Source organism: Microtus pennsylvanicus, chromosome 1, assembly GCF_037038515.1.
Source record: "Microtus pennsylvanicus isolate mMicPen1 chromosome 1, mMicPen1.hap1, whole genome shotgun sequence".
NCBI classification, from domain to species: Eukaryota; Metazoa; Chordata; class Mammalia; order Rodentia; family Cricetidae; genus Microtus; species Microtus pennsylvanicus.
The window spans coordinates 120,050,584-120,182,311 of record NC_134579.1 but is presented as its reverse complement, the minus strand read 5'-3'; the positions used below and the strand labels follow the sequence as shown (position 1 = coordinate 120,182,311).

The window sequence follows — 131,728 nt, the reverse complement described above, 5'->3', positions numbered from 1 at the left end:
CTAATGCATGTGTGTATGTGTGTGAGGGCCAGAGGAGAACCTCGGGTCTCATCTTCAGCAACACCTTTTATTCACACTTTATTTTGTGTGCTCACGTGTGGGTGGTACGTGTATATGAAGGGCAGAGGACAGCTTGCAGGAGGAGTTGACCCACCATTGGGTCCTGGGGATGGAACTCAGGTCATCTGGCTTAGCATCAAGCACCTTTACCTGCTGAGCAATCTCCATCTCTCCTTTGTGAAAATCAAGTGAAAAAAAAAAAACTGAGTTCAGTTCACTGTTAGATCCTGTCTACGGGACCATAGATATCATAAAATCAGAGTCCTTGAATATCAAGAATGTGTCCTCTGACTAGGGTTTACAAAGGCCACAATAAAGAACTCCCCTTAACTCAGATCTTCTGGGTTAGAACCTTTTGATCCCTCCAAACCAGTTATGGTTCTCCACTGTCCTTAGAAATAAATCTGAAATCCCTGACATTGTTACAGAGGAACAAATATCTCCTGTCCGTGGCTGGGGCCGTCCTCCCTCCTCCAGTGCAAGCAGAGCCCAGATAGCTGTTATCTCCTTCCCCCCACTGGGATCCTCCTCCTGGATGCATCTGCTTGCTCGGGAAGCACTTTCAGTCTTGACTCCCTTTCCCGGCTGCCCTGTGGCCCGGCTTCTCTGATCTCCACCTTCCTCTCCTCGCCAATGTTTTCACTCCCACAATCCCTTCCGTTGTTCAGCATGTGTCTCCTTTCTGATCTGATGCCCCTTCAGGACCAGAAGACTCTCTTCTGGATTCCAACTTCTTTGGCAAAGATCTCACATGTGGCAGATCCTTCATAATTGTCTTCTATGAACTGGGTGATAGTTTTTACTGTCAAATTTGTCACAGACTAGAATCGCCTGTGAGGAGAGTTTTTGTGAAGGACTGTCCATATTAGGTTAGCCTGTGGTGTGACTTGAATAGAGGAGGGTTTGCCTTTTAAGTTAACTGGTGTGAGAAGACCCAGCCCACTGTGGGTGATACCATTCCTAGGCAAGGGGTGTGTGTGTGTCCTGAACTGTGCAAGAGTGGAGAAATCCCGCTGAGCACAGCGAGCATGTATGCATTCATTTCTCTCTGCTCTTGACTGTGGAGCTGTCTCAGATTCCTGCTGCTATGACTTCCTTGTTACCTGGAATTGTGGCTTAAACCCTTTATCCCCTGAGGTGCTTCTTTTTTTTTTAATATTTATTTATTATGTATACAATATTCTGTCTGTGTGTACGCCTGCAGGCCAGAAGAGGGCACCAGACCCCATTACAGATGGTTGTGAGCCACCACGTGGTTTCTGGGAATTGAACTCAGGACCTTTGGAAGAACAGGCAATGCTCTTAACCTCTGAGCCATCTCTCCAGCCCCCTGAGGTGCTTCTTAATCACAGTATTTTATCAAAGCCACAGAAATGAAACTAGTGCAGAAGGCACAGATCTAACCAGTTTTTGAGCTAGCAAAAGTTACCTAGCCTTCGTGAGGCTCGGTTTTTCCCATCTGTAAAATGGGAAGAAGGCCCACCTGCCTACTGCGGCAGATGGGGTGTTAAATGAGTAGACTCACATAGGTTGTGCAGTACTGCATCCAAGCCAGAGTGGTTGTGGTTGCAGGTGCTCTCATGCGAGGTAGGACAGAGGACCTCCCTGTAGGTCCCACACTGGTGGAACAGAAGCCAGCTGTACAGTCATAACATACTTAGAGCTGAGGATACTTGGCTCCAGTCTGGACTCTCAAAGAAAAATGGCTCCCAAAGACCGCATCTCTCTCTGGCCTCTGCTTCTGCCTGGTTCCCTCTGTGGCGCTGAACACTTTGATCCTAAGCTGTTGCAAGGCATCGTTGGTGCTGCTTAGACCTGGGTAAACCCTTCTCAGCCATCCTTCCTTGTAGCTGGGAGCTGCTGATCCCTGAGCTGGTCAGGAGGGTCCCTTCCGTGGGCAGCCCGCCTGCCACCAATCATGGATGAGCAGAGATGATCAAAGTTGATCATTGCAGAGATAGGAAAAGAAACATCTGCCAGTCAGAATGTCCTTTACAGACGAGGAAACCAGTTTTGTTATCGAACAAGCATTAAAGAGTGAGCCACCATCACAGATGAGAGGTGATCATAGGTGACAGAGTGAGCCACCGTCACAGACGAGGTGATCATGAGACGACAGAGTGGCAAGTGTGCAGACGGCAGGAGCAACCCCACCCTGCATACAGACAACGCTACCCACAGAACCCAGCTTTTGTTTGCCAATTCCCACGGCTCACAATATCTTGCCTTTGGGTAGAAGGCGTGACCTCCTTTGAGACATGTTCACACCTCCATGCTAAACTAGCTTAGTCATCCGGGACCCACCAAGCTGGCCTACTGTGCTGTGCATCAAGAAATAATAAAACGTTTCAAATCTTTATCACACAGGTGGTTGCAGTTAGGAACAAAGAATCCAGCTAAACTCCCCCTGGTGACAGGGAGGCAGGGACAGGGGTCTTCCTTGATATTTACATTTTCAAAGAGATGTAAATATATTTGATGTTTCCCAGGCCTGTTAGAAAAAAAAATCTAGGTAATGATTCTGGCCAATAATTTCTTTTAGGCCTTGTAAAAAAAGATTGACAGAATGCTTTGAAGCCACAAGTAAAATGTGAATTCTTCTTCTTCTTCTCCTCCTCCTCCTCCTCCTCCTCCTCCTCCTCCTCCTCCTCCTCCTCCTCCTTTTCCTTTTTCCTCTGCTGCTGCTGCAAGGTGACCCCGAGAGTGGCATGCCTGGAAAAACCAGACACAAGAGGGCAAATTCCACAGGATCCCCTCATAGGAAACTTATAGAAAAGATTAATTCATCAAACAGAATTAGGATTGAGATGATCAAGGTCAAGGGGAAGGAGAAAAATTGGGGTTAGGTTTTTTTAAATTAAAATTTTATTATTTTATAGATATGGGTGTTTTTTCTGTCTGCATGTGTGTTTGTGTACCACATGTGTACCTGTACTCAGGCAGGACAGAGAGGTGGCAGATCTTCTGGAACTGGAGCTACAGATGATTGTGAGCTCCATGGTGGGTGAGGGGAATTGAACCTAGGACCTCTGGAAGAACAGCCAGTGCTGTTAACTGCACAGCCATCTCTTCTGACCATTGGTTTACTTAATGAATGCTGACTTTCTAACCAAGGTGATAAGAAAATCTGGGCATGGACGTTTTTAATGTCATTGAACTGCAGTGGCTAAGAGAGCCACAGTCTGCTTACTTCACCACGGTAAAACAAAACAAAACAACAGCAACAAAAAGCACTCATCCAAGTTTTCCTGGTCAAAGGGATAGAGGCTATATGTACAGACACATTTCACAAGGAATTGCTTTAAGATGTGAAGTTGGCCAGGCGGTGATGGCTCACATCTTTAATTTCAGCACTTTGGAGGCAGAGGCTGAGGCCAGCCTGGTCTACAAGAGCTAGTTCCAGGACAGGCTCCAAAGCTACAGAGAAACCCTGTCTTGAAAAAAAAACAAAAGAAAAGAAGAAGAAGAAGAAGAAGAAGAAGAAGAAGAAGAAGAAGAAGAAGAAGAAGAAAAAGAAGAAAAAGAAGAAGAAGAAACTGTTAGCCTGGCAGTGGTGAATGGTGGCTCACACCTTTAATCCCAGCACTCGGGCGGCTGAGGCAGGCAGATCTCTGTGAGTTCGAGGCCAGCCTGGTCTACAGAGTGAGTTCCAGGACAACCAGAACTGTTATACAGAGAAACACCAAAACACCAAAAATATGAGGCCCAACACTGAAAAAAAATGAGAAATGGTTCTCTCTCTCTCTCTCTCTCTCTCTCTCTCTCTCTCTCTCACACACACACACACACACACACACATACACACACGTCTGCCAGCACAGTCAGGACTACATAGAAAAACTCTGTCTCAATCAACCAACCAACCAATCAACCAATCATCAATCAATGCCACATACTAGTACTCTGGCTAAGCTGTGCAGATCCACATCATCCTGGTGGGGGAGGGGATATTGTAAAAATGAAAAAAGGTCACTTGTGGTTCTCCCTTCTACTTATAGGCCTTTAAAACAATTGGCCTCAATTAATTTAAATGACCCCCTCATCCAGGAGCTCTGGAGCCAACCGTGGAAGGAACCAAATCCACAGACAGGGATTTCACATAGTTCTGCCAGCTTTACAGAGCCCTTGTGGAGACAGGCTGGACCACATCTTGACCCAGACTGCTTCGATATAAATACCTCTTGTTTATATGTTGGACGGGTCACAGTGCCTGTAGCTTTAGCGCCTGTTGCCCTCTGAATGCATGCACACATACCCACACACAGACATACACTTAGAAAATAAGTAAAATAAATAAATACATAAACAAACTAATCTCTCCTAAACACCGTGCCAATTCCCCAAGGTTACACTGAGGGTCACTGGCCTGTTTCCTTTTCCTCTTCCCAGTGCGGTCACACTGATAAGCCTCTTGTCTATGTTCTTTTTCATGTGTTTTGTGCACGAATGCTCTGCTTGCATATACATATACCTACATGACAGAAGAGGGCACTGGATCCCATTACAGGTGTGTTGTACCCAGAGTCAGGACCCCCAAAGACCACCAAGAGACCAGATCCGATGCGGAAGCGAAGAGTTTATTACTATTCCATCATGCTGGGGCTGACCAGCCTACACAAAGACAAGATGGCTGCGACCCCAAGAAGGAGGTAGGGGCTTCTTTTAAGCCTTTACAGAGGGGAGTGTCTAAGGAAGTTAGGTCATTTTAGATATCATTGGTTTAAGCAAGTGGAAATCACATTAGCATGTTGTAATTGCTAGGGCTAGTCAGGAGTTAGCCAGGGCTGCAGTTTTTTGGGCAGGTCTGGACAAGTCCCAGGCCCTGTCCGAGAGCTGCCATGGACATTGGCTCAGGCCCAGCCTGGCCTAGCACTGCGTGTACCAGGCCTCCTCCTCACTGTTGGGGTGTCGGAGATTGATTGTCCTTTATTCGTGGCTTTTCTTCAGAAAGTGCTTGTTCAGTCTCAGCAAAGTGAAAATGAGGCCTGATCTCTGAGAAGACTAGGCAGCCTGTTTATGGTGTCTGCTTGGTCCTCTCAGATGGTTGCGAGCCACCATGTGGTTGCTGGGAATTGAACTCAGGACCTCTGGAAGAGCAGCCAGTGCTCTTAACCACTGAACCATCTCTCCAGCCCGATTTCCTATGTTTTTCAATAGCCTGTCTTTTCAATTGGTGTTTTTGGGTCAATTGGATGAGTCTTGCTTGTTGGGATTGCTAAGACCCAGGCTTTGACCTGTAAAGCTCTGGTAATAATAGTTCCCACTCCACGTCTTGGATAAAGGTACCCACACGAGCTAGAACTCTCAGGCCCCATCCTGCCTGCCCATCCCACTGGCCCCAGTGCGCCCTTGTTAAGGAAAGGGAGCGTATTTCCCTGGACTGTATGTGGGAAGGATCCCGGTTATCTTCAGTCGTGGGCTTGGATGCCCATCTTGCACACAAATTCCATAATCTGGGTAGAGAGAGGCTTGGAACACACCACAAAATCTTTCTCAGTGTGCCTTGTTCTCAGGATAAACGCAGTTGACCCTTGGTGGGCCCTACACGGTGAATTCAACCAGTCAGCAGAGCAACTGGGGATCACAAATATTTTTAAAAAGTAATCCCCAGGAACTCATGGGGGCTGAGGTAGGAGCACTGAGAGTCTGAGATCAGCCTGGCTACAAGAAATTGTTTAAAAACAATGATACCGACGTCAGATGGTCTTGGGATGTGGTGCAGAGGGTAGAGCATTTGCCTAGCATGCCCAAGGCCCCAGGTTCTACCTCCAGCAATGAACAAATGGTTGTAACGGTATTTATCTTTAATCATAGCACTTAGAAGGTAGAAGCAGGAGGATCAGGAGTTCAAGGTCGTTTTTGGCTGCTGGCAAGCTTGTGGCCAGCCTAAGCTACTAGAGACCCTGTGTGGCGAACAAAACAGGTCATTTGAAAACAGCATCTGTATTGTGTACGTATAGACTCTCATGGTTGTACCCAGAGCATACCGTAAAACCTATCCAGCATTAGGTCTGTACTGTGTCTGATGGGTTGCCTATTGATAATCAGGCCCATGGAGGCAGTGTATGGGTTATATGCAAATGCAATGCCACTTCATAGAAGGGGCCTGAGTCTGAGTGGACCAGGGCTGTTCAGCCACCACACTCTGACAGCCACTGAAGAATTTTACGAGGAGCGGTATATTTGCAGAGTGGATGAGCATCCAGATATGGGGGGGGGGGGGGGTGCTCCTGCCTCTCCAAGTACCGGATGCCGCTATTTATTTATTTAATTTGTATTTAATTTGGTTTTTCGAGACAGGGTTTCTCTGTGTAGCCTTGGCTGCCCTGGAACTAGCTCTGTAGACCAGGCTAGCCTCGAACTCACAGAGATCCACTTGCCTCTGCCTCCCTCGTGTTGGAATTAAAGGCGTCTGCGACCACCACCAGGCGATATTTCTATTTATGACATAAAGAAGTAGGACTGAGGACTGGAGAGATGGCCCAGTGGTTAACAGAGCCTGCAGCTCCAATACCCAGGTTCAGTTCCCAGCATTTATGTCAGGGTGCTCACAATGGCTGTCACCCAGCTCTGTGAATCTGATGCCTTCTCTCTCCTGGTCCTCAGGGGTCCTGTACATACATGGCATACACACACAGACATGGATTGACAGAAGAGGCTGACACACTAGGGAATGTGACCACACAGAAGACTCTTATGGGTCTGGGCAGTGGTAATTAATATTCATGGTTCTCCATGGGCTTTGTGCTGAACAGGTTGTAGGATTAGTGTGATCCAAGGTATTATTTTGGCCTCTTGATATCAAAAGACTTGCTTTTATCCCTCACTCACGTGGGCCCAGGTGAAAAGGTGATGAGGTATTTAGTTAAAAATTCTTGTGTGGGAATCCCAGCACTCGGGGGTAGGTAGGCGGATCTCTGTGAGTTCGAGGCCAGCTTGGTCTACAGAGTGAATTTCAGATAGGCTCCAAAGCTATAGAGGAATCCTGTCTCTAAAAACAAAGACAAAATATTCTTGTATGGGGTAGGGCTTAAGGGTTTGAAAGATAGTTCAGTGGCTAAGAACACGTACTTACTGACCTTGTGGAAGACTAGCCCAACACCCCTGTTAGGAGGTTTACAACTTCCTATATTTCTTGCTCAGAGGAGTTTAGCGCCCTCTTCTGGCTCCTCAAGCACCTGCACTCACAGGCTCATACCCACACTCCAACACCTCTCTTAAAACACACATCCTTAAAAACAAAATAAATCTTAAAGTTTTTGGACAGTACAGGAGGCACTGTGATCACATTCACCCCCAACTACCTACTCTCAACCTCTCACTCTTTCTGACCCCTTCTTACCAAGTAGTCCTGTCCCTTCCCTCCCTTCCCCATCCTACCATTTCTTACCCTCCCCTTCCCTCCCCTCATGTCCTTTGCTCCTTTTCTCCAAGCCCCACGCAGGCAGCCCAGCTGCTAAGTATTCATGACAGAAGACAGTATCCCACGGCACTCCTCTCCCCATCCTCTGTTTCCAGCTGGATTTGAGGCCTGCTTCATGGGAGGGATTACATTCCCGACACCATAGAACTGCCAAAAGCTGCCTATGTCTGGGAGGCCTAGGTTGGGGAAATCTATCACCAATGTTTTGTCAAATGGACATGTGGTTGAACCTCCTTCTAAATATTTATGTTTATATCATAAACCAGCGAAGCTTTTGACCTCTTTTGGCAGTGCACGGCAGAGAGTCAAAGTGGGGCCTTGTGACTGGTCAGAAACGCTGAGTGTAAGTGAATTCTGAGTGCTTGGCCCTACATAGGAGTCAGCGACTTTGCAAACAGTGGCTGTCCCTGTCTTTGAAAAGTCACCTAAACAACCATTACTGAGCTGTTGCTATGAGCAGGGCCAGTCTGGAGACATGGACACAAAGTTCAGCTGCATGACCTCCAAACCCAGTGACTTTTAAAGTTAACTTAAGCAAGGGACTTCATAGTTCACAGAGCTTGGGGGCATATCTGGGTGTGTCCTGTTTCATGAGAAACCATGGACTTGGGGTGTCTCAGGGAACCTCCCCTGCCACTTTGCTTTCCCATATTGAGAAACAACTGTGTGTACGCGCGCACACACACACACACACATCCCTACTTTTTTTTTTCTGGGTCTGGCTCTTCTGCCTAGGACCTTTGATGACAATTATTTTCCAGAAGAGCCTGCTCAGAGTGCAGGAGCACACGCCCCATGACATGACCTCAGACTGGACGAGCCCTTCTGCCTCATAGGCCCCAGCTTTTCACTTGCGCTGCACATCAACTGTGTGTGAGGTACATCATGTCGGTAAGCTGTCGTGTGCTGCTTGAGCCCACTGAGAAAGCTGGCTCTGGAAGCAGGGTCCCCTCCTCTACTTCAAACAGGTCTTTGTCCAGTGTCCTCTGAGGCCCCTTTTCTAGGAATGGGCTCATTCTCTCTAGCTCAGTGACAGGGAGGAGAAAGAACAGCAAAAAGAGGCCAAGAGGAAGAACACAGTGCCCTTGAGGCAATGCTAGAAGCAAGGACGCATATTTCACACTATCATTTATCTCATGACGTAAAAATTCTTGCAGCAGAGAGAGGCTGGAAGCTCAGCTATGGACAGGAAGTTCCAATGGCTACTCCAGCTCACAGCCTCAACTTCCCCAGGGAATTTCGGCTTGATGTTTTGAGTGCCCGATCAGACGATATTTTGTTCCCTCTCTCTCATTATTCTTTGATTTTGGCCGTCTACCTAATCAGCATATTCACTCAAAACCCAAACCATTGCCCAGGTACATAAAATAATCAATCAATGTCAATCAATCAATCAATCAATCAATCAATCAATCAATCCATCCGTGTTTGCTGGGTAGACAGTGCAGCAGTTAACAGCACTGGCTGCTCATCCAGAGGATCTGGCTTCCACTTACAGCAGTCATGTGGGTGACTCACAACTTCCTATAGCCATATGCCTATGGGCTCTGATGGCCTCTTCTGGTATGCAGATATACAGGCAGAAAAAATGCCTACATAAAATAAATAAAAACCCAAAATCGGGGCTGCCACAGATCATTCTCTGGGACCAACAGAATGGGCTGTGACTGCTGAACTCTCCCACTGGCGGAGTTTGAAGGCCTGGGGCTTGTACTGTTTGATGGGCAGTCTCATCTAAGAAAGGGAATGCTTACAGAGGAGTTGGTTGGTAAGTGTTCCCCCAGCAGGAGAAAAGGGGACCGTGCGAGGGATGTCCCCAGTGTTGTCTTACTCCTCACTAGCTCCCTGCTGCTCACATCCCCTCCTGTAAGACAGTCATGCAGAGGAAACCAGGGTTACCATTCGTCTAGGCTCGGATATTTACTGAAGCCAGGTGTGGTATCACAACCCTGTAATCCCAGGAGTTTGGAGGCTGAGACAAGAGGCTTGCAGGTTGGAGGCCAGCCTGGGATATCTAATGACATTTTATCTTAAAAAAAAAAAAGCAAGGGTTGAGGGGACTGGGGAGATAGCTTGGTAGGTAAAATGCTTGCAAGTCTAAGGGCCTGAGTTTGCTTCCCAGAACCCATGTTAGAAATGCAAGAAGGAGAAGCCGGAGAGGTGACCCTGCAGTTAAGAGCACTGATGGTTCCCAGCACCCACACCAGGCGGCTATGAGGCTGTCTGATTTCAGCTCCAGGCGATCAGACACTTTCTTCAGGCATCTCAAAGCATGTGGCATAGCCATACTTAGGAATAAAAATTAAAACAAAGCATTTTTACAATAATAATTAGAAAGAAAGAATGAAAGAAAAGTCAAGGGTAGTGTTGAGTGCTTGTAAGGCCAGAACTGGGCAGGGGAGGGTTCGGGGGGGGGGAGACAGGCGGGTCCCTGGGGTGTTTATGCCAGCCAGCCTGAAGGAATCAGGGTGTTCCAGGTTAGCAAGAAAGTATATCTCAAAAAAAACAAAGTGGATGGTCCCTGGGGAATGCGAACTAAAGTTGAGCTCTCTCTCTCTCTCTCTCTCTCTCTCTCTCTCTCTCTCTCTCTCTCCCCCATACACACACACACACCACCACCACCACCATCACCACTAAATGCGAGGCCAGGGATGTAATTCAGCAGTAGAGTCTTTACCCAGCATGCATAAGACTGTGTGTCCTATCAAAAAGTTGACTGAGGGGCTGGAGTGATAGTGAGCATGGACTGCTCTGGCAAAGACCCGGGTTAGGTTTCCAGCTCCCATGTCCTGCCAGAAAGCTCACCATTACCTGTAACTCCAGTCCTGGGGGATCTCATGGCCTCTTCTGACCTCTCTGGGCATTGCACGTGTGTGTGCACACACTGTGGCTAAAGTTTCTTCCCTGGGGGAGACATAAACATTATGGACCCCTCCTCCTAAGGTCCCAATGACAAATGGAGGCATGATTCCCCCAAATGGGAAACTGATGGATTCATGGGACTTACCTAGGGAGTAAAGCAAGGCATTATGGGAAGGAGCATGAGCGGGCTTAGAGCAGCCACAAGGGAGGGTATGCACCCAGCATGGCTGATGACCTCCCTATGGCCACGTAGATGGAGCCCCTTCCGAAGGTTCCCTGGCCTGTTTACTCTACTCCCTGCTTAGACTGTCTGCATTGAGGGTAGAATTGAATACACTTCTCAGGGAGGAGTGTCTACAAATGGGAGTCCCAGACCACCCGCTTCCCCTGTGACCTATGGGAGTGAAAGACCCTCGACGAGGACCTCTTTTCGGGAGGAGACCTCCCCAACGCCAAGGAACAGGCTGAGACCGCACGGATGCAAATCGCAAGAGGTTTATTGAGTAGACACAGGTACCTGTGGGCAGCAAGATCTCTTGGAAGATTTGCGCACCTGCCAACTGGAGGACGGGCTTTTTGTAGGGAAGAGCAAAAAGCAAGTTTACAGAAGCAAAAGCGTGGTTATCGGAATGAGGCGGGGGCATGAATGGTTTTCTCTCTCAGCATGGATGCCTGGCAACAATCATCCTGTTCCTATCTTATAGCTAACCTGCTTTGTTGACATCCTATCTTATTGACGTCTTGCCTTGCAGTCTTCCTATCTCTATCTCATAGATCTCCTCCCCTCTCAGGCAGATGGGATGTTCTTACGGGAGCAGGCTGGCTGCTGATCCGGAGAATTTTTTTTTAAAAAGCAAACAGGACGTTCCCCCAGGAGCATGCTAGCTACGGGTTTTGAGGAGGGGGTCTGTAGGGTCTTTCAGGAGAAGGTCAACAGGTCCACCTGGGATGACTTTTGTTAAGAGGGCACTGCTGAACTCATGGCAATGGTGGCTGTTAGGTTCCCAGGCTAGTCCTCTACAACACACACACACACACACACAATCAAAATGAAAGCCTTTGAAAACGTTGGTCGAAGGTTCTGCTGGGGAATGTGAGGATCTCCCAGGATTTCGAGATACAGAGTTGGTCCAGCCAGCTGCAGTGTCCCTTCATGGCTTGTCTGACGCTCTCCCCACCTTCCTTGAGTGTTCCTGACGTCACTGGATTGCTGCCCTCTTTCCCCACCATCCTATTTAACTACCTGTCAGTCTACTCCATTATTTCGGCCCCCCTCCTTCCCCTGGAAGGTGTGGAAGCTGTCTTGCTGGATTCTTTTTTTTTTTTTTTTTGGTTTTTCGAGACAGGGTTTCTCTGTAGTTTTGGTGCCTGTCCTGGAACTAGCTCTTGTAGACCAGGCTGGCCTCGAACTCACAGAGATCCGCCTGCCTCTGCCTCCCGAGTGCTGGGATTAAAGGCGTGCACCACCACCGCCCGGCTTTGTCTTGCTGGATTCTGACGGAAGAGGTGAACTCTACAAGCAACCAGCTGGCTGTGTTTCGCACATGAGGAGGAACTAAAGAGTCTCTGGGGGTCAGGGTCGGGTTGCGGCAGTCAGGCTAATAGTCCCCAAACATGGCCCTAGGCTGATCCCCAGAAGCTGATGACTAGTAAAGGTTTTGTAATGGTGGAAAAAAAACTTCTCAGGTGTGCCTAAGTTAGGATGCTTTAGACAGACTTATGCTGAGGGATGAGCTGGTGTCGTTACACAGGCCTTCAGGAGAAGGGGGCAGGAGGGCAAAGGTCAGAGACTAGCTGGTGTTGAGAAACACCGGCTTTAGTAAAGCTGGGACATAGGCCAAGGAATTTAGGAAGCTTCTAGAAGCTAGAGAAGGCAAGAAGACACTTAAACAGCAACAGACTAACCCAGTCTGTCTGTCTGTCCCCATTCACTTTAAGGTCTTAACTATGGAACCTAGGGCACACCAGCACCAAGCTGCATCTCTAGCCTTTTGTTTTAGATTTCTGAGGCTGCTTTAGAGAATTAGCCCTGACACTGAGGTTTAAAGCAACTGTAAAGTAGCTGGGCGTGGTGGTGCACGCCTTTACTCCCAACACTGGGGTGGCAAGCAGATCTTTGTGAGTTCCTGGATAGCCAGGGTCCCGTCAAGAGACCTTATCTCCAAAAACAAAGAAACAAACAAAAATTTCTACAAATTGATTACCCAGCTTTGGAAGCCGGAAGTCCCTAGTGAGACTTATGGGACTGAAAAATGGGTACTGATAAACCATGCTCGGTCCAGAGTGTTGGACTGAGAGCTGCGCAGCTTGTAGAGGACACCCACTCGCAGCCTTGGGAGTCAGGAGAATTATCTCCCTAGGGGCAGGGAATGAAGTAACAGCTGCACCCTCCCCTAAGGGCTCAATGACAAACCAAAGCTCTGCTACTCTGACTTACAGCTCAGTGGGTGAGGGGTTGCGGGCAGGCACGCAGGTGAGCTCAAGCCAGCCACACGATCTGTTCCTGGCACCAGGCATGAACAGAGAAGCCCTCACAGCGGCATAGCTAGAACCCTCTCCCTTCTCCTCCATCTGCACGCTCTATCCCCTCCCCAGACTCAAACTGCTTCCTCTTAGGGCAGAATTGCCTACAACTCTTTGGGAGGGGTAGCTGGCTGCTCAGGTGAGGGTCCCATGACTCTTCCCATCCCCCTCCTTGTTTGAGGAACCGTCAGTTGTTACAACAAGCCCAGCTGTGCTGGTCTTCTGTGAGTAGGCCCATCTGAACTCCTGAAGATTGTAGCAGTTTGGCTTGGTAAAGGTTAGTCCTGCTCGACACTGGGCTCAGAGCCTCACCCCTCCAACCTTTGCTGCAATGGTTTGACAGTTTACGAGGAGATTTAAGTGTATTTCTTACTCAGCATTTCGGAGACACTAATACACCAAGGCGGAGAAGCCAAATGGATACTTACACAAAGAGAGTGAGTGCTGCCAAGTGCCTGGAACAGACAGGAAGGATAGATGGATGGGTACGGACTCTAGAAAAGAGGGGGTGATGGGTTAATCTCAATCCTTGATTTGATGAGATTTCAAGTCACCATGGAAACACACCTCTAGGCATATATGGGAGAGCTTATCTAGATGAGGTTAATTGAGATGTAGAGACCCACCCTAAGTGTGGCAGCACCAGTTGGTGGGCTGGGATCCCTTTTATGAAAAAAAGAAGGCAGTAAACTGAGTGCCACTCTCTCGGTCCCAATGCCACTAGCTGCCTCCTGCCACCACGACGGACAATATTCAAGTACAAGCCCAAACCACCCTTTCTTTTCCTGGGTTGTGTCTGTGCCATGGCGAAGTTTAAATAACTATCCCTCAGCAGCAGAAAGAGGTTGACAAAGATGGCAGAGGTGAGGGGGCGCTCCTGCAGGGGAGAAGTGGCGGCCTTAAAGCTCTCCAGGAGAATCAGCTGGCCCAGAAGATGAGGCTGTGGTGGAGCTGGGGAGGAAGAAGAGGGATCAAGTGCTGGAAACAAAAGCATGCGCTCTGCACATTGTGCTGAGGGGTCGGCTCCCTCTCTCTGATTCCCAGCCGCACTGAGTTCCTTTGACAGAGAGTGTGACTTACGTATGGAAGAGGTCTTTCCAGAAGGGGGGACCTGGGGGCAGCGTGTGCTTTTTGAGGCTTAGAGGAACAAGGGCAGGCTTCTCTTTCTCCATAGAGCTCACACTGGATTTCATGATCCACAGCAGATCCACTTACACGCCGCAGCGTTTAACACACACTTCCGCTGCTGCTGATTCCGTCTTTGTGACCTTCTCCCAACCAAGAGCTGTCTTAGCTGGAATAGCGGTTCTCAACCTTCTTAACGCTACAACCCTTTAGTATACAGTTCCTCATGGTGTGGTGACCCCAGCCATAACATTATTTTCATTGCAACTTCATAGCTGTGACTTTGCTACTGTTATGAAATGTAATGCAAATATCTGGTATGCAACATCTGTGAAACTGTTGTTCCCCTCCCCCCACCAAAGAGGTCGAGACCCATAGGTTGAGAACCACTGTGGACGATCTTCAAATCTTGCTCTCAAGTCAGGGGCTAAATATCATAGTCCAAGCCAATTATAAATATGCTCCTTGGTGTGTGTGTGTGTGTGTGTGTGTGTGTGTGTGTGGTGTATGCACACTTGTGCACATGGTTGCATGTGCTTTTGCATTCCCAAGCCTGAGAATTACTACTTTGAGGCAGTGCCTCTCCTGAGCCCGAACTCGTGTTTTTCAGCTAGGTTGGTGCAGCAAGCCCCCATCCTCCAGTCTCTGTCTCACAGTATTGGCTTTACGTGGAAACACACCTGGCTTGGCTCATGGGTGCTGGGATGTGAGTTCGGATCCTCAAGGTTGCACGGCAAGTACTCTTAACTACGAAGCCAGCTTCCCAGCCCTGTTCTTGGGCTTTGCCCTTTCCGTGACTTTGCAAAGGGAAAAGTGAAGAAGAAAAAAAGGTTCTGTGCAGTCAGCTCGCTCCTTCCTGGTGGGTTCCAGGGATCGAAATCAGGTCAACCAGGCTCGGCGGCAAGCAGGTTCCCCACGGAGTCATCTCACTGCCCAGGGAAGCCCATACGCTAGGCTGATCTCCAAATACTTAACAGTATTCTTATTCTCCCCCCACCCACACACACCATATGCTGTTGCCACCTTTTTCTTCTTTGATTTGTGCTTGCGAAGATTCTGTTTGGGTGTAAACTTAAAATGTTCACCTGGTTGCTAGGCAACAGGAGCTATAGAGTTGGGGAGGTGTACACTGTTAAGTTGTCCCTGGCTAACTCTCAGGTTGGACCTGTCAAAGCTCCAGCCTGAGTAGTGTCAGGAGGGAAGCTGGTTAAACACGCAGATGTGAAGGCCAGCTCCGAGGCAATGCTACTGGGCATGGTGAGAGTGTTCAGGAACCGACTCTTTATAGGGCCTGAGAGGCCAGAGGAGATCAGGGTTAGGTATCATGTTATTTTCGGGAGAAGACTGCTCATACCCAGAAGAGAAATAAGCAGAGGAAGTCGGGAGAGCCAGAATTCAAGCCTATTTAGTTTTCTATTAAATTCATCCCACCCCGCCCTAGCATACCATGAGGTATCCTATCCCATCCCATCCACCCTACCCCCACCCCACCCCATCCCATGTTGTACATTTGAACTCATTTAATACTACCACAATCTAACAAATTACAACCACCAGCCCATTTTATGGCAAAGAAATGAAGGCACAGAGAAGCTGAGCAACTTATCTTAAATTCACAGTCAGGAAGTGGAGGAGCTGGGATTCGAACCAAGATTGAGTATCTCAGCAAATACCCATCATGGTGGATCAGAATGTGGGTTCTTAGGATGGACCGGCTGCTCCTGGCTCCACCCTTGTCATTTCCGAGCTGTGGACATTGTAAAGCTGCCTGGCCTTCCCACCGCCCGCCCCCCCTCCGTGCCTCAGTTGGGGGGGGGCAAGGAATCATATGCTGCACAGTGACATGCCTGTGCATCCTGACTTCCTGACTGTAGGTGACACGCCAAAGCAGCCTGTGGGGACTGGCTTTGCATCATCATTAGCCATAGTGTTAATTGATTAATGAATTTGTAGTCTCAAAAGGGGGGCAAGGCATGAGTGGCCTTGCCTGGTTCCTGCTCCATCTCTGAGTCTCTGACCTTCCTCTTACACCGCACCTTGGACTGAGGCTCAGGGTGGGGATGAGTGAGGACTAGAGAGACAGGGAGGGGGATACGAGGAGGGTATGCATGCACATGCTGTGTGACAAGAACAACCTTTCAGGGGTCAGTCCTCCCCTTCCTCCACCTGGGGCCCAGGGATTGATTGGCAGGACAGAGGATTGGTGTGACTGCCCTCCCTCATGGCTGTGTCCAGAGGGTATGTGAAGGCATATCCCCCTGTCCTGTCTCACTCCCGTATCCCTTGTCAGTAACCAACTCATCCCGGCATCTAAGACAAGCACCTCCTCATCAGCCCTGGCAGGGGATTTCCACTTTAAAAAATTAATTTATGCATATGAATGTTTTGCCTGCAGGCATGTGTGTGTACCACATGCATACCTGTCGCCTGTGCAGAAGAGGGCATTAAATCCCCTGAATCTGGAGTTACAGGTGGCTCTGAGTCACCATGTGGGTGCTGGGAACCGAACCTGAGTCCTCTGCAAGACCGGCTAGTGTATTAACCACTGAGCCATCTCTCCAGCCTCCTTGTGGGGCTTTGGAGATCTCTTTTTAGGTGGAGGTGGGGCCTGAGACCAGATAGGTTTGAGCTCTGGGGTCTTCAGGGCTGATACATGGGAGAACTGAGCGATGGGGCTGCCTCTCTGGGGTCCCTCTGAAGGATGAGGCTGTGGTGGGGAAGAGGGGTGCTGTGGAGGGGGGTGGCTGTATGGGAATGGAGACCTAGTTACTTCCCCAACCCTCCATCCAGCAGCTAGGAGTGTCCTTAGTGGTCAACTGGCTCAAGAATACAATGGCCCAAGAGGGACTGATGGATAAAACCTTGTCTTCTGGCCCCAAATCAGGACACCAAAGAGACTTCTTTTTCCCAACAGTTTTACCCTGTGAGCATCCTCCAGTCCCAATACATGCTACCTGGATACCCAACCCACGACTGTGGTAGAGAGATGTATGATATGCCAACCCAGTGCGACAAAAGACACCAGCCAGCCGAGTCAGTGCACTTTTTTTTTTAATAGTTTAACCATAATGCAAACAAGCATAAGTAGACTTTGTGTTGAATCCCATCAAATGAGAAGGTGAGGATTATATAGAAGAGAAGCATGCGAGAACACAGCCTGGACAGCCTCGCAGAGGGCGTGGGGGCAGGTGGCAGTGCTGGAGCACACAGGACACTTGGCAGAGATTAGCAGCGTGGAGAAGTCAGAGGTGGGTGGGGGCGTCCGAGTTTCTGACAGCTTGTGTGTGGTGAGATGGAACCCGGGCTCTGCCCATCCTTCTGCCCCCACTCCCTGTAACCCCTGAAGTGAACCCTCTGGGTGTAACTTGATCCCATGTGGGACGTGGGACTTCTGGCAAGCAATTGCCGAGCCTGGAGTGGGTCGTACAGTCACAAGGACAACACAGCGACAAAAGTGGGAAGACAGAGCTTGGGTCACGGAGGTGGGATAGGGACAGGGGATAGCCTCAGACCCTACATGAGAGGTGGCTCCTCAGTGCCTCTGTCTTAAGAACGCTGAGCTACCCTCTGACTTGGGAGTTTTGAGACTTTGCTATGTCACCGTTGGTTTGAAGGAGGTTAGAGAAGCAACCATCGAACTGGGGCAGGTTTCTGGCTTTCTCCAGCTCTATAACCAGATGGCCTACAGCCGCAGGTAGACAGCTCCATGGCCCAAAAGCAGTGGTTGCTTGGTCCAATGGCTGAAGGTCCTGCCCTCTCAGGGGCACTCAGTACTTTCTAGTGACCTTTGTGGCTGTCCCAGATGGCGGGAGGCCCCCAGAGGCATTTAGTAGGAAAGTCCACAAATGGTATTCACCATCCTACAGTACCAAGACAGCCATGCTCCAAACAAGAAGGCCAAGGTTAGTGGGTTCCTGGCTAGAATCTCCTAGAGGTCACAACTAAACCTGTTCACTTCCATGTCCTGACTCGGCTAGGAGATTATCAGTTCGTGAAGTCACCCTTGCTTCTGTCTTCCAGGGACACTTCATTAGGAACTGACTGCCTTGGGTCAGGGATGCCCAGTTATCCAGAGCCACTCAGATATGTTGGAACGAAACAAACTTATAAACACAGCTGAGGTACGCTTACCCCAATATCTCCCTTGATTCTGATAGGTTGGTTGATTTTACTTTGATGAAATACTTGTGACAAGAAATGTTTTCGATTTTAGAAAAAAAAACATAATATTTGCATATTCCTAATGGGATATTTGGTAGATGGGACCCACCTCTAATCATGAAATCCATTTATGGTTCATATATACTATGAGTATATATCTATATATATATCTCTTACATACATAGCCCGGACAATTTACTGACGATGCTGGAAAGGACCCAAGGACTCCGCAGGCTAGGCAAACTCTATCCCTGAGTTTATGCCCAGTCTGCCCATTCTTTCAGATCATTTCATGAATGAACTAAAGCATTCACTTGCGCTATCTTGTTGGTACTTCCAACAAGATATTTTAGATTATGGAGCATTTTCGCTTTGGGGATGCCCCCGGAAGTCCGGGAGTCCCTGGGTCCTCTTGTTTAAGACACTTCATGGCCAGTGAGTCCTCTTGGGTGCCTTTCCCTCTAGGTGGTCTGGCAGTGAGTGAGAAAAGAGAAAGAGTAGGGACAGCCTGAACCTCTCAAGGTTGGGTCCTCAGGAGGCAGAGCTGGAGATGGAAGGAAAATAAAAGCAAACCTTGGCTGAACTCAACCTAGAAGGACTTTTCTAGGGCGCAGAGAAAGGCTCCGTGTGTGTGCAGTGTGTGCGGTGTGTGTGTGTGTGGGGGGCGCTGCAGGGATAGGGACTCAGTCATCAGGGTCAGAACCATTGCATTTTGCCCTGGCCTTAGGAGAAACCTGAACTCTTGCTTTCTAAAGCAGGCCTTTGCTAGGGAAATCCACACCCTCGGTCCTGTGTTTTCTGGCTGATTCAGCTTTCTTCCTTTGTCCTGATGACTTTCTTGTCCATGGCGGGGGTGGGGAGGAGGGTGGGGTGGGGGAAGTGCAAGGGTACGGGGGGGGGGTGCAGGGGGGGAGGATCTCTCTCTGTCTTCACTCTTCATGACAGACTGTAGCAAGTATTGTTGACTTAGCATAAAATCTGCCTGCCCCTTCCCCCCCTTTTAAACTAGTGACGGTGATAATCTTGATGTCAGAACAGTGTTGTCCCCAGCCATAGGGGAAATGGAAGCTCATTAGAGCTGGAGTTGGCACTGCCATAGACCATTATCTCATCAAAGCCACCCTGCTCAGTGGAATCTGGTTCTCAGGAACGCCAAGGAGCCAGGCCTTCTGCATAAACAAGGCAGAATTAACACGTGGGTCAGGTGTGCATGTGAAACTTCACAGGGGGCACGTCAGCTGTCCCAAAGTCACCTGCTTGCTTCCCCAAGGACGTGCAGAGAAGCTCTCTTCCCCTCCCACAGGCTGAACTTCGGCGTTCCAGGGATGGCAGGGAGCCTACGTCTCCAGCCCTCCTGTTTTGAGAGGTCATCTTCCTCTTCCTGGTCAAACCTGCTTTTGTGAAGTGGGGTTGAAGCTACTGTCAGCATAGAAGACGACAGACTGGCTACAAACTGAGTCTTGAACTCTACTCTCTTATTCTAAGCTGTAGATTCCTTTGTTGCTGGCTGTGGGCTGAACTAAAAACCACCAGCAGAGGGCAGTATTGGCCCACTCTAGATGGTCACTTTAGTCAGCCATTGGACAAGCAATTTAGAAGGCTTTCTGGAAAAAGATTAGGGCATTCAGCCGGTCTCTGGCCTTCTAGCCAGGGGCTAAGGAGGATGCCTAGGTTAAGAGTTCAAAGGTCTTTTTTAAAAACGTTCTCTCTTGGGGGCTGGGGACATAGCTCAGTCTGGCACACGTGAGGCCCCGGGTCTCATCTTTAGCAGTGGAAAACCAAAGTCCCTCCTGAACCCGGTTATGTAATCCTGTCTTTGGACTCTCTGGCAAGTGACACGAAGCTTCCATCTGTCCACCTGCTACTGGGAGCACCCGGATATACAGGGGTGGGGGTGGGGAGGAGCCTGTCACATGGTAAGCACTCCTTATTCAGAGGTGGAAAAATCGCCGATGCAGGCGAGCATGTAGCTGGCGTGCAGAGAGAAGGCTCTCAGATGCAGGTTGGGCATAGCCGTTCAGATCTGGGGAATCAACTACATCTTAGGAAGTGTCCGCAGAGGCTTGAAGGATTGAGAAGGAAGTCCCTGGGAAGAAAGTGGTGGGAACTGTGTTGGAGGGACCGTCAGAGGACACTGCCTTGCCTCCAGGCTACTGGGGGAAACATTGCTACTAACTGGGGCCAGGGGGTGATAACTGGGACAAATCCACATGCTAGTGATGGGATGTGGTGGGGGTGTCCGGAGCAGCATGAGACCTGTCTCTGAGTTTCGAGTTGAAGACTGAAGACTGGGGATGTTGATCAATTGGTAGAGTCCTTGCCTGGTATGCAGAAAATCGTGGGTTTGACACCCCCTTCCCCCTCCCAGCACAGTGTAAACTGGACATAGTTCATGCCTGTAATCTTAGCTAGGGAAGTAGAGGCAAGAGGATTAGCAATTCAAGGTCATGAGTTCAAAGCCAGCCTGGGCAACAGTAGACCCTGTCTGGGAAAATGGAAGGAAGGAAGGAAGGAAGGAAGGAAGGAAGGAAGGAAGGAAGGAAGGAAGGAAGGAAGGAAGGATTGACGTTCTTAGGTTTGGGTCCACAACCGTAAAGTCCTTGGCACTTTCTATATGGCAGCCCCAATACTTAGCATCAAGAGAGCCAGGCCCTGGCTCAGAATGTAGAGGAAATTTTTTGTTTCGTTTTTTCTGCATCACAGAACCAAACAAAAGCACAGAACATTGGACTCAGAGCCGACCTCTTGGGCCTACTGACTCAGAACACAGTTGCCTCCAAGGGCCAACTTGCCCCGGCTATGGCTGCTCGTTTTAGGGGTGGGGTGTGGGAGAGGAAATTATTCGCAAGTGGGAGGCAAGCCGATTTGGAGGAATAAAAACCAGCTATCTTCTTCTTCCTTGGTGTTTGCTTCCAGGCTCCAAAGCACTCCGGGAGGCACTTCCATTCCTTCAATAAGGGCAGACTTAGAGTTAGGCACACCCTTCCTTGGTGGCGAAGTCTCTACTCCCAGCATGCTTCCTTGCTCAGCATGGCTGCTGGGCTCATAGCTGGGGCTGCCTAGGTATAAGGAGGGAGCTCAAGGGCTGGTGGCCCCAGCTGGGGTGGGTGGGGGTGGGGAGGTGCTTGCCCAATTCACCATCTGGGTAAATCTCCCAGACAGACCTCTGCTGACAGGGGTCAGACTCTGAACACCTTGAATTCAAAAACTGACTCCTTCACAGGGACATCTTCCTCTCCATCACCTGCCTATCTCCCGCTGTGATTGGTTCACTAGATTAGTAAAGGGACTTGATGTGTTTCAGAGAGGCTGACACAGATCTGTCATGATGGACATGGAGAGGGATTAACAAAAGTTAGGAACACGTTTCATGACACTGAACGTCCTTCACGAAGGCAGTGGACACTGGACATCCTTCACAGAGGCAGAGGACTCAGGTAAGAGGGCAGAGAGTGACCTAGGCCTGTCACACACACGCACGCACGCACGGGAGGTGCTGAAGTGGTCAAGGGACTGGCTCAGGGTGACTCTGAAGCCCAGTGCCAGTTGCCTTCAGACCCCAACAGGAGTGACAGCCATGACCCGGTGGTTTCATGCGCCACAACCTGCCCTTGGCAACGAGCGGGTAGGGAGGGTGTAGTTTTGTAAGAGCCACTGCAGGGTACAGGGACAATGCATCGCAGGAGAAGAGGCAAGGAGAAAACCCAGGGTTGGGAGTGTGGGGTGGGAGGAAGGACCAGGACACAGCAACAGGACAAAAGGCAGGGTGGGTCACATGGGGTCCAATGGGGAAGGTTCAGCCATGTGTGTCCGCGGTTAGTCAACTGTGGCCGCCCTAGCTTGGGCACTTGGGGTGGCCACCCCACCATCCCATGGGGCAGGAGGATCCAGTTAGGAGCTGAAAACCCTGTTGAATGAGAGAGGGAGGGGGTTAGTGGCATAGAAGCCAGGCTCCTTAGCTTCCTTCAGGTGACCTGGGGGTGACAGAGGCAGCGCAGGAGGGCGAGTTCAGGCTAGCCTGGGCTACACAGACTCTCTCAGAAAAGCAAACCCCAAACAGACAATAAACAGACCAGAAGGAGTGGGAGAGATGTTCTAGTGGCTTAAAATTCTCACTGCTCTGACAGAGAACCCAGTTCGGTTTCCAGCACCCATGTGTGGCAGGCAGTTCACAATTGCCTCTAGCTCCAGGTCCAGCCAACACTCCCTTCTGGCCTCTGCAGGCACCTGATTCACAGGTGTGAATGTGTACACATGCAATAGAAGTGTAAGCTGCGTGGACAGGGAATGTTTGGAGATAGCCAAGCTGTCTGGAGGAGAAACAGTGATAAGTCTCCGGAAACAGCCATTCTGACTGGGAAAGAGACAACTGGGAGAAAGTTCTGCCTGTTTGAAGGGGAAGATCTGAGGGAAGGGAATGAGGAAGGCATCAGCACCCTGGTCCTCTTGCTGCACGCTGGGAGGTAAGGTTCAAATAGTGAGATTCCATCCCACCCTCATGACGCTTCAGGCTGTTTCCAGCAACTTCTAGAGGCTATTTTAATTTGCAACCATGACAATGTCTCCAGTAACTTCTGGGACAGGGGCAGGGAGCATCAAGAGTTATAGTAGTTGGCGGGGAGACCATGGTTCCACTAGGGGGCACCATAGCCAGGTGGAATTCTGACACTTTGGATTCTTGGTAGCCCTAGACCTTGCAAACCACTGTGACCTAACTTTTGAATGCCAGACTCAGCAGGATTGGGGTCACCTGGGGATGTGCACTCCTTTGTTTTATTGAGACGAGGTCCCACGTGTACCTCAAGCTGACCTCCAATGGGCAACCCTTTGCCCTGGTAACAGCAGGATCACAGCCATGCATTTTGGCCTGCCGACCCCCACCGTGAGAAACCTGGTCAAGCCCCAGCTGCAGCCCACTGCGGCCCCTCTCCCAGGGGCCGGAGAGGACTTACTCATCTGTGTCTTTTTTGCTCTCTTCAATGAAGGCAATGGACTCAGATCGAAGGCGGTTGGTCACTTCATATGTTCGCAGGGTGACTCCAAAGATGTCCTCATGGTACCGGTTGTCATCCTATGGACAGAAACAGCCAGGGGATGGATCAAAGGGCAGGTAAGGGATTGGAGAGGATCAGCCAGAGTGATACATGGAAGAACGTATACCCAGACAAGACAGAGACTGAGCTGAAAGTCCTGGGGTATCTTTGGTGACTAAGGCTGTGTGTGAGCAGGGCTCTGCCATTTTGTGCCCCTTGAGGCTGGGTGGCAAAGAATCTATGGGGTGAGCCTTTGCAAAAAGGGGGGCCGCCTTGAGGATTGCGAGCATAGAAGAAGCAACGAGGCCTGAAGGAAGCCTCCAATTCTCTCTCTCCTCCTTCCAACTCTCCCTGTAAGTTCAGATTCCAGCGAGGCTGAACTAAGTATGAAATGCCCCAGATTAATGGCACCAGCCGATGGGAGAGGGAAAAAAAAGTTGTTGTGGGGGAGCTAAATGGTACAGGCTTCCCCAGCACGTACAGACCCTGTGTTTCATCTCCAGCATAGGAGAAAGTGGGGTTAGGGGAGGGGGCAGATTCAGAAGGATGGGAGCTCCCTTGGCAGAAGTGAGGGGCCGACTGGGAAGTTAAGAAGAATATTCTTTTTTAAAAACTTATTTATTTTTATTTTATGCATCTTGGAGTGCAGGTGTCAGGTCCCCTGGAACTGGAGTTACAGACAGTTTGAGCTGCCAGCTGGGTGCTGGGAATTGAACCCAGGTCCTCTGGAAGAGCAGACAGTGCTCTTAACCATTGAGCCATCTCTCCTGCCCTAAGAAGAATACTCTCTAAGAGTGGCATCTTTGTGGTTAGGAGGAGATATTGATCTCAATGCTTATGAGAGCAGTGGCCAGGAGCTTGGCTTGGCTAGCAGGGCCCACGATAAACCCAGGTCTAGCACCCCGATTCTGCACCATGGCCCATGATGTACTCAATTCCAGCACCCTGGGTCTGCAGCAGGGCCCACATCTAGAGAGAGTGGGGGAGGTTTCTTTGCCCTAGTCTGCAAAGTTCCTGGGAAGCTATGAAGTTTTCCCAGGGGACTATGTCAAACACCAAGAGAGCGGCAGACTCCACAGCATCCCTTATGCCTGGCATGCCTTTTTCCTTCCCCATGTATCCATGTGGGTACATGTGTGTGTACGCACACGGGTGGAGGCCAGAGGGGGCACTGGGTATCTTTCTCGATCACTCTCCACTGATGGACTGGGCCAGGGGCTCTCACCGGAACCTAGAGCTCACTGGTCCAGCTGGTCTCACAGCCAACTTGCTCTGGAAGTCCCCAGCTCTGCTGTCTGTGTGTGCTGGGGCCACAGGCTCACCACCATGCCCACCTGGCAGCGGTATAAGTGCAGGGATTTGAACCCAGGTCTTCCAGCTTGCACAGCATGCACTTTCCCTGCTGAGCCATTTCTAATGGTTCCTGGCCAATTTCTAGCAGAAATCTCTTTCCCCTCACTGGGGTTTAGAATAAAGTTTAGAGAAAAGCTTCTAAAAACATGTTTGGTTACTGCTTGGGGCCTGGGAGGGAGTTCAGCAGGTAAAGGCACTTGCCACAAAGTCAGCTGACGTGGCTTGAATCCCCGAGATTCACGCGGTAGGAGTAAAGAACACTCGGAAAGGTGTCCTCTGACTTTCTCACGTGGACCGTGACATGCTCCACCCCTCCTCTACCCACGAGAAAACTTGATTGCTTCTCATTTAAGAAGGCAGTAGTGGGATGGGACCACCTCTGGGATTCAATCTCTGCTTGGTGGGGGGCGGTGGTCACAAGGTGGGACTCTGCTGGGGAAGCTGTCCTAGGCTGTAACCTAGCCTTCCAGTGTCCTTCCTCTAGGGTGGGCGTACTCCATGCCAGGCACATGGTTTCGTGATCAAGCACGAGGTCCGGCCTCCAGCTTCCACCTGCCCCCTTTGGATGAGCCTTTTGTTTAGTGCCAACCATACGCAAGTGCATGGGGCTGAGGGCAGCCTGACTTGGGGGTCGGGAAGCGCTGAGTCGGGACGGCATCTGTGTAACTACCCACAGGCTCGCCCTCTGGTCATTTTCACATAGAGAGCCTAAGACCAGATAGACTGTGTGTATGTGTGTGCCTGCGTGCCTGGCTGTGCATCCCCTCTGGGCTGTGGCTGGGCACTGATTGGGAGAGGGGGAAACTCCCAGCCCCTGGGTGCCAGCTGTCACTCACCCGCAGTCTGCTGAGGAACACACCAGCATCCTCCTCTGAGAGCTTCCCCTGCTGCGTCATTATGCGCTGGATGGCTTTGAGGACATCGGCGGCCATGGTGACATCCCCACAGACATAGATGTGGCCTCCTTGCTCCTTCAGGGCGCGGTACACAGGCTCCGCCAGCTGCTCCTGCAGCACGTCCTGCACGTATTTCTGCAGAAGAGGACGCCCAGAGAAGAGGGGCTGCTGTAAGAGGCTCTTGTTCCCCAGCCCCAGAGGAAGCAGAGTGTGATGTGGGGGCTTATGGGTAGGGGATATTTTGTGAGGTAACCTCAGGGAAATGGGATGAGGGACCAGGAAGAGTGCAACGGGACCAAACCTCAGTGTGTAGTGAGCTGATCCCAACCTCGGGGGCAGCTTGAGCTGTCTGCTGAGGACACTCCCGGGGAGGGCTCCCTCGGTCACCTCCGGGAGGACCGCCCCAGCATGCACGGTTCATTTTGACTGTCAGCTTGATAAAAGCTTTAGGTGTCTATGAGGGGGTTAATGTGGGTGGGCACGCCCACTCTGAACATGCGGCACTGTTCCATAGGCCAGGTTCTGGACTGACTTAAGGAGAAGGCAAGCGAGTACCAGCATTTGCTATCTCTCTCTGCTCTCAGTTACACAGGTGGCCATGTGGTTCAGGCTCCTGCTGCAATGGCTCCTCACCATGGTGGACTGCAGACTGTACTCCCTGTGAGCTCACACAAAACCTCCCTTACTGAAGTGGCTTTTGTCAAGTATTTTGTTACAGCCGTGAGACAAGTAACTGAAACACAAAAGCCTTAGCTATCTTTTCCTTTCCCCAAGGAAAGATGGTGGCTGCCATTGGGTCAGAGACACTCAGGCAGGAAGTCAGGGATGGAGCAAGGTAACAGGGCTGCTGGCCTCCCACCCCACCACCACAGTAAGCTGGCTGTTACAGCAATGGTGGGCAGGAGGGCAGAAGTTTTATTTTTAGCTCAAGTCCATCATTGTGGGGACATCACAGTGGTGGGAACATGAAGTGGCCAGTCACATCCACAGTGGAGGGCAGGGAGGAATGGACGCATGATGCTCAGTTTGCTCCTGCCTTTTCCTTCCTTCCTTCCTTCCTTCCTTCCTTCCTTCCTTCCTTCCTTCCTTCCTTCTTTCCTTCCTTCCTTCCTTCCTTCCCTCCTTCCTTCCTTCTTTCCTTCCTTTCTTCCTTCCTTCCTTCCTTCTTTACTTTCTCTCTCTCCCTCCCTCCTTCCCTCCCTCTTTCTTTCTTCCTCTTTTTTTCCTTTCCTTTCTTTCCTTTCTTTTTTTTTTCGGCTTTTTGAGACAGGGTTTCTCTGCAGCTTTGGAGCCTGTCCTGGAACTCATTCTGTAGACCAGGCTGGACTCAAACTCAGAGATCCGCCTGCCTCTGCTTCCCGATTGCTGGGATTAAAGGCGTGCGCCACCACTGCCTGGCACTCCTGCCTTTTCATTCGGTCCAAAGGTCCCACCCATGAACGGTGCTGTTTACATTCAGAGCAAGTCTACCCACTTTGATGAGCCCAATTAAGAAATCTCCCTCCAACACATCCACAGGCCAACCTAATCCAGACAATCCTCTTTGAGCCCTTTTCCTGGGCGATTCTAGAGAGTTTCAAGTGGGAAATAAAATCATGTGTGTACACTGGGTGTGGCCAGGGGTGGCTGGCTTACCTATGACCTGTCACATGTGTGTGTTGCTGTGCACAGGCACAGTCATGCATGCACACTGGGTGTGGCTGGCTTACCTTTGGCCTGTTGTGTGTGTGTTGACACTCATAAGTGCACTCATGCACGCATACTGGGCGTGGCCGGCTTACCTTTGGCCTGTCAGGTTCCCGGGAATAGGCAGTATACAGCTCTCGGAAGACACCCTTGTTCTTGGCCTGCAGGGTCTCCTCTCTGTAGATATGATCTATCTTGGATTGTCGACACCCAAAGACCAGGACCATGGGGCAGGGATTCATTCCTGGGGACCCAGAAGACCCTGTATCACACATGGCTTTGATGCCCAAGTAGGCAGTGGTTAAACTACAGGAACTGGGGTGCCAGGAACTCAGGGTGTGACATACATGGGGCAAGTGGTTAAACACACAGCCACACCCCCATGTTTTCACCCACGCACACAGACAAGCACAGCCTGTGGAAACAGGGGACAATCCTTTCCTGGTCTCACTCCTTCGCAGCCTGCTACTGGAAAATGCTCAGACCTGATGGCCCAGGTCTGAGTCCTGGCTCTGCATGACCCTGAGCCAAGTCACTTCTTTCTCAGAGCCTCAGTTTCCCCACGTGAAAATGGAACCAGAAGCGACCGCCCAGGATGCAAGGGAAAGGGCGATTACAGGATGAAATCTGCAGGTGCCCCAGTCCTTCAGATAAAATAGCACAGCATTGTCTAGAACCCCTATACGTCTTCCTTTGTGCCTCCACTTACCTCTCTAAGCAATAGATGCAGTGTAAACTCTCTATTGTTATACTGCACTGTTTAAGGGGAAAATATGTAGATGTTCAATACAGACTCCATGTTTTTTTCAATTATTTGATGTGCAGTTGGGGAATCAGAATCAGAACTGGGTATATGGGGTGATGGTAATACCACTAACCACCTCCTGGGGTCGCTGTTCTGTTGGAAACAGTTGTGTGGGGCATTTATGTTTCCTTCCTTCCTTCCTTCCTTCCTTCCTTCCTTCCTTCCTTCCTTCCTTCTTTCCTTCCTTCCATTTTTCTCTCTCTATCTCTTTCTTTTTCCTCCCTCCTTCCCACCCTCCCTCCCTTCCTTCCTTTTCTTCTCTCCCTACCTCTTTCTTTCTTCCTTCCTTCCTTCCTTCCTTCCTTCCTTCCTTCCTTCCTTTCTTTCTTTCTTTCTTTTTTTTTTTTTTGATTTTTCGAGACAGGGTTTCTCTGTAGCTTTTGGTTCCTGTCCTGGAACTAGCTCTTGTAGACCAGGCTGGCCTCGAACTCACAGAGATCCGCCTGCCTCTGCCTCCCGAGTGCTGGGATTAAAGGCGTGCGCCACCACCGCCCGGCATTTCTTTCTTTCTTTCTTTTTCCTTCATTTATCTATTTACTTAAATTAATCCTCCCTGGTCAGGAACTATGTACACCAGGCTGACCTGGAACTCACAGAGATCCCTCTGCCTCGGAGCCCTGGGATTAAGGGCAGTGCCAGCACAGCCTGTCCAGGTTTTACATTTGTACTGTCCTCATGTCTTATACAGCTGGACTCCTTCCTTGATGCCTCTGCAACTGGGATCTTTTCTCTCCTTTTTCCAAACCTGAACTTATCTCACTCGGCAAGGCCTGCTCTTGTGGTAGTTCATGAGGTAGTCACATGCTCAAATCCATTCAACAAGATTGTGTGCCTTTCCTTGGTGGCATATTAGGCTTTTAGGATCAACTCTTAAGCCAAGGAAATGCCTGCTGCAGATGAGATTTCAGGCTCCTGGGACAGGCTGTGGAGCAGGTCTGTTTGGTGGGCTGTTCAAACTGCTCCTGTGGCCACATCGGTATGGCAACCCTTCCAACCCCTCCTTTCCCCTCCTCAGACAGTGAGGTGAAGCAGGGGCCCTCCCGTCTCTCAAGTCAGAAGTCAGTGGCCCCTGGTCCATATATACCTTTGTGTTGAATGTCAAATTGTCGCTGTTGCCAGAAGCTTCTGAAGGGTGCGATGCCGGTGCCTGGGCCAACCAGGATGCAAGGGACCTGGGGATTTCGAGGCAGGTGGAAGCTAGGGGCACTGGGTAAAAAAGACAGAAGCTTCACTGTGTGCAGCCATCTTAGAGAGTTGTCTGTTCCTTAGTGGGACCATGGGCCCCTTTAGCGTGAGAACTAGCAGAGTAATTTAAAAGTGAGTTTGCTGGAGCTTGCCTCTTCCTCCATTCCCATCACTTAGCGTCAGGATAAGCCCCAAGGACAAGAAGCCTGAGCTAACTTGGACTTCCTCTGTGTTCTGGCTTTGAGAGTGGGCACCCCTTTGTTGGGGAGCTATTGTATGCATTATGGGAGTTCAAGCACCACCCTGGGCTCCTACCAAGTTGATGTCAGGAATAACTCTGGAGTGATGACTGTCAAAAACATCCTTGGACATCAACAAATGTCCCCAGGGTGGTAGACAGAGGGAGAAAATCACCCTGGATTGAATTTTAAGTTAAAATTTCAACTGTGTGTGAGTTTATGTGCATGTGTATGTGTGTGCATGTATGTATGTGTGTATGCATGTATGTGTGCATGTTTGTCTGTACATGTGCATGCATGAATGTTTGTGTGTCAGTATATGTGCGCATGTGTGCATGTGTATGTGTGTATGCATGTATGTGTGCATGTTTGTCTGTACATGTGCATGTATGAATGTTTGTGTGTGGGTATTGGGTATATGTGCGTGTGTGCGCGTGTGTATGTTTGTCTGTACATGTGCATGTATGAATGTTTGTGTGTGGGTATATGTGCATGTGCGTGTGTGTATGTGTGTATGTGTGTCTGCACATGTGCATGTATGAATGTTTGTGTGTGGGTATATGTGCGTGTGTGTATGTGTGTCTGCACATGTGCATGTGTGAATGTTTGTGTGTGGGTATATGTGCGTGTGTGTATGTGTGTATGTTTGTCTGCACATGTGCATGTATGAATGTTTGTGTGTGGGTATATGTGCATGTGTGTGCGTGTGTATGTGTGTCTGCACATGTGCATGTATGAATGTTTGTGTGTGGGTATGTGTGCATGTGTATGTGTGTCTGCACATGTGCATGTATGAATGTTTGTGTGTGGGTATATGTGCGTGTGTATGTGTGTGTATGCGTGTATGTTTGTCTGCACATGTGCATGTGGATGTCGGATGTCAACATCGAATGTCTTTCTATCATTTTCCACTTTACTTTTTGAGCCAGGTTTTTCCATGGAACCTGGAGTTCCCCGATTCAGAGGCTGCCACTAAGCTCTGTGAACCTGCCTGTCACCTGCCTGTCTCTGCCTCCTCAGGCTTGAGTCACCCTGCCTGGCTTTTAAGATGGTGCTGGGATTTGGGTTCAGATCCTTACACCTGTAAAACAGCACTGAGCCATTGCCCCAGGCCCTGATTTCAGCTTTCTCTTCCACTCTTGAGAAGCAGTCCTCAGTCATCCACGAGGTCTTTAATCAGGGGGTCGCAGACACCAGTGCTGGAATGAGCTACCTGGGGATGCTAACATGGATGTGCCCAGGCTATGTGGTCAGGCTGCACTTTAAGACTCTTGCTTACAAGCGACTCTCCGAGACTCTGATGTGGACGGTAGGCGGTGCATACTGCCAACATTCTACCCTCCACAGGAGAAAAGAGTGGTGGCCAAACCAGTGTTGGATCAGTTTCCATTGATGAAAGAACTGTATATGAGGTAAGGGTCCCAGCTCAGGACCATTCTTAAAATGGGGAAATCTTCTCTGGATGGGGGTGTTTAGTACATCCCAATCTCTGAGAAACCGGAGTGAGAACCAGAAAGAAAAGCCATCGAGACGGTTCAGCAGGTCAAACACATCCTGTGCAAGCCTGCCGTAGCTTTCCCTGTTTACGAGACTCAGAAAGGACATCCACTAAAGAAGTGTAAAGCATATAAGGTTGAGCAATCTCAAAAGATAGTTTTGGATGGTCACGCAAGCTGTGATGTAAAGTAAATTAGGTACAACACTTTGGACTCAACACGATAGGATATAGGATATTTCCTCTGAATCTGTCAGATGCAAATGAGCTAGACATTGTTGATGTACTTATTGCCTGGATATACTGTATATAGTAATTGTACTTAGTGTATATGGTTTTTCTTATATTAATTATGACAAAAAGGGGAAATATAGAGATACTTTATTTGTGTTTTAATAAACAAAGCTTGCCTAGGTCTGAGTTCAATCCCCAGGACCTATGTAAAAGTGGAAGGGGAGAAGTGACCCACGGAGGTTGTCTTGTGGTCTTCATGTGTGTGCCACACTCACAAATCACACACACATACTGGTACATAAAAAGAAAAAAAATTATCCAGGTGTGTCTTTTGCCCTCTACCTATCACCTCAGAGACACCTGAAGATGTCTGAAGACATTTCGGGTTGCCACGGGACACCTGACAATGTCTTTCGGGTTGCCACATCATCAAGGATAGATTGCCCACTAAAGGTCAAGACCCCCTTCTCATGGTCTTGTATAAGTATTTATTACCCAGATACCCGGCTGGATGTGTGTCCCTCGATCCTGTCTCCCTAGCGACTGGAAATGATGCAGACATTGGTGCTACCCCTGCCCCACCCGCCATCTATCTAGAGCCCTTCAGGCTGAGCCTTCTAGTACCCTAATGCACGGGACCAACGCGCTGATAGGAGATGGCCTTGCGCCTCTCCTCATCTGTCACTCACCCTCTCACGAAGCAGGGGACTACGTCATCAGCCTGTATCCGGTTGAGCCAGGAGGAGCACACGCCGTGGTGAATGGGTCCTTCCCCATCTAACAGAACGAGCAGGTGGTTCAGACCATCACGCCACGCACTGTCTCACTCCTCCAGTCCCAACCCCAGCCTCACCCGCAGTGAAGTATCTCCCAGCTCAATGCCAAGGGTTGTGCCTCGGAGTTCCAGACCTGGATCCCTGCTCTGAAGGGGAGGAGGAGCTGGTACACTCAGAGTGAGTTGAGTGTGCAAGTGCATAGGGTTTGGATCGGTCTGGGTGTGAATACTCAGAGGACCTGGGTCAGGGTGTTCTGAATGGCTTCTTCATCCTGTCTCAGAGTCTCTAGGCACTGTGCACTTCAGGGGCTTGATCTCAAGGGAAAGACATCACAGTGGTGTCTGTGCTATTTAGCCTGTGTGATGCTCCTGAGAATGCTGCCTGGCAGGGTGGACAGGGTGAGAGAAGGCCTAGGTGACCCCCCAGACACACACCTTGCCTATTCCTAACCATATTCAGGGTTAGCTCAGCTATGGGACACACTCCATTCCATGGGCTTGGCGGGCAGTGTCCTGTAAGAATTGGGGATCGGATCCACAGGTCATTCAAGGAGAGACCTCCAGATACCATGAGGGGGAATGCAGATTCAGGAATCCCCCAGATAGAGCTTCCCCACGTACGCACCTCTAGTGTGGTAGGAGACAATGGCCACAGTGAGGTGCACTTCGTCGGGGTACATGTCTGGGGAGGAGCTGATGGAATAGTAGCGAGGCTGCAACAGGGACAACTGGGTGAGGAGAAGTGTGGCCGGCATCTGGATGGACGGGAACTCCTCCAGCACCTCCACAATAGTGGGGTTCTTGCCCCATTTCCACTCCTCATATTCCTGCAGCCCCTGTGAGAAGAGGACAAAGAGGGGCTTGAGTCAGTGGGGCCTGGAGGAAGACCAGGGGAGCAGTGAGCTGACCTGAGGGTATTCCGTACCTACAGTGGGGCTAGGCAGCTCTGGCTTTGAAATAGAGCCTCTCTTAAGATAGTGGTTCAAGTGTGAAGTGTCTCCCACAGGCTGTGTTTGGACACTTGGGTCTCAGTTGGCAGTGCTGCTTTGGAAAGTTGTAGAATCTTTAGAGGTAGAGCCTAGCTGGAGGAAGTGAGTCACTGAGGGTGGGCCTTCAGCTTTTATAGCCTAATCCACTTCCTGTTGACTCTGCTTCCTGACTGCTGTTGCAATGTGACCAGCTGCCTCATCTGACTGTGGCTATACCTTCCCTCTCATGATGGCTGCTCTCTGTGGCCTCTCTTGCCTTAGTTGCCTATTATTGGGCATTTGGTCACAGAGATGGCCATAGCTATTCTGAAATACCAATACCCCAGGATAGTTAATTGGTTCAGTAGAAATCTATCACTCACGTCCAGGAGGTTCGTGGTTGGGGACCAGCAGATTTGGTGTCTGGGGAGAATCTACTTTGGTGTAGATCCTATAGATCATGTAGATCCCAGTGGTGCCTACGTGTCTACATGTGGCAGAAGGGAGAAGCAGATTTCCTGGCTTCTTTTTATAAAAATGTCTATCTGGCCTATGGGGGTAGGTCCTTGATTCAATTGCCTTGCAAAAGCCTCTCCCCTCTCTCTTCCCTTCTTCCTTCCTTCCTTTTTCTTTCTTTCTTCCCTCCCCTTCCTTCCTCCCTCCCTCCCTCCTTCTCTCCCTCCCTCCCTTCTTTTCTCCCTCCCTCCCTCCTTCTCTCCCTCCATTCTTCCCTCTCTTCCTCTTCTTTCCCTCCCTCTCCCTTCTCTCTCTGCCCCCCCTTGTAGCACCAGTCCTTGTGACTGAATTCAGAGCCTTGAGCACGTGACTGTAGCCTCCAGCTATCAAGCTGCACCCCCAACCCCATCCCTACCTCTTGATGTCACCCCCTGATAAGTGACACACCCAATCTAACCGAGGGAGTTAATTTCAATGTGAGAAGCCTAGGGGCCATAAACACTCACTCTGCAGCAATGGCTTATTATCATCCCATCTCACAGATGAGGTTACAGAGACACAGAGTCCTGGTAAGCTAGGACTAGGCCTTGTGTCTGAGCCGGGAATGGCCACCTCTAGCTGGCACACAGATCCACAGCGGCCATGTTTGTGTGGCCTGTGAGGTAAGAATTGTTTCTACGTTTAAAAAGATTTACTTTAAGCCGGGCGGTGGTGGCGCACGCCTTTAATCCCAGCACTCGGGAGGCAGAGGCAGGTGGATCTCTGTGAGTTCAAGACCAGCCTGGTCTACAAGAGCTAGTTCCAGGACAGGCTCCAAAACCACAGAGAAACCCTGTCTTGAAAAACCAAAAAAAAAAAAAACCAAAAAAAAAAAAAAGATTTACTTTAAATTTTTATTTGTGTGTATGTGTCTCTATGTCTTTGTGTACACATGTGTGCGTGTATGTGTGTGCACGTGTCTGTGTGTCTGTGTGTGAGTGCTTACAGAGGCCAGAAGAGGGCGTCAGATTCCCTGGAGCTGGGATTACAGACAGTGGTGAGCTATCTGCTGTGGATGCTAAGCATTAAACCAGTCTTTGCAGGAACAGCAAGTTCCTTAAACGCTGAGCCACCTCTCCAGGTGTTTTTAAAGGTATCCATTTCCAACGCTGAGCCCCATTGGCCTCCAGCTGCTGCAGGCAGCCTCACTCACTTGTCTTACTGCTGGGTCTAAATCCCCAGCGAGAAGCAGCCTAAAGAAGGTGGGTTTGTTTTGGATTACGATTCAAGGAGACACAGCCAATCATGGTGGATGAGGGACTGCAGGAATAGGAGGTGGCCATCCCATTGCACACATGCAGCAGGAGTGAGGCAGAGGATACGTGGGGACATGGAACTGGGATCTAAGACCAAGACCTAACAACCCACTTCTTCTAGGGAGGCCCTGCCCGTTAAAAGTTTCATAGTGTTTTCAAACAGTGCCCCCAGCGGTGGACCAAGGAGGAGCGTGTGTGTGTGTGTGTGTGTGTGTGTGTGTGTCTATATGGGAGTATGTGCACTTGAGGTCAGGTGCCAGCAGAGGCCAGAGGCCCTAATCTCCTGGACCTGGAGTTAACAGACAATTGTAAGCCACCTGATGTCGGTACTGGGAACCACACTTGGGTCCTCTAGAAGATCGGCAAGTTCTATGAACAGCTGAACAAACTCTCCAGCCCCACGTTTCAGATTCAAAACATCAGAGGTCTCGTGACAGAGAGCCTCTAGGGGAAGACTCTGGACAGGCATGCATCTAACACTGACTTCCTTGGGCAGTGACCTCTACCTGAACTGCATTCGGCAGCTGTGCTACTGCTGGGCATGGATTCCTGCAGGATGTTCAAGCTCAGGACAGATGCCAAGGTGACTCTTTCAGGGAGCCATGACTTTGGCTCTAGGAACACCCAAGGACCATGGGCATTTTTTCAGAAACCACATTGCAAGTGGTACACTTCCATCTGACCTTGCTCCTTTCCTTCTTCTCTGGGGTCTGCTTTGTTTTGCAGTCTGACCATTCCCTCCCAGCTCCCTCTACCTCCCAGCCTATTTTCTCTCTCACAGGTATTTCTTTCTGACAACAACAACAATAATAAAATTCCACTCACTTGTCTTGGAGACTCTGTGCTTTCCGGAAGAAATGAACTTTATATGAAACTCTCTCTCAAAGAATACTATGCAAAATGTTCCCCCGTCATACTCACCCCCGCCACCATTAATCACAAGTTTCTAGTCCAAATTATACATCTTCTAAAAGTTATAAAATGCAGCTAAGCTTAGGATGCAAAATGACGGCCACCCGTTCTACCACGGCCATCTGTCTCCTGCTCCCCATTCGGAGTCCTCGCTGCCTTCTGGTGTTTATTTTCACTTTTCTCGATAATGTGCACTTGCTAATGAGCCTCCCTCTTGCTACTCACCACCCAGTCCACTTTCTTGGATAGCAAAAGAAATGGCCTCTGCCGGGGGGGGGGCTGCTTCCTTGGAAGGAGACCCCCCTTCCTGGAAACATTGGGGTTGGGTGGTCTACCTGAGTAGGTAGGTGTCTTTATTTTAAATTATATTAGTTTAAAAATTTTCGACTTAAGCTAGGAGGTGGTCCCAGAACTCGGGAGGCAGAGGCAGGTGGATCTCTGTGAGTTCAAGGCCAGCCTGGTCTACAAGAGCTAGTTCCAGGACAGGCACCAAAGCTACAGAGAAACCCTGTCTCAAAAAACAAAACAACAACAGCAAAAAATTTTAGATTTATTTTATGTGTCTGAATGTTTTTCCTGAGTGTGTGTGTGTGCGTGCGTGTGTGTGTGTGTGTGTTTACCATGAGTGTGCCTGGTGATTCCAAAGGTCAGAAGAGGTTATCTGATTCCCTGGAACTGGGCTTATGAGTTGCCATGTGGGTTCTGGGAATAAAACCCTGGTCCTCGGGTCCTCTGCAAGAACAGCCAGTGCTCCAAAGGGTTGAGACATCTCTTCATCTCTTATGTTTTGTGCACAGGAGAGTGTCTGAGTGTGAGAGTATGAGTGTATGTGCACACACAAGGAGAATTCAGAGGGCAGTTTTCAGGAGTAACTTCTCCTTCCGCCGTGTGGGCCCAGGGGATTGAACTGAGCCTAGGTTGTCAGCAGGTGCCTTTATCCACTGAGCCATCTTGCAAGCCCTGTTTTTGTTTTTTGACAAGTCTCATGCATTCCAGGCTGACACTGAATTCTCTGTGTAGGTGAAGATGACCTTGAACTCCTGATCCTCCTGCCTCCTTGGTCTAGTTCACATCTAGTTCATGTGGTACTGGGGATTAAAGCCAGGACTTTCTGTGTACTTGGCAGGAGCTCTACCCACTGGGCCACATCCCCAGCCTTAGGTGCCCTACTGAACAAGGACAGAGAGCATCTTGGGTAGGGACCTTTGTGGTATCTAGGCAAGGGTGGTAAAGCTGCTGGGTTTATCTGATCACCAGGATCACCAGAGGTCTCTTGTCTCTTTTCTAGCAACCTTTTTTTTTTTTTTTTTTTTTTTTAGCTATTCTGGACCAGAAAATACCACTGTTACTACCACCAGAATCAAACTCCTATCTGTAAACCCGCTGTGAGGATCTCTGCTACCTTTGCTTCCATGCATGGGTTAAGCTGGCGCCGACAAAAGCTGAAAACCACAAAGGAAGGCAGTAAGAGTTATTATAGCAATGCCTGCTGAGTTTCAGGAAGGGTCCCTTTCAGTTTACCAGGCTTGAGAGCTGGGAGTCAGAAGGGACAAACCAATATGGCGACCATATGCAAACGAGGCCACGCCCCTTACTCACGACTGCCATCTGCTGTGAAAAGTTGGAAGAGCATATTCATTGCTTTTCCAAGACCCGGGACCAACCTTGCTGAGGACCAGCAGCCGCTGCTTCTCTTTCTCGCTGGTGGCCAGGGAGGCGAACTGCTGCAGCTGCAGGGGCGTGGGTGGCGTGGTGATGTCTAGGTAGTACTTGAAGGCCTGGAAGATGGTGCAGGGTGGGAGGCGAGGCTCATCCTTCCAATTGCTGATGACGCCTGGGGAGGCACAGGGGGGACAATGCTCAGGTCACCTAATCCTCACCACACTCGTCACCCCAGGTGTGGAAGAGGAAGCACAGAGAAGTGAAGGAATTTGTCTAAGGGCCATACAGCTTTCCCGGTGCAAAGGCAGGCCTTCTAGCCTCACCCCTGGCTCTAACTACGCTGTACCCCTGGCTCTCCATGTCCATGGCAGAGGAATGAAAGCAATGGAGAGAGAGAGAGAGAGAGAGAGAGAGAGAGAGAGAGAGAGAGAGAGAGAGAGAGAGAGAGACTTCATCTGTACTGAAATGTACACTTTTTTCCTTGTCATTATCCGTAAACACTATGGTGTAGTGACCATTTATAGGGCATTTATATCACACTGGGTAAGCCATCTAGAGAGGGTTTAAAGTATGCAGGAGGACGCACATAGTAGCATGTAGATACCACAGTGTGCGTAGGTGTTATGTAAACATAACACCTTTTCCATAAGGACTTGGGTATGCATGGATTCTGGCATCTTCTAGGGGTCCTGGAACCCTTCCTCCATGGGGGGAGGACTATTCTGTGTACCTTCCAAACATGATCCCCTGCCTCATTGTGAGCTCGAGACATGATGGAAATTCTGGTCTAACACAAAGAACTACATGCGATTAGATTCCCTAAGGGGGGGCATGTCTCTTCATAGTGGCTCCTGCCAAGAGGATTTGCAGAAAGGCTTTGGTAGACAGCATGCCATTTTCACATTCTAGTTAGCTCCCCTGCAAAGGTGACAGCCATGGTGTCTCAGGCTGCCAGGTATGGCCACCACAGCTCCTTGTACTGGCGTCTGGAGCCCATTCCCTATCTATGAAGTGAAGGCGGAGCTTGGAAACCCTCAGCTTTGAAGGTTCTTCAAACCAGGTGTGACAGGCTGCGTCTGTGGTTTTAGTACTTAGGAGGCTGAGGCAGGAGGATTGAAAGTTTAAAGTCAGCCTTGTCTACATAGAAAAAGGAAAGAAGGGAGGAAGTAGGAAGGGGAAGAGGAAAAGGATGAAGGAAGGAAGGGAAGGAGGGAGGGAGAAAAAGGGAAGGAGAGAAAACTAGAAACAAGAAGGGGAGGGAGGAAGAGAAGGAAAGGGAAAGAAAGAAGAAAGTGAAGGAGGGAAGGAGGCTACGGGTGATCCATCCATCAACTAAAGTGAGATAGGGAGCCCTCACCGAGAGGCCAACCATGCTCTGAGAGCTACTCTGCCCACTTGGAGCTGCGGCTCTCGCAGCCCTTCCATTGGGTGCAGCTGGACCCTCACCCAGAGCTGTGTTCCTCTCCTCCAGCATCTCCACCTTCACCATGTGGTTGGCAGGCGGTGCATCCTCCAGCCGCTCAATGAGCGCATTCACGAGGTCCTCGTGGTTGCCAGGGAAGACACCTAGGTGGTCGCCTGGCTGGTACTGCAGCTCCTGATTCCCATTGGTGTGGAGACGCACGAAGATGGTTGATCGGCTGCAGGGAATGAGAGGGATTGTGAGACAAAGAATTGAATTCCAGTTGTCAGGCTTGGCAGTAAGCACCTTTATCCACTGAGCCCTCTTGCTGGCCCTCTATTCTCTTTTGCAAACAAGGTCCCTATTGCAGTATAAGAAGGCCTGGCTAGAGGCTCGGGGGCCTCTCCTGAGTAGACATGTCAGCGTATGAGAATGCTTAGCTTGAGGATGAGTGTGTACCTGCTCACACCTGCCTGGGTTTGTGTGTTTCCTGTTCAGGGGGCTCACACTAACCAGCTGCATCAAGAATGAAGTCTTGGGGCTGGAGAATGGTTCTGTGGTCAAGAGCTCTTGCTGTTTGTGCAGAAGACCTAGGTTTAATCCCCAGCACTCACGTGGCAGCTCACAGCCATCTGCAGCTCCAGCTCAAAGGGACAAGGATTCCCTCTTGTGGGTACTGCACACTTATGGTACATGGATACACATGCAGACAAAACATCCACACACATAGAATAAAATAAAACTTAAAAAAACCCAAAAGAATAAATTCTTAGGGCTGGGGAGCTGACTCAGTGGTTAAGAGCACTGGCTGTTCTTGCAAAGGACCTAGGTTAGGTTCCCAGTACCCACATGGAGGCTCACAACCATCTTCAATGCCAGACATTGCTCTTTCCCTTCGCCAACTGGTCTCAGTGGAGGGAGAAACTCGCATCTTCCACATGTAAATCACGCTTGAGTAGACCAAGAACCCTTGCTATTTAGGGATTTTTTGGCACAACCAAGAGTCCCTTTGTACTAGGAATAGCCACAGTTATTAAAAATAGCTAAACTGGCACATATCTTTGTGTGTAAGTGGGGTGGATAGCGTGTGAAGTCATCTCTTGAAGTCTGGTACTCTGTCTGTGGTATGGTGGGGGAACTTGAGAAGACTAACTGTGTGTTCCTAGGGTTTGGGATGTCCTTCCCTCTCCCAGGAGGGTCTTACCCTCTCTGGGATGCTGAACTTGTCAGTTTCAGCAGCTCACAGGACTTGTTTTTATCTCTAACTCACATCAGCATTTAGTTCCTAGGAGCAAAGACACCACCACCACCATAGCTTTCACTGGTGACGGGAAGAGCGTGACAGCAGCCACTAGCCAGCAGGGGGCGCTGCAAGGCTTCTAATTCAGGAGCCTGTTGCTCAAGCAGAGTAAGTCTTCGAAAGGCTTTCATTTCAAATCAACACCCAATTTCTTCCCTGCGTCAGGACTTATTCCCAAGGGGAAGGCCAAGGGCCTGATCCTGCTGAGCTGGCTGACGCTCACCTGCTTCCCCCAGGCCTCCTGATCCTGCAGGCGGTTGGACAGTAAAGGAGGGACAGGATAGGGACGGGATGTGGCCAGCAGGTGCGTGGAAGGTGGGTCCAGGTTCTGTCCCATCTGGGATTTTGCACAAGATGACGTGACTGGGTGCCCAAGGAACCTGGGTGGACAATCCTCAACATTTTGCTGTGAAGTTGAGTTTCACTGGCTAACATCAATTACTGTCACACCCTCAATTCTTTGCATTTTTTCTACGTTCATGAAGCTCTGGGATAGGGATTTTTTTCTTTTCCTTTCTTTCTTTGTTCCTCCTCCTCCTGTCTTCGTCACAGATTCTCTCTCACTCTAGTTCAGGCTGGCTTTGAATGCTCACCTCAGCCTCCAAGTGCTAAGATTACAGGTGTGAGGCACGCCTCACGTGGTCTGCTGAGCAGCTGTGGGAGAGACGGGCCATGTGGGAAACAGTCGCCATTCAGGCCTTGTGTTCCTCTCTCCTCACAGCCCGTCCCGTGTCCGCTCATTTCTTTCACGTACAGAAGTGTCACTTACATGTACTCAGACACACAGGCAGATAGATGCACATGCAGACACATGTGTGCACACGCAAAGACACACACAGACACATACATAGACATGTAAAGACAGGCAGACATACTCATGGCAGTGGTTCAGGTAGGGTCACAGGCAGGACAACAATTGTCTGACACCCCGCATTAGATAGAAAAATCCGAATAGCTAATAGCTCCATCCAGCCAGAAGGGTAAGGAGAGCCTGAGCTGGCTGCCCCGACAAGGTGCAGTTGTCTATGGGTTCCTGTGGCTTTAGGCACCTGGGAGAGAGTGATGGGCGGGGAGAGTGGGCGGGACATCTTATCTTCACTGGAAATCACTGAAAGGTCTCACAGGGTTAGGGTGGTGGATGTGTGGCAGCAGAGGGGAGGGTGGCATAAGGGAGACAGTGGTCGCTTGGGGTCTGCTTTTTGACATAATGCGGATTGAGCACACGGAGACCCCTGGGCAGGGTGATTGAGGAGAGAGAGTCAGCAGAAGTCCAGGGCGGAAAAGGGGAACAGCGCATTAGGAAAGCGGAAACGGTGCTTTCTTCATTTTATGTTGACGGTGTTGGGCTAGGTTGTCCAGGCTACCTTCTAACGCACTGTGTAGCCCAGGCTAGCTCTGAACTATACATGCTAGGCACATCAGGAACTCACAGTCCTCTAAAAGGCATGTGCCACCATGCCTGGCCATGACTGCAGAGTTTGAGAGAGGTGATAGGTGGGTGCCAGGGGCCTCTTCATGACCTGTGTGACCCCAGGGGCCTCTTCATGACTGACCAGGCAAAGATTTCAGAGAATCCCCTTTGATCTTCAGGAAACACTGTGGGCTGTAAATTGGGGGAGAGAGTGCCTCTACTTCAATTAGCATTTTAAAAAAGATCTCTTGGGTTACCTTATCTCAAAAACATACAGAATCTCGGGCTAGAGAAATGCTCTGTAGTAAGCGTGCTTGCCCCCCCAAGCAGAGGGCCTGTGTTCGGATTCCCAGTCACAAGTAAAAATCATGGAGGCGGCGTGCGCCTATAATCCTGCAGCTGGAGAGGAGGGGCCTGGGGCTCACAGGTCAGCAGTCCAGTTGTATCGGTCAGTGACCTCCAGGTTCAGTGAGAGCCTATCTAAAAAAGTAACTGAGGAGATTCCACCTGTCACCTCAGGCCTCTATACACGTGTCCACACGTGCACAAACGTGTGCATCCCACACGGACATAGAGATTGCTCTATCCATGTCCATCGAAGATTCCCTTCGTGCCCTCGAGTTCACACTTCCCTTTCTAGGCATCTTCTCTCTTTTCTTTTTTTTAAATTAATTAATTAATTAATTAATTAAAGATTTCTGCCTCCTCTCCTCCACCGCCTCCCATTTCCCTCCCCCTCCCCCGATCAAGTCCCCCTCCCTCATCAGCTCGAAGAGCAATCAGGGTTCCCTGACCTGTGGGAAGTCCAAGGACCACCCACCTCCATCCAGGTCTAGTAAGGTGAGCATTCAAACTGCCTAGGCTCCCCCAAAGCCAGTACGTGCAGTAGGATAAAAAACCCATTGCCATTGTTCTTGAGTTCTCAGTAGTTGCTTTTCTTCTGGGAATCCCACCCTCCTTACCAACCAATCCCAGTCCTTCAGTCTCGCCCCTTGACTTCTAGAATTTTGCGTTTCTATCCTGCCCACACTCACCCCATTACACCCTCTCACACATTGCTTTTCCTAATTACTGTGCCTGTATCACAAAATTTGTTTCCAAGCAGGATGCCGAGGAGGGTCACTCTGCATGGGTGGCACACGCCAAAGGACACTTCCTTCCTCTTTGGCACTGTACCTGTAATTAAGGATTACTAGTGGGAATAGTTTGTGATGTTTTCCTAGGCCAGAGAGGCTCCCTCTTTGGCCTTGGCCTGGGAAAGTGGGTGAGTTATGCTTTTCCACTCAATTATACTTAAAAAATTCTATAAAGCGTTATCTTTTAAAAATATATTTAGTTATTTTTATTTTATGTGTATGTGTATGGGTGTTTATTTTACATGCATATGTATGGGTGTTTTTCCTGCATATACATTTGTGCTTGTCTGGGCCCACAAAGGCCCAAAAGAGGGCGTCAGATCCCCTAGAACTGGAATTATAGGTGGTTGTGAGCCACCATGCGGGTGCTGGGCATTGAACCCAAGTCCTCTAGAAGAGCATCCAGGGCTCTTAACCACTGGCCCATTGCTCCAGTCCCCTAACCCCTTAGGCACAGTTTGGTCTGCTAGTTCATAACTCTTTTAACTCTATTCCAGTTCCTAACCTTGCTTGGCAAATTCCTTTGTTAATCTTGGAAACTCTGCCAGAGTTGGGTCCCTCCGGGTGGTAGACAGCAGCGGATTCCAAGGACACGTGCCTGAGAACCATGCTCTTGGGAGGACACACTCCACACTGGCTTTTCATGGACTCTTCAATGCACATGGCTCCTTGGTGCACTTAGAACCCCTCTTGTAACACCATGTCAGTGGTGACTTTCCATGGGATAGAGTGGGGACATCAGGTACGGCTTTTCCACAGCCCCTCTCCGTCAGATGTCCCTATGCATCTAATGCTGCATGGAACTAACTGTTCAAAGATACTAAGTGCCTAATCTATTCTATTAATGTCTGAGAATATTTGAGGGGAGTTCAAGAGGCTCGGGGTTCTGCCCTGCTGACCTCTCTAATCAAAGGCTCGGAAGGGCACGCAGGAAGCATGCATGCTAACTACACAGGTAGCATGAGGAGACGGGGAGGAACAATGGATCCTGTACTGTGCCAGCCACTTTAGGAGGATCATTTTCAATGGTCACAGCAGCCTGGCAAATGAGACAGAGACCATCTGTGGAGTCATTTGGTGTGGTGGCCAGATAATCAGGTCAGTGTGACCTTGAAAAAAGACACTTGCACTTTCTCTTGGTTACTTCTCATATTTAACATGTGAACAATTGTGACCTTTATTTCCTGGACTGGTGTGAGTTAGAAATAGCATTCAGGGAGCTCTGCTCGGTGCACGGAAGACAGAGAGTATCAGATACAAGTGAGCAAGCTTGCTGTCAGCGGTTCTGTGCTATAGTAAAGGAGAAAGGACCTCAGAGCATCCCAGTGGCTTTTTAAGAAATGCATTTATTTTCATTTTGTCTATGAATGTTTTGAATGTATGTGTGTTCACTGCTGCCCATGGCAACCAAAAGAGGGAGCCACATACCCTGGAACTGGAGTTACAGATGGTTGTGAGCAACCATGTGGGTGCTGGGAACCGAATCAGGGTCCTCTGCAAGAGCAGCCAGTGCTTTTAGTCACTGGGTCACCTCTCCAGTTCTCAGTTCCACACCCTGTGACTTTCCCAAGGCTGCTCGGGAAATGTGTTAGAGAACTGGGGTCAGTGCCTAGGACTGCAAAGGATAAAGAATTTAGGAGACACACCTCAGCTGTAACTGAAAGGTGAAAAAAATAAATCCCAAGAGGGATCAGCGCAAAGACTTAATTATTATAGATGAAGAGCGGCAGCCAGCCTGCGTGTGATCATTCTGAAAAGAGAGGTGCCTGGGCTCAGTGAGGACACAGGCTTGGTGGGCGGGTGGGCGGGCCATAAGGACAGTGTTGCAGGACAGGTGATATCGGCATGTCCTGTTCAGGCTGGTGATGGCGGTAGCTGGCCCGACACAGTTGTTGGTGGTGATCATGTGACCTCTGCTGCTGAGGTCTGGGAGTGATATTTCCAGTGGAGGAGTAAGGTGGTTAAAGCCTGAGGCTCCAGAAGCTGGGTCTTAGGAAAACAGCTTGGACCCAAAGGATATGGGGCAGTTTCCTTGGTCATGTAAGTCTCTTGGGAGGGAAAAATGACTTGTTTTGGGCGTTGCTGAAAAAGCTAACTGTGTTTTTGTTTTTTGGTTTTTCGAGACAGGGCTTCTCTATAGCTTTGGAGCCTGTCCTGGAATTAGCTCTTGTAGACCAAGTTGGCTTTGAACTCACAGAGATCTGCCTGCCTCTGCCTCCCAAGTACTGGGATTAAAGGCGTGCACCACCACTGCCCAGCTAAGCTGTGTGGTATTTATTTATTTATTTCAGTTTTTCGAGACAGGGTTTCCCTGTGTAACAGTCCTAGCTGTCCTGAAACTAGCTCTTGTAGGCCAGGCTAGCCTAGAACTCACAGGGATTTACCTGCCTCTGCCTCCCAAGTGCTGGGATTAAAGGCGCGTGGCACCACCACCCAGCTAAGATAACTGTGTTTTAAGTCAAGTGCTAACATTCAAAATGCAGTTCACTAGTCCAGCACTCACCTAGTGTGTGTAAGATCCCAGGTTCAAGCCCCAGCATTGCATAAAACAAAAGCCTCACTGACCCCCCTGCCCCTGCTCCAAGTGCTAAGACAAACATACTTTCTATCAGATAGCAAGGTGTTTGGCTATAGCAGAAAGTAAATTGTTTGGTTATGTTGGATAGTAAGATAATTTCTAGGGCTGGGGAGATAGCTCATGGGGTAAAATCGTTTATGGCATAAGACTAAAGACCCGAGTCCAGCTCTCTACAGCCTATGTAAAAGGGTTCATAGCGCTGGAGAAACGGAAAAGTGGTTAAGGGCACTGGCAGCCATGGCAGAGGAGCCGGGTATAGTTCCCAGCATCCACATAGTGGCTCACAATCACCTGTAACTCCAGTTTGAGGGCATCGGACACTCTCCTGGTCTTGGTAAGCCATACCTCCCCACCCCCAACACACACACGAGCAACAACAAAAATCCAAATGCAGAGCGAGCATGCCTGAAAAGCCCAGCACCCATAGGAAGGGACAGGAGGGTTCACAGAAGTTCCACAGGCCACGTTGGGCTCGTGTAGCAGTGAAGAGTCCCTGTCACAAATGAGGTGGGACGTAAGGATGGGCACTCAAAGGTTGTCCTCTGATCTCCCTTGGCACATGGTGGCACACAGATAATATATTACAGATAGGGTTTCGAATCAAAGAGTAAGCAATTTGGGGGTGTGCCTGCCATCACTCCACAGTACAAGTAGTTATTTTTGCAGCTCTCTAGAGCAGTGGTTCTCAACCTTCCTAGTGTGACCCTTAACCATAAAATTATTTTTGTTGCTACCATAATTTTGCTACTGTTATGAATTGTAATGTAAACAGCTGTGTTTTCCAGTGGTCTTAGGTAACCCCCCCCCCCATGGAGGGTCATTGGATTCCCCAAAGGGGTCGTGACCCACAGGTTGAGAAATATTGCTCTAGCAAACCATCACTCACAGTATTGGATTGAGCACTTTCAGATGGAGATACTGCCTATGGAGACTACTCCGCTACTTCACAAGGGGGCAGCCTGCCAAGCTCACCCTGAGGCCCATTTCTTTCTCAGTATTATATTGACACTTCTTCGTCCCTGTCTCTAGTTAGGGACATGGGGACATAAAGGCAGGAGTCTGAGGACCTGGTGTGAGGGGCTCCAGGAGCTTTTAACGGTCTCTGGAATCTGAGTTCTCCTTCCTGGAAGAGGAAGGGATTGCTGCTGAGCGGGTGTTCCTACCTGGACTTGGGGCTCTGCAGGTTTTGGCGGCTAAGGAATCGAGCAGCTGAGACTCGCTTTTTGTGCACATTGGAAAGACCTGTGAGGAGAGAAATAATGGCCACCATGAGAGGGGTTTAAACAAAGCTCCACAAAACCTCTCCACCCTTGGGTACATGTGTGTGCATGTGCCAGTGTGTGTGCAGGTACATGTGTTTGGGTATGTGTGTATGTAGAGGCCAGAGGATCCTGAGCTGTCATTGTTTAGACAAAGTTTCTCTCTGGCCTGGAGCTGGCCAGTCTGGCTAGGCTGACTGGCTAGTGAACCCCAAGGTTCTTTGGTTTCCTCTTTCCCAGTGCTGGGACTGTAAGCATACACCACCATGCCTGGCTCCTTCATGGGTTCTGGGGAATCAATGCAGGTCCTGGTGTCTATAAAGCCTGTCCTTTACCAAGTGAGCCACCTCCTCTGACCCCTTTCCAGCTCTTCCTCTGGAGTGGAAAGGGTGAGGGTGAGGGTAGATATCAGTGGGGCTGGGTGAGGTGGATGCAGACACAGAACCAAATGCCAAGGTAGATGGAACGGAGGTGGGGATGGTTTGTAGGCAGGCTGTGTGACCGGAGAGAGACTCTCCATTATACAGTACCCTGCACGTGGGGACAAAAGTATGGCCTGTGTGCTTCAAGAGATTCTCTGAAAGGAGACCAGAGTGAAAGCCACCGCTCCCACACACCCTTGAGAGGAGCTCTCCAGCCCAACCCTCCCAGGGTCAGGTACCTTGTGTCAGCTCTGGAGCTTCAGCCACGTAGGTGAGGCGGAACTTGTTCCTCTTCCAGCTGCGGTCGTTGCTGATGAGAGAATTGTTCGCCTTCTCGATGTTGACGTCATCCCCCACACAGAACACATCACAGGCTGCCTGTGACCCACACAGAGTTTCTGGTGACCTCAGTTATCCTAGATGGTGCCTCCCCAGGAGCTCCAACGCATGGCATGGATGTCTCTCTCCACCCCTCTTTTTCTCTTCCTTCTCACCCTTTTCTTTCCTCCCTCTCTCCACTCATTAATCCATATACCCATTCTTCCTTCCACCATCTATCCACCAACTCACTTACCCACCCATTAATCTACCCACCCCTTTATCTACCTACCTGTCTGTCCATTTATCTTATCAACATTTTCTTCCATCCATTCAACTAACCATCCATTCATCTATCATCCATCCATCCATCCATCCATCCATCCATCCATCCATCCATTTATTATCCATTTATCCATCCATCCATCCATCATCTAAGCATCCATCCATTCATCTATCATCCATCCATCCATCATCTAAGCATCCATCCATCCATCCATCCATCCATCCATCTATCCATCATCTAAGCATCCATCCACCCATTTATCCATCCATCTATTCATTTATCATCCATCCATCCACCCATCCACTGACACACACACCCATCTATCTGTCCATCTCCACATAATATTTCATCCACCTGCTCACTCTTTCATATCCATCCATCTGCCCCACCCATCCATGTACACATTATCACCTTCTATTTTAAGCAATGACTTGAGGTCCTCACCTCTACTAAAGACACGGCTGTAATGACATTTATTACTAAATCCCACATACCCAGAGGTTTAATATTAAAAATGAAAGTAAATGCCATAGAAGGTTTTTTTTTGTCTTCTTCAAAAGATTTAAAACAATTACACAAAGGCAGAAGAAGCTGTCTGGATACACATTTTTTTCTTGTTTGTTTCCTTTTTGGTCAAAACTCCTTTATCAGCAAACAGTAATGATCCCAAGATTACTGCTTAGAATGATTAGCAAACTTTTTCTGAGATAGGCCCAGGGAGCTCTTGAACCTTCAGGTCCCAGTAATGCCCCTGCCTCAACCTCTTAGATAACTGAGACTGAGGCATCAACAACCATGGAATTACTTAATCCAGTGAAATTTAAAGTTTTCAAACATAGGCTTTATTATTATCTGGTTGTTTGCTTATTTCAAAACAGTTGACATGTTCATCAACAGAAAAATAGAAAAGCCAAGTATCGTGGGGTGTAATATTATTTGGCCACAAAAAGGGATAAAGTGCTGGCACATGCCACAACATGGATGGACCTTAAAAACTTTGTAATATGGGAAAGAAGCCAGTCATAAAAGGTTCTGGTATTGAACTTCATTCATATGAACAAGAAAAAATATCTGCAGACACAGAAATGAGTCTGGTGTGGGACAATGGTCTGTATTCTGTCACTTATATTTTAAATAAATGCTGAGTGGCCAGTAGCCAGGCAGGAAGTATAGGCAGGACAACTAGATAGGAAGTAGAGGCAGTTCAATGAGAACAGGAGAATTCTGGGAAGAAGGAAGTCCTAGTCTGTAGTCGTGACCCAGCCACAGAAGTAGTAAGATGTGACTGCCTTGCTGAATAAGGTACTGAGCCACGTGGCTAACATAGATGAGAATAATGGGCTAATATAAGTTATAAGAGTTAATAAGAAGCCTGAGCTAATGGGCCTATCAGTTTATAACAAATGTGGACCTCTGTGCGATTTCTTTGGGGCTAAATGGCTGTGGGTCCTGGTGGGTCAATGTGAGTCACTGTTCAAGCTGAGGGCGGGATGGGAAACCAGGATATCAACAGCTGCAGGGTTTAGAGCAACGGTTTTCAACCTGTGTGTCCTGACCCCACTGATAAACTTCTATCTCCAAAAAGTTTACGTTACAATTCATAACAGTAGCAAAATTACAGTTATGAAATAGCAATGAAAACAGTTTTATGGTTGGGGGTCACCACAACACAAAGAAGTGAATTAGAGTGATAGAAAGGTTGAGAACCACTGGTTTAGGGGCTTCTCGGGGGCTTGGCCTTTGGGATGCTCAAAGTAGACTGATGAGAAGAGAAAACACAGTTATCTCAAATGTGGATGAACTTGAATTCATCTCGGCTCTCAATGTCTGGATGGGAATCCAGGAAGAGGCTTATAGACATAGATCCCTTTAATAACTCATAGACCCTTGGGCCTCAGTTTCCCTTTTGGCCTTTGGCACAAGTTCAATGACAGAAGCTGCCTAGGACCCTTCCTTCTAGGGTTGCTGATGAGGACGGATTCCAGGGCCATGGACAGAGAGAATAAAAGCCACAGGGCAGGCTTCAGTGTCCCTGAGAACTCTGAGTGGGAAAGGTGTATGTTAAAGTTGCTCAAATTCACTGGAGCTGTATCCTGGCTGTGGACATTGGGGGAGGACCCTCCTTGGCCTTTCCTTCTCTTTCTCCTTCATTTTCTTCCTTTTTGCCTCCCTTCCTCCCTCCCTCCCTCCCTCCCTCCCTCCCTCCCTCCCTCCCTCCCTCCCTCCCTCTCTCCTTCCCTCTTTACTTTTCTTGCTTTACATTTCTACCCCCATCTCCTTTCCTTCCCATTCTAGGGTTACAAGCCTGTGCCTCCTGCTTGCTAGGCAAACACACTACCACTGAACCACACTCATGGATAGCTTGGTACTGTCTCGGGTACAGAGAGTCTCCTACCTTGAAGACCTTCTTGGCCCAGGTCCTGAATGCCTCTTCCTGCCCACAGAGCTCATCCCCCTCCCTCATCTTCAGAATCCTCTCCCCTCCTAGCTCCTCCAGGAGGGTGTCCACTGCATGCCCAAAGGCGCAGAAGTGAGGGTATGCCCGAGAGCCCAGGCCGAATACTGAGAACCTGTTCAGGAGAAAACAGAAGGTCTGTGATGAGGGACTGCAGGGTGTGGGGTGTCTGGTTCCACGGACTGATTAGTGTGACCTTGAAATTCATGTACCGGAATCCTGAACTCCATGGGATGGTATGCTGGAATAGGAGCTTTCAGAAAGTGATCAATGTTAGTAAGCTCCCTATAAAGTCATTCTCTCCTCCTCCTCTTCCTTCGCCCCTCCTCTCCTCCTCTTCTTCCTCTTTCTCCTCTCCTCCTCTTCCTCCGTCCCTCCTCTCCTCCTCTTTCTCTAACAAACCGCTGAGAAAAGCCAGTTGGAATCTAACCCTTGCTGAACTCCTAGCTTTTGGAACTATGTAAAAACACATTTTAGTGGGAGGATGACTTTAATCCCAAGAGTTCTTAAGACCCTTCTTCCTCTTAGTCTCTGACAGTGATGATTGTCCTCAAGAGAAGGTTCCAGAAGTTTCTGAGGAAGGAGAGGGCAATGAGCGGGAAACATCGGCTGTTGGGTATAGTCTCTCCTCTGTTAGCTAGACCATGGACAGAATAGAATCTCAGCAGGGATGCTTCCATTTGCCACAAGTCAATGTCTCAAGGATGGCCATGAGGACTCTAATGTGGTGGCCATCGGGGATCTGAACTCACAAAGAGACCCGAATGACTTTTGAACTTATCACATGTTGGTGTAGAAGTGGGATTTCCTACGTGGGGATGATAGAGTCATGCACACTGTACATGCATGCTGTACCCTTTCTAATGTCTGTGAAACTAGTGTTTCACAAGCTCTCTCCACCAAGAGAACTTGATTCAGTGGGGGTGAAGCGAATGTGAGTTCTCTCCATGCTGAGGTGGGGACTGTAGGTCTGGGGAGGGCGGTGGACCTTATTTATTTATAGGATTTTTCTTTGTTTGTTTGACTCAGGGTTTCATACAGCCTAGGATGGCCTTGAACTCTGCTTCTCCTGCTCCCATCTCCTGAGTACTGAGACATTAGTTTTTATAGTGCCAACAGTTAGTTTGCCCTCTTTTTTTTTTAAAAAAAAAGATTTATTTATTATGTATACAACATTCTGCCTCCATGTATGCTGACACACCAGAAGAGGGCGCCAGATCTCATTACAGATGATTGTGACCCACCATGTGGTTGCTGGGAATTGAACTCACGACCTGTGGAAGAACAGCCAGTCCTCTTAATGACTGAGCCATCTCTCCAGCCCCCTAGTTTGCCCTCTTACAGATATTATACGGCTCATTTCTGGAGAGTGGTCCTGACTGAGCCATCTGGACTACAATGATGGATTCACCAATGCGACAGAAGCCCCTGTCTGCTGTCTCCAAGGAGGATGCTCTGATAAAGACAGTCACCCCAGACAAGCCAGGAGTGGAGCCTTGTCACCCACTGTCCCTAAATGGTTCGAGGCTGCTGGGGATGAAATGGCAGCAGAAATGGAAGAGGAAGGAGGAGGGAGGGATGTTGGGAGGAGGCTTTTCATCATTACAACATGAACTGGGATGGACCCAGTGGTCTCACTGGTGGAGCAAATGTCATTACAGGTCTCTCTGTCATCCTTTGACCCTGTTAGATTCTGCTGTTCCTTTCTTTCACAGCCTTCTTCTCCAGGGGCTCCAGGTCCTCCCAAGCACAGTGTGTGCATGAGACCAGGTTTTTCCCGTTACCCCCCACAGTCTTGCTGGGTCTGAGTACCACTCCTAACAGGGAAGCAGCCCACGCACAGACGAGGCAACCAGTGTGGACAAATCAGGGGGGTGACAGAAAAGGGTTCTTCTGTTTCATGCCTTATCCCAATACAGATACACCTAAGCCCAACATCCCTGTTATGTGGGTGTGTACTGTTGGCCACGTTTGACCTTACTGAATACTGTTAATGACTCTTTGTGTTTTAATTTGCTTTTTAAAATTACTTAGCTGTGTGTGTGAGTGTCTGCACACACGTGTGCAGATGTGCATGCCTGTGCACAGGCAGAGGCTAGAAGAGGGTATTGCATATTCTCCTCTACCTCCCCACTTATCCCTTTGAGGCAGGGTCTCTCCTTGAATGTAGAGCTTACGTTGTATAAACCAGCAAGTCCCTGCCATTCTGTCTCCACTCTCCTGAGACATGGGGTTGCAGGCATGGGTGGGATACCTGGCTTGTGTAACTTCCTTTTGTTTTTCATGCACTGGCTGGGCAGACTACATACTATGGCTTGAGTAATTGAGTCCCTGACTCCCACGAGGAAGCCTGTTCTGATGGAATGAAGGGAAAGGGCTTCTGGGAGGTGATTAGGTCATCAGGGCGGGGCTCTTAGAATGAAGTGAGTGCCCATTTAAGGGGTTGAAGGAACCAGACTTCATCCCTCCCACCACATGAGTGCACAGCTAAAGTAGGGGTGAGCGCTCACGGACCCTGACCTTGGACTCCCCAGGCCCCCAGAAATGAGAGCAACAAATGTCCATCAGCCTTCCACTACAGCATCTCCAACAGACTCAGACGCGTGACCCTCCTGTTCACCAGCAGAGGATCAGGTGGCTGACTCATGTCAGCACTTCCGGATGGGCTGAGGGGCCCACACCACAGTCACTGGGAGACTCACGTTACCATGACAATTGCTACCGAGGAGTCCAAAGCTCCTATTTTAAACCTCAAAATCAACAGTTGACTAAGTTCTCATCTGCCGGGCCAGATAGCAGACATTTAAGATTTCAAAGTTGAAAGGTTTTTTGTGGGTTTTTAAACAAGAAAAAAAAAAGTGCGTGCATACTTTTCTATGATAAAATGAAAATATCATCATAATTAAGTACAATTAGTTTTGGTGTGTGCACAGGTATGTGTGTACACGCATGTGGGGGGCAGATGCCAACTGTGGATGTTGAGTCTCAGAATAATTTTTTTTCGCTGGGACCTGAGGACCCTGTTTTCCTCCCCAGGGCCGGGATCACAGCTCACACCTTGATGCCCGACGCCATGCCTGGACTTCACGCAGGTCTTAGGGATCAAACTCAGGCCCTCATGCTCATGTGGCAGTAACTTTCCAGACTGAGCCAACTCTACGCTCTTGAGTTCAGTTCTTTAAATACGAGTCTACCAATGGGAAGAAGGGAGTTGTTTTCGGGGGTATGGGTTAGGGCAGGGATACCTTTTTTCCTAACTGGAGTATAAAGGTAATGCTAACATAAAGTTCTGATATCAAAGTCTAAAGCTGCCCCACATTATGAGTGAAACACACCCATGCACACACACGCCACATACAGATTACAAATAGACTGTAAGAATGTAGCAATAATAGATACAATTTTTCACTGTTTAGGAGTCCCGTGTCCTGCGCCATCTATGAGTCTGGCTCTGAGCAGTCATTGAGAAGGCTTGTCTGGTCAAGGTGGGAGACAGTTATGGCTAGGTCTGGATGGTGGCCCAACAGGCCTACCATGGCCTTTACTCAGGACAGCGAATCTTGACGTCCCCATTTTTCTTTCTAAATACTTACTCAACTGAACACACATTGAGTCCTCAAATGCTTGTCTTTGTGCCCCTCCTCTGCCAAATTATCTCATGGAATGTGACTCTGCTTTAGGAAAATGTAGGTTTGGGGAGGAGTTTTCAAATCTGACCCTATGGCAGAGTCCACTGGAAGGCTTAGAAGAAAAGCGGCAACAGCAGGTCCAGTTCTAGACCAACTGCAGAAGCTCTTCCGTTGGACTTGGGCATCACACTGGCCAATTGTGTACATCCCCAGGTTATTTTTGTTTTGTTTGAGGCCCTCCTAATGTTGCCCAGGCTGGCCTTGAACTTGCCATCCTTTCCCCTCAGCTTCTTGAGGGCTGGGACAACATCACCAGCCACACATGGGTCGCCTCCAAGTGACTCTCCTATGTGCCTAGGGTTGAGATCCACAGGATCACCATGGCAGAGTGTCTCCAGAGATGTTTGCTCTGTGTAAAATCTGCAGCTGAGACAGTGGCATCCAGAGACTAGTGCCCTACAGTACAGATGATGGATTAGCCTTGGTGATAGGATCTGTGTGGCGGCGGGGTTAGCGGGAGAGACTCAGAGGTTGTCAGGGGCAAATGTTCCCACACACGGGAGACCAGGTAGTGTGACTTAGAGAGGAAGCAGCCCCTGAAGAAAGGAGAATTCTCCTCCCGAAGGAAGAACCACTCGCCGCCGAGCCCTGCTCCCTAAGAGCCTTCACCGCCCTCGGTCCCCTGCACCCACACTCACCTCACATTGGCCAGGGGTCCAGTGCTTTCAAAGTTGTCCCTGAGGTCGGGCCCATCGCCTGATGACTTGCGGGAGTCAGAATAGGAGGAAACGCTGTTGAATCGAACCTTGTAGCTCCTGTGACAAATGGACAAGGGCGTGAACTCTGCCTTGGAGCCCTTCTGAGGCTAGCTCCCACCCTGGACATCTTCAACTTCTTGATCCTGGTTCTAGAACTTTCTCTCAGCTATTGAGATAAATTATACCACTCCTCTGGGCTCTCTGGGAATGCATCGATTTACCCACAATGGCCACAATGATAGCTGACCTCTCAAATGTAAATGTTTCCGGGCCTTGTTTAAACTGGGAAGATTGAGACCCATAGAGTTCAGATGGTCTTGTCAGTATGGGGTCAGTGGGGTGGCGGGGGATGCTGTGACTGGGACCAGGCCTCCTGGCCTCTCAAGTTGTAGCATGCAGAATAAGGGGGAACTCTAGTAAAGTGAGGGTTCTGGTTCAGTAGAGATCAGGGGGCTCGAGAGTCAACATTTGCTGCCTGCCACTATGCAAACCCAAAGCTAATTACAATGAACTACAATTACAAACTAGGTGTCCAAGACGAGAGGGCTTGGTTAAATGTGGGATGCACAGAGAGTAGGAACCCAGAGGAGACTTTCCAGCCACAAAGAAGAATGAAGTCAGTCTCAGCTGAGCTTGGTGGCTCACGCCTTTAATTCCAGCAGACTAAAGGTCGATGCTGGTGGATCTCTGTGAGTCTGAGGCCAGCCTGGTTTGCAGAGTGAGTTCCAGGACAGCCAGGGCTACCCAGAGAAACCCTGCCTCAAAAAATCAAAAAGAAGGAGGAGGAAGAGGAAGAGAAGGAGAAAGAGGTCACATTAGTTGCAGAAATGGGGGTTGGGGTGGGGATGGTTACGTAAGCCAATCCCAGAAAAATATTTTACATTTTCTCCCATTTGTAGTTCCTGAATTTTAAAGCAACACATAACATCATGTATGTGTAAATGGCAAGGAAGTACAAGTGAAGCTGTGGAGGGACACGGGAAGGGCAAGGAAGGGGGTTAGGGACATACGGGAAAATATGCCCAACCTCTAGTGTGCCCTGACATGAAAATTTAAAGCATCGGCGCCTTGCCTGCACTCGTCGCGTTTCGTTCCAGGTGCTCAGTAGCCATATGCTGCTGGTGGCTGCTTTACAGCCTGCATAGACAGACGAGATCACTGTAGAAAGTCCCACAAGGCTGGCCTGTCCCTGCCAGGACTCTCCTGCTGCGGAGTGACATTCTCAGACATTTTAGGGTCACAAGCCGCGTTTCTAGTAAAAGTGGAAACTGTTCTTGGCACTGATCTGAGGCATGCATGCACACTGTGTGTGGGTGAGGGTGTGTGTATTTATGTAAATATGTACATATGTTTGTGGGTCCATGTATGTAAACGTGTGTGTGTGTGTGTGTGTGTGTGTGTGTATGTCTGTGCACATGTGGGGGGCTGTATGTGTACTTGTGTATGGAGACTAGAGAGAGGTCTTTGGGAGTCTTCCTCAGGTGCTGGCTGCCTATCTTGTGTTTTGAGACAGAGTCTGTCATTGGCCTAGACAAATAGGCTAGGTTAGCTGGCCAGGCCTATGCAGGGATTGCTATACCCGCCTTCCTGACTTTCTCTTTCTTTTTCCTTTTTCCTCCCTCCCCTCTTTTGCATTTCGGGAGACAGGATCTTAATATGAAGCCATGACTGGCCTTGAACATACAGACACCCCCTGGCTCTGTCTTCTGAACACGGGGATTAAAGGTGCCACCACGCCCGGCCCCACCACATCTGGACAGTGTGTGTTCTGAGGATGGAGTGCAGGTTCTCACAGCTGTGAGACAAGCACCTCATAGGCCCAGCATTTCCCCACAGTTTTCACAGCCAGGGAGGATGTCCAAGGCCCAGGCCGCAGCACAAGAGGCTCAGGAACCCGAGACTGAAAACAAAATCAGTTTCCATCAAGATCTTTTGCTTCTAGACAAACCAGAAACAAGTGCTGGCATTGCCACTCTGGCAGAGGATCTGAGCAACCACATGGAGGCTTATAACAACCTGCAAGTCCAACTCTAAGGGAGGTAGCTCCCCCTTCTGGCTTCTGTGGGCACTGCACACATTTACACTCATAATTTAAAATAAAATAAATCTTAAAAAACACAAACTAAAATAAAATTCTCAATATTCAACACAGACAACTCTTCCCTTCCCAAATCCCCTAAACTAAGACAGAATCCCAAGAAACATATTAGAATGCAAAAGGAGAGGGAGGGAGAGAGGGAAGGAGAGAGGGAGGAAGGGAGGGAGAGAGACAGAGAGAGAAACAAAAAAGGAACATGCACACTCTGGCAGAGCGTTTCTAGGCTGGATGCTTTTCAAAGTTTTTGTTCTAACAAGGTTCTAAATACACGGATGTGTATTTTCTGCCCCGAAAATAGACTCGCTTTGAGTCACTTCTCCAAATCCGTCATGCAGCATACCAGGGGGTGGCTGTGTCGTTAGCGGGGGAGTCACGATGGATGGTTGTGGGGTAAAAATACCAGCACGTGTACTGTATGAGGCTGGAGGTTTCTGCCATTTCTTTCCCTGCTGTAGATAATTCCCTCCGTCCTCAGCAGCAGCCCCTAGAGACTGGCAGAGCCGAGGTTTCTCCCCATTCGGTTAATGAGAAGGACCAAGGTCCACAGAGGTCAAGAGATTTGCTTAAGTTCCTAGAGTTAGTGGCAAGGTCTGGGTGAGGATTCAGGTCTCTTTGAGACTCAGATGTAGCCAGGGACATTCCAGCACAGGGCATGCATCATGTAACGTACACCATACACGCACACACACATGCACATGCACACGGATGCTCTCTACCTGTGCTGGTTGTCACCGACAGCAACCAGCCTGTGGGCTTCGAGGTTAGCATGGGACAGGGAAGGCCCTTTACGGGGAAAGAAATGCAAGGGTTCCGGGTACCTAGAGGGGAGAACGGATGGTGCCCTATCTCTCCCTGAAGGAGGTGGGGAGAGGGGAGCTGCTGTGGATGGAAAGGAGAGGGATGGGGAGGTGGAGGGCAAGATGCTGGAGCTGCTGGAAAGCAAGTGCTGACCAGAAGATGCTCATGGTTCTGTTCCCTGGGTACCCAGAGCCTGGGTTTGGTCCTGTGCTCTCAGGAGGGAGACCCAGAGAGGGGATCTCTAAAGTCCAGTCAGCTACAAATCATACACACATTCTTTCTTGTTTGCTATTTTTTTTCTTGAGATAGAATTTCTCTGTGTATTCCGAAGCTGTCCTGGAACTCACTCTGTAGACCAGGCTAGCCCTGAACTCACAGAGATCCACCTGCCTTTGCCTCCAAAGTGCTGGGATCAAAGGTATACGCCACTACTGCCCGGCTCACACACTCTTAAGTCATAGGATCCGCTTTTTGGAGGCAAGTCTGTATTGGTCTCCTGAGGGGGGTTCAGTGTGCATGTGCCCTGTGTTCAGCACCTCAAAGAAGGTTCTAGAGCTTTCTAAAGATGGTTTAGTGCACAGACGTTTCCACCTTGTAAAATGTGTTGAGGGGGAGTCAATATTATCCTTCCACCAGGTGGGTCTTGGGGATCAAGCTTGGTTATCAAGGTTGGTGGCAAACAATCCCCAACCAACTAAGCAATTTTGCCAGCCCTGTAAAATGCCTTTAGAACCCATGTGAGGTCCAACTCCTTCAGAAACGTGTGCAATCACAGGCCTCTCTGGCTTAGCAGATAACTTGTTTACCCTTTGAACTTGACCTGCTCAGCCATTCTGAGCCTTGGATGGAAGGTTCTAAGGAAAGAGTGGCTCCCGACTTCCAGTGTGGGTTCCAAAGGCAGAGGAGTGATAATAGGAACCGAGGTTTGCACAGTGCTCCGAACCTTTCTCGAGACCCTCCCATTTTAAAAATCTGATTTGGTTCAGGAAGGCAAGGTAGATATTACTATCTCTGCTTGATAACAGAATTAGAGGTACAGACCAGCCACAGTAAAGGCCAGACCAGCAGCTCAAACCCATCTCCAAAGGCTGTCAACCACAGCAGGGCCCTCACATGAGCCCCAGTTGTCAAGACATGTTCGATGGTTCCCAAGGGCAGCATGTGACATCAGAGAGGACATTCACTTACTTCCTTTCCTCCTGCATGGAGCTCGGGTGCCTCATTTCCATCAAAGCGCAGCCAAATTTCTACAAGTCAAAGCGAACGAGCAGAGCGTGAAGAACGGATTAGTGGTGGGCACAGGCCCTGGGGCCGTGACTGCTGCCTGATGGCACGATGCCAGGGGCGGCCAGGGGCTGAGGTGGGCGGCCAGTGTCCCAGCTGCAGGTTCCATGTATGTGTGGGCATGGCTTGTTACTTAAAGTACAGGTGTGAGCTAGCGCCCCACCCCAGGGTACAACCGACTGTTGTGGCCTTTATTGTCTCCAAGAACTGCTCCAAGCTCAGAACTGGAGTACCTTAAACACACAGCTCACTGTGGGGACGTTTAGCCAAGGGACACTGGTAGTCAAAACTTGGTATTGTCCCTTTGCCCAAATTGGATCAAACCAAAGTCTTGACTTTGGGGCTTGGGGAGGGAGTTGTGGGGAAGGATCCCAGCGGTGACCATTTCCTGTGGGGACTGGAATCCCATGCTAGGGCAGGGGCATTCCCTCTCACCTCCCCGTTCTCAGGGGGGTCTCCATTGCCAAAGGTGCTGGTGACCACCAAGACCAGGGCTTCGTGCTCCAGGTGAACAATGTCATACTCCTCCATGGACATTGCCTAGGTGTGGGGGGCATGGGAGAGGAGAGGAGATGTGAGTGGGAATGAGGAGAGGGGGCAGAGGGTACAAGGAGCAAGAGGGTGAGCTATGCTGAGCTGCCTCCTGGCTCGGGACCTGATGTTCTCGATGCTCACTATCTAGTGGACCCTTGTGATAGCATTAGTGATGTTTGCTGGCATGAAATCTTGCAATGGCTGTTGTGTCCTGAAGGGCTATGGGAACCCAGGCTCTAGTCCAATGGAGTAGATCTTTATAACAATCCCTGAACCTTTTTTTCCCTTGCATGCATGCGTGTGTGCATGTGTGCATGCGTGTGTGATGTGAATGTGTGTGAGTTCACATATTTGTGCATGTGCTTGGGAAGGGTCAGAGGTTGACATTGGGTGTCTTTCCACATTGCTCTCCACTTCCTTTTCTGAGCCAGGGTCTCTCAGTTGAGCCCAGAGATCACTGATTGGTCTGTCCTAACAAGCCAGCTTGCTCAGGGGAAATTCCCGTCTCACCTTCCATGCGCTAGGGCTGCAGGCTACCCACCACACATCTGGCATTTTCATTTGGGTGCTTGGCACCTAAACTCCAATGGTCATGATTGGATGGCAAACGCTTTACTGGCTGAGCCATGTGCCCAACCCCATGCCCCCAGATAGTTCGTGATCTTGGAGTCCTGACCACGGTTAGGCAGGGTGTGATCTGGCAGCACCTGAACAGGTTTGCCCAGTCTTTTCTCTAATCCTGCCTTCAGTACCTGGAAGGACCTGAGCCCCCTGAGGCTGAGGTGCATGTTGCAGGGAGAGGACTGTCACCTGCATTTTAGCATTACCTGCACATCTCTCCACCTTTCTAAGGAACCCCACTCTCCCCAGAGGCCCCACAAGAACCAGGGATCTTGTTTGGGTCAGATATGTTTGGGAAATATGTGTAGTTCATAATTTCCCCAGTTATAATGGGTGTTCATGGATTCGGAGCTCTGGGAAGTCCTGATCTATGCATGGAGCTGTAACTATTGAGGCTTCTCACACTGATCCCTAGCAGGGTGGGCTCTCACCAACCCACTAACACTTTGCTCTAGAGATGGGGGTTTCCTGTGGGCTGGACTCTTGCAGGGTTCATGGGAGCCATATCTATGCTTGGTATGTATGCAAATACGCACATTATTTACTGTGAGGGTCCAGGGAGCTTCCACCAGCCCTTGCTCACCTTGGCGTCAAAGGCGTGCTTGAAAATCTCACACAGGGTCTTGGCATAGGCTTGTGATTTGCCTGTCTCTGTGGCATAGAGAATCGTTGCTTTGACCCTCTTGGCCATGGCCTGCCCCATCAGCTTGGCCGAGAACTTGACAGCTCTTCGAGGGAGCAGGTGGAGAGAGAAACGGGGAACGGAGAAAGGACACAGGATGTTAGAATGGGACGTAGGGACCCCTAGAGACACACAGCATCCCAGAGTTCAGGGACCACATTGACTTATGAATTATTCCCCCAGATCGGAGGTCCAAGCTTGGCAACATGGCTGCTGTTGGATGACAGACAGTTGTTGACTTTATTAAATCATCTTGGTGACATACGCCACCCAAATACGCCAGCTGGATCCTGTGTCAAAAGTGATTCCTTCATAGTTCACAGTCTCCTGATCTTCCTTTTGGCTCAGTTAAACATTATTATCATTACTATTATCAATAATTATTAGTAATTAATTTTTTTTAAAAAAGACAGGGTCTTGCCAGGCAGTGCGGTGCATGTTTTTAGTTCCAGCACTTGGGAGGCAGAGGCAGGCAGATCTCTGAGTTTGAGGCCAACCTGGTCTACAGAGTGAGTTCCAGGCCAGCTAGGGCTACACAGAGAAACCCTGTCTCAAAAAACTAAACAAAACACCCTCCCCCCACACCACCACCACCACCAACAAAAAAATCCCACCACCACCACCACCACCACCACCACCAACAACAACAACAACATAAAACAACCAACAAATAGGGTCTTGTTATTGTAGCTCAGCCTATCTCACCCATATCCCCCACCCTGTGGGTGTGTGTATGCGTGTGTGAATGTGTGTATGTATGTGTGTGTGTGAGTGTGTGTGCATGTGTATGCATTATGTGTGTGCATATGTGTGTACATGTATGTGTGCATATGTATGTATGTGTGTGTATGTATGCATGTATGTGTGTGTGTGTGTGTGTGTAAAATGGTGGTGATAAGATCGAAGTACCCACTACTGTGCTGGCACAGGCTACAGCACCTGCCTAGCTCTGGGCACTCCCTGCTTGTGAACAGATCCATCCATCTCCCGCTATAGGGAACTCACTCTGCCAATTTCTTGAAGCCAATGGCTCGCCGCTTCGTGGGGGTCCCATTGGTACCCTTCCACACATGCGTGTTCCATGGGTCAGGCTGGGAAGAGACGCAACGGCACCAGCATGAGGAAATTCAGTCATCCCACCTGGAGATGCCCAGAGCATCTACGGCTGCCCAACCCTAAGCCCCAGCCAGGGATAGCCACAGATGTCCCTCTCCGCATTGCCCCATGAGCCCTTCCCACTCAGCCCAGGTCCCTCCAGACTCTGTTTGAGATAGGGTCTGGCTATGTAGCCCAGGCTGGCCACAAACTATCATCCTTCTGCTTCAGCTTCCTGAGCGCTAGATTCTAGGTGTCACCCCACCCTGCACTCTGTCCAACCGATCTCTTCCTGGATATGCACGTCCTCTTCCTGTACAGTCACTTCCTGTCTCCATAAGTCTCTCAGGCTACTGGGCACACCTGTGACCACAGCACTGCCCCTGATAGAGATGGGCTCCCGTGGGTTGGGAAAACTTGGCCCCTGGGCAGGGTGGGTCTCAGGGCAGAGGCGAACCCAGAGCAGTGAGGGGCAAGACCTGGTATTCGAAGGAGGGGGTGAGTCGATAGTTGAGCATCTCCTGGTGGAAGACGGGGGTGATGCTGCCGGACATGGGGGGCACAATCCACACCCAGTCGGCAGGGCAGCCCCCTCTGCAGCGGTACTCATTTTCCATGTGTTTGATGAAGGACTCAGTGGCAGAGTGGTGGTCAACGATGGTCACCTTGTCACTCTGTGGGAGGAGAAGGGACAAGGAGACAGGAATGAAGAGAAGTTGAGATGTTCAGGCACCTTCCCAAAGAATCTGCCAAGGGCAAGTCTAATTGTGCATGACGAAGGCTCTACGTGGTGCTGGTGTGCCTCCAAGACCTCCTTGTCAACCTGGTCCATCTTCCCTCCCTCCTTCCTTTAACCAGGGGCGGGAGCTAGACTCTCAGGGCTTTGTTTTGTTTTTCTTATGTCTGTGTACTCATCTCCTGTTTTATTATCCTCTGCAACTATTTATCTAGTGAAATAAAATCTTCTCAACTTAGTTTTAAGGGGCGAATTTGAGCTGATTAGAGATCAAAGGGATGAGCCAGCACGGAGGTGGGTGGACCAGTGTCTGGCACAGGCTGGGGCTGGCGGGCACGGATTCACAAGTTGTCTAAGAGATACTGCCCTGACTGCATTCTTCCCTCATCTCTTTTATGTCCCGAGTGTCCCCACCAGGGGCTGAGTTCTGATATTTTCCACAGCTTCTTAATTCTCCCTGGGAAGTGGCCTCTTGCCCCCCACCCCAATGGATCTCTGCACCATGATCCTCTGTGAGGTACAGTGCCTGCTCTAAACATGTCCACCCAAGGTCTGAATGAACACGCTCGCCCTCTGTCTACTCAGACCGGGGCCACTGGTACCCCCAGGGCAGGACTGACCTCAAGTTCTAAGAATGGCCACTGAGATCTCACTTCGTGTCTGTCCAATTAGAATAATTGACAATGCCCACCTTGTGCTCACAACACAAGCAGCACATTCTGGTGGCATACTTCCCAGCCGTGGAAAACTCCTTGTGTGGGGCAGGGAGTTTTGTGGCCCAGAGTTGGGTGTCATCCCTGTGATGAGGATGTCCAAGTCTCTAAGAGACGGCACAGTCTGGAGACACTGCCGTCAAGCTGCGGAGTCCTTCCCACTTCTCTGTAGCAAATGTCTTCCTCTGTCAAGGCCCGTAAGACAGGAAGTAGCCACTGACAGATGGGAGCCCCCTGAAAGTGACTTTTTTTTATGATGTATTTAAGCATGTAGGAAGGTGCATGTGTGTACGTGTGTGGAGGTCAGAGGGGAGCTTTGGGCATCATTTTTCAGATGTCTGTTTGAGGCAGAGTCTCTCGTCTCTCATTGGCCAATCCGGGCTGGTCTGGATAACCAGAGTGAGGAGCCAGGGAACCGCCTGTCTCTGTCTCTGGTTTCAGCATTGCTGGGATTCCAAGTATCCGTCTCCTCCATCTGGCTCTCTATGTGGGTTCTGGGAGTTGACTCTAGGACCTCATGCCTGTGAGGCCAGCGCTTTACTATACTGGCTGGGCCGTGTCTCCGGCTCCCAAAGGTGAATCTTGTTGGCAGAACACTTGACCTCTAGAAAGTCCCTTTTCCCCCTCTCTCCTTTGAGGCTTGAGCTTGGCGCTGAGTGCTAGGATACCTGGAAGCTGTATAGAACAGCAATGTTGATCTCCACCAACGCCTGGTCCTTCCACAGGGAGGATGTCTTCCTCATGTCCAAGTTCATCTTCTTGGCTACTTCCTGGAAGGGCGAGGAAAACATAGATGCACAGCCTGGCTAACGCTGGATTTCCAAGACAGCTGTTGTGAGGGGAGTTCCTAATTACAGTTAACCCATTCATGGGCTGACCGACTCGTTCACAGGTTCCAGAGATTTGCTATCTACAACCCAGGTGGTAACTAAAGAGACGTGCTTGGCCCTCCAGCCACCAAACTCATGTGCCAGTCAACGGGGGAGACTGTGTTAACGCCTAATGCTTGAGACCCAGAACGCCGGGAGCCAGTTGCTTCCTAAGTCAACGACAACTCTAGCAAAATAACTTGAAAGAAATACATCCCGGCACTAGTATTTGACATAACAGAAACGAACATCCTGGACACAGTGGCCGAGGCTCGAGGCAGATCCCTTAATTAAAGTCATGCTTTTTCCTCTCTTTGTCAAGGCCAGGCGCTGGTGGGAGCCCAGGTCTCATTACTAGGCTCAGATGCCACCATCCCTCAATTGGGGTAAATTGCTCCTCGGCCCCAGCTGACAGTGTTCCCAGCAGCTGGGATTGAAGGGCTGGGGTGGCAGAGCCTCTCATTTAAGTCATGAGGTGCCCGGGAGAGCAGAAAGCAGACTTATCAATTCACTGTCCGAGGCGAAGCCTTTCGGTTTAGCCTGGATGAGAATCAGGGAACACTTCTGCAGAAAGCCAATGGCTCCTGTTTTATGTACACACATCTAATGTCCTGGTGAGTTTCTGAAACAGGAGGGCACACACACCTGGGCACCGTGCAGCATTACTTTCATTAAAAGCATAAAAATTGTTGAAATATGCCCTTTTTGATTTGAAAAACCAAAACCAAACTTGTAGATGTTACTAGATGTTACTAGGATGTGGACTACTGTGTAATTTTCTTTCTTGCCAGAGTCTTGTACATACCGGTGCTCATCTAGTGGATTCTCCTTGGGAGCTTTAAGAAAACGCTGATACCCAGTCCACACCCCAGATCAATAGCGCAAGAGTTCTGTGGACTGGGCCTGGCACCATGAAACTCTCTAGGTCCCCACAAGGCTGGTGGCTTCTGACAACTTCTTTCCATAGCGGCACCATGATACTGCTTTGTTTTCGTGTTTTTGAGACAGGGTCTCATGTAGCCCAGGCTGGCCTGGTACTTGCCATGTAGCTAAGCACAGCCCTGAACTCCTGATCCTCCAGATTCGACCTCCCAAGTACGGGGCCTCCCAAGTACGGGATCTCAGGCGTGGGCTACCATGCCCGCTGACGCAAGAGGGTTTTAACACTATAAACCTAGCGCTCAGCTCTGAGTTCCAACCACGACTCTTCACTGATGGCCTCTGTGATCTGAGCCCAGCCTTGCTTCTCTCCGGAAGCAAGGTCAACAGTTGCAAATTGTTGTTAGGACATTTGCTGATAAATAAAATACAATGAAAAGTACAAGGTAGGACTGGAGCTTTAGTTCAATGGTAGAGAGCTTGCCTAGCGTGCTCAAGGACCTGGGTTCAACTCCCAGCATCGCAGAAGCAAACAGAAAAACAAAGCCAAACAAACTCAATAAACCAAGAGCCCCAGTGCTTCTGAAACACATGCACCCTGCCTGCATGGCTTCTTCAGTCAGCTCTCTACACCGAACACTGCTCAACAGCATGGTCAGACCACACTGGACTATAAAATATTCAAAAGAATTTCATCTGTAAAAAAGCTTGTGAAGCCATTTCCCTGTCACCGTTCCTTGATCTGTAGAGTGACAGCCATTTATACAGTACCTACCCTGTGCTTAAAATCATATGTCCAGCTGCAGAAGGTTCAACTATACAGAAGGCTCAGTGCAAATACCACAGCATTTTATGTATGAGACTCAAGCATCAAGGTGTGTGTGTGTGTGGCTGTATATGTATGGGTATATACATGTACATACATGTGTGTGGGTGCACATGGATGTATGTCCATGTAGAGGCCACAGAGCAGCCTCAGGCACCACCGTTGTTCTTCAAGGGCCATCTATCCTGTCTTCTGAGACACGCTCTCACAGTGACCTGGAACTTACCACGTAGGCTAGGCTATCTGGCCAGTGGGTCCCAGAGACCCATCTGTCCCCATTTCCCTGGTCTCAGGGTTATAGGCACCCGCTACCAAGCCTGGATTTTAAAATGTGAATCTTGGGGATTAAACTCGGTTCTCATGCTTTGGGTGGGAAGCATGTCACCCACTAAGTCATCATCTCTCTGCCCATCTGCAGACGATATTCATAGCTGAAGGGGTCCAGGGAATCCTCTGTGGATGCGTCAAGGGAAGACGTCGTGTGTAAGCCGCATGCAAAGCGTTCACTGTGGTGGTGGCTGTGCCATTTGCTGTGGCAGCCACGGCTAGGAAAGACATAAGTACTGTGGCATTTCTAGAAGATTCACCAGGACTGTAGTTCTGTCCCAGCTCGATCCAGTCTCCCAGCCCCAAAGCTGCTGAGCAGTAACCACTGTTCCCGCATCGAGGGACCTCACCTCCAGGATGTTGTATCGAGAGTTGTCACAGTAGTCACGGACGCCGATCTCTGTGCCCATGTACCAGCCGCTGAAGGGACAGGCGCTGAACTCCAGGCCCCCAATCTCCAGCAGCATGTTGGACACAGCAGGGAGGCCATACCATTTGAGCCCTAGGTCTTTAAACCAGTCAAACCTGCAGAGAGCAAAAGGCCCCTGCTTAGCATGCAGCAGTGTCTCCTGAGCACAGACAGGGGTGCAGTAGCCTCAGGTTGGGGATAATCCAGGCTCAGTACCCTCTAGGATCATGCATAAAACCTGATTATTGACAGCTCCTTCTCCCCAAAACTTCCTCTTTCCTGTGCCTTCACCTTTAAAATCTATGTTTGATTCTAAGTTTAATATTTCTCGCGCTGGGAAACCTTCCCAATGTCCAGCTGGGTTCAGGTGACCTCACACGTCTCCTTTGCCGTTCTTTTTACAGAACTGAGTATTCCTGTTTCTCTGTGGCCCTCTCCTCTTTGACACAAACTATAGAGGCAGGGACACAGCCCTAAGCTAGAGCCACGCTGGATGAAATGAGGACTGCAAAGTGGGTCGAACGGGCCCAGAAATGAACGTAAGTCAAGTGCATCTAGGCATCTGGCTGTGCTCCAATGTATCAGGTTCCCCAGGAAGGGTGTTCCCTGTCCGCGGAAGATCCAGGCTAGGCAGGTGGGGTACCAGTGCCAGGTGTAAGAGGGCAGGTCCTCCAGAGACTTAGTTAACAAGAACAGCATTGTTATTTGTGCATGGGGAATTTTAAATGAATCCACACTTTAAAAAAAAAAATAAACAAAAAGCTTTCCTTAAATAGACAGGCTCCCTCTTGGTGACTCACCAGGTCATCACACCTTCATGTCAGGGCTGAGCTGAAGCCTGTTTTTATTTTAAAAGTTGAGATGTAGTTCACCATAAATTAAAAATAATGAACTTGCTTTTTAAGATCTATCTTGCACATTACTTAAGTTTCTTAGCAACCTCCCTTGGGCTTGGCCCCAGTCTGGCACCTCATGGTGGCTTTCCTTCATTTTATAATGACATTTATTCGTTGGTGTGTGCGCCGTATGCGTGCGTGAGGGCGCGTGTTCTAGAGGACAGCTTACAGGAGTCAGGTCTGTCCTCCACTGTATGGGCTCTGGGATCAAACTAAAGAAGTCAGGCTGGGTGGCAAGCTCCTTTACCGACTGAATCATCTTACCAACCTAACCTGTCCTTTACTCTTAAATTGCGCATGCTACCTGCTTCTCTGACCTTGGTCTCCTCCCTGAACTTAGTTCACTCAGGGTTGGTCACTGGATGTAACTTCTTCAAGTGAACGCCTGTATCTAAGACAGTAGGTGTGACTACTCTTGTTACCCCAAGGGCTGGGCAAAGGGCAGGTCACGGAGTAGAAGCATCCAATGGCTCAGGCTGGTTCAGAAGGACCCCTTGTGTCCCTCCCCGATAGTCAGGATGGGACCCAGGACCCTCTTTCTGTTATTGGGGCTGGGGGAGAACCTGGGGTGGAGGTGGGGCAGGGGATGGACAGAGGAGGTCATCGGAGAACCGCCCCCCCCGGCAGTTCCTCTTACTTGGGGTGCCTGATGGGCACTTCCAGCACCAGCTCTGGGGGGATCTGGAAGAGCTCAGGGTCATTGCCATTGGCCTGGAGCAGGAGCGGCAGGACATCGAAGCGGCCTCGCGGGGCTTTCCAGCCCTGCTGAATGCAGATCTACAAACAGAGTCCCTGGTCACACCTCTGCCCCTGCCCCTCCCAACACAGCAGGCACAGGGCTGAGGCAAGCTCTGCAGGGTCTCAAAACAAAACCAAACCCAAGTCAAAGCCTCCTTTACAAGCTCAGTCTGACCTCATCATAGAACAAGGGCAACTTCTCCCCAGGAACACAGGTCAGTGTTTTCCAGAAAGGGTCTCCCGTGCCGGCTGTGCACACCGAGGGGGTGAGTCTGACTAACCCTGGCATTTCCCACGGGCTAGCTTTTATGTGTGATGTTAAGTGCTGCAAGATACAAAGAAAACCTCCGGTGCTGTGGCTCACCGCAGAAAACACACGCACAGCAAGACACGGGCACAGCGAGACACGGGAGTTACAGTGTTCTGGAAGCTCGTTAAGAAGAAAAACCCAAGAAGTGAGGCTCATCGCATTAGCATACTCATTTTAAACGGTGAATTTTAGCTCCAACAATGTACCTCATATGAATAGTAATTCATTAATAATGGATTAAGATTTTTAATGAGACATTTGACACTAAAATTAAATGACATTTGTTCATTTACTGAATATATTAAGTCTATGTTTACAGAATATAATAAAGTACATTAAGTATCAATATTAGTTTACTAATTATATACATTTTTATCATTTGATTTTTATTTTAAGTTTTTCTCTCTCCGTGGTGTGTGTATATTGTGCATATGTTTATGTGTGTAAGCTCTCAACCTTATTTTGAGAGGGTCTTTTTAAAAAAATGTTATTATTACTTCATCTTATATGTGTAGGTGTTTTGCTTGGGTGTATGTCTGTGTTCCAGGTACATTCCTGCCGCCTTTGGAGGCCAGGAAAAGGTATTAGGTTTCCTTGGATTGGAGTTATAGACAGTTGTAAGCCACCATGTGGGTGCTGGGAATTGAACCAGGGTCCTATGGAAGAGCCACTGTTAACCAAAGAGCCTTCTCTCCAGCCTTGAGGGTCTCACTATGTAGCCCTGACTGTCCCAGAACTCACTCTGTAGACCAGGCTGGCTTTGAACCCATAGATCCTTCTGCCTCTGCCTCCTGAGTGCTGAGACTGAGCCACCACTAGACATGGCCGCTGACTACACAGCAGCCAACCAGCAGGACCCTCCTGTCCCCAGCCCCTCTGTGTTGGCATTACAGGCACGTGTCACTGGGTCCAGCTTTTTATGTGGGCGCGGGGATCCAAGCCTGTGCAGCAAGCCCTTCACCTACTGAGCCACCTCATCAGCCCTGTTTTTGTTTAGAGTCAGAGTCTCACTATGTAGCTCAGGCTGGCCTCAAACTCACAACCCTTCCACTTCAGTATCCGGAGTGCTGGAAGTACAGCTGTCACTACCAGGATGCACAAAGAATGACAAAATTGTTAAAGTGAGTATATTTAAATACGATATTTAGCAGTATTTAATAAATATATTTAATTGATTAAGTTTTCTAATTTATCCATATGCTAATTTTCTCTACCCTGCTACTATAATTTCAAAAATATCCTCAATATAAGACGATTAGTGAGTCATTTCCCTGGTTTTTTGGAGGGGTCATTTTGGAGATCTCTTGGTTGGGGCCAGCTGTGTAGCATGCACAGGCCACCATCAGGGACATGAAGGACTCCATGTAACAATGTGGCCAGGTTCGGGATGTTCCTGTGTGGGGTGTGAGTGGAAACAGAAGTTTACATCTTGGCTTCAGGAGGACACATTCTGGCCAGGGCTGGTTCTGGACACAGATAAGGAAGAAGATTGGGACACACGATCCTGTTCAGCTAAGCAGGAGCCAAGGTCAGCCAAGTACACCCTCGGCAGTTAGCGCTCAGCCAAGTAGAACGGAGTCTGGGGAGTCTGGCCCAGGCTCTGAGTGCACAGGTGCGGCTCCTGGTTGCCCTGGTTACAACCAGTTCTCAGGATGATCACATTTCAATGAGAAAAGCTTTATGCATATGAAGTCAGCACACAGGGGTGGGGAGAAAAGCAGGGTGTGTGGGGGTTGAGAAAAGGGGGACGGGCATTGGCATCTGTCTGCTGTGTATCCCAGGGGGCACAGTCTATTCAACTCTGACTCTGAACTGCGTCACTCACTATGGCCACAGGGAAGGGACCCTGGGAAGGGAGATGGGCAGTCTTGGTTCTCTTGGTAGTTTTTGTCAACTTTGGTCCCCAGCATTGTGGTATACATTGACCCTGGGAGAGTCAAGCCCACTCCAGGAAGGATCGACAACTTTTTTTTTTTCCTTCTAGACAGGGTTTCTTTGTGTAACTCACTCTGTAAACCAGGCTGGCCTTGTACTCACAAAGATCCCCCTGCCTCCGCCTCCCAAGTGCTGGGTTTAAAGGCGTGTGCCACCACCACCTGGCTCAAACTATTGATTAACACACGAAGGAGCCATATACGTCAGTTCAGGAAGGTGGCCAGGGACGTGGATTCTCTGGACCACATTTCTCCTGGTGGGAGGGTGGGAAACCTAGGGTTCTAGACATTCCTTCGTTCATTTAACAGTTCAGGATAAGATCCTTGGCACTGGCAGGACTCGGTCTATTCAACTCTGAAAGGGGGACAGAGCTCCCATTGGAAGGGTTGTACCATGAAAATGGCCAAATGACTGCAATGGCACCAGAAGGATGCGGTTGAGGGGGGTTCTGTGCTCCTTGCTGGCCGACCCCTCCGGGATAAGATTGTCAATGTGGAAAAAGCACAGGGGAACTGAGAGTCCCACCAGGGATGGGCTTGGCGCGTCTGAGCTCACCTCTGTAAACTGCACATTCGCAGGGTCCCCCAAGGTAGAGCCATCTGGTTGCTTGTAGCCAGCATAGCGGATGAGCTGTGAGTTCCACACTCGGAAGTCATGCTTGCCGTCTGTCCTCTGGGGGAATATAGTGATGGCTGACCTTGGGAGAGGGGAGAGGGCGTGAGTCAGCAGGATGGCATTCGCCCTTTGGGGATCAGCTTTGTTCAGGTCCCCAGCTGTGCAAAGGGGTTGAGTGACCAGCTCCTGCAACAAAACCCACGGTCTGTGCAAGGTGGAAGGCAGGAAACGCACATCCTGGCCTTGAAGTTGTGATCCTCTTGCCTCAGCCTTCCGAGGGCTGGATCGAGAGGTGTGTGCCACACACACTGCAGGGCATAAGCCCTCCTGTCTGAACATCATGGTCCACCCTTCGTCTGAAATCCTCTCTGCTGTCACAAACCCACACCCAAGGCTGCACTAGACTCTATTTCCATAAGTGGCTTCTGGGACGGAGTTCAAGGGACCCTGCTTCTAAGCACATTTTGCAGGTCTTACTCTTCAGACAAGGGAATGAAGCATTTGCTACCCAGGTCGTCATGTCACTGATGCAGGAGGATGAGAGGACAGAGTCTGGGTGATTCATGGATCCAAAGCTGGTGTTCACATCTCTTAGTGAAAATCTCCGCCACACATGGGAGACAAGCAAGCCGCCTTCCCTCTGACACTAAGACCCATGGCTATGTCTACAGGGGGCCACCAGCCGGAGCCTGTTTGTGTGCACGTATGTTTATAAACGGCCGAGGCACACGGTGTGAGGAGGGTGTGATAGTTACTTTCCATGGGGGAGCCGAGATGGAGGGAGATGGGCAGCGTGGCCACACCTCCTACCTGAGGGCAGTTTGAAGGCCTGCGCTGGGAGTCATCCACGCAGGCACCAACTCTTTCCGCTCATGCCGGACATCCTTCTACATCTGTCTCATAGCTTTTAGACCCACGATTTGAATCTTAAGAAAACGATCCTAAGTGTGATTATTTTAATTCACACTCAATGAAGTCCCTCTCCCCAAAGTAGATCACTGAACACAGCAGAGATGTACTGTCGAGCGTGGGGTGACCCCTCCTCTCACTGGCGCACAGTGTCCTTCGGAAGTCACCAGGATAGCCCCTAAGCAACTTGAGGGCTTAGCCTTGGCAAGACCTGCCATCATTCAGGGTTCAGAATATGCTGGAAGGTTTCTCTCTCTCTCTCTCTCTCTCTCTCTCTCTCTCTCTCTCTCTCTCTCTCTCTCTCTCTCTGTGTGTGTGTGTGTGTGTGTGTGTGTATAGGTGGCCAGAGGCCCATCCTGCTTTTTGAGACAAGGTCCCTCAACTGCCGTGAAGCTCACTGGCTTGCTAGGCTGGCTGGCAGCAGGTTGCAGGAATTCCCCATCTTTACTTCCTCAGCACTGGAATTGTAAGCACATGCCGCTACACGGGCCTTTTTAAAGCACGGGTCCTGTATTTGAACTCAGACCCCTAATCTGGTACAACACGTGCCTCACCAACTGAACATCCTCTCTAGCCACTTGCTGGGAAGTTCTTTTGACATTTTTCTCAGGGTGATGTTACTTAGCAAAGAGTCTTAAATATGAATTCCTCTCATACATATTGTTTCTGTCTCAAGCGGTGGCTCAGGCGGCAAGGAAGTCCATTCCTGAGGCAGACAAGCCCCCTCTGTATGAGCTCAGGGCAGGCTGGGGTTTGTGGGAATATCCGTGAGAGAGCCTTGGGTGTTTCTGAGGCGGGACTGGTTTTCAGCAGTGGGGGAACAGATGTCACCAACAGGATTGACAAGTGCAGCCAGCTGTGGATGGGCCTCATCTGTGAGGAAGGAGCTGAGGCCAGGGTGGAAATCACGGACCACGGCACCTCCCTGGCTCAGCTGGCTCGTGTAGATTATGTTCTTTGTATGGGTCCAGGAGTCCAAGGCGGGGCTAACTGGGGCAGAATGGGAAGGCACAGAGTCCTGTGGATGGGAGGCGGCCACAGGCCGAGCAGGTTGGGATGCCTTGAGCCGGCTCTACTTGGAAAGGGGAGCTTATCTATTTACTTTTTCTTTCTAGGAATTCTAACTAGTTTCCTGACCTCTCTGTGGGTGGCAGGGAAGGACAGTCCAGTGTGACTCTCAGTTTTGTTGTTCTCTCCAGCAGAGGAGGGGCAGGGGAGAAGAATACCAGGGTATTTCTGCCAGCTGGAGGGCACAGCCTTCCTCCTGGCAGCTCAGCCACATCCAGAACTAGGACTCCGCCCGGCAGGGTCATGACCTGCTCCATCCCACCCCAAGGGCTCACCTGAGGTTCCCCTTGTTGGTGGCATACTTGACGTGGTTACAGATGTAGTTGAACATGCCGTGGGCCGTGGTGCAGTCTCTGGCATCGAACACCTGTGGAAAGTACATGGTGGGACTGCTGGCTGCCTCCCCTCTCCCTGGCAGGTCCAGGGCAGACTTCCTTTCCAGGGGACCTGAACTCACTGCCGCTGCCCCCGCTCTTGGATAGCCAGCCCCTCTACTCTTGAGGTCCAGGCTGTATAATTTTGTATTGCCATTTGCTTTTCTATGCCAATAACTGAGGAAGTGTCCCCAAAAGTATGCGTGGAGGTCACATGACTAGGTGGTGAAGAACAGAGCAAGCTGTCTGGGGCTGGTTGTATTTCCTGTGGGCTCACCAGGAGTTTAAAAACTAGCAAAAAAAAAAAAATCAAATAATCTAGAGCTGAGGGTGGAGGTGGGAGCTCATGAGACCCTGCTCTGCCCTGAGGAGCTGCTGGGAATTGATGGCTTCTCACTTCCTCTGGTTACGTAGTACCGGAAAGCTGGCCCCGCCTTAGTGAGTAACCCCACACCCCAGCTCATGCCAGAAGCCCAAATCAAATCAGTGGGGTCACAGAACATAAAAATAAAATAAAATATAGGACCCGGAAGTAGAAGAGGACAGCTGGGAACAAGAAGATAGCAAGAGAAGGTAGTGGGTAATGAACACGGTCGAAATTCGTTATGTAAGTGAACGCCATAACGAAGCCGTCAGTATGCACCATACACGCTAGCACAGTCCTTCGAACAGAAAGAATTGATCCGACAAACCAACCTACTTGTAACATTAAGCTGCTCTCTAGGACAGACTCAAACTAGGGGCGCAGAAGTGAACACCTTCAGGCAGGTGCAAGATAAAGGGAGTGTTGGGTCTTCAGGAAAAGAGACAGCAGAAGGGAGTGGTGAGGACTTCGGCAAACAGGACAGCCTGAGTTCTCCCAGGAGGCGTGGGCATGGTAAGTTCCTCCAGTAAAGAACAGTGTTCTGATGGGTCTCCACTAGACTGGATCTCTTTTGCAGATCCATCTGCCCCCTTGGCTTGTTCCCTCCCAGAGGGTCTTGCAGGCACCCGAGTGTCACCACCTACCTGCAGCTTGGACCACTGGATCCTGCCCACGCATCGAGAGGCGTTCCGCCAGGCATGCTTGGCTCCGTAGATGAGCTCCGTGTCCTTGAGCTGGTAGGTGCTGGTGCTTTCGATCTCCTTGTTCACCTCCTCCAGCCTGTCCATGTGCGCCTTGGAGCCAAACCTGAGGGAGCAGGGACAGGGCAGGGAGAGGGCCGCAGTGTGATGGCTTGGAAGTGTTCTCTCTGTCTCTCTCTCTCTCTCTCTCTCTCTCTCTCTCTCTCTCTCTCTCTCTCTCTGTGTGTGTGTGTGTGTGTTAAACATTCGAATCTCTGTGCTACTAACAAGTGAAAGAGCCTTTATGCCTTTATGAGGTGGGGAAGAGTAAATTCTCAATCTTTCTCCTTCTTACTTTTTGAGGCATTGAACCTGGAGCTCAACGATTTTCATCGATTTTGCAAGGCTGGCAATCCAGTGAGCTCCAGGACTGTCTGTCCCCATTCCAATACGCTCTGTGTTCACAGAGTGCCGGGGATCCGAACTCAGGTCCTCACACTTAAACAAGGAGCATTTCCCCTACTGGTCCAACTGTCTAGGCCTCTGTACTTGCCTTTTAATGGATGAGTAGTATTGGTCGAGAAATTCTTTGGCTAGCGGGAAGAGCTGGTCCTTTGTGCGGACATCTTCTGGCTTCCGAGTGTGCTGGGATGGCAGCATGACAGAGCCCATACAGATGTGCTCTGTGCACCCCGTTTCCTGGGAGCCAAGAGGGAGGTGAGTGAGTGTCTGGCTTCTCGCCACCATAGTTGGCAAACATCATGACTGAGGACCAGGTCCCGGGACTCATAGTCAAGCTGACTCAACCTTCCATCCCAAAAGGGATCTCCCAAGCCAGCTTCAAATTATTGCTGGACATGATTGGTCAAAACCCTCAAGGAGCAGTGACCTTGTTTTAAGCTGCCCAAGGTGTTTGCACTGGTCAGTTAGGGAAGGGGCTCTGCCACTGGGACCCATAGCCACTGGTGCAACAACCTAGTGTCTGTGTGCCTCGACATCTCTACCTGTATCCTCTGTCAATCATCTACCCATCTATCACCTATCTACCTATCATTATCTATCTATCTATCTATCTATCTATCTATCTATCTATCTATCTATCTATCTATCATCTATCTATCTATCTATCTATCTATCTATCTATCCATCTTTTATCTCTCTATCCTAGATCAACCTGTCGTCTATATATTATCATCTATTATCCATATATTATCTACCTATCATCAACCTATCAATTATCTATCTATATGCCTATCTGTCTACCTATCCTCTATCCATCCATCATTTATTAACTCTATTATGTGCATACTCATCTACCTATCAATTCATTAGTTATTTACTCATTTATCATTGATCATCTCTCTCACTATCCTCTATCTATCTATCTATCTATCTATCTATCTATCTATCTATCTATCTATCTATCATCTGTCTATCATCTATCAATCATCTATCTATCTATCTATCTATCTATCTATCTATCTATCTATCTTATCTATCGATCATCTATCTATCAATCATTTGTCTATCTATCAATCAATCATCTATCTATCTATCTATCTATCTATCTATCTATCTATCTATCTATATTTATCAACTATCTATCATCTATATTTTGGGTTTTGAGACAGCATCTCATACAGCCCAGGCTGGTTGGTCTTGAAGTCACTATGCACCTGAGGTTGGCCTTAAGTTTTCAACTTTCTGCTGTCACCTCTCAAGTGCTAAAAGTACAGGTGTGTGCCACTGCACCCATTTCCAGAAAATCTTTTTTATTCAATTTGATCAAAGAGAACTAATAATGACATTGTTATTGTCAGCACCATCTCATCATTGTTGTCACAGATATTATTATTATTATCATTATTATTATTATTACTGAGACGGAGTCTTTATATGTCTGAGGCCAAAGATGACCTTTGAATTCTGACCTGCTGCCCCTACCTCCTGAGTGTAGAGTCTATATCACACACCATCACACCACCTGTGCTCTGTGCTTAAACCCAGAGCTTTACACAGTCTTCTAGGGTGACTGAAGGTGCGTGAGATAGACCCTGTCAAAACTAGCCACTTCCTGGTCAGGTCTGCAGAGCCATCTGGCCATACTGTGCATTTACAAAAAGCAACATATAGCAGTTGTTTTCAGCCACTGAGTTTGAGGCCTGCTTGTTACGTGGCACTAGCCAACAGATACAATACTCCTTCAAGAGACTCTTTTTTAAAAAAAACAAAAATGGAAGGCAATGGTTGGAGTGTTGAGCATTAAGAATGTGGTGGAGGACAGAGGCCACAGTGGGAAACAAGGAAAGGTTGGTTCAGTGCCCATCTGTGATCACACTGTCAGAGGTGAAGGACCTGCGAGGACCCTTACCTTCTGCTGGGAGCAAGGTGCTCACACAGAAAAACCCCATCGGTAGAGCACTCAGGGAGGCGTGAGGCCGTGCCTGCAGAGCCCCTGGCTGTCACTATGTGGGCGGGGATTCTGGCATCTGATGGGGTGGGCTGCAGGCAGAGTTGATGACATTGCCATGCATATGACCCTCCACAGATGCCCCTCCCCCTCATCCTAACACTCACCAATGTACTCTTGAGGTGCAGAGTGTCAGTGAGGACCACATCTGTCTCCCAGTTCTTGACCTTGAGGAAGCGGGGGCACCTGGAAGGGCTGCCATTCTTGGTGGGGGACTGCTTTCCCGAGGTGGGGGGCTGTGAATGAGAAGGAAAGTGACACACGAGACAGGACCAGAGGGGCCGCGATGTCTCGCCTGGGACTTATAGGCTTTGCTCTTTTTAGGTCACCCACCGCCTTCACAGAGAGAAGCTTTCCCCCCGGTGCCAGGTGTGAGATTCCCAGAAACCAACAGCTTTGCCTATGCAAAAGATACATCATGGCACGGGAAAAAGCTATGTATTCAGTCCTGGGGTAGAAGGCAAGAGGTCACAGGTGATTGCTTCAGTGTCTGCCACAGAATCAAGAGTATCTAGAATAGACTCTATGTTCTAATATCTAGAATGCCTCTGAGAGACCCGGTGAACGTTTGTGGAATGAATAAATGACTGAGAGGACCTTTGAATGGTTACAGTCCTTAGAGTTGTAGAAACTGGGTCATTTGTTTGGTGGGGACACCCCCATGTGAAAGACAAGCTGGAGAGGGAGCGAGTCTGAGCTGTGTGACTCGCTCAAGTGCAAGTTCTAACTCACAAGCTCTTATGGCCCCCTTTTCATCCTAACTCAGAACTCACTGCCAAACATCCTCAGTGAACGTCGGTGACCTCAGCCTCCTGAAACAGGAGAGAAAGAATAAGCAGGCACAAAAATGGTAGTGTTGCGGTGGGATGAGAACATAAAGGAAGGGAGAGGATGGAGAGAGGTGAGCGCAAGGGCCTGTGGTCAGGGTGAACTTGCTGAGTTAAAGGACCAGGGGCTTGGGGCGCTGGTTCAGCTGCTTCACCAGGAACATAGACCTAAGTTTGATTCCTGGAACCCGTGTGAAAAACCCAGGCATGGTGATGTGAAGGGGAGAAGAGGGATGGGGAGGTTAAAGGTCAAGCCCATGGCTCACAAGCTTGGAAGCACTGAGGCAGGAGGACAGCTATGAGTTATATGATGGAGTTGACAGCCTGAGTCTTCGAAGACCAGCTTTGCTTTCCTCCCTCAGAACTGGGTGTCGCTCAGCGAGTCTAGTGTCACTCTGGGCTGCTTGCATTGACGCCATGGAGACTGAGTGACAGCAGGAATCCAAGAGGGAGCCATGGACACAGTGTCCCCATCGTGATTGGAGGGCAGAGGTTCGGACAGTGGCGGGAATGAGGATAAGGTGTAGGGTGTGGCTGGCCAATGGCCTTTAGCCCTTGCTACCAGGCAGCAGAGAAACAAGATAACGGACCAATGGGAGCTCCTGGGTAGCACACCAGAAGCCTTGCTGGGCCTGCTGCACCTGGCTTTGATGTTTTAATTAGCCTTCAGTGACACTGGATGACAGGGAGGGGATAAATGAGGAGATGGAGTGTAGGAGACAGGGGCCCTGCATACAGGACACAAATGGCTTTCTGAGTGGGAACCAAAGTTTCTGCTCAAAATGCCTATCAGCACGTTCAGAGCCGCGAGGCTGGGGTGGGCGCGTGTAGACTGAGGTGGCAGCCACACCTGTCCATTCCTTTCCCAGCTTCATGTCCCCCCGGTGGGGGGACACCTGCTCTACCTGGATGCCCACAGACTCACTCCGCTGAGGGCTTCGTAGAAGCCCAAGAGAAGCACCTAGGCACTCAGGTCCATGGAGGCTGAGGTTCCGTCACTGGGAAGCAGGAACGGCTCACTGACTATCCTGAGGCAGGGGTCTGGGCTCTGTAGCCTGTGGGCTCAGCCAATTCATGTTTGTGTTTCTGGAGAGCCCTTTTCCCCATTTTTACACGGTCTAGTATAACAACCCAAATAAGAATAATATTTTGTGTTTCATGGAACAATAGAAAGCTCAGGTTTCAGGGGTGAGGTTTTCATGGCTCACCCTGTTGGCCGTTTCTCTTGCGAGGCGCTGGGACTGAACCCAGGCCTTCATACACACGTAGGCGAGTGTTCCCCACTGAGCTCCATCCCCAACCTTTGAAGCAATTCTGTTAACTTTTCCAGGCAGGCTTTGCACTTACTATGTAGCCCAGGCTGACCCCAAACTTGTTATCCTGCCTCAGCCTCCTGAGTAGCTGGAGTCATGGGCCTCTGCCATCAGGCCTGACCCGCTCAGGGCTTCTTGTACTCGGCCGTGTCATTGCGTTATATATAATTATGACAGAAACAGAGACTGGAGAGTTCCCAAAGATGTCTCCAATTTTGCCACTGGCCTATTTTGCTCAAATGCTATTGGGGTGGAAGTCTTTCCAGAATTTCTAGGAAATATCCCTGTGTGCCCTGCTCTCCAGTGACCCTTACCACCTGTTAAACATCTGTAGAACACTTATCATAGCCTGAGGGGGTCTTTTGTGCCTCTGTACGTGTGCATGTGCCTGTGTGCATGTGCGTGCACGTGTGTGTGTGCATGCGTGTATATGTGTGTAGGGCAGAAGACAACCTTGGGTGTTATCTCAGGCACCATCCCCCTTATTGCGAGACAGGATCTTCTATTGGTCAGTAGCCAACAAGCAGTTCGCTAGCCAGCCAGCGAGTCCCACAGGTCCACCCCTCTCCAGTTCTCCAAGTGTAAGCCGCAAGTCCAAGATACAGGCACCATATCTGACTTTCTTGTTTGTTTGCTCTTAGCATCCTTGAAACTGTCAAGTGACCTAAATGCATAGCCAAGGACTCTGGTCAAGTCTTGATTTGGAGCGGGGGCAGTGAACCATGAAGCTGCTGAGCTTGAGTGAGTTGCTTGATGGAAGCCAGGGGCTATTAACAGAGGCGCCTAGACTTTTCACGGGGTCACAACCTGACAGACCTATTGTAAAGTGGAAGTATCCTCAGAAGCAAACTCAGATGACACCTAACCTGTGGGGCACCCCCCGGCTCAGTAGCCGAAGCTCACTGTGGAGTGCTGGGTGCTTCTCTGTGATTTCTCACTGAGAGGGAGCTACAACGATTGGGCTGCATATTCCCGCAAAACCTCAAGTACAATTTCTACAGAATAAATATTGCTTCCTCACCACCGCGAAACTGAAATGCTAAGGATTTCAAGGATCGTGGGAGGGAGGAAGGGAAGGCTGAGAGCCTTGGAGATGCTGTCTCAACAGTGTGGTGGGGGCACAGCTGGAGAGTAGATCTGGACGTGGGACTGGAAGAGGGAGCTGGGCTGAACACGGTGTACAGGACGGGCAGCTGAGAGTCTGGGGTGTGAGACGTCAGCCTGGCGGCTTCCTGTTAGGGCCATAGATGTCCTGAAAACTTGACGACACTACCAGACTCTGAGAAGCATGGGGGAGAATGTGGGGGCTGAAGGGAGGAAGTGTTTGAAGCAAGAACCTCAATATGACAGGCAGGAAGATGTCAGAGCAGGGTCAGGGACCTGTGTGTTCCCAATAGGCTTGTCCCGTCAAATCCTTATATCGATGTCCCAAAGCCCAGTACGTCTGAATGTGACTGTGGTGGCTAATGTTGACTGTCATTTCAGAGGATCTAGAATCACCATGGAGACAGGCTCCTGGGCATGTCAGTAGGAGAGTTCCCAGATTAAGTTAGTTGAGGTGAGAAGACTCACCCCCAACTGTGAGTGGCACTGTCCTATGACCTGGGGTCTTGGAACTGAATACAGAGAAGTGAGCTGTGCCCCAGTACTCCTTTCCCCTCTCCCCTCAGACTGTCAGCCAGAAAGAACCCTCCTTCCATATGTTGCTTTTGCTGGGTAGTTTGTCACAGTAATCAGAAAAGGAATGATACAATGCCCCAACTGAAAACAGGGTAACAAGTTACAATGTAGTCACAACGTAGTCCTTGATTCAACATGGCTGACATTATGTAGAAAAGAGGAATTCAGGGGCAGACACTCCCCCACCCAAAGAGGAAAGTCTTGCGATCATGAAGGCTCTTGTGACTTTCAGTTCTCTGTGTCTTAATGGTGACACAAAGCACCAGGTTGTCAGGACTGGATTATGCAGCCCGGATGAGTGAGCCCTGGAGCTGAGCCCAAGCTTGCACAGTCAGCCAGCATCTCCCTTCTTCCCTGTTGGCACCAGCCATGGCCGCTCTGTGACAGCCCTGCGTCAACCTGCCTCTTCTGGACTTGTCCTGAAATGAGGACAGCAAGCCGGGGCCAAGCCGGGCAGCAGGCCATCACACCACAGGGGCTAGACGCCGCCTCCTGGGATCTTCCTGCAACCCTAGGCAACACCTGCCCCAACCTGTGGGGACTTCTTCTTCGAGAAAGCCAGCTTAAGCCAGTTATGGTCCCTGGTAGTGAAGCATCCATGCCATAAGCAAATTGTTTGGAGGAGGGAGCCAACTGTGCTTAGGACCTGGGGAATGATTTCTGTGGGTTATGTGCAAAGTATTGTGTTCAAAGTGACCCAGTCCCTACTGTGACCCTATGATACTGGCAACCGCTCGCTTTAATTTCCTCTCACCATCGTAGTGTTCTAGTCCATGGGGGTGGGGAAGAGGAGGAGTTCTGGGAAGCAGACCTGTTCTAGTGTGAGAGAGGAGGTGGTTCAGACCTCTGAATTTAGAGAGGCCCTTAAACTACAATGTGAGCGGGGGAGGGATGCTTAGCTCAGTTTCTAGAGAGCGAGCTGTGCAAGCCCGAGGACCTGAGTTCAGATCCCCAGCACCCATGGAAGAAGTCAGCTGTCACAAATTTGTGCTTGAAACCCTAGCATTGGGACAGAGGACAAGGGGATCTCTGCGGCACTCCTGCCAGTTGGTCCAGTCACAACAGGTTTAGTGAGACACCTCGGCTCAGAAAAGCAAGTGGAGCCACCTACTGGGGCATGATCCATGTACTGCAGACTACTAACTGGATTAGTGGGCTATAAAAATATAAAACTACAAAAGGACATGAAATTGGGAGGGAGACAGAGGGTATGTTGGGGTAGGGATGGTGAGGAGGCTGGAAGAAAGGGATACAGGATGGATATGACCAAAATGCATTGTATACGTGCATGGAATTTCTTAAGAGAAAAAAATGGAGAATGATTGAGGGTGACAGAGGGCATTGACCTCTGACCTCATGTTCATACAAATACACGTGTATATCCATCCACACACGTGTACCTGCACATGTATGCACCCCCACACATGTGCACCCCCACACACATGTGCCTGGACATGTAACCCCCCAAAAGCTAGATAACGGACATTGACCCCCATCCTGAAGAAACTTCTGGATAGCTACACGTTCCTCGATAACCCTGAACTTGGCCCTGTGACCACACCAGAACTGTTATGTGCCTGGGACATTAATTTTAATAATGAGTCCTATAAATACCTGTGGCTAGTCTCCTGCATGTGAACTTGCTAAACACACATGTTTCAAATGTCTTGGGAGCAGAATGAAGGGAGGGCTCTCTGGAGCTGTCAGGATCTCTGTTGGAAAGTGAAGGGGGTCTCAGCTATCAGCTGGGGCAGGGGTGGGCAGCTCGGCCTGGGCTAAGGTTATGGGAAAAGGGTTTTGACAGTGAGCCACACAGTGACTCAACATTCAGAGAATTCTGCTTGGTTCCCCATCAACTGCCATGGCCTTCCTAGGTGGGACAGCCTGCATTGAGTACACTTGCTATGGAAACAAACCATTAGCAGAATATGTGGAAGTTCCCACAGGGCTGAACCCAAACATTGGTCTAGGGCATTCAAACCCCATTTCCTGGCTCCACCCTGGCTCTGACCCCCAGACAGCAGGACTTGGTGTCTTTGTGTGCATGTGTGACATGTGTATGCATGTGCACATGAGTGTATATGTGTGTGCACATGTGTACATGTGTGCCCTATCTCTACCTGTTTGTACACATGTGTGTGGTGTCCAGAGTTCACTATTGCATGTCTTCCACCTTATTTCTTGAGACAGGTTCTCTCACTGAACATGGAACTTGCCACTTGGTCAGACTGGCTGGCCAGTGAGATCTAGGAATTCTCTCTCTGGCACCCCAGTACTGAGGTACAGGTGTATACTCTGTTGCCTGGCTTTTTACATGGGTGCTGGGGATTTGAACTTAGGTTCTCATGTTTGGGCAGCAAGCATTTTACTGAAGGAGTGATCTCCCTAGAGCTGGTGACACTTTTGAATAAGGACCTATAAAGACTAGGGGTCACCAAACAGACTGCTTAGGTAGAGGGAGGAAGGCATTGGCAGAGACTGTATTCTGTCACTCACCACTGTAGATAAAAGGCCCTGTTCAGGAGAAGTTTCTGGAATGCATGGTTTTGAAGGGTCTGCTTCTTAAGGGCAGTGGGATTCAATGTGGGTGAGTTGACCCAAGCAAGGTCTCCATGCTCAAGAGGTCAGACAGAGGTAGATCTCAGGGAGGGAGGAGCCCACTGCCATCAAGAGATGTCAGCCAGCGCACAGCCAACGGCCTCTCCTAGCGACAGCTGGGTGGGTGGACTATGTGGGTCATGTGGGGACAGAAGTCTCTGAGACCCCCAATGACCAGCACTATGGCTGCTGGAAGTATCCATGCTAGCTTGTCTTAGGAGAGATGCTTCCGGAAGTCAAGGCAAACATCTGACGAAGAAACGGTGGCCCTGAACTTCTTCAGGGATGCGGCCACACCCAGTTTCAGCTAGTTTTGAGCAATCTCTTGCAAATGTCTACTTAGTGCCCAGAAGGGCCCAGCCCAGAGCATATCCACCAGCTCTCAGTCCTCATTGACAGAACAGGGTCTGAGAGCCCAAGTGTCTGTTCAACTAGGCACAGGTGACGGGGCTGGCTACGTGTCCCCAAGAGACACAGGTCACGGATGTGGATGACAGACAGGATGCCCATGAAAGAGGGGAGTTGTGGTTTCTTAGTCCCCTGCCTCATGTTGGTGAGTTAGTAATTAGCCAGACTCAGGCTGTCAGGCTTGGCGGCAGGCACCGTTACCCACCGAGTCCCTTCACCCGCCCCGTTCCTAGGTTAGGAAAAGTCTTTCATTTTTCTCATTTGCAGTGATGTTAGCTGCAGGTCTGGTGACTGTGACTTCACTGTGTTGACATGTGTGCAGTGTCCATCCCTCAGTTCTACGGGGCAGTTACTATAAGGACGGTGACTTTATTCTCTGGCCACTTTAATTCCACACGAGGCCTCGTTAAGCTGAGGGTGGGCTCTGAGATGGTGGGATGTGGGATGGTGGGACTGTGGTCATATGTCATCTCCGAAACTCACTGATCTTCACTGAGATACTAAATCTCTGTGCCTCAGTTTCCCCAGCTATAATATAGGGACAACAGAGGGGTGGTGTGTGTGTGTGTGTAGTGTGTGTGTGTTGCATATACTTGAGTATACAGGTCATGTGTTTGTGCCTGCAGAGGCCAGAGCAAGATGCAGGGCTTTGGGTGTCTTCTCCCATCTCTCTCTGCCTTGTCCTTCAAAACAGGGTCTCTCACTGAGGCTGGAGCCTACCACATCACCTAGGCTGACTGAAAGCTCTTGAGATCCTTCTGTCTCTAGCCCCAAAGGCTGGGGTTATAGGCATGTACAGCCACACCTAGCTTTTTATGTGGGTGCCAGATTTGAACTCAGGTCCTCATGCTTGTTCCGCAAGTGCTCTTACCCACTGAGCCATCTTGCCGTCCCAGTCGTCTATATACTTTTAAGTTATCTCTAGAAACATGACCCAAGTAGCTGCGCTGCAATATTAGAAAGGGGGTAATAAAAACAATAGTCTACATCATTCAGTGTAGGTGCAATTTTGTGAGTATTTTCAGCCTGTGCCCCAGTGGATCTATGGGTACCAAGTCAAGGCAAACACTATGCAGACAGCACTACCCTGGGTAGGGCTAGGGATGAAAAGAGATGGCAATCCGGAAGTACTCAGCACAGCACTGACAAGGCTCAGTAAGTACCAGGCACGGCATTATCCCATAGGAGACCACCATTATTCCATAGGCGAGGATGAGTCCTTGTGATGAGGGGAGGGTCTTGGCTCCTTGCTAACTTGTCATCTGATGTCAATCACCAGTGAGGACTAGGCCATCCTAGCCCCATCTACAGCAGGGTTGGCTGCTACGCCGTGGCCAGGGAACCCTGGGCTCTAATGGCTGCATGTCTATCTCCACAGCTGTTATTTTTATTTTGACATAACTAACAAGCCTGGGTCAGGGCTGACTGAGGTTCCCTGCTGTCGCCGTGGGCCCGAAGCTGTGAGATAGAGTGTCTGCTCTATCCCTCTGCTGCTGGGGCCTACAGGGTTGCTGTCCCTCTGCCATTCAACGGAGCTGGCCCAGAGTTCTTGGAGATTCCCATGCAGACTAGGGAGTATGAGCTCAGGAGCCTGGCTCCTCCTGACTTGTAATTTGGAACTCCCCAGAGGCCGAAGTGCTGGCATTTGATTGGAAATACAGAGGCTCCACAATGAGCTCTGACATTTTGAAAGTGGCCAGGAAGCCCTCGGTCCCTAGGGAAAGGAAATGCCAGTTCCCGCTGAGGTGAGGGGTTGGGAGAGAATCACAAGAAAGGCCACTAGAGTGACTGTGTAATCTTTTCAACCAGCAGGAGACTGGAGACAGAGAAGGGCAGACTCCAGGGGAGAAGCACTTCCGGCTTGGAACCTTCACTTCCTGTGCACTGAGGGCTGGGCGAGTGGTTGGTTAGACTCTGGAAGGGGACATCTGCCTCCAGATGGTGCGAAGTTATTTCTCCATTAGGGAACCACTGGGAAACATGAGGGACATGGATAACCAAAGAAAGGAGGACATCGAGAAGGGCTGGGTTCCATTCCTAGGGACCTATAGAGCATTCTGGCTGAATGGGACATGGTTGCCACAAGCTCATATTTTGAAAAATTGGACCTCAGAGGGTGATGATGTTGAGAGGCCAGGGGCCTGGCTAGTGGAAGTGAGTCACTGGGTGACTGGCAATGAGGAAATATTTCTGCCCCACTTCCTGTTTTAGCTCCACTTCCTGATCAGCCAAGATATGAGCAAGCAGCTTCACCCTCCTGCCACGGCTGCAGCCAAGATGGCTCTCACCTCTATGTCTTTCCTGCCTTAGTGGACTGGACCCCCTGAACTGTGTAACGAAAACAACCTCTCCTCTCTAAAGCTGCCTGGTCAGACATTCTGTGGCAGTAGAGAGAAAAGAACACAGGGAGAGGGGACAGGCATTAGGTCTCACTCTATTTATCTGTTGTGATATTTTACATATGGTGATTATCACAGAAGGGCCTTAGCATGGTGGTGCGAGCATCAAAGATAACAGCAGAGATCCAGGAGAGAGCCTCAGAAATGCAAACCCATAGCTTGTCAGCCATAATCATTTGTTTTTACCGGGAAACTTTTATCTACTTTACGCTAGGCAAACTCCTATTGATCTTCAAAAGCTCAGGCCCAGTGTTACCTCTCAGAGCAAGCCTCCCATGCTGGCTGATGAGCCACACCAGTGCATTTCTCCACGAGGCTCTTGAGGGCAGGGAAGGTGGAGTTGGCTTTTCTCTGCTTCTAGCCCAGAGCTAGGTCCACGGGTTTCAAGGAAGCATTTGGAAGCATGGGAAGTAGCTCAGCCCACCTTCCATCTTGGGCCAGGTGAAATTTGCACTGAGGATGTACAGGACGAGGTCCACAGATTATCACCAAAGACTAGAAACTACAGGCTTTCTGGTCCTCCTCACAGCTACCCAAGAGAAGTCACCTGGTATGGAAAAAAACAGCTCGGCTTTCCCAGGCTGGCTTAAGGGCGGCACCTGTGTGCCAGGCTCTCCAAATTTAAACAAACATGAGCCCCCAAGGATGGTGGCACTCCTCTCTGGGCCAAGAGTGTGGCCTCATTATTTCTTAAAAAAAAAAAAAATGGTGCTCTGAGTTAGGAAGTTCTTTCTCATGTCCAGCCTGTATCTTCCTTGCTTTCTTCATACATACTCTCTGCCCCTATGCCCAGGTCTGGGGAGGGGGAGTACAGACAGCTGCTCTCCCTCTATGGTCACCAGTCTCTTTCAGACTGGGGAAACAGACAGTGAGGTCCCTTTGTGCAGTGAACAGTGCTGTCTGTCTGAAGATGCTCACAGAAGTAGCAGATGAAGGTAGCATCACAGAAAGCCACTGCTGTGCAAATACAGAAAATGCCTGACTGTGATGCGCATGCGCATGCACCCCCCCCCCCAAGAATGACTAAAGAAGATATCATGAATTGGATCGGGAGTGAGGGAGACGGGAGGCATTTGAGCAGGGGGAGGGAGGGCAGGAAATGATATAAGCTCAGCACTCCTGTTTGAAATTCTCAAAAAAATTAAAATAAAAAATTGTTGGTTAAAGTATGAAAGAGAAAAGCAAATTGCTTCAGGAAAGAAGGAGGCGGGCTTTAGCAGCGTTGGGTGAGATGGTTTGAGTAACCTCTGGGAGACAGTCCACATCTGACAAGACCAGCTCTGTATTGACTGGCTCCACATGAAGGCCCAGGGTGTGCAGATGAGAGACTGACGGGGACACAGCGCTGCCTCCTTATCTCTGGATCTGGCAAATGTACCCTAAACTTGGGTCTCAAGGAAAGCACTTGCTCCCTCTGTCTTGAGGATTAGACACAGAACCAAGTGAATGCAGGGAAAGTGCCCTCTTGTGCCAGTGATAGCCAGGGTAATTATTTCCCCCTTTCTGAGAAAGGGTCTCGTGTAACCCAGGCTACCCTTGAATTTGCAACCCCACTACCTCAGTCTCTGAGTGCTGGGGTGACATCATCACACTCAGCTCCTTCAGCAATGTGGAGTCTGGCTTTACAGTCAGTGCATCTGGGAAGATCATGTTAGACCAATGGTTTGGAGTTTTCAGTCATGGATTGTTCTGAGGATCTGATGAGAGGGGTAGAGTGGGCCCAACCCTTCACTGCTGGGCTCTGGGTCAGTCTTTCAGACAGTGCCACTCGGCCATCTTACTGGGTCCTCGGGGCTCAGCACCCCTCATCACCCCTCTGTTGCCACACCGGCTAAGAAGCCTATCCCCCAATCACTTCTGCCATATTCTCTGTCCTGAGCTTGACCCCTCTAACTAGAAGATCAAGGTGAGTTTTTGCAAATTACCACTTCCAACAAGGTGAAAAGCATAAAAGGAAGTGGTCACAGCCCTGCCCTTGCTCAGACTTTGCCAGGGCCTTCCATTTATTTCTAGAAAAGTCCAGAATGTTTCTGCTTCTTCCCCAAACTTCTCCTTCAGCCACTCACCAACAGGAGATCACAAACTCCAATGGCAAACCAGCAGAGCGGGCTGACAGTTTCAAACAGTGCATTTGGGTGTACATTGCGCAGGCAAGAATATTTCTCATTTCTTATCTTTCTTGACACATAGGGGCTTCTTAGCCATTTTCTACCCATTGTTTATAATAAAGGTATGGCCAGCTACTCAGGTGACTGAGGCAGGGGGATGGCAGGGTAAAGAACTGCTCAGGCTATCGAGTGAGTTAAAGGTCAGAAAGGGTAATTTAGAGAGACTTCATCTAAAAATTTATTTTTAAAGAATGGGGGAGGGGCTGGACGGCTCAGAAGCCAAGAGTAGGTAATATGCCTGCAGGGGACCCAAGTTCAATTCCCAACACCCATGTTGGCAGGTTTATAACTGCCTGTAATTCCAGTTTCAGGGGAGCTGATTCTTTTTTCTGAACTTTGTAGACACTGCACTCATGTGCACATACCCCCCCACATACACACACATACATACACACATATACACACATACACACCCACACACATATACCCTCCCACACCCCCACACACATACCCACACACATACACACACATACACATACCCACACACATACCCACACATACATACCCACACACATACACATAACTAAGATAATAAAAATGGATCCTAGAAAACCACAAAAGAATGAGGATATAGCTCAATGGTAGAGCACCTGCCTAGTATGCATGAGCAACAACAGTAAGAAAAAATGAATACAAAATATTTATCTCCTATCCTAAATGTAAAAATAAACCCAACAGCATCAGTGTGCTAATGAAGGATAATGGGCACCTGGTCTTGCTAAGATGGTGACAGTACTGGGTGGTAAGGACCATTCCAAAGTGGAGAGTCTATGTGAGCAGATTGGCTTATGTAGACTGCTACTCTCCTAAGGTGGTTTGAATGAGAATGGCTCCATAGACTCCTGTATTTGAATACCTAGTGACTAGGGAGTGAAACTTTGAAGAGGATTAGAAGGATTAGGGGGTGTGGCCTTGTTGGAGATGTGTCACTGGAGGTGGGCTTGGAGGTCTCAAAGGCCTACGCCCAGCCCAGAGTCTCTCTCTTCCTATGGACCAGCGTATAACTCTCAGCCTCTGCTCCAGTGCCTGCCGTCATGCTGCATCTTCCCTGCCCTGATGAAAAGGAACGGAAACTCTGCAACTGTAAGCAGGCCCTCAGTTAATTCCTAAGAGTTGCCTTGGTAATGGCACCTCTTCCCTGCAACAGAACAGTGACTAAGACGCTCCCTAGTAGGACAGGCTCACATATGGCTAGACAGTGTGTGTTTAAAGGAGAAACGGTGCTATTTCTGTGCGACACTCTGAAACAATGGCCATAAATGAAAAATGCGACTCATCTCTCGGGACAACAGACTGCACACCTGACAAATGGTGGTGGAGCCTGGATCTGGCCGGAGGCACGACTTCCTGTCTGCCTTTGTCGTGGAAAGGTTGTCAGTACACATGGCTTAATTTTTAATAAAGAAAGGAACTATAACCCAGTGCAGTGGTTCATACCTGTAATCCCAGCAGCTGGGAGGCAGGGGCAGGAGAGTTTCAAGTTCAAGGCTAGCCTGGGCTGCACATTAAAAAAGCCAAGGGCTAGTGATATAGCCTAGTGTACGGAGTTATGTGCTTACATGCCAAGACCTGGGTTCCATTCTTAGGACCTCTCTCCTACAATAAAAAGAAATTATGAAGAAATTTTTGAACAGTATAGTAGCCTGTTTTCTTGTCCATGAACAGGAGACCCCTGTTCCGGTGTGGCCTTTGCTTGTTTGTGTTTGGCTGAGGTGAACCCAGGCCTCCTGCCTGTTAAGTACACACTCAACCACTGAGCCCACTCCTGTTCCAATGTGGCCTTGATTTTTGAGGACAGTTTAATGCTGTTCACCCCACAAACATTCCTGGGTGTCACCGGCTGCGGGAGAGTCAGCCAGTGGGATTGTGGAATTCCCCATGCCCATTTCTTCCTCCTCTGTGTCTCAGCTTGGCTCACCAGCCTCTGAAGCCCTGCGGAAAGGCTGGGAGTCCTGGCTCAGAGGGGCTGAAAGGCTCCAATTGTGTGCGGGTGCTGAGAAGAGGGGGTGCAGCTCCCCTTTTCCAGACCTCCCGTGGGTCACCCCACTCCTGCCGCTGTGGGGTGAGGATCACTGGTAGGAGACACAGACTCTTTCCAAGGGTTACTCTGGCCTGGCCCCTCAGTTGCCTGGGCAGGAGAGAAGCGGCTGTTGGTCCCTGGCCAAGCTGAGGCAGTCTTAGAAAGGAATGGAAGTGACGGTGACTCAGCTGTCAGCACACGTCTCAGCAGATTGGCACGGACTGAAATACTCGACAACAGATGGAGCTGGCGAGGCTGTGGGCAAACAGCCCCCCTGCTCCTGCCACTTATCTGGTAAAATGGGTACAGCCACCGGGCTGGAAATGGAAAAGACTTTTGACTCAACCCAACACTTCCAGGAATCTTTTTCTCCTAAGTCCGTACACGTGCCAAATGAGTATCTATCTATACAATACCACACGGGATAGTGTTGCCACAGCCAAAGAGTGGCCATGGCCCAAGTGTCTGTTATGAGGGCTTACTCAATAGAGGACGGCATAGCCTCACACTGGAATATTATACAGTCGTGAAAAAGAACCAGGCTCTCTGTACTGGCTACACAAGCTAAAGCCATCAGAGAGGAGGGAACCTCAGTAAGATCGGGTTGTAGTCAAGCCTGTTGGGCATTTTCTTAATCAGTATGTGTGTGGTACCAGCCCTGGGCTGGGGGGCCTGGGTTCTATAAGAAAGCAGGCTGAGCAAGCCATGAGGAACAAGCCAGAAAGCAGCACCCTCCATGGCCTCTGCATCCGCTCCTGCCTCCAGGCTCCTGCCCTGCTTGAGTTCCTGTCCTGACTTCCTTCAGGGATGGATTATTACCTGGAAATGGTAAAGTGAAATAATCGCTCTCCTCTCCAAGTAGCTTTTGGTCCTGGTGTTTATCGCACCAATAGAAACCCTACTTAAGACAGCGGCGCCTTTGCCTCCTCACAGGGACTTATCTTCTAGATGTGTTAACACGCAAGAAAGCAAGGCCAAGTGCGGACACTTTCGTTTGTTATGAAGGAAGACTAACCGGAGGGTCATTTGTCTGTTTCTATATGAGATGTTAGGACGCACAAAAAGCAACCAATCCTATTAGTCTCTACAGCTGGCATTCAGGGGGAAAAGGTATTAGCGAGGATATTTGCTGGCTTTAGATCTTTTTTTTTTAATATTTTTATAAATATCTTTAGATTTATAAAATTTAAAAGTATTTAGAATCTTATATTTTCTATGGCGTTAGAACATGGAACAAGAGTGTCTTTCTTGGTAGGAACAGGAATGTAAAATTTGGAAAAATGACAAGTTCCTAAATGCTTGTTAACATTGCACGTGGAGACGTGAAGCCGACATTCACACCCCTGTCCCTGCCCTCTTGGCTTAGCTTCCAGGCGGATGGCTCTGGGATCCCATGCTCCCCCCCCCCCACCCCTCAGGGAGGTACGGGGACCCAGGGTGCGGCCAGCATATCCACTTACCTGCTCCTTCTCTGAATACGGGTTGTTGAGGACCACAGGGACGTTGCCCTTCCCCCACAGGTCATTGAAGACTCGGTCGTTCTCGCTGCCCAGCGGCAGAGCTTTGTGCAGCTTGCCGTCCCCGTCTCTGAAAGGCAAGGACAGGGAGGACATGGTGAGGAAGTGATAGCAAGATGGCGGCCTTGATCTGGAAGCCGCGCATGCATCCGTGCAGAAACCCAGCTCACTTGGAGGTCTCTCTGTGTAGCCTGTGGGTCCACGCATCTTCACCCGAACCCCACCCCTCCCCCAGTGCTACAGGGAAGGCAGTTCTAGGCTCGGGGCAAAGCTGCCCCATGGACATTACTCACCCCTGCTCCCATTTCCCAGGCCTGGGAAATCTGGGGGCCTCTCAGATCTGTCATTGTCACCCTCCTCAGGGATGTACCGTATGCCCTGCCCACCCCGGACAGCTCATGCCCGGAAAGGCAGGGCATGGGATGGGTGGAAGTCCTGTAGGCCAGATCCAAGGCTCATTCTGATCTTGACCAAGGCTTCTTTATAAAAATCACCAGCTTAGGGGACATAGCAATGAAAGTAATAACACTCATAATGGTGACTAGAGTCAATTAGCATTCCCTACACACGTCAGGCACGATGTGTGTGGTTCACGAGTGCGTGATGTACAGGAGAATGTGGAGGCCAGAGGTGAGCCTCAGATGTTTTTCCTCAGGAGCCATTCAGCTTTTATGACTCTCTCACAGAATAGAGATTATGGATTTGATGGGACCACAGAACAGGAAACTCCATCCATTCCCTGCCTCTATATCTCCAGTGTCTGGGAGCCTTCCTTTCTGTGGATTCTGGGAACTAAACCCAGGCCCTCATTTTTTCAAGGTAAACACTCTACCAGCTGAATGGTCTCCTGGCCCCTTTGTGTGAGTTTGACTCATCTAAGCCTTCAGATGGTCCACGGGGCAGGAGTGAGGATTAGCCACCATCACCACCATCATACCTTCACAGATGGCGCAGATGGTGCAGAAGAGAGGGCTGTGGAGGTTAGAGCTGCTGTCAACTCCAAAGTCCAGCATGAGCGGGGAGACAAGTCTGGCTATGCTGATGGGGAATTAACTTGGCTGGGTCAACTCCTAGGGTCAACTCCTCATATGGCTGAGGGCACGGTTGTTCCCAGGAACTATGGACTGTAGCACATAAAGTGAGCTGAGCCCGGCATTCACTACATACAACTTCCTGACAGTGCACACAATGTGACCAGCTGTCTCAAGCTCCCGCTGCCCTGACGTCCCCGCCGTAATGGACTGCACCCTAGAACTGTGAGTTACAGACTCCCCCTTAAGTTGCTCCTGTCACGTTGTTATATCAGGGCTATGGGCGGATAACTCACCCAGGGACCAAGGTCACAGGCGGTCAGTGGTAAAGTCATAGCTTCCAGCCTGCTGCTTACATTCACTCTGAAGTAGAGACCGTGAGTGTCCTTATTCTCCACCGCTGTCACTGTCACCACCACCCTCCTCATCGGCAGTAACACCAACACCAGTGACACCCGCATTGCCGTTGTCATGATCTTTGTCACATCTTCACCATCCTCTTCCCTATCACGATGACCGCTATTCACACATCCTCACCAATATCAATATCATTACCATCATCACACCATTGTCACCATCATGATAATCACCATTATCACCATGGTGACCATCTTCACCATCACCTTGCTCAGCACCACTCCCATGACCACCATTGTCATCACCATCATGATCAAGCTCGTGGTGGTGGTTTGAAAGAAAATGTCCTCCAAAGGGAGTGGCACTATTAGGAGGTGCGGCCTTGTTGGAGGAAGTGTGTCACTGTGGGGGTGGCCTTTGAGGTCTCCTATGGTCAAGCTATGCCCAGCGTCACAATTCACTTCCTGCTGCCTGTGGATCAAGATATAGAACTCTCAGCTCCTCCAGCACCTTGACGACAATAGACTAAACCTCTGAACTGTAAGCCACCCCAATTAAATATTTTCCTTTATAAGAGTTGCCCTGGTCATGGTGTCTCTTCACAGCAATTGAAATCCTAAGATACTCATCCTCACCACAACATCACCATCATGACCATCATCACCACCATCACTGCTGCTATAGCCATGAACACCATAATCACCGTGGCCATCATTCCCTTCCCCTCTTCACCATGACTACCACCAGCATCACCAAAATAAGAGTTGCACGAGAAAACTGAGGTCTATGTTCAGGAAGTCATTAGCTCACATCACGTGGTCCTCAACCACAGGCTTGTGCCCAACTCCAGAACCCGATCTCTTGCCTGTGAAGCCCATCGTCTTCCTGCCCTTTCCTCTGATTGGCCCAGGATGAGGCTATGTCAGCAAGGTCCTGTAGGGTAGCCAGCCTCAGAGATAAAGACTGGACCACGCTGCCCAGATGCCCGCATCACCTCTATCCTTTCCTGTAAAGGCTGCTCTCTTGTTCCTCTCAGTCTGTTGGCCCTGCATCCAACTGAGTTGTACCTTATTGTCACACCCTATCCCAACTTCAGACCTCTCAGTTACTTTGTAGCCTCCCTCATGGGTATTAGTCCCAGGCATGGGGGCTGTCTCTTGTCTAGCTCTCTGTGTTACCTAACCAGCTTTGGGGATTCCATCCCCTCAAGTCTATGTGAATTGTCATTTGGGATGAAGGAGGAACTGGGAGACTGTTTCACAGTGCAGGCCCTGAGCGGTTTCCCTTCCCACTGCTCCTATGGGGCCAGCCCACCCCTCCTAGCTGGGTTTCTCTTAGTCGCTCTGGCCCATGGTGCAGCTACTTCTGTTCTTCTGCTGGGGATGATTACATCATCAGAGGGAACATTCTGTCTCACCCTCTTTAAAATGTCACCGAAACGTCCCTGGAGTGGTTCTTGACGGCCAGCATTTCCCAAGTCAACGGATTACCTGTGCAGCAATTAACTAGGGAACGGGCTGTAAAGAGTTGTTTCAAATGTCACTCGGCTCCATTTCGGTTCTGTCGTGCCTGAGCTGACTGTGTCACGTGACCACAAATGGGGCCTCAGCAGACAAGGGAGGAGGTTAATGCATTTGGAGACATCTGTAATGTACCAGGTACTTGTACATAGTTATTTCATCTCGTTTCAACAGCCATTCACTGCGTTTGGTTTCAGATGAGAGAACAGCGCCCAGAGGGGCAGTGTGGGCTCCCTAGAGGCCCACAGCTTGAAGCTGAGCTGAGCTATGAAACTAGATCTGATTGATGGCTGTTAGCTCACATTCTTCTGAGATTCAAAGGAGGGGGCAGGAAAGACACGGCACTTACATTCTCGGCTACAGACGACAGAGCGAGAACCCCAGCATTTGTGAGGTCCATCACCTAGCCAACTCTGAGGTGGATCTCCTAGTGACCTTACAGGAAGGAGCTCAGAGGTTTAACATTTAGTTTTTGTGTTTTTCTTTCCTTCCTTCTTCCCTCCCTCCCCTTCTCCTTCTCTTATGAGCACCTTTGTTCAAAGAATGTGCTTGGGTGGTTTGACTAACACATACTGATTTTAGAATCATGTATGATGAGCAGGGAATTTTAGTTTGAGCCCAGAGAATGTCAGAGCTATCTGATCTCCATACACTCAGCACAAATTCAGGAGTAGACTCCCTGACCCCCAGCCTGTGGGAGGAGGACTGGGGAGGACCTGATACACCTTAGGAATTCATCTGCATGATAGGGGTTCCTAAGTATCCCACGGTGTCTGCTCACAGTGGCGGCAAGTAGTATCCATGGCAGGGAGTGGGCAGAACCAGGTCTGGCTCTTGGCTTTGCCTATTTATCCAGGTGAGTCTGGGCATGCAACCAGTTCAGTGTGTCCTTTGTCACATGGCCAAAGACTGAGTGAGAGGACCATCCTTACACAGCTGGGGGAACCTGCTAGATGGGACAAGAAAACTTCTAGTCCTCCAAGGTCTTTGTCACTAGCCAGCCATGATAGACATGCTTTATGCGTGTATCGTCTGGTATGGTCACTAGCCACATGTGGCCAGTTGAACTTCAGAAGTCCAAGTCTGCAGTAAACGTAGTTAGATTTCCATAACTCCCACCCTGATCTCTGCCCTCCCCCCCCTGTGTGCCCTTTAGTCTACCCACTGCTGAGTGCTGCCTCTGATCATCTTCCAAAGCCCGTGGGGCACCCACCTCTGCTGGGTACTATGTGAGGTCATGTGTATCCAATGCCTGGCACACAGTCAGCACAAATAAGATACTAACTATAATGATGTTCCTTAACAGTGAAGGGAGCTGTAGCTCGGAGAGATTGGATCACTTGTCCAAGGGGACACAGTCAGTGAAAGACGCTTTTTAAAGCTGCTTTTTGCTTATTCTGGGGGAGGGGGATGGGGATTACACAGGGGACGGTGGAGGTATATCTGGCTAAACCACATACTCATGAAGACTTTTGAGTATTTTTTTAAATAATTAAATTAAAAAAATTTGAGTATATGAGTGGTGTGTGTGTGTGCGAGAGAGAGAGAGAGAGAGAGAGAGAGAGAGAGAGAGAGAGAGAGAGAGAGAGAATATTGTGGCGGTCAGAGGAGAACTTACAGGAGTCTATTCTCTTCACTGTGTATCCTGGGAATCAAGCTCAGGCCAACAACCCTGGGAGGTAGCACCTTTACCTGCATTGCCAGGGGCCCAGAACTTTAAATGAACTGCTAGATACTCCCAGTCAATGAAGTGAGAGCATTGGCTTCATCAGCTGGGTAAATGCGGCTTGCTGAGGGCTTTTTATCACCTTCCCATGGCAGGAGAAACACTAGGAGCCCACTGAAGCAGGACCAGGTTGTCTCTTGACTTCTGGCAAGGGTAGATGAATGACTAACTTTATTTTGCCCCCAGAGCCTGTCCAGCTGCCTTGAGTTGCCTTGATGTGGTTGAAAATGTCTGGGTATCCACTGTTGAGGTTTGGAGTCAGAGACCTCCTCACAGTGGGCTCTGTCCCAGGCCTGGAGGGTTGTTGAGCATCCTGTCCTCTATGCCCACCCACTACAGTAACAGTGCCATGCCCCATGATGACAGGCAAAGCCATCTGTGGACACTATGCTGAGGTGTGCACAAGCCAAGCACCATGTCAGTGTCCTGAACCTTCACACGGCCTTGGCCAGGTCCTCAGCACAGGGTGCTTGGGAATCAAGGTCCATATTCTCTCACAGAATGGACTGGTCTGACTCCTTGGAAATCTCACATGGCTGACCGCCAGCCAAGCCTGAATACCTGGCAAGGAGGAGGTGTGTCAGGCCTGTGTGTCAGGCTCGAGGAAGGTAGAGGCAGTTACCAGATGATGGGGCCACCACAGAGCATCCGGCCTCGGCAGAAGGCCTACCCCAGTGTTCAGTGGATATAATGGCTAACTCCTTCCCATACTCCTTGCCCTGTAAGTTGATTGCTGCCTCGACCTGGTCTCAGTGGCTGGGGACTAAGTTATTAATATAAAGACTCAAGTTTATGGCCAAACCTTCCCCTTGACTTCATCAGGGTACTGTTGCCCTGATGGCGAGGTCTTGTCAGACAAAATGGGGGGAGGTTTTTCTTTTTTGAGACAGGCCCAGGTTGGCTTTAAACTTGCTGTGTAGTCAAGAATGGCCTCGAACTTCGGGGCCTCCCGCTCTACCCCCAGATGATAGGATTCCAGTGTAGGTTATCACACCTGCTTTACGTGGTGCAGGGTTGAAGCCAGGGCTCTGTGTATCCGAGGCAAACACTCTATGTCCCCAGCCATTATTTTTTGAGACAGCCTTACTACTTTGCCCAGACTGGCTTCAAACTTGTCACCCTTGTGCCTTAGCTTTCCAGGGCTTGAGATTACAGGCGTGTACCACCAGGGTAGGCTATAGCGTCTGCTTTTGAGAACGGGAACCCAAGAAGGGATGCTGAAGCTGGAAGAGAGGTAGGGCGCTGGGGCTCAGTCACGATCATGACTCTAATTACCCTTAAACCTACACCTGCAAGAGTAGGTGAGTAAAGAAATTGGGGGTAATAGGCTGGGTTTGGATGCTGGAGCACAGGAGGGTTCCTATGCACTGACCCGATGTCTGTCCTGCCCCATCTGGACAGGGAGAGTGTTAACAGCCATCCTCACTGCACACACTCAGTATCCTGAAACAGTAGGTTGGGAGGTGGCTCAGAGAGTGAAGTGCCTACATGCAAGCATAGGGCCTGAGTTTGATCCCCATTGCTCACGTGGAAAGCTCCTCCTACTGTTTACCCTGCATCCCTTGGAGCCTCCCATCACCTTGTTGAAGCCCTCATGCTGGTCCCTGCCTCAAGACCTCTGTGCCCACTCTACTCTCTTGTCAGGCTCCCTCCTCCCTGACTTCCACATGCCTGGCACCTCTGTCTTCCCCCACCTAACGTTCTCCTCACTCTTGAGCTACTTCCCCCCAAATCTCTGGCCTATTTCCTCCCTGGCATGAGTCATTGTGAGAGATGACAGCAAACGTCTATTTGTCTATTCTTCATGCCTCTGATGTGACTCGGGGAGCGGGGGGGGGGGGGGGGGAGAGCTTCCTCAGCGAGTCCCCAGCTCTGAGAGCGGAACCAGGGGTAAGACTATGTCTGCTCAAAACTTCACTGGGTGCAAGGCGGTGAGAAGCCTGCTGGGGACAGGCCAATTTGGGGGAGGTAGACAAGTGAGTTCTTCCATAGCTCATTCAGGATGAAGGGCTGAGTGTCCAAGTGACAAGACAGAAAGGGGACGAGGCAGGGGAGAACAGATTGGGGAAGACATGCGTGTCTGATGAGGGAGAGAACGGAAGTCGTTCTGGCTTGTGGCGTGGAAGTTTTGTGGGAGAGCTTCCGCAGTCCCATTTAGAGCTCTGTGTGCAGTGTGTGCCAACTCAGGCAGCCTGGAGCCAGCCCCGCTGAGGGTCACTGAGGTCACGTGTGTGCATGTGTGTGTGTGAAGTTCACTGTCCATCTTCTTTGTTGAGACAGGGTCTCCCCCTCTGGTTGAACTCTCCAGCTAAGCAGGAATGATCAGCAAACTGCAGGGGTCTGGCTGTCTCCGTCTCTCTAGCACTTTTTATGTGGTTACCTGAGATCTGAGATCAGGTCCTCATGTCTGCAGCAAGCACTTACCCTCTGAGCCATCTCCCCAGCCTCTTCTTGGGCACCATTATGGTGAGCAAACACTAATTAGCTCCACAGAAACAGGCTAGTTGCCTGGCCCTGCTACAGAAAGAATGAACCTGGGATCCTGGTTCCTCCACCTTGATGGCTAGAAGGCTGGGAAACCTGCAAAACCCATCAGAGAGGGGGAGGCCCCGCTTCTCATCTTGAAGGAAGACAAGTCATGGTCACCTTGCCCTAAGCCAGAGGAACTGCAAGGTCTCAGTTTCCCTTCCAGAGTCAGTTGAAATATTCTGATGGCTTCAGACACCCAGGGGGCCAGTAGCACACTGAAGGCAACGGGGCCATCTATGAGGCCACAGAGGTCAAGAGTACAGCCTCGGGCCTGAATTTGGTTTGTTTGTTAATTGACCTGGGATAAATGACAGAGCCTCTTTGATCCCTGCTTTATTCATCGCAGAAGTGGGACTGGCATACAAACGGCAGCCTGGGGCCAGCCTGGGGCCAGCCTCCCTGGGAGTGGTTGGCAGAGATGGGTATATAGCACAATCCCCTGACTCAGGCTCGCCACAGAGCAGGTGCCCTGCATATTGTCCCCCCCCCCCCCCACAGCTGCTTCTTTTGGCCCTTTAATGCCAGACACTTGCTGTAGGTTACAGGCAGGACTTTGTGACCCTGGCTAGGTGGCTTCAGCTCTCTGGGCCTCAGTTTGCTCATTTAGAAAGGTGGGCGGAAGCCAGTGTCCTACATCTACAGTAACATTTACATGACCTCTGAAGAGGTGCTGAGGGGCTGCCCTAATGCCTTGCAAAAGTGAATAGGGGGCTGGTTAGTTTCCTGATCATAGGGCCAGGATGACCGGCTGTTCCAGATGGATGCTGAACCAGGGACCTTGGCCTCCTTAGAACCCTGCCTCAGGGCAGCAAGCTGAGCAACCTTGACATCGTCTGACACTTTTTAAAGTGACCACTCTCAAATACAGAATGGACCAGAGGCCTGGGTTTACAGGCTCTTGGGGCCACCCGTCTCCTGGTTGTAAGGGGATTCTGCTGTCATTTTAGAGTAATGTATCATCACATTTGGTCCCCCTAAGTCCCAGTGATGGGCAGACAGTCGAGTCCACGCATAGGAGGGATGAAGAGCCACAGAGATGAATCAGGCAGCATCCTAAACTAGCAAGTGGCTGTTGCTCCCGGTGACCTGAGCAGTCATTGGCTGCTGAGCGTGCCCTGGATGTTGGATCTGCATACAGTACCCCGCTGTCTCCTAAGTAGCTCAGTATGGCAACCATTCATCCAGTCTCCAAGTTGCCAGTGCCAATCAAACATCATCTGGTCAGGGAGGTCACTGAGAGTCACAAGATATTCCCCACAGCTGTGAGCACCAAGGGCCCCTCCCTGATGGTCTCAGGGATGCCAATGCGAAACTGACCCCAGGGAAAATGCACTCTGGGCTCTGGGTCCTAATGTATGGCATTGACTCTGGCATTGGATTCCAGTCTCCAGGAGGCTGAGTGGCAGTGGGCTTGTGGACATTCTGGGCTGTTGATCTCCGGGTTCAGGGGTGCTCCTTGCATTGTGGAGGTGGAACCATATGGGACAGAGGACATGAAACACCAAGGATAAGTCTCACGTAGGGACAAAGGGTCTCCATAACCACAGGACCTTCTGTGTAGATAGAAGCAGGCAGAAGTTCCTGGACTCTGTCTTATGATACCGATAGATTTGATCTCCCTTGTGTGAGGCCACAGAAATTGGGAGTACCAAGTGAAGCCAGCCTGACCTGTCGTCTCCTTGAGAATGGTTCATTTCAGAAACTATATCACAGATTGTGACACTGCTGTGGCACTTGAGATGCCAAGATGACACACCTATCTCCTTCTATACCTGATGCTCCTGTATGTGCAACAGTTTCGTGTCCAGGCACACACCCTTGACCTGCTGGCTGAGGTCGGTTCCTATGCCACAAAGCAGCCTTAAATGCTTGGGACAGGACTCAAGAACTATGAAAAATAATTGAATCATAGACCAGGGTTAAACAGGGCCAGAGAGAACCCTTTATTGACTTTTTACAAAGATTAACTAAAACTGTACAAATAGGAGTAACAGACCCAGATGCTAGACGAGTACTTATTAAATCTCTGGCTTTTGAAAATGCCAACTTAGAATGCAAAAAGATACTTGGGCCTTTAAAGGTTAGATCAGCACCTATGGATGAATGGATCCTGAATACAATGAACACAGAGACATTTGATTATAATACTGAATGCTGGGAAAAAGAAGACATGGTGGAGAGACACCATGGACCCGCTGCCAGAGGTAGACATGCTGAAACTTAGCCAGTAAGCCACTGCAATGTGGTGATACACAGATTAATAGAAATGGGTTAAATTAAGATGTAAGAATTAGCCAATAAGAAACTAGAGCTAATGGGCCAAGCAGTGATTAAATTAATACAGTTTCTGTGTGATTATTTTGGGGCGAAGCTAGCTGGGCAGCCGGGATGAACAAGCCGGCCCTCCTTCAACAAGGTCCCGTGTTTGCACCAATACTCTTGATTGCTGGCCCCCTCTTTAGGAGACTGACATTGTCCTTATATCAGTTAGGACATGAAGTGTCTGAAAATGTCAAATGGGGCAGGCTATATCAATCACATGCTAGTTTTCTGACTAGTAAGGTAATCTTGGATGTGGCGTAAGTATGAGCCACCAAGCTAGGGGGACAGATGCCACTAAAAAATGTCACCCATTCCCTACAGTTGTTTCCTCTGAGTGGCTTCCCGGGATTCTGAGCCTTCCTGGGTGGCTTTCCCTCAAACCTCAGCTTATCTCTGACTTTTGGATCTGGTGGCTGGAGGGAGGACTACAATGGGAGAGAGATTGCATGGAGCCACTCCCAAGTCAGAAAAATGGGCCCAGAGCTAGTGGGCTATGCCACACTGCCTGTGCCTCCTCAAAGGCAGAAAGGCAGGCACTGCTTTCTGTGGAATGGAGCGTGGAGATCCTTTGACAACCACCGTTTGCTCTGTAACTACACCAGCACCCACTAGTGCTGTACCTTATATTCTATGTGGCCCCTTTGTGTCTTCTGTGTCACCTGAGAGACAGGGTCAAATTAGTCACATGGCGAGGAGTACCAAGCATCCACTGTGGGTCTTCTGGGGGAGAACCCACATCATATGGGGTTTAGGAGTGCAAGTGTACTGAAATAGAACCCCAGGGGTCCTTCTAGCCACAGCCTCAGGCCCCGCTGCAAACCAGTCAACGGTACAAAACATGGATCGAGCCAAGGGTCAGCCGCCATCCGCCAGGGGCTCCGCCACAGTGGCAGAGTCTCATTTAAAACTCTCTGAACTTCTCTTCTATTGAGGAATAGGGTTTGATGTCTAGGACCGGCTTGTGTCATGAGCACAGCAGATACAGCTCTGGAGCCCTGGTGCACAGCACAGCTTCGGTGAGTGTCACCAATGCACGCAGGGCTTGAATTCTGGGTGGCTCTATCCCCATCTTGGCAGCATGGCACAGGGCTACTGGGTTTGATGGTGTAAGAGGCAGAGGGAATTCCCTCATTGTGGGACACACAACTCTCTGATTGCCAGGGCCAGCTGCTCTTTCCTCCCTCGGAAGAAGCTGGCAACGTCTCTAGTTCTGCCAGGATCCCTTCCACCAGAGACTCTGAAAGTAGCAGTTTGGTGAACAAGAGGGGCCATTCCCAGTACTTCAGGGTCTACCCCCAGGGTTCAAGACTGGAAGACTGTCGTTTAGGGGTTTTGGAACTAATTCTCCTGTCTTTTCCTCTCCTCGGAGGCTCCCTTGTCCTCAGTTGGCTGCAGAGAGGAGGAAGTAGCATGGGGTGTAGATTTCTTCTCTTCCCTACTCGCTTTCCCAAGACCCTGGCAAGAGCTACGTGCTCAGCGAGACATGTGTGCACATGCCTCTAAGTCCCTGGTCAATATTAGCAGAGCCATCTCCATCTCTCCGAACCCCACTCTCGACACATCTTTCCCACATCCACATTGTAGGACTTTGGGAGCATGCATGGGACAAACACTTGAAGACACAATGCCCTGGACCATAGTTATTAATGACCGCGGGCTTCATGGCAAGAGTTGCGTCTTCAAATGGAGGCCCACTCACCTTGCGTGACTGAAATTTCCAGGGAAAGATAGGGCAGTCAAGACATGTGACTGGGCAGGCTGGCTCCTGGGTTGTCAGATGGAGCCGCTACATGCACACCTACACACAAGCACACACTTGCACACCCGTAGCTTACCTGTCCACCTGGACACCTGTGTCCTTCATTTCTGCTTTGGCTGGTCCACCTCTGCTGATTGCTTTGCCTCCACTGTTGAGGAGGCTCAGTACAGGTTCTATCTCTTTGAGTAGTTCGTCATGTTCCCGGCTGTCCTGGAGATTGGCCTTGGTACTTTTTATTGTAGGGTCAATGGCCAGACCATTAGCTTGGGAGACTAAGCCAGCTTCCTGTCCATTGCCATGGGCATGCTGAGGCCCATTACCAGGACCCATGGTCCTGCCTACTGCTAATGGCTGGTCTTTGCCGCCTGATGGTTGGTGAGACAGATCAACAGCTTTGGTGGGGGGACCCAAGGGCTGGGTCACCCGGATGGTCTTGGGGGTTCCATCTCCTGTGAAGGTGGTCTCCAGGTGTGTAGTGAAGCCCTCGGGGCCCCTCAGAATGAGGACCACATGGGTCTCAGAGGCAATGCCCCTGAGTACCTCCAGGGCGCTCTCATAGCTGAGGTCCACCAGGGGCCGGCCATTGACGGCTAGAATGATGTCTCCGGCTTGGATAAGGCCGCTCTGTTCCGCAGCACCTCCTCGAATCAGGTCGGAGATGATCACGGGTGGCTTGCTGACCCGTTCCTTTACCAAGAAGCCCAGACCCCCGACTTTGCGTTTGAAGAGACGGACAGAAATGACATTGGGTTGGATCTGCTGAACTCCAAATGTGTGCTCTTCCATGGTGTCTGTGTCCTTTGGAAGACCTCTAAGCTAAGATGACTCTTGCAGGGGCCCCGAGCTACTCCGGGAAAAGAGCTGGTTGCAGAATTTCAGCCGCTTCTGTCTTTGACGTCAACTTGGCGTCACTTGCTCATTGCCATTCGGCCTTGGGTGGCATGGTTTCATGTGTCCCACCTCCTTCCTTGTTCTCTGAGGAAGCCAAGGTTGACCAGGCAGATGTCAGGAGCAGGGAAGGGACGTGTCCCCAAGCAACAGGTCAGGAAGACTGGAGGCTTGCTGTGTCTTATGACTGTGTCTAAGGTGACGCACACGCATAGGGACTAATCTCTGGGCATCTTGGTCACCAGCTTGTCAAATGAAAATTGATGTAGGGTTCCTGGAGCTGAGGAGAAGGAAGAAGAGAGCGGATGAGAAGGGGAAGGGAGAGAGCTGTGCAGGGCACCCAGCACCTCGGAGTTAGAATGGAAAACACTGAATCACAGAGCCCGGGGTGCTGAAGCTGAACCCTAGGCATGGTTGGTCTTCCTTAACTGGACACTCACCTTCTCCAGTTTGCAGCAGCTACCTGGCTTTACCCAGTGATTAAAACCCTTGAGGACCAGAGGGCCTCCCTGGGGACACCATAGCCATGATGCTCAGGCAGTCCCAGAGACCCAAGGGTAATAATTTTTAACCTTTTCTCTCTCCCAGCATGGGAGGTCACTGCTCTGACTAGTCACACTGTCCTCAGTGCCCTGGTTTGGCAAACACATCCCGTCCACAGCTCAGAAGCTCCTCTGGCACCAACCTTTGGGCTCCCGAATCTGGAACCTTTCCACTAACCTCCACCTCCATCATCACCAAGAACAAAACCTACTGTACAGACAGAGACGCTGCCTTAGGTGGTCCCAAGGATGGAGGAGTCCAGCTAACCTCACGGTCATGTCCCTCCTCATTGGCTCCTTTCAATTTTAAAAGCAGACACTTCGCCATGTTACAAACACTTTGAACACAAAGAGATAGGTCCACACAAAACTCTGGAATACATTTGTTCCCCACACACCACATGAAAAACCCCAGCGTGACCCTCTGGGCTTAGCAACGGCACATGACACGCTCAATTGATATTCACTGATGGAAGAGGAAAAAGTAAAGTGAAGACTAACAGGGAAGTTTCTGAATACATCCATTCTCAACAGTTATTTTCCCTCCTTTGATGTTTACAGAACTATCCCAGGGCCTGCAGCCCCACCTTGAGAGACAGCTCAGTGTCTTGTCCTAGGTCACACACAAGGTATGGCGGAGGGATGGAGCAGCTTCCCTTGCAAGCCTGAACTTTGAGACTCACCTGCTAACCACACCCGATGTATAGTCTCACAGCTCCGTGTTTACTTCCCTAAAATGCTGTCAGCTTTCAAAGCACCAGTTGTCCCAGCGGAAGGTCTTGGGGTGTGTTCGGGGTGCCAAAGGCCATCAGGGGCCAAGCTGTGGTATGGTGGTAGCTCAGATCAGGCAAGTGCAGGGAGTTGGGTGTGTGAAAAGCTGTGGGTTGTGCCAGGTGGTGGGTGGGGTGGGGTGGGGGTGGGGAGAGGACAAGCCAATCTTTGCATCCATTTCTCTCCTCCCCTCCAAGCCCCAGTCCTACCTGTGTCCCCAGCCCTCTCTTTACACATTCTCACCATGCCTTCGCACAAAGAGAAACACCCAGCTGCTGGTCATGACTAACAAACCAAAATGTCACCTCCTTTCCCTTCCAGCTACTTCCCAGGGCCACCCTGGGGCTGAGTCCGCTGGCACAAGTGCCTCTAAGAGCAGGAGTTGACTGCAGAGGTCCCCCTGACTTTCAGTGGAGGTGCCCCTCCGCCCAGGGCCCCTTGAAGGAGGCTGGTTAGTGTTTTTGCAGCTTGTATTACATAACCCTACCAGTGTTATGTGTGGGTGGAGGAGTAACGAATCCCTGGCCCAGCCCGGGCAGCTTTCTCCATCTGGCGTGGCTCTGTGTGTGTGTTTCTCTCTGTGTATCATGCACCATTCTCGTGCTGTGGCATTTCTTGGCTGCGTGTGGCCCTTGTGTCGATTGTAGCGTTTCGCAGCCTAGGCTCTGGTGTGTAGGAAAAGTACCCAGAATTGTCATTCTCTTCCTTGTCTAGGACAGTTTGCTCTCTCGCTTCTGTAGTGCACATAAGGGTCCCATCTTCTGGGGACCCAACCACAGCCAAAGGGGGAGACATCTGAGGCTCTAGAGCTTTCTCTGGCATCCACATTTGGCTCTGGCTCCATTCTTTAATGGAAGAAGTGTCTGGAAGGAAAGGCAAAGATCTCAAGTTCATTTATTATAAATGCTGGCTTAGGCCAGACTTTAGTAAAGGACAGAGCATAGGCTTGGCCTTTGGTGTGCCTTGATTAAAAGGAAAAAAAATTCAGAAATAAAGCTTCTCACAGGGCCTCCCACCTTCAGCCATGCTCAGCTTGGCCTCAGTCTCTGCTATCATCTAGAAACAGGTGGGGCTCTTGGCAGGTGTCTGGGAAACTAGGCATCCTCCCCTTCCTTCCTCCCTCCCTTTCTTCCGGTGGTACTGGGAATGGAATCCAGGCCACCGTGTATACTATTCTATATTCCCAGCCTTGGTAATTCTTATTTTGATACAGGGTCTGCTGAAGTTTTCCAGAGACTCTATAGTTCAGGCAGGCCTTGACCTTGTCATCCTCCTGCCTCAGTAGATGGGATTACAGGCTTGAGCTGCTACTCCCAGTGCATGCCACAGTCTTGACCCCACAGTGTCCTGGCTTTTTTTCCTACCTAAAAGGCAGGGACAAGTTCACCTGCAAACATTCGGGTCCCCCGAGTCTCTGTTTCCTGGCTCTGTCTGTGTTTCTGAGAGGGCTCCTTATCTGTAGAATGGTTTCTTAGTAGCAGCCACCTTACTGATTAACCCGGAGAATTCAACAGGCACAGAAACACAGGGACAGTCATGCCACAGAGAGGACCGATACTCAGAAAACCCTGTCTCTGGTTATTATTATATAACATGATGATTTGGACTCCCTGGATTTTAATCAGGATGATTTGTTTTATTTTCCCCATCAATCACAGTCCTTTGCGTCATCTTGATGGACACCCTTCCTGCAGATGGCACCGAGGACTCTTACATGGTCCCTTTGGGAGCATCATCTACAGGGAGACAGGGAGGGAGATAGAAGCTAGGCTGAAGAGCCTGCCAAGTCTCTGTTTCTCTCTCATACATAGGCGCTCACGCACGTGCGCACAAACACACACACATACACACTCACACACAGGCACACACGGTACGTACCATGGAAACCACACTTGGCCGTGAGCCTTTGTTGAGTGTCTCACTCATTCTGGGTGTATTTATTCCCTTTACCTTGCTGTGCGGGAATAAGAGGCTGTCGGTGATGACTGCCTGGGAGAAGGAAGCAGCCCAAACAGGGCGTGTCTGATGTCACCCCCTCGTTGTGTGACTTTGTGCAAGCAGCCCCCACCCTAAACCTCATTTCTACAGTGGGAGGGATGGGGACAGTGGGGGTTCTTGGCTAGGAAGGGTGTCAAGTCCTCTCCATGGATTGGATGTGATCCTTACAGCCACCGTAGGAAAGAGCCTTTCTCATCCTTGCTTTGACAATGGGTGAGGGTCATAGATGTGAATGCCCCTTGCCACTCTTCTTGTTTTGTTTTGTTTTGGAAGGTTAAGCTTATGAAGTATTTTCTGCTCAGCTAAGTTATCAATAAGGCCTTAATGTAAAGGGGGAGACTCCAGGGAGTTTAACAGTCAGGGCTGGACCCGGCCCAGATGCCGATTTCAGACACAATGGCACCCCGTCTTTCCCCAAAGCATGCACCCCACTCCATTCTCACATTTCAGCCATAAGCTGCCCGCGGTCATGCCAAGGGGCTCTCTTCACGCACACACAGGATGAACGTAAGCTGCTCTGGGTATCACATGTGCTGGTTTCTTGTGGTTTTCCAATCTGAGCACTTTCTGTTTCTAGACCGGGATGAAGAAGAGCCACTGGGAGCCTTGCTCTTTCACCGAGAAAAGAGGAACAGAGGTCAGGAGAATCAGGGGAGCATGCTCAGTGTTGTGAACTCAAATGGAAATGCAGGTATCTGAAATTCCCAGAAAGAAGGGGGCGAGGTGGGAAGAAAGAGAGAAAAGCCTCGTGGGTGTTAAAGCCGACGCTAGGCTGAAGGACTGAACTTGGAGAATATGAAGAGTTAGACCGCGTTAGACTGCGTTAGACTGCTTCAGACCGGAGGCAGACATAGCTGGCTAACCTCAGTGCCTTTGAAAGTTGCCATTTGTTTGCCCTTTCTTTGGGCCCAGGGTCCTCATGACTATTAAAACTCTAAAACACATTCTTAGCCACTACTCGTCCCACCAATCCCAAAGCTAAAGATGTCATCGGATGTTACGGCAGAATCTCCCGGGGAAAACTGTGACCACCCACCCGTGCCCCCACTAATAACTCCGGTAAACACTTTCAGATTCTTTTGCTCTGTAGCTAATAAAATCTCATGCAGCCACTTTCAGGACAGAAGACAGAATTTGGGGAAACTCTCTTACTGCCTTTGGGGTGATAATTGTGGTTTTGCCTTAATCAGTCACATCAGATGGAGGTGAGTCACAATAACCAAGATGACAGTCGTTCACGGTATGTTGGTTGGGTTTCTTTCACCGTGGCTAAGAAGTTCTGGAAGAGTCCAAGTCCAAGTATGGGTTTCAAGGACTTGTATGAGAAAAGGATTTCAAAACATATCAATTTTTTTCTGAGTTAAGTTTTTTACTGTTAGCCCAGGCTGGACTTGAACCTATGACCCCCCTGATGATGGCTTCCCAAGGGCTAGCATTAACACATTATAAATAAAGTTAAAATATTGCTTCCATCTAGAAATAATACTGTTACAGATATATTAGGCTAAATAGGATTATGGAAATTGCTTTTGCTTTGTTAGATTTTTATTTATTTATGTTTAACATATATTTTTATGGTGCTCAGGATACCACACGCCCTCTGCTGCAATCCTCTCTCTCCTCCTTTACTGCTTTTTTTCCCAGTGCGATTACCCCAAAGCTGGATAGTTTAGCACGGCTCTTCCAACACTGTCATCTGTGACTCTGAGACCAGTGCGATGGCTCAGCAAAGGAGAGCACTTGTCACCAAACCTGATGACCTGGGTTCAGTCCCCACCATCCACACAGTGGAAGGAGAGCTCGTCCTACTGGCGGACCTCTGGCCTCCACGTGTGCCTGTGACCTGCAAGCATGCCTACCGGTGAATAAATGTTAGTTGGGTCCCTGGAGTCTCCCCTCCCTCTTATCTCCTAAGCATCTACTGGAGACTTAGCAGGGCATAGGTGTGGGAGGGAAGGATAGTGGAGAGAAAGCCTATTGCTACGCGGGAGAGGTTAGAAATGGGTGTCTCTGGGGTTAATGTTTTAGTGCCTGGAACTCTGCCCTTTGGATATCAGGTGAAACCTAACACATTTATATACAAGGAATGCGTTTTGGAGAACAAGGTGTGTATCTGTAGACTAGAAAGGAGCCCCGATACACCCTGCTAGGTGAGAAAATGCACGCATGGTAAATTCTGTACACAGCATACAGCGATCACTCTGGAAGGGGCAGGTATCCAGGCCTTCATCTTCCCAAGGCCCTTTTAAGTCAGAAGTCGGTGGCCACGCCCTCATTACAAAACACCTTTCCTCGTGCTGGAATGTCAGATCACTTAGGTTCTAACCACAGCTGTATTTATACTGTAAATGAACAGGATTAAAGAACACAGAACGGAACCGGTGAACTTGCTACTGTTTGCAGTTTGCACAGCCACAAGGTCGCTCTTGGAGCCACAGAGGCTCTCCTCAGTCTTATTTAAAAACAGATTGCATGTTCCCAAGTCTTACAAAGCACAACAAGACACAGCCATCCCCCCTTTGAACAAAAGACGCCAAGTTGTGCCCCTTTAAACAGTACCCCAACAACCAACTTCCACAGTCTCTAATTTGCAGCAGTTTAAGATCCAAGTTGAAGCCATCTCTCCCACGCCAGCAAGCCAGAGCCCCAAGCCTGCCTCGCCCCCACAAGTCAGCAGGGTGTGCTGACATCCTGTGCCTTGGGGATCCCAGAGACTTGCTCTGGGTCCTGTAGTAGACCTCCTCAGGCAACCATCTCCCTTTGCACCTGCAGCCTCCTGAGGCTGTCTTGGACTTTCTCAGACTGATAAGTTTGAGCTCAGAGTCAGGGTGGAGGAAGACTTGTAGAATCTTGATCCCTGTGGCCGGAGGATCCAGGTTGGGGGACGGATCCTCTCTTACACTGTTGCTTGGGACAGACTCTTTTAATATTTTACAATATTGGCCCTCAATTTAAAATGCGCCTTGGGTGTAGCCATTAAGAATTTGGACTTTCTCCTTCAGATAAACCATAGAGAACACCAATAGACACACACATAGACAGGTGGACGTGCACAGCTCTCTGACCTCATCAGACACGGTTCTTTGTGCAGTGGGTGTGGGAAGTGCATAAATTCAGAGGGTCAGTGGAGTGTTTATTCACAAATGGGACATTTAGGTCACTCCCCACCCCTGCCAAGGCTCAGGAGACACCACGGAAGAGATGTGGAAGGGTTTAAGAACAGGAGGTTGAGGAGAACTGGCACGAACCCTTGGAGACACCCACAAACTCTTGGCTGTCTGTACTGGATCAAGCCAGTTAGTGTGGGACTGTGGCTGCACAAGTCAGCTTACAGCATGGAATTGGGAGGGGTTTAGGAGACCCACCCCTCACCGAGCGCTCCTGACAGTTCCTGGCTTCTGGGTGAGAAAGAGCCAGTTCTCTTTAAGGGTGTGGCTCCTGACCAGTGTGTCTCCTGACCATGCTCCAGGGCACAGCAAGACATCCAGGAGTCTGTGGGTAGCACAAGTCAGAGCTGATGGGTTATGAGAGAGTGAGCAGGGTTGGGGGGCTGGGGCTGGGTAGGGAGGTGGGGGGATCTGGGAAGAGTTAGGATGAACCCAGTCAATATATACTGTGTATATATTTTGTGAGTTTGAGGCCAGCCTGGTCTATAGAGTGAGTTTCAGTACAGCCAGGGCTACTAAGAGAAAGACCATCTTGAAAATAAATAAAAAGAACAAAAAAGATTATGTTACTACGTTTAATGTGGACCATACTAACCAAGGACTATATTTACTTATATATCTGATTTGCCTGTCCTTATTTCCATGTGAACTTGAAGAAACAAAGTATTTCTGGATACGAACCCAGGCCCTTGGCATCAGTAGCAACTTCTCAGGAAAGGGTGGGATTTGGATGTAAAAAAAGAACTTTACTTTTTGGATATTCTTTTATAATTGATTATTGATTAATTGCTTTGATTATTTTTAATATCACTTTTCCCAAACAGGACAAGGTTTTTGATGCCAGGCTGTCTACTTGGCTTTGTGATGGTGGGAAAGGTCCTCAGCCCCTGAGTCAGTGCCGCCGTCTGTCAGACAGAGATCATGGCAGTGCTGGCACCTGTGTGGATGGAGTGAGAGGAGGGTTATTAGGGTCTTGGTTTGCTTTGTTGTTGCTGCTGTTTTTAGATAATCAATAAACAGGGGAACATAGCCAAGGAAAGGACCCTTGTGCTCCGTGGAGCCGATTCTGACTCTTGGACATTCATCTTTCTACTGTCTTTGGTATCTAGTAAATACATGTTCTTCGGGGCACTTTGTGCTCTGTATATATGAACTGATCCTGATTCCTGGGAGAGTGAGCGTCTGTCCCCAGGTCACCAGCTCCTCTTTGGAATGTAGAAAGAGCAGCACTGAGGATGCTGGGATGTTGAGCCTGAGAGACACAGGCAGAGACACTCAGGTCTCAGAGCTTGGTAATAAGCCAGGACTGAGAGGAAGGCATGGAGATGTCACTGTGTGCCACGCTGGGAGAGCTATAGGGCTCTGTCCCCATGCTGGAAGAGATGAGAGGACTCACGGATCTTTCGCCTTGGCTTGGCTTCACAAACTCAATTACCAGAGCTAGCTTAGCCACCTGTATGCTACTACATCCATCACGATGACAGAAAGTTCCAGAGTTCAGAGAAGAGGCTTTTCTATTGCCTTTGGCTCATCTCTCACCCTGGCTGGGCCTGCCCCATCACTGGAGAGAGGTCACAGCATGAATCTGGAGCCAGAAAGACAAAGATTTGAGACTTAGGTCTACTTTCTGCTACCTTCTGATTCCTCATCTGTGAAGCAGGAATGTTGAGGGCTTCCGCCAATGAACCACAGAAGACGATTAAGTGAGTGTGTCCTCTCGGGGGTCATCTAGGACTTTGGTGTACCTTTAGAGTCACTTTAGGCTAGTTGTCAAGACATACGAAACTCAGTGACTGAGAATTATTTACAAGAGCCAGGGAATAGAGCCGGTGTAGATGGCCATCGACAGATAAGTGGATTAAAGGAAACATGGGGTATGTGTGAGTGATGGAGCTTTTCTCAGTCATAAAGAATAAAATTATGCCATTTTTTTCAGTGAGATGGATAGAACTGGAGAGCATCATGTCAAATGAAATAAGTCAGACTCAGAAAGACAAATTGAGGCTGCCGTGTGCCATGAATCCATGTCATCCTGTGTGACCCCGTGAGACCCTACCTCAAAACACTCCCCCCCCAAAGGAAAGGATGGAAGAGATTTACAGTTTTTTTTCTTATGTGAAATCTAGATTAAGAAATCTTTAGGATGTCACTGTAGAAAAGGGACTCTTTGAGGGAGGAGGAGATCAGCAGAAGAGAGGGGATGTGGGGTGGCTATAAACAAAACACATTATATACACACAGGGAAGCATTATACCAGAGCCAATTACTTTGTACAATGATTAAAAACACCCTTTGGACTCTCCTTCGATAGTGACGGTGAGACCTGGGCTGTGCTCAGGCTCTGATTCTGTAGCGATGGGAGGAAATTTCAGGCGGGCCACAGAAGCCCAGGCAGGAGCTATTCTAGGTACCGTGTGGTCGGCTCTTGGTGGTGGAGCAGGGCAGAGAAGGGAAGTGGGTTCTGGGGATGTGGTGACTGATGGACCCAGGGCGGAGGGAGAGGGTGGCGTCCTCAGAGATTTCTTGGCTCAGCTTCCCCACAGGTGGGGTAGAAAACCATTTCCTAGAAGACTGCAGGCTTGTGTGATGGGAGGAAATCATAACAACGTGCCAAAGGCGTTTGTGGGACTGTGCTTCCGGAGTCCAGTGCACCGTTTGATGGTGGTCTGCGTGATCGCAGGAATCAACAGTCTGTGGTCCTTGACTCCCACTATTCTGAGAGCATACAGGGATGACAAAAAAATACACTTGATTCAGTTCATTCTCTGGCACGGTCCCTATGTGGTGGATTGACGTTCCGCCTGTTACCTAACAATCTGACTCAATCTTCTGGTGAAATTAAAAGGTAGTCAGGAGTAGTTCCCGAGGATCTCGTCAAGATTCAGGCAGGTAGATACTGTAGAGGACACTTTGCAAACCATCGCGTCAGCTGTAACGACACCGTTGGGTCCATCTCTCTGAGGGGATATTGAGAATGGCATGCCCCAAATTGTAGCTGAGTGTTAACTAAAGACTCAGTAAACTCCCCCACACCCACCCCAACACACACACTCCTGGGGGCGGGGGGGGGGAGAAGCTAGGCCCAGATGTGGGGAAATGGGCTCTTAGAAGGAGACAAGGTAAAAACCTATATTTTAAGGCACTGTTGGAATTGATCCTTTAACTTCAATGATGCCTGTAAACACGTGGCTGTAGCCATAGGATCCTGAGTTAGTTACAGAAGAACCTTAGCAAACAGAGAATCTGCTAAACGGAAAACACAGCAGCAGAGGAGGAAATGTTCCTCTCAAAGGCAGCTGTGTTCATGATAACAATAAATTAAGCAGGGTCAAATCTGAGTGAACTCTTAAGGCTCCCAAACAGTGTGGGTGTAGGGACAAGGACCATGGACAGGAGAAACTAGTCCCAAAGGCAGGCATGGGCCCAACGTGCACCTACTGCTCGTAAGGCTCCCAGACAGAATGAATCTACTTTTAATTGAAGAATTTAATAACACAGTTCACTCTCTTCCTAAAAGATAGCCGCCTGGAAGCATTATTTCTGAATACACGTTCAACTTTCAGAAATATTTTCTACTAATTATTTAGATTTAAGCATGTGAAATGAATAGTATTATGAATGAATTCTATCAATTCCAAATGTTTTGCCTTCAATAGTCTGAACATTTTTCATATAAAGAGTCTTAATTTTAATTTAATTAATGAGATGGGGTCTCGTGTGTGCAAAACTGGCCTTGAATTCACTGTACAGCTGAGGATGACCTTGAACTTCTGATCCTCTTGCCTCTGTTTCCAAGCACTGGGATTACAGACGTAAGCAACCAAGCCTGATTTATGTGCTGGAGATCCAAGTAAAGACTTCTTGCTAGGCAAGATCTCTACCAACTAATCTCCATCTCTAGCTCTTGTAGGATCTTTCTAATTGAACTTTTAAAAAAAATCCTGAAAGACACAATATTGTTTATCTCCTCTTGGTAAATGGAAACAAGATGCAGAGACGCTAAGGAAGGCAGTGAAATCCCTGGAGTCGGCTGGGGGCACAAGCTGAGTTTGTCTATATCTGTAATCTCGCTCTCTAGTCTCTTTCCAGATAGCACTGCATGCTCGTGACTTAAGAAGCCTGACCGGAGAGGAGACTGTGTCGCAGTTCCGGGACTCTGGGCCTTTCACTGCAGTCCTGTCTGGAGTCTGAGGATGTCATTAGGGCTCAGGGACCTCAGAACGCTGGGTCAAGTGCCTATGAGTTCCCTCAGGGAAAGAGTCTGCACACAACAGTTTTCCAAATGCTCCAGGTAGCAACAAGGGTTCAGGGGAGAAGTGTGTGCGTCAAAGAGTTTGAGATCATAGCTGGAGAGACTTCGGAGAGTTTCTCAGACTTTCAGAACTAGGTTCAAATTCAGGCCCCTCAGACTCACCCAAGCTCTTGCCCGTTTCTTTATCTTCCCGTGATCTCAAAAAGTGGGCTGCAGACTTTTGGACTCTTTCCATCTAGGTGCTTCTTCTATTCTAAATGAGCCCAAACGGTTACACATCGATTCCCTTCCCTTCCTAGTGAAGGACGTTCAAGTGTTAACTGTGTTTTAGGATGGAGAACAGGGTGTGGAAGAATTCGCAGGTGCTGTCCAGGTGGATGGATTCTAGCCACTTCAGAAAGTAAATGTTTCAAAGGTCAATTTCACGATTATGCAAGAAAAGCTGTATGTCAGTGTTGTGAGGGAACGATAAAGCGTAATATAGTATTTTTAATTAAAAGAATAAAATTAACATGAGGCTTGTGGGCCCAGAAAACCCTGCTATAATTCCCTCATCAACTGTTTTTATTGAGCAATTACTCCCCTCCCCCCACAACAGAACCCAAACACTTAAACAACCAAATGAGCCGTGAGCTTGGATGCTGCTTGCATGTTCCTTGGGTTCATTTCATCCTCATGGAAATGCATGGGTCTAGGTACAGCTTAGGTGCTCAACAGCCCAGGAACCGAGCCATGCCAGTGAGGATCGCCGAGGACTGGAGAGCCCAGGATGTCCAGTGCCTGGCACACCTGCCAATGGGAAGGGTCAGCTGAACTTTACAGGCTTGGGAAACCAATCACAGATTTAGAAAAAGGAGAGTTGAAAAAGAAGGGTCTCTGGGATAGTTGGCCCTGCCTGTCACGGGGACACTATAATAGGAGAGCTGGCGCTGCCACTGCCCCCATGGGAGAGCTGACCCAAACACTTGGGACAGATGGCCTCACCCCAAATCATGGACGGGGGAGAGCTGGCTCTGCCCCTCACCTGAAGGAGTGGTCCCAATGACCCAGACTAACCAGCTCGACTACCATCCAGACACACATTCTGGGCCTTGGGTTGGCCCATCCTGACAGTTGCCCCATCTTTGACCTGTTAGTACACAAAGGGACTGGTCCTACAGAATGAGCCCTGACTCAGGGCGACGGTTGGACAGCCAAGAAGAATTTCCATGAGCTCTCAGCCCAGAGATGATGGTATCCCAGAACCCAGAGGCCTTGACCCAGATCGGTGACTCACTGATGAACATTTTACGGGATACACTGCATGATGTTCCCCATGCTAAGAAAATGAAGGAAGAAGTGTTGGAAAGATGGAGGAGCAAGGTGGGTGTTCTGGTTGTTTTGTTTTTAACTAATTTGGGGGGCATACTACAGGATTAAGGGATGGATATGGAGGGACTGGGAAGTGAGTGGAATTGGGGAGCATGATGTGAAATTTCCAAAGAATCAATAAATAAACATGTTTAAAAGAAAAACGAAAAAAAGAAAAAGAAAAAAAGAGGGGTCTCTGTGAAATCACCAGAGACAGATGCTATATAATGTTCTGCTCCCCAAAGTCTGATCCACAGGTCAGCATCACCATCAGAGACACAAACCCCCAAGAGCCGCCCAGACTCCCTACTTCAAGAGCCTCCGATTCCTGCGCACAGAGCCACCAGAGCATTTGAGACAGAGGGATCTAGTTTATCTCTGAATGCCTGGGGCACTTTCGGGCAGTCAGTTCCTCAAAGCGTCAAGCAGAAGACTTCCAGGCAGCAACTGTGAAACTTGAACTGTGTTAGCCTGAACTGTGAAGCTAACTGTGTTAGCTTGAACCACACAAAATTGTCACCGTTGGGCAATTCTGTGACCTACAAAGATGACAGTTTCAAATGAAACTCCAATTTCAGCTCAATCTACATCCCATTCCAAACAAAATCATGTCTCATCTAGGATAGGAAGGTTTAAAAAAAAAAAGGCTGTGACCAGAGTCTATATAGAACGGCCCACAGATATGTAGATGAGCCATGTGCGGTTTACAATGTTAAGTTCTTCCATTTAAAAAAGGGGGGTTTTTTACATAATATTTATGGATATATTGGGCCTTGTGCTCATTTCATGCTTAGATTTCTTCAAACACCATGTTCTCCATCTTAAGAGGCAGGTGAGGTGGTTCCCCAGGAGGGAATGAAGTGATTGACTGTGACTCTTTGGACTAATTGAGGAACTGAGGATAGTCAATAAACACATAGGTAGAAAGACGCTGGAAATCTACAGCTCAGCCTTAGACAATTGCAGCTGTCGAACACAGCTGGGCTGGGTGGTGGCGCAGATAGCATCTGAGTTCTTGGTCACCATTGGCCACTACACAGCCTCCCTCAAATCTCTGTTTCCTGCCAGGGCTTTGGAGGGAAGACCCAATTTAAGTTTTAAGTCCTTATAAAGTAGGAGTTTTCAGAGGAAATAGTGGAGTCACCTCTTGGAACTCCTTAAGAGCCAAGAAGTGGCTGGGTATTAGGGTCCCTTGGAAGACCAAAGTACCTCATGAGGTCTTCTGCTGGGGCTCAGCCCCTGTCCATCTCATGCTTCTGGCTGAGGCTTCCCCTAACTTTCCATGCCCTGGTTGGAATCCACTACCATCTGTATGCATCCTACGCTGGACTCTTACTAGGTCAGCTCCCTACCATCCAGGGCTCTTGCTAGGTACCTGCCCTATCTCCTGCTTCTCTAACCAAGCCTTTCCTATCGTAGCCTCTTTATTCTCAATGAGGCTTTTTCTCCTTGATGTCACCTCAGTCCTGACCGTCCCTAGAGCAGAACAGATTCCAGTCTTGGTCCTTCACACAGAGGAAAGAGGTCACCGGGAGTGAGGGGAGGTCAGAGTTGTATGAACAACTCCACAGAGCTGGAAGCAAACACAGAGCTTGTGGATATGGCCGGGGTGCCACACTGGCTTGGGAGAGGGCAACTTAGGAAGCAGCTCCAGAGGGAACCGCAGGTTTGCTGCACCTTTCCTGCATGCTCACCAGGAGGCCCAGGGCATGCCTGCGTGATGATGAACCCGGAGAAAAAGGGCCGGATAGCGACTCACAGAGCCGGGAGTGACCCTGTCACCAGCCTTCAGAAAGACCCTCAGTCTTAATTAAAATGCCCAAGGACACGTGTAAAGAAAGGCTGCCTGGAAAAATAATGACTCTCTACTAAACTTGGGGAGGGGGTGAGTTTTCCAGGAAAAGAGGGGGAAAGAGAAGGCGGGAAGAGAGTGGGCATTCAGGAGAGTATGCATGCCTGTATATGTGAAGAGATGGTGGGAAATAGGAAAGACAAATTATCAATATTTATTTATTTTTTAGAGAGGGTCTCATGTACCCTGAGCTATGAATATTATTCTTCTAAGAGATCAGGAAATTGGATGAGAAGTTTCACTGAAACTACACCCCCCAACTTTTTATTAGGAAATCACGCACTCAGGCACGCATGCACCCGCACACACGCACACACGCACACATACACACACGTGCACACTTGTGTACTTAATGAGACACAACAAACAAGGTCTTGCTGTTTCAGCCTCGTGAGTGTTGGAATTATAGGTGAGCATGGATGACCCGCTAGGAAATATTTACACACAGAAACCTTAAACGAACAAGACAACAGCAGCCTCCAAGTTTCCATTAGATCCCATAGCTGCTCACGTACATGCCTTGGCTCATCTGCCCCCATCAAGGCACCATGAAGCTATGCGTTTCCTCTTCTGCCTGCAAGCTACTTATGTATCCAATTGTCTGTCACTTACCCATCTCTCTGTCCATCTACCTGTTTGTCTTAACTTACTTATCTGAAACCCAGGCCTTGCCTATGCTTGGCAAATTCTCTTCCACTGAGCCCGACCCTGGCCTTTATCCTTAAAATGAATCATCTTAAAATAAATTGGAGACATTTATTTTCAGCCTTGAGTAATGAACATAATAAAAATAATTATATTACAACATTGCATAAACATAGTATGTTAATATTAACAATCATTAGTAGAACATTACTTATGATTATGTTTTTTTTTTTTTTTGGACAGGCTCTCCCTCAGTAGTTTCGGCTGGCTTCAAACTTGAGACAATCCTTCTGCCTCAGGCTCCTGAGTGCTAGGCTTTCAGGCACAAGCCATTACACTAAATTTTCAGCCCTATATTCTTAAATATGATGTCTTTGTTCTTAGAAATTTCACTTAATACTCAACGGAGTTTTTGTTTTTGTTTGTTTGGTTTTTTAATTTTAATCTCAATCTGTGCAGGAAGCTAGAGTCTTACCACTTGAGAGAAAAACTGACATCTTACCTCCCAGCTACGGGAGTAGTGTGTCCAAGACCAAGTCCAGGACACACGTCTTTGACAGTAGCTTTGGTTTAGACTAGGAATTTAGCCTGACCACACCCATCTCTTAGAAAAAAACCACACCCAAGTCCGTGTTTTCTTCTAGCCAGTGTTATCACAACCCTCTCCTATCTTTCACTCCCCGAGGTTTCCTGTTTCTAGAATCCAGGAAAGGGCACTAACTGTGGGAGATCTGAAGGAAAACTCACCCTTTGGGAAGGTCAGTCTGGGGGTTCTGGGGGTTGAACTCTGGTCCTTAGACTTGGCGTCAAACCTCCCTATCTGCTGAGCCATCTCATCGACCCTGTCTGTTTTTCCTCTCTACTTAGACTGCATTTCTCCCCACACCAGAGTTCCAAGTGTCTGGTAAAAAGATAATAAAATAATAAAAGCACCTAGATAATCCCCCAAGATAATAATACTCCCCCCACCCAGCTAGGAGAGCTATCCGGTCCGGTGAACAAACCTCTGTCGTGCTTTGTAAGGAAACAAAGGGGTCTCATCTCCGAGACTGCGTCACAGGAGGGGAAACGAGAGGCAAGCTTTGCTTCATCAGCAGGCTGTTCTTGACTCTGTCGGCTACCTGAACGCTGGTGTGTGATTGTAATTGGATTTCATTTCACTTGTTGAATATTTCAGGGCTACAGTGTCAAACATCAGAGAGACAAAGAGCCCAGAAGATGTCAGGTGCCACTGAAATCTATACTTTTTTTGGGGGGGTTACTTAAAATTCCAGGACGGAAGGCAGCCTGACGAGACCCACATGGTGTGTTTACAGCTATATGAGACTGACTGACTATACACACCCCAATGCTTACATCTAGATACTGGCAACTGGATGCCCCTTAGATGCTGTGAGCATCCTAGAGCAATGGTTCTCAACCTTCCTAATTCTGTGACTCCTGAATACAGTTCCTCATGTTATGGTGACCCCCCAGCCATAAAATTATTTTGTTGCTACTTTATAACTGTAATTGAAAATACCTAACATGTGATCCCAGTGGGGGTCTCGATCCATAGGTTGAGAACCATTGTCTTAGAGGCAGGGACCATCTTACCCTTTCCTGATGCCACCCCCTCTTTTAGGAAGTCTCACTGGAGTTAGAAGTTCAAGGTTTGTTTCTAACCCTCGTTTATAACAAAAAATCAAATCCTCAAGCTGAGAAACGACAGCTGCTACTGTCTGAGGCTGAACAAGCTTTTGATTCCACACAAGCTTCCTTCTTCGTGTTTAATCAGAAATAGGTTCCGGAAAACCCCACCTCGTTTTCAACTTGACTGCAAGGTTTTAATAAAAAAATAAAAAAAGAAGAAGCCATTTCTGAGAGTTATTTGATGTTGAGATGTTGGGTCAATGTTTCTGGCAGAAGCTGATAAAACTTTGGAGCACCTCTGCAAGCCTGGAGATTTGTTCCAGGGACTTTTGCCACAAACTCCGGAAGCACAGTATGATGCTCCAGACTCAGGACCACCCAGTGTGATGCTCCAGACTCAGGACCACCCAGTGTGATGCTCCAGACTCAGGACCACCCAGTATAATACTCTAGACTCAGGACCACACAGTATGATGCTTCAGACTCAGTACCACCCAGTATGGTACTCCAGACTCAGCACTACCCTTCCTGGAAAAACCACCATCGAGACAAGGTGGCACCAGGTACAGCGAGACACTAAGTACAGTGTGAGACAGCGTGCACCTCCCTGTTGCACACAGAAATCATGTCCCTAGCAAAGGGTTTCTGACTTCCATTTGAACAGGAAACTCTCCCTTTGCGCATAACTAAGGGATCGTGCCTGAGGAATGTTTGTCTCAGACGAGCAAGAGAGCACTGATGCTAATGAGGCTATGAGGGCAGCTAGCCTGGGGCTTGCAGCCCAAACACCTTTGAGGTCAGTCAAATGGCACGGGACCATATGTGCTGGTCCTGAGATGATTTAGATCCATAAGCCAAATCAACTGTAACAAGAGCCTATAATAAGAGCCTATAACAAAAGCCTCCCCCACCCATCCAAAACCAAAGCAACAAAACACAACTGTATACCAGCCACAGTATCTCAATAGGCATCTGGGTAGATCCGCCATGGATTCCTAGGTCTCCATTTCACAGGCAGAAAATGGAGGTTGAGCATGAGGTTAAGGCTTAGACCAAACAACTGGCCAATGGAAGGCGTCTCTTGCTCTCTGGATCCTTCTTCTTGCTTTGGCTACTGGATTCTGTCCCTTTTCACAATGCTGCCCCACTGACTCCTCCTGACAGCTCACACAGTACTTATGATTTCATCGATGACACACCAAGGATTGGGGAGCTCAACTCATTCATCCCCAAGTCACTGAGTCCCTGGATGCATCCCAGAACGACGCCCCTATTGATTCTCTGTCATACTGAGTCTTGTGATTTGACTGTGGCCAGCAATAGTGGAAGATGCTCTGTTGCCAAAGAGATTAGTGAAAATTGGGGTACCATCTCCGATAACCCTGCCTCTGAGACATCCCCCCTGATGCCCTCAGCCACACCACCATGGCAGCAGTGAAAAAGTACCTCCCATCACCCGTAAAGAAATGTCACACTCGGCACAGGGCTTGCTAGATGACCCACTGCCTGATCCAGCCAACCTCAGGGTGGTCATACCACTTGTATCACGTACCTGCCTATGGACATGTAGCGTTAACACACACAATGTTACATCTGGCAAATGAGGGCGTATGTTGTGGGGCCACCCATAGTAACTTCCCTAATTCTTGTCTTTTCTCGTTGAATACCGATATGGCAGCATGTGTGCCCACAGAGCCCTGCTAATGCTCACACTGGGGACTCAGTGACATTTTCTGTGGATGGGTTATTTGTGTTGAACAGCTCTGAGCTGGCTATGGTGCCTGGCATAGCAGGTTAAGTAGCCTTCTTCCTTTCCAGGCTCAGAAGCTTGAGATCCGCCAATGCACTGAAGATTTGCCAAGGCTGGGCCAGGGCTGAGAACAAAGCAAGGGCTTTGGCGAGACCAGTGACAGTTCAGCGGGAGCCTGCTCACTTGATCCTGAAGTTATTCCTGATGGGCCACTTTAAAGAGGAACTTTCCCCCTGAAAGGATTAACCAGTGGACTAAGGCTTAGTGCTTGATTAGAACTCAGGACTGAGGTGGGAGGAACCCCCAACAGCTCCCTAATTTACAGGGATAATCAGAAGAGAAGAAACCCTGCACCAGCCATGCCTGACTCTGGGGACTCTACTGAGAAGACAGCATAAAATATCATCCACAAGTTCCAGACAAAATGCCGAGATGTGAGGCTCAGCCCCTACTTTGTCAGAGAAGGGCTATGTGACTTTTTGACAAGTCACAAGCCTTCCCTTGTCCTTAGCATCCCTCCTTCACAATGAGGTCAGAAACCGAGGGCTTTAGAATCTTCTAGAAGAGCTCTGTCTAAATGCAGTTACTTTATGTCTCCTGCAGGAGACGAGGACTCTGCAGAGGGGTCCTGACATCTCTGCTTCCAGCTTGTGGTTCTGATGATGCTGGTCGGCTGGGCAGGCATTTGACACTCACCCGATTAGAAGATGTCTTAAGCCCATCAGACATCAGGAGACAAAAAGCCAAGACTATACAGTCTGCAGCCTTTGCCTTGTTAACCACCCAGTCCCACACTGTTTTGGGGTGGGAAAAGCGTGCCCCTTTGTGGAAACAGCCTGTGTAAAAATTGCTCTTGAGTTGCCAAATTCAACCTCTGAGTACGCCAGCTTCTCTGGTGAGCATACTTCTTGCCTGTGGTTCTTAACTGCATTCCGAAGCACACCCACCCCTGCCGCGACCTACTGGGAACCTGACAGCCAAGAGCTGTCGTAAGACACCAGGGACACAGACTCATGGACACACAAATATGAAACAAATGTCTTCGTGCTTACAAACGTAGGCAAGCTGCCCCCCCCCCCCCCAAGTCATCTCTGTGGACGCTGGAAGTATTTGGAACACTTTCCCCCAGTACCTTGGACAGCTCCTTGCTGCTTGTTGTAGAGACCCTTGGGGACTTTCTACTTTAGAGCACTCCCCAGGCTCTCAGCTTTTCCCCAGGGCTGCTCCTCAGAGATAAAGCCCTTAGGGGCTGGCATTGGCCATTTGGGAAAAATGAACAAGCTGCAGGAAGAGATTCTACATCCCATGTTTACTCCAGAGCAGACCTCCCAACCTGGGTTAATTCTCTTTTATTTAAAAACTAAACAAAACAACAACAACAACAACAAAAAAACCCAACAACTTTAACACACTGCGGGTGTTTCCAGAACGCCTCTTACAGACATCACAGTATCATCAAGACGGCTTCTTGTAGGAGTGATTCTCCCATTTAACAGATAACAGGACTGAAGCTCAGAGATGTTAAGTGACCAAATGGAAGATTACACAGCCATGGAGCAATCTTAGCTTCAGGCAAAAATCTTCAACAGGTCTCCACTATGCTGCTCGGGCTTTCCCTGCATGTTCTGGGTACTGTGGGGAGGGATTCCTAGACTTTATGAAGCCTTTTGGGGGGTAGTCTGGTTGTGTAGATGCATCTGGAAGTGGGGCCATGTACACAAAAGAGGGGCACAGATCAATTGGCTATGCATGCAATCCCTCCTCCCCCCATTTAGGAAGCCACAAACCAGCATGGAGGTCTCCTTGCTTTGACTATGGGCAGCTAGCTTGGTTGGCCCTACCTCAGTTTCCATATCTGAAAAGTGAGGTTCAGGTAGCTGTCCTAGGTATTGGGGAAGTCAAGATATTCCAGACACATCCTATATGCGGTAGTAGCCTGCAGCATAAGCAAAGAGACGACATGTCCCTCAGTTTCTTCTGGAATCTGGACTGGGGTGGTGGCATTGGCGATCGTGGGAAAAGGACTTTTTTTTGGAAACCTATGAAGAATCCTCAAACCTCTCTGCTGCGGCTTGCAAGGATAAAGAGTGGCCATGACCCCTATTCCATTCTGCCATACACCCCAAGCTTAAAAAACAAACTCCAAAACAAACCCCACTAAAAACAAGAGCAAAAATCCAGCCAAGAAAATCAATTCTCCAGGAAGCTGTTAATGCTCCCCCCCTGACCTGTTATTTGCACATCCTAGTTTGAGAGGGGCTGGACAAGGGGTGGGGTACGTTCCTTCACACCTGCCCTAGAGAGTGGTCTGAAGGGCCAACTCCTTTTTGTCTTCCCCACTATTGGGGCAGACACTCCCTGGGTGCCCCAGGCTTGCCTGCATATCACACCTACCAGCTCACCTTTGGGGTTCTCCCTCTACGGGGTGCCTCTAGAGCTCCCTTCCCAATCTGTGAATATGTACATGTGTGAAGCGAGGTTTGGGGTTCCCCATGAGTCGGACAATGTTTTTAAAGAGTCTCATCTGCCGCAAAAATGGGATACATCTCCCCAGGGGCTGCTTGGGAGACGGAGGTGGGCACAGCCTACATCACCCTCCTGACCCTCGGTTTGGTCTATGGGAAATCACAAGATGCCGAGACCCAAGGCTCTGTCCCAGCTGCTTCAGACTGAAGCAGCAATATCTCCCTCGCTGAGCACCTACCCTCAGTTTCACTGCGACATTTACGATGTTTGAAAGCTTTGCCAACAGATCTCCAGGAAAGGGCTACGTCTCTATTTTACACACGAGAAAAATAGTCTTGGAGAGGGGAAGGGACTCACCTGAAACGGTAGCTTTAGGATTAGAACCCCAGGGGGAGTCCCTCTAAGTCTCTGCCCTGGGTGTACTGCCCTTACAAACCTTGCTTGCTCTAGACAGCGATGTCCCCGTGTATAGACAGCTGCAAGTGCTGAGACCACCTTGCCCTGAGGATGGAGGTGAGCCTTTTATTTCCTGTTCTTTAGGGCACAACCCAAGAGTCCTGTGCTAGACTCTAAGACCCAAGTGTTCACGAGTGATCAGGGAAGCCAGATCTCCTGGGAGCCCTGTCTCACTCTCGGACCACTTGGATGAAAAGCCGTGCATAGCAGGGACCCACAGAGCGTCTTCATTTGGCTCTGGGAACCATCAGGCATTCTCAATAGTCTCCTTGGCAGGAGAGGTACAACTTTCCAGATTGGAGGAGTGAGAACTGCCTTACTGGATTGTGCCAGTCTGTAGGAGCGCCAGGCTGATGGGGGCAAAGTTGGAAAGTCAAGGAACAGCACTCTAGCAAGCCAGCCTTGCAGCCTGTCACCCTCTGGCCATGCCAGAGTCACCAAACAGGGTCAAGGGTTTGAGGAGGGTGGTGGCAGGATAGAGGAGGAGAGGGTCTCCCAGAGGAAGAGGTAGCTTAAAGTTAAGGCCTCCGCAGGTGCCAAGGTCTCTAGGGTCATGTATCCCCAGCCTCAGGTTACATGCACTCCTAGGGTCGTGAATCCCTGTCATTGGGACACGGAGGTTGGGGGTATCCGGGGAATGGGGTTGGGAGGGTCCTCTGCCCTTGTAAAGTTGGAACGATGTGGCAGGACTTATCTGCCCAGGAGCTCACAGTCCGGGGATCCGGGTCTACCCCATTATCAAGAGAGCCAGGCCGCCAAGGAGAGCCAAGTTGGGACACACACAGTCGGAGCTAGAGCACTGGTCTGAGAGAAGGTATGTGGTCCGGGGCAGAGAACTCACCTGCCGCCGCCGGAGCCCGCGCAGTTCCAGGGCTGTGAATCTCGCTGATCACCCTGTCTCCCGCGCCTCCTTCTCCCGGGGCTGTCAAGCGCGCAGATCCAGAGCTTCGCTCAGCTCAGGGGCAGGATGCTCCAGGCTTCGGCAGCGCCTCGGGGTAGGAGCTTCCTGAGCGAGCGCTCCCCGCCCCCTCCCGGCCCCAAGCTCCCGCCTCGCTCCGCCCTAGCCCAGCCAAGTTCAGGACTGGAGGCTGCCAGTGTCCCCACGCGCAACCCGGCTCACCCTAGCAGCAGCTGCCTCTGCCTTAGCCGCTGTGCTAAGTAGTCGCTCGTGCCCGCAGCTGCATCAATATGCAGGGACCGAGCAGTGAGCGCAGCGAGGGTCGTGAGGGGGAATTTATTTCTTAATGTCCCTGCTTTATCCTATCACCGCTGAAACGAATTAGTGGTGACGTCCAACCGGCTGGTTTATGGGCGTGGGGAGGGAGACGTCGCAACCCTCATTAAAAGGGCCGCTCTGGGCTTGGAAGCATACATCTTTTATGTAACCTAATTTCCATTTTTTTCTATCAGAAAAAAAACATACACACAATGACAATTTTGGGGAGCCCGAAGGGGGCTGGATAGTGACCACAGCGAGGAGGCAGGCTGTTTTGGTCAGGGAAGGACCTAGCTGAGGCAGGTGGTTGTCTCTGTCCTGTGTGGTGAAACATTCCTTAATGGGATAGGTAGAGCACAGCCCCTCTGGGCAGGGCAAGAAGCCCCTCGCAGAGCCAGCAGAAGACCGCCTGGGTTCTGGCTCTGGTTCTTTGGTGCGCAGACGTTCTAGAAAGGATGCCCGGTTCTGGTGTTTTTCAGGGCAGAGTGTAGGTATCGCTTCTGAGGGAGAGAGGGGTGGAAAACCCCCGGGGGTCTTATTCTCCTACAGCCTGGAGACAACAATGCCAGGAGAGGCCAAGGGCTGGGCTGGGGGAGGGGTGGGCTCAGAGAGCTCTTCCCTTCCTTTCTTAGGGGCTCTAACATATGGGTAACCATATAAACCCGTCTCTAAAGCTGTCTTTCCCTGGGCAGATTGCAAGGCGGTTTTGCATTTAACTGTCGCTGCTGCTCACACACTCTTGAGGGAAGGAGTGTGCTGTGTGTGTGTGTGTGTGTGTGTGTGTAGAGGGGGGTGCACTCAAGGAAGGAGAGGAGGATTCAGACCCAAACACGCCTAGACACCTGGCTACTAGCTTGATCTCCATTTAGTCTCAGCGAAGACACTGCACACTTGGAGTATAATCGCACTGAGACTGAGAGCCAGCTACCCCTCCTTGTTGCTCACACATGGTCTTCAGATATTGTTACATGTCAAGCCTGAGGAAAGGGGCTATGACCTGGAGGGATGCAGGAAGAGGAGGGGAGAGAAGCACAAGAAAAACTGTGGGGTGTGAAGAGTGTGTGTCGAGGGAAGGCCTGAGAAATTCCACTGGCCTGCCAGGGCTCCTGCCACTTCCTGACTGGGTGTGCCAGTTCCGAAGTCTGCTTCCTGAGCCTCTGACGTGGGTCTTGGGCTGTGGTGAGGCTGGTATAGTCAAATGATGGCGGCAAAGCCCTTAGTTTAGCGTCTGGCATACAGTACCTGCTCTGAAAAGACCAGCCGTTAATAGTGTTACTGACCAGAAGGATTGACTATATGTCAACGGGTAAAGGAGGGTCCCAGAAGCGAAGGTTGGAGTGAGTCCTTGCAGCCTGGGCTCAGTCCATCCTGGGCCCAGCTTCCTCCTCATCCTTTTCAAAGTTGAGTACTGGGCTTCCATGGTGTTGGGTCTCAACACTGCTCCCTCAATTACCATGGCAACTGGGGAAAATCAGGAAGCCAGGAAAGGAGGCTGCCTCTTCACTGGGCTGGCAGTTCACCTGCTCCAGAGACTCGCGCCAGCTTGCTGTGTATGGGAGTTGGGGCCAGCAGAGGTCCAGAGGGGTGGTCAGTAGGGAAGGCAGAGCTGTGGCATGTGGGGTCAGGGCCAAGGCTGGGCTTTGCCTGAAGAAACAGAGTTGGCCCGCTGGGGGAGGAGGCAGAAACCCACAACCCCCAATCTTGTCACTGTTGCTAGGTGTCCTGGTGCAAGTGATGGTGAGTCAGGACGCAGAGGTTCTGGAGACCCCGCTGCAACGACAGAGCCAGAGTCCAGCGGAGGAGCTTACCACCACAAGGACGTGGGTATCATTTCCCATTTTGCTGGTTTTGAACCAAGCCCTTTACAGACACACGGCTCGTGGAATTATCACCAAAATGACATTCGTGCCTGACGGGGGGGGGGGGGGGCATTAGATGCTCTGAAGACAGAGCCTCTCCAAACAGTGGGTAAGAAAGTAAATACAAGAACCCAGATCTAGGGCTGGAGAGATGGCTCAGTGGTTAAGAGCACCCGCTTCTCTTCCAGAGGTCATGAGTTCGATTCCCAGCAACCACATGGTGGCTCACAACCATCTGTAATGAGATCTGGTGCCCTCTTCTAGCGTGTGGGCATACATGGAGGCAGAATGTTGTATACACAATAAATAAATAAATCTTTAAAAAAAAAGAACCCAGATCTAGGCTGGGGCGGGGGGTGGGGTTGGGTGGGCATGGCTCAGAGGTAGTGCTCCTTCTGATTGTGCATGAGAGCCTGGGTTCCATCCCCAGGACCCCAAAGTGCTTGGTGTCTCATAGAGAAAGGGGGAGGGGAATGAATTCAGTCACTGTGCTAGGATCTTAGTGTTGGGGGGAGGAGTGACTCCTGGCCCGGGGAGCCTCCTGGCTAATGTTGGGCAGAACTAACATTCCCAAGAAGTGCAGGAAAACAAGCCAGAGGATCTTGCCACCACTTAGGTGGCTCTGAGCAGGGTGATAGCAACAGTCCTCCAAATGCTCCTTGGATGTGGTGACCTATGAGGGTGCTATGGCTTGGTTCTACCAGAAGCAGCCTTGGGCATTTAGGGGTAGATGACAAAGAGGTCGCCTTTCTCGGTCTGAGAGGGGCAGAGTCGGCTGACACACATCCAGACATCTGCTCCCGGCGTGGGGTCTCACTCCAAACCCCTGCACGGACAGTGGGTGGATAAAGTGTTTATATCCACCCCCGTCAGTATCCTCCACGGTCCTCTGCTAAGAGCTGGCCCAGGCGAGCGGAGGGAAGAGGGACTTAGTTTGCTTACTCTATGTGGCTGCCACCGAGGGCTAATACATTACCCAGGGCTAATGAAAACACAATTATCTTCTTTTGGCTGCAGAGAGGGGCTAATTTAATAGGCTGCGATCGAAAGGCATCTGTTGAATTCACCCATCAGTGAAAACACTTGAAGGACCCTGGAGGGGAGAGGAGAGTGCCGCTGGCTGGCTTGCAGCTGTGTTCAGGCTGTGCGGTGCCTACAGCTCAGATAGCAGCAGCCACCGAAGGCCCACGGCAACCCCAAGGTGTCTGTCTGTCCAGGTACAGACCTGGGGGCTCCATTCCTGCTGCGAGTTCTGGGCTTTTCCTTTGGCACTTGCAACCTCAGTTTTCTCACCCATGCAATGGGATTTAATTATTCCTCTTTCACTGCAACTTAAGGAACTTAACTTAGGCGAGGTGGTGGGAGAGGAGGGGTCCCAGCATAGTCTATGTGTTTAATAAAACGATCACTTCTCTTCCCTGACTGCACAGGCTGTACCGAGACGTAGTCTGCACAAACACTCCCTTTTCGGAGAAGCCGTTGCTCTAAGCTACCCTCCCACTCCTAATACACAGTACGTTCAGGGATATTTACAAATTCAGTGTTAGACTGGAAAGATGCTCACAAGGGTGGACGCTCACAGCCACTACCACTCGCTACTCCAAGTCAGTGGTTCTCAAAGATTGCTGCTAGACAACTAGGTCACCATCCCCTGGGAACCGCTTGACCATGCTCACCCCACACCCATTGGAGCAGACACTCAGGGCTGTGTTTAAAGACAGACTCATTGTGGGTTTATGAGAATGCCAGTGCCAACCAAAAGCCAAACTCACACTTGTTTGAATATGTGAATGAAGGGACAATCGTTCATTTAGCCAGGGTTTGTGTATTCAACGGCAACTCCCTTATTAGACACCAACTGTATACACAGCCCCATGTAATGAAGTTCTTGAATTCTTTCGGCCTCTAATTTACGCCCACATTCCCTCACACCTCAGTTCTGAGGAATGCCCCTGAGTTACAAGGGTGATGACAGCCTCAGGGCTGTCCCTCTGTTGCCATGGCAATCAGAGCCTCTCTGTGCCCGAATCAACTCTGTTCCTCTCTCTGGGTGAGAGATGCTGGTTTCAGCCACAAAGTTAGCTAGCGTCTGAGCTCAGCCCTGGGTGTTTGCCTGGCAGTTGTCACTTCCATGCACATTCTATGAGACTCCATGCCCACCGGTCCCTTTTGCAGTTGGAGAAAGGAGGGGCCTCGGAAATGCTGTCTGGCAGAGTGGCCCAAACCAGAAAGTTCCAGAGCCATCTAAGAGCAGCAGCCCGTGGGTGGCTGATTGGTTTTTCCCTCCAGCTCAGGGATCATAAGAGGGGAAGCATTTCATCTAAAGCAGCCTTGGAGCCAGCAGGCTGGCAGGCCAGACAGGACCCAGTATTGAGAACATGGTTATCTGAGAGGCTGGTGTCCCTAGGGAAAGAGGGAGTGCCACGGTCCCTGCAGATGTTACCCCAGACACCGGAAATAATTTGTGAGACTCTGGCAGAGATCAGAGAGGAACCATTTAGAGGAGCAATCTGGCCATAAGGAATAGCATGACCTCCTCCAGGGCCGTGTGAGCCAGAGTAAAGTAGCCGGGAGTCTCTGGGCCCCAAAGGAGAATTTAATGTGAAGGTGGATAGCCCCATGAGTTATATGCAAAATCCAGTATACAAAGGTTTCTCAGTGTCCAAAGCCCCTTTAAAGGGCCCCCAGACTAGGGGTCCCTGATGGCAGTTGGATTTACCAAGCTAGCTCAGCAGAGAGGCAGTTCCCTAAATGACCGACAGATGGCGCTAAGCCTTCACAGTAGCCAACTTGCTTTTTGAGACCTACCTGGAAGATACGATGGTTTCTTAGAGTCAACTTTTGGGACCTCGGGTCTGGGTCCTGGACAAGCTGAACTGATTTAGGTGGCATGCAACTGCTGGTCCTGTTAATATCTTATAGTTAGTCCAAGCCTTGTTTTGTAACCTCCTGTTCTTTCTCAGGCCCCCTCAGTGTGGACAGCTCGGGTGGAGTTTGCAGTTTGAAGGGTGCAGCCAGGGCTTAAAGTGGGCTGAGTGTGAGGCATTGGGGAACGGCGGGGTCTGCAGAGAATTCTAATACTTCCCATTAAATTAAAGCATCGAGGCCACTCGCTGGAGAGTTCTGACCACAAATGTGGGTTTTGGCTCCTGCGAGTGTTGCTGCGTGGTGTCAATGGAGATCCCCAACACAGAGTCACAAACTGCCAGGTGCCTAAGAATTCCCAACATGCATGGATGCTCCCCTCACCCCCAAAAAGGAGAGCTGGGACGACTGTGTCCTCAACAAGCTATTGAGGAGACGGAGTCAGATGATCCCCTGGTTTCAAGTTGGTTGTTTTGTTGTGTGAGGTCACCCCAATAAGCTGGTCTGCATCCTCATCTTTGGCTCCAGACATCTGGAATTCAATGACTAGGCTTCTCAGAAACTATGACACTCCCCTCTTATCAAAGTAGAGATCTCCGGTGACCGCACCCACTTTATCAGGCCACAGATATCCACAGAGAAGCTCATACCATTGGCTTCTGCTGGGCAGTCCCTGGGGGAGGTCACTGGGGATGTGGAGGACAGAGGGGTAGGAAGAAACTCCAGCTTCATATTCTACAAAGCCTCCCAAATCAGGGTCAGGTACCACAATCCTTTTCCTAACTTTACTTCACCTGCTGTGTGACCTTGGGTGAGACGGCTCCCCTCTCTGGGCCTCTATGAAATGAAGGAGGTTGGACTAGCTTCCCTACTCTACTTGCTTAGGACTCTGCAGCAGCTTGCTGGGTAGCGGGCAGAGACTGGGGAGGGGTGCCCTAGCCAGAAGAGCTCTGCTCTTGGTGTGTTTGGCTTTCTTGCTTGTGTATCAGATACACACTCACTCTTTCTGGTAGCTGTGTGGAGCACTGTGCCAGGTGGGGTGGTGAGACCCTCAGGTAGGAGTTTTGGCCCCAGAGGACCATAAACTCATGGTCCACAGCAGTGCTGACACCCCGCAGTCTCTCTTGTCTGTACCCCCACAATGGGACCCTGGGATGCCAGCCTTGCCCTCGGTTTCAAAGCTTTAGTGAGAGAAGCCATTTTATCCTCCCCAGTCAGACGGCCTTACACTCTGACATCTAATTGATTGGAGCATATTCTCTAATCGTGTGGACGAGGGAGGAGCTGGTGCCATTTAAAAGTGCGGGACTCAGTTCTGGGCCCTGCGGACTCCTAACTGTGTGATCCTAGGTTGGCTATTGGTCTCATTGGAAGGCAGCAGTCATGTTGGAATCTATTTTGACATTTTCAGATGTCTAGCAGTTTGCTAACGTGTCCCAGGCAGTTTAGTAGCTCAACCCAATTGCTTGGGAGGATTTGGCAGTTTCTCCACACGACTGATTTTAGAAGCTGA

The 131,728-nt window shown here is 49.7% G+C and overlaps 1 protein-coding gene across 4 annotated transcripts; it reads right to left on the bottom strand.

The window, feature by feature from the left end:
• Nucleotides 1-20,589: 20,589 nt before the first annotated feature.
• Nos1 (nitric oxide synthase 1) lies at nucleotides 20,590-125,312 on the bottom strand. Of its 4 annotated transcripts, XM_075981930.1 has the most exons (30): nucleotides 125,117-125,312; nucleotides 102,583-103,674; nucleotides 91,206-91,332; nucleotides 76,440-76,568; nucleotides 74,416-74,561; nucleotides 73,827-73,989; nucleotides 72,720-72,811; nucleotides 70,408-70,549; nucleotides 67,507-67,646; nucleotides 65,915-66,089; nucleotides 63,332-63,433; nucleotides 61,694-61,888; nucleotides 61,125-61,210; nucleotides 60,021-60,165; nucleotides 58,718-58,822; nucleotides 58,187-58,245; nucleotides 56,917-57,018; nucleotides 54,043-54,159; nucleotides 49,656-49,830; nucleotides 46,896-47,034; nucleotides 46,139-46,217; nucleotides 38,595-38,788; nucleotides 37,151-37,320; nucleotides 32,481-32,691; nucleotides 31,770-31,857; nucleotides 29,012-29,133; nucleotides 27,218-27,366; nucleotides 25,377-25,571; nucleotides 23,107-23,225; nucleotides 20,590-22,061 (listed from the first exon to the last, which is right to left on the bottom strand). In XM_075981930.1, the coding sequence occupies exons 2-30, from the start codon at nucleotides 103,290-103,292 to the stop codon at nucleotides 22,046-22,048; spliced, it is 4,392 nt and encodes a 1,463-aa protein (XP_075838045.1). In that variant the 5' UTR covers nucleotides 103,293-103,674; nucleotides 125,117-125,312; the 3' UTR covers nucleotides 20,590-22,045. The 4 variants fall into 4 exon arrangements, with proteins under 4 accessions (XP_075838045.1, XP_075838057.1, XP_075838051.1 ...); XM_075981942.1 differs by lacking the exon at nucleotides 56,917-57,018 and having other exon boundaries at nucleotides 125,117-125,304; XM_075981936.1 differs by lacking the exon at nucleotides 56,917-57,018 and having other exon boundaries at nucleotides 20,590-21,102; nucleotides 125,117-125,251.
• Between the last annotated feature and the right edge of the window lie 6,416 nt (nucleotides 125,313-131,728).

Coding starts and splice junctions, on each gene's coding strand:
- Nos1 (XM_075981922.1), bottom strand. CDS start 103,292: ATGGAAGAGCACACATTTGGAGTTCAGCAGATCCAACCCAATGTCATT. Junction 67,647..70,407: donor CGAATGTGCAGTTTACAGAG/GTGAGCTCAGAC, acceptor CTCTGTTTGTAG/ATCTGCATTCAGCAGGGCTG. Junction 29,134..31,769: donor GTCCCCTGCTTCGTGAGAGG/GTGAGTGACAGA, acceptor TTTTTTACCCAG/TGCCCCTAGCTTCCACCTGC.